Raw genomic sequence first — 124,719 nt, 5'->3', positions numbered from 1 at the left:
AAAGTAATAAATAAGTTAATAAATTTCCCTTGTATTTCATTTCAGCACTAGTTTGTGTCAATCATTTTAGCATTATCTTTGGGCTGATTTTTCATTTAAGCACAAACTTTGTTATTTTTATTTTTAGGGTTACGGTTATTGGCTCGTCAATTTCTAAATAAATTTTTGTGGACTCTCTAGTCAGTCAGTTTAGATTCAAAATCTGTTTTCTTTCACACCACAACAATGGCAGAGCTTGGTACAATAAGAGTTTTCTTGTTAACTTTTGCAGATAAGGTTACCAATCAAAACTTAACTTAATTATTGATCCATATTGAAAATGTAAGGGTAATGTTGGCCAAAAAACGGTTAATGACATTAAGATTGTTCAACACACCTTAGCCAATCTTAACAGCAGTGAGCAGTATGTTCGACTGTAAAATGCACAGCATGATGTTAATTCTGTGAGAGAAGGTCATTATAGAAGAGGATGTCCTACTTTGAAAGGTGACGTGCACTGTTGTTGAGTGGCATGCCGATAGCTGTAACCCTGAAAATGAAACTGAAAAGACACGAAGCTTGTGCTTAAATAAAAAATCAACCCAAAGATCAGAGTGAAAATGGACACAAACTAGTGTTAAAATTAAATGAAAGGGACATTTATTGATTTATTTTGTGTTTTAATGATAAATGTAATGATTTTAACAATTTATTTAAATATTTATTTAATGATTTCATTAAGTAAATTGGCCCTCCATTAGGTTTGTCCAGTATAATACGGAATCATTCTGTATTTAACGGAACAAAATTGTCCCATATTTTAGCATCACACCCAAACCGCTGAGAATGTTTCACTAGAGTTGGGGTACTCGAGTTTGGACTCGGACTCGAGTCCGAGTCATGAGTCCCAATTTTAATGGACTTGGACTTGTCACAAACTTTTTTCAGAGTCCAGCCGAGTCCATGACATTTGTAATGCAATGAAAAAATAAATAACAAAACATAAATTAATGAACACATCTTTATCTGCATGCAGCTGTATTAGCCCCTGAAGTCATAGACATAGTCAGAGTTGTTTCACTGTTTAAGCAAACACACGCACACACACATACGCACATGCACAGGCACACTCATCAGTCAACCAATACGCTTGAATGTTATTACAGAGACTACTGTATAATATTGATTACCAAGGTGGCTGGCACGACGAAAACATAAAGACGAATATGTATCCAATGTAATAGAAACTAAACAAGGCAGTTTCACACAACACGGGACCTGACAACTGGTAAAATTGCATGTGGTGTTTGTGCAGCCAAGACGGTGCTCGCATTGCGGTTTCATTGTGGTTAAAAACTTAAAATCAAGAACTTCATTGAGTCAAGTCACCCACATCATGTCTCTCACAGTTTACTAAAAACAGCATATTGAAATACAAATACATACAAATTGTATTAATATTGTATATTACGTCTTTAAGGGTAATGTATCTACACATGTAGGCTTCTGTAGTCTCTTGTGGTCCATGCAGTGTTGTCAGCTTGAACCGGTCCATAATAGCTCGATGAATTAACTGTGTTACATTTTAAATAGTCGGGGGATAAAAGCGTTATTGCTAAAGCAGACAGCAACTCTAAACATATAAAAAGCACCTATTTATTATTGAATGACTATTTTCAAAGCACTGACGAGCTGCTTAAAATACATTCTTTTACAGCATTTGTCCACCATTCACAAAATTCAACAATGCACAATAAAATATTAGGATAGTTTGGGCAGTGAAATGTTTTGTTTATAATTTAATTATAGACTATAAAATAAATGTATTATTCGATGACAGAGTTTGTGTATGAAGCTAAACTTAATGTTACGAGATGAATTTAGTTGGTTATGACGTTTTTATTTTAAATGTTTATTTTATTATATTTTTATTGTAAACCACCAGGTAACCTATGCACGTCTTTTTTTAGCCTACATCTCTGACACTTTTGAAGGACAATTCTGTTAAATTTATGACTCAAAATTATTATTCTCTATGTTATTGCGGTTGAAGAAGAGCTCAACTAAATTTTCTTTGGTTTGTATTTAAAGACTGCAGACTGATTGCAGACCAACGCGGCTGCCGCTCAAGCAAATATCAATTATTATTATTTTTATTTTTTTATCTTCTGCGGCAGCTGCTGCGAGGTGCACGCAGACGCATCAGGGATTTAGGTACACGAGCAGCACGCAGAACTGCCCTGCATTGTGTGGTTTCCCGCAAATTAACTAGAAAATCATGTCCGTGACAACATCGCCCTTATATTATCAGTGGGCTTTTCCAGTGTTTTTGGATGTAGCATTTCAGTCAAATCGTGAGATGTAACTTCTCAGAAAAAAGATTCAGAAATAAAACTCAGTATAGACTATTATTTCTTTAGATAGCGATAATTTTAAATAAAACTAAATTAAATTGAATTGACAAATTGGAAATAGAGTAGACATAAAAACAAAATAAAAATTTGAAACATCATAAACTTGTAATGACTAATGCAGCTTTCACTTTCTTTAGTCTATGTTTGAGTGCAGGGGAAAAAGCAACAAATAATTGAAATGTCAACAGAACACAATAAGAATTGTGTTGAAGGACAGTTTTGTATTCATACACCTAAAGCATATGCTTTTATTCTGAAACCACTTTGAAGTTTGTTCAGCAGGATACTAATCATAAAATATATATATGAAAGGCAACAGCTGTGTTTTTGTTACATTTATATTGACAAACTGTTTTTCTTAATTGTGAAGTTTAAAATAAGCTTAAAATATTGATTTTGAGTTTACGGTTACAATTTTAATTCAGATTCATGAACAGATTCATTCGGACTCAACTTGGACTCGGCCTGTTATGGACAGGTACACCTCCAATTCAGTACACCTCCTATCAGAAGCTAATTGGCTAATTGTCTAAAGGCTTGCCATCATTTTCTGAAAATTTGTTTTCCCATTAATATTTTCAGTAGGGATTTCATAAAATAAGCCATGACCAAACCAACTAGCTTTGAGGGGAATCACAACATTACAAATTTTTGAAGCAAAACAGTATTTAAAAATCAGACAAATAACTAAATTAATAAATAAAGGTATAAGACTGTGTACTTAACTTTGTTTTTAATGAGGGCATGAACTAATGGTGTTAATGACTAAACCAATAACATCATTGATGTCTAACCCAGTGCCATATTTGAAATGAACGCAAAGGCAAATGATATTTGAGAACTTTGAGAAAGTCATCCAACCAGAGTTCCTTTTTAAAAACAATTGTCTAAAACTGTTATTGTTAACAGATTTCTTTTGTATGTTCTCAGCCCCTTTGACAGTAAGGAGTCTTCAGGACCTGTCACGAATCCACATTCGCCGAACCCTCCGCAACCTGACCAATGACGAGAGCGGCGGCCGCAATTCCACACAAAGAATGTCTCAGAAGCGCAAACGCAGGCGCTGTCGTCGCCGCCGTCGAATCAACACCTACGTCTTCGTCGGAAACCAGTTGATTCCTCAACCCATGGACAGCGAGGAAGACGAATGCATCGAAGAGGAGAGCAAAGAGGAAGAGCAAGAGAAAGACATTGAGCCTATCAAACCCGAGGAACCACAAGTCAACCACCTGAGAGACAAAATTTTGAGTCTGCCGCTACCCGAGTCGTTGAAAGCGTATCTGCTGTACTACCGCAAGAAATAACAGAGTGCATAACCGCTCATTCAGTCTACGAATTAATCAGTGGTGGTGGTTTTCCTTCTCCAACTACTTCCGACCCTGAATTCCTTTTTGTTTTTTGTTTTTTATAATATAGCATAATTTAAACATTTAAATGGGGCAACGCTGCATTCGAAAAAGACGTCGGAGTTGATTGTGCTTGCTGTGTTGTTCTGATGACTCATAACCCAATCTTTAAACAGAATCTTCACATTTTAAATGTGATTTTTGAGTATGAAGGACCTAATGAGGACCTTTGGTGGTTGAGAAGCTTCTAGCTCACCTTGTTTGTGTTCAGAGAAAGAGTTTGCTAAAATTGTTGGGTAAATGGAATGGAAGAATTGCTATTTTTCACAGGCTTGTATAGTAAAACCCAATATTTGATGAAACCAGTAATGACAGCTTTCTTTCTGTTTTTCCATTGTAGGGAGAATTAAAAACTCTAGTCAATATTTTGCAATTGATTTTTGCCTTCTTTGAGTCTCCGACTTGGGAGTTTTTGCTGTTTATGATGCTAATGCTTTCAGTATCTCTTCAGGCTGTTTTAGTGAAGTTCCATCTAGAGATGATTTTTGGCTTGTGTTTCACATTTGTACTTTTTTTGTTTTTTTTACATTCTAGTCACATTTGTAATTACTGATATTGAGCTGTCTCTTAATAGATGATGTAATTCTTTGGTAGTTGTTTATTTTGTCTGTCGGTCTCGACCTGAAGACGTAACGCTCCACTTTCTGCTTGTGATCATAAAATGTAAAAGACGTCACTGTTTGTAATCGGAGATTTCACACTGTCGTAACAACTTGTTTGCAATATATTGTCAGCATAAGAAATCTGTGGCTTAATTTCAGTTATTGAAATGATTTGAAATGATCTCTTGACTCTGCATACAGAAGAGGGGAATTTTCTGTCTGCCACTGTCGGCAAAAAGATTGTTCTGCCCCAAATTATTATGTTGGGATGTTCGAACAAACACTTTTTTGGGGGAATCAACCTACTCATAGTTGCCTCTTCAGATTAAATGGTGATAGAAGGAAGTATTTTAACACGTAGGCCAAAAACATACTTGCATGTACGCAGATGTGAACACTTAGCCAATGCATTGCCAACTCACAGTCCGGTTAAACATGCTTAACGTGCGGTACTCAAGGGGGCGATAGAGTTACCTTCTAAAGTCTGTGCCATTACACTGGGTGTGTTGTTATTCAGGTAAGTTGCTTTAAATATATTGACTTTAACTTGTTTAGCAATGTTCTCTTCAAACTGTTGCTCCACCATGACAGTAGTTGACTTTAAAGAGAAAACTTGCCATAGAATCGGACATTTCAAGCTAATGTTCACTATAGCGCTCCCTGTGGCAATGTTCTGACACATTTGGAAAAGCAAAAATGCATGCAGTTCGAACACTTGTGTAAAGTTTGTCATTACTAGACATAAATATTGTTATCAATAATGATTGTTAGATGACAAGTTTGAAACAAGCACCTTAAATCTTTTCCAGCAACACATTGTGTCTCCCATTATTTATATTGAAATGATGGTGACAGGAAAAAGAGAATGTACAGATATTAACCAAAATTATGCTTTAAATTTGGCCTTACAGATTTACAATGTATGTTATAGATTGTCCGTCAAACTAATATTTCTTCTAATACAGTTGTCTTTTCTGTCCTATATAAACATGCTACAAAGAAGGCTATAAAATTTCAAATATTAGTGCAAAAATTGTTTTAAAAAATATAAAACCTACAGGGCAGAATTATTTTTTATACTGAATATTGTTGAACACCAGCATAAATACAAATAATCTAGAAATAATGTTTTGTTTTGAAACCAAACCGCATGCCCACTAGCTTTGATTTCAAAATGATTTAAAAGCTAACAAAAGGAACACCACAATGTTTTTGTGCTTTGTTTGTTATTGAGACCGTAGTACAACACATTTAGGCCAGATGGTTTACTTTTCCCCACTGAAAATAAATGCCTTGACCATTTCTGCCATATTTTGAATTCAGAACTCAAATATTAAAATGTATCCAACCCTTTAAGGTATTCAGAGGGTAAAACTGTAAGCAATATTTAGGCTACAGATTCTACATGGAGGGTCTGGTAATATTTATCAGAGTTATTCACATTGCTCATTGGTCCAAAAATGCACACATTCCTCACACCTGTCGGATTCGCAAGGTAAGAGAGTCCTAGTGAACCTGTCTATTGAGTTTGTTAAATAAGGGGCTACTAAAACATTCCACAAGGTTTAATTCCTTGAGATCAACAGCATGTTTTCTTACAGATGGTCCGTGCTGTCGGTACATGGGAGTGTCTTTTTTCAAATGTATCACTGACTGTTTGTAATTTGATGCTTTGTTTCTCAACCATCTTTTCATTAAATATATTTATAGCCAACCTATGATGTGTTTACCAAACTGGTGTTTGTCATTTGGGGTTTACTGTCACAAAATATTTCGCTATTCTGAAATGTACTTTATAAACATCACATTTTTTAAAATATTTTCTACAGTTTTGTTCTCCTGGGTTTTTAAAATGTTTTTGTATTATTTTTGTATCGTTGGGCTCAGTTAATTAAGTCTTGATTATATGGAGAGATTATACTAGGAGTGACATTTAAAAATTAAATGAAGAAACCCCCACATCATGTTGTGGGGGTGCTTTGCTGCAGGAGGGACTGGTGCACTTCAAAAAGTAGATGGCATCATGAGGAAGGAAAATCAACTTCAACTTAATTCAAACTAAAATATTTTTTAAATAAATTAATAAGCATATTTCAAATGGTTAAATTTATGTTTTAAAATGTAGTTAAATGTAACAATAAAATAAAGGGTTAGTGTTAACACAAACCCTTTTTATTGTTACATTTAACTACATTTTAAAACATAAATTTAACCGTTTGAAATATGCTAAATTGACAAATATATATTTAAAATTGTTTTAATTATCAATTAAAATGTAGTTAAATATAATGTGAAATATATCTAATAATTCACCCGATTAAAAAGTAATTTATTTTAATGATTGAATTAATAAATTATTTATAATGCTTCGTATAATGTTTTTTTGCATTTCACCATTAACTGTAGAAAATATAACACTGAAATACTGTATATAGTATGTACATAATATGGAAAACAATACTGTTAAAAAAAACAAACAACAAAAAAAACCTTCAGATAGTTACCAAAAAACAAACAAACAACAACAAAAAAAAAAAATCTATATTCACACATTATAAAACCTTTATTAGCTATAAATTTTTTATTAAAACAAATCATAATTTGCTGAAAAATAAAATAATTATTTTGGACCTCTTTTCATGTACCATCGTTTTCCAAAGATATCCCATTTTGGGTTAAATCACAAAGCTTTCTTTAGCATAAACATACACATTCAGGGCTCACTCAACATTAGGACAAAAATAAGAGCTATGACAAAATATAAGATTTTAATGCTTCTCAGGTCATATATATATTTTTTTTTTTAAGCAAATCAAGTTTAACACAATAACTGAAGGTTTCTACCTTAAATTTAGGGTGGCCACTTGGTGGGTGTTCAATGGTTAAAACTTTCTGGAAGTGTACAAAAGTCCAGAGTAGGAACATTTTTAACCTATTATCTAATGGTTTAGATTGGGTGAAGAAAAATAATTTTAGCACAAATACATAGATTAGCATGAGTACATGCCTAAAATTGGATGATTGAAGCTGTGGCCAAAATGCTAGATAACATGACTTGTGTTGTCCTCTGCTCATGACACTAGTAATGGGTTAGATTACAGTATTGTAACAGCAGCTTTAAATATGTACAAAAGTACAGAGAAATGTTTTGACTTTTGAACATGAGCCACTGTCGTTTTTAAAGTCAACACGAAATGCATTCGTAACCCATATTAATTTCTGAATGTGGCGTATTGCTGAGTCAAACAGGATATTCAATGGGGGGGGGGGATCCTGATTGTGTCATGATTGTGTATTTATAAAGTAAACAGGGTCAATTTTGATTTCACGTTGACTTTAAAAAGGTTTACAGGGTGATAGTCTTTTATTTCTCTTAGATAGGCAAGAAGCACATAAAGATAATAAAATAAAGGCAATCCTTACAATTATTAGCATGTAAATTTTTTCCCTTGTGAAAATGTGCATCATACAATCCCATTAATCAAACCCAATTCTTCATATTCACTTTCAGGATTGGATCTTTAATAAAGGACTTAAAAGTATCAAAACAGGTCAAATACGAAAATAACACACCCATTCTCCAGTCTGTTGTTTGTCTGGGTAGTAAGACAGGAGTCAGTGTTAATAGTGGCGATTAAGTTATACATTTAAAAATCGCCAGGAATGACAATATGGTATAGCCTGCCAACATGACCAATATAATACTTAGGCACTAGATTTCTTACGTTAGATTCAGATGGACATTCTGAAAGGTTAATTTCTGGTGTGTTTATGGTACAATTATGGTGGCTGGTATGACTTTGGTTAACTAAATAGCTATTTGACACAAAATCAGAATATTAACAGAGGTTTCAATAACATTATGGTGCACTCCATGGCGGTTTCACAAAAGGGTTAATTCCAATCAATAACCAGATTAAATAATATTCCAAAATAATACACATAAATAACTGTTAATATCATTGTAATGCAAACAGATATACTGCAATATCAAAAGAGGAAGAGTCTAACTTTCTAATGACCCAGTAATTGTAGTTGAAAGGGAGGTATGGTTCACTGAACAGAGTAAACATGTGGTACGTTTGCCTTCGACTAGAAACTTTAACATAACTCATGACTCAGAAATTCATATCCCGGCTCGATCGCATAATGTGTATGGTTTGAGTCTGTTTCCCATCTAGATGATATAGCATTCAGAGGTTGTGAATGTTTACTTGACTTGCCTTTTTCCTTCAAAAACTGGAAATCCATTATTTGTCCATTGTTTATTTGGGATTGTTCCTTTCTTACTGTTTGAATGTCTGTGAGGAGTGAAACTGACACAAAAGTCTGTCAGCTCGTGTACTTTATTTTTGATATCTGTGATGTGGCCGTTAATGTGGGAGCCGTGGAGACAACAGGGGCCATGGCAGCATTTTGGCTGCTGACAAACATGGGATCCAAACAAGCCACCTTGGCAGCGAAGAACGCATGGATGCAGTGGAGAACCGCAAAGAGGTTTGAGAACTCCAGTTCCTGGATGTCACATGAAGACATGGAAACAAAGAAATGTTCATGACTTATGTGAATCTGTACCCAGATAGATAGCACTTGTACATCACCAATATGTTTGTTTAAGAGCGTTTAATCTGGAATGCATCGCATTCTAATTTTTGCATCCAAACATCTGATAAACATCTTAAAAAGAGCAAATTTACATCTCAAAGACATCTGCTAAATGTCTTTTAGGGATCTGAGAGGAAATGTCTCATAGACGTATTGCAGATGAGCAAAAACTCTAAAAAATACATCTTCCAGATGAAAACGCACACATTAAATAGACGTCTGGGTGATGCAAGTGTGCTATCTAGGTAAAAATACACAAAGTGCTTGCACTTTACATTTACATTTATGCATTTGGCAGATGCTTTTATCCAAAGCGACTTACAGTGCCCTTATTACAGGGACAATCCCCCCGGATCAACCTGGAGTTAAGTGCCTTGCTCAAGGACACAATGGTGGTGGCTGTGGGGATCGAACCAGCAACCTTCTGGTTTTGTGCTTTAGCCCACTACGCCTGAAATAAACTAGGATTTGGCAAAAATGCCACAGAAATTGAAAAAAAAAAGCTCCAGATGAATAAATGTAAATTAATTTAACATGCGTTTATTGTGTTATGATATACCTTGTATCTTATGTAGATTTGATTGGATTTGAACAGCAAATTTTGCTCAGATTGAGAATGTATTCTTTTTTTATTATTTATTAATAAATAATCAAATAAAACAATAAATATATAAAATAAATAATAATTTACTTAAAATGCATTTTATATTATTATTACACAAAATATTATTACACAATATTTTATTATTGTTTATATAAATTATTTTTATATAATACAATTTGAATTGATGATTTTATTATGTAATTTAATTAATTAGAATAGCTGACGAATGGACAACACGCTGAGTTTGAAAATGGTAAAAAAAAAAAAAATTGCAACATAAAGGTAAAAAAATGCTCCTGAAAATCAATTCCAGGTGGCAAATATTGCCCCTTAATTTAATAGTTAACTTATGACACTGACCTACAGGGTGAAAAATAATCAAATGTTATCGTAAAACTCCTATTGTCTAACTAGCTTTTACATGCTTTAGCTATAAAATGCATGTTTTTTTCCTCTGGCAAGGTTGAGATTAAAAAAATACACAAATTAATTAATTAATAGGTTGCTGAGAATTACCACGGTTACCATAAAATTACATATAAGAATTCCTGGTCACCCCCCTCCCCCCTAATTTTAGTTTTACATCAGATATATTAAAATGCTGTAGAGCCCAGTATAAAAACAAAACTTAAAAAAGAACAAAAGGGTAAAGTTACCTTCGCTTCAATAAGTTTCGTGTCTTGATTCTGGAACAGAAATTTGATTTTACTCTTGCCGTCATCTGATGATCCTTTAAGCTGAGAGAATTTATGTCGCCACAGCACCGCCTACAACAAGGTTTAAATGATGATTATTTACACCTCTAAAAATATGAAAAAAGTGGCTGAATGTTATTATTCTACTCAGGTCTGAGAAAACCTTGAAATATTAGGGGTGTATAAAATATTACTTTAACAACAGACACTGGCTAATATAAAACTCACAGTCAAAATATTGTGATATATAAATAGAAGTGTTCTATGTTTGCATTTTGAAAATGTTTTCATGACAACTGAGCACTTTTGAGTTTTTTTGTAATCCCCATTAGTTTCAAAGAAAGATTATTCTCATTAGATTCTGATTAATAGAATAGAGCAGATTACTGTAATAATAAATAACAGTAAATGTTTTTTATGTAAATCAGCAAAAAATTAAAGGCAGCAAAACAAATATAACCATGATGTATACATTTTTTCCCTATTTGTATAAAACAATAAAACAAGTTAAAAATGTTTAATAAAATGTTTAATTTGAAATACATTTAAAAATGTCATTCATTTCACAAACTTTTATTATTCATGAAAATACTAAAATACTGTCACAATGCAAAAAATCTTACTTCGTTATAAAACAGGCTTTGGTTTCTTTATGATTTTGTTTTTCCTTTAGATTTTGCAGTGAAATATAAGCTGGATATATTCTTGACAGGTCTTTGTAAAACTACCAAAACTGTTACTGTTGTTATTGTTTTTTTTAAGTCACCTATTGGCTAGTCTCACCTTCGACGCAGCGTCGAAACACACAAACCCCATGCTGAAATCGATGGTGAGTCCCATGAGATGGCTGTCCACAATGCAAGCGTATGTTTTACACTGAAACAGGAAACACTTGGCACAGTTAATCATACAAGAGGCAAATTGGCAGAAATAAACATCTTCATCTCTTAAGTGTTTCATTAGGATATTAAGCGTTGTACATAATTATTTTGGGAGAAAAATAAACAGAAGCATTTTTTGGCACAAACCATGGTCAGTGTTTTGCCGCATTTGTTTGGTTTAGTGGGACAAATTGGCAGTAATTTTATTTGTGCTACCGTGTTTGCTATTAATATGAAACAGTTTAATATTCTTCAGCAAACATTGTCCTGGTTTCATCTTTCTAGTTTGATCTATATGGAATATACTGCATATGCATGTTTTCTTGAAATATACATAGTGTAATGTACTTGAAATTTACATAATCAGACCTGATTCATAAATGTAGGGGAGACCAGGGAGAGTTGTCAGCATGATTGCTCCAATGAATTTTTCTCAGGGTTGGTTTATTTTTGAAAGTCAATTTCTAAAGTGACATACTTTAAAGTCTAGGCTACAAAAAAAAAGCTACTGAACATATTCACCAATATTGTTCAGGAAGAAAGGTACAGTTAACAGGGCATGTTGTCACACTAATGCCCTAATTGTTATAATTGTTGGTTCTAAATGTAATAAGGGCCCTAACTGTGATAATGTTTTGTCCTTAATGTATACAAAGTTGCCAGGAGGGTGTTTAGTATATTTTAGCTTTGGGTAGTTTACATTTGTGTTTGCAAATATTAGTATATGTAGACATGATGTGTATGCACTCGTTTTTTTAAGCTAATAATAGTTATTATAATGATGTAATATAAAAAAATAAAATAAAAAAAAAGCCAAAAAGTCTTTATTAAACAAGTTAATTCTCACCTATCTCCTTGATTCTATTTTAATGTGATAAATATATGGGGTTATATATTTTTAAACAATATATTTTTAATGATAATTTGTTCACATTTACTAAGTACACTTTAATCACTACAGTGATCATACACTGACCAATAGTTATATATTTAGGGCCAATATTACATTTAAGATCAAAAGTTATTACACTTAGGGCCTTTATTACATTTAAGACCAATAGTTTTTACAGTTAGGGCCTTTATTACATTTAGGACCAATAACTATTACACTTAGGGCCTTTATTACATTTAAGACCAGTAGTTATTACACTTAGGGCCTTTATTACATTTAAGACCAATAGTTATTACACTTAGGGTCTTTATTACATTTAAGACCAATAGTTATTACACTTAGGGTCTTTATTACATTCAGGATCAATAGTTATTACAATTAGGGCCTTTATTAAATTGAAGACCAATAGTTATTACACTTAGGGCCTTTATTACATATAAGACCAATAGTTTTTACACTTATGGATTTTATTACATTTAAGACAGGTGGTTATTACACATAGGGATTTTATTACATTTAAGACAGATGGTTATCACACTTAGGGATTTTATTACATTTAAGACAGATGGTTATTACATTTAGGGCCTTTATTACATTTCAGATCATTAGTTTTAACACTTATGGACTTTAATACATTTAGGACCAATAGTTATTACACTTAGGGCCTTTATTACATTCAAGACCAATAGTTATTACACTTAGGGCCTTTATTACATTTAGGATCAATAGTTATTACACTTAGGGCCTTCATTACTTTTAAGACCAATAGTTATTGCACTTAGGCCTTTATTAAATTTAAGACCAATGGTTATTACACTTTAGGCCTTTATTACATTTAAGACCAAATGTTATTACACTAAGGGCCTTTATTATATTTAGGATCAATAGTTATTATTTAAATCTACAACTACAAAAGCACTAATGTCTCCAAACAAAAGTGAGTTATGAACAATATTTCCTTCCATAAGCAAGTACTCAATCACAAATCAGATTTAAACTCTCATTGGCACAGCCCACATCACTAGGAGGTTGTTTTTTACAGATGGCAGCCAACAATGTCAGGCAAGTGCAGAATTATTTGCCAAAATCTGATCTGTGCCATTTCTGTTTATCGTGCCAAAAAGACAGAGATGTGCAGAAGCGAGCTATCTTTAACTTCTCCACTAATATTCCTTCATTTCATTTTGCCGATTTTCATTAGATTTCACTCACATTCATTTTATTTCACTGAGTTTCATTTAGTTCCTCTGAGTCAAACTTAATTACGCTGTGTTTGAATTAAGTTAACTTTAGAAAAGCAGACACTGGGGGTTTCAGTACCTGTATTCGCTCCACTTCGAAGAATGTTGCCATATGAAACGCTTTCTCCCAGATAAGCAGCTCACAATCGAGCTCCACGCTGAAGAAGATGTCCTCTCCAGAGTCTGTCTGAACACTGAAGCAGTGCTTTCGTTTGTCTACTAGCTCATTGTCCTGAAGATTAATTGAAATTATACATTTAGTTGGAATAATGTTGAAATACATGTTTTATTAAAGGGATAGTTCACCCAAAAATGAAAATTCTGCCATCATTTACTCACCCTCATGTTGTTTCAAAACGGTATGGCAAAATTTTCATATTTTGGTGAACTATCCCTTTAAGGATTATAGATACAAAGGTTTCAAGTGTTGAAGACTATAAATAAGTAAATTAAACTTTTAATGTGAATGATTATCAAGCCAAGCATCACTACTATTGCTCAGAATTACAGTTAGGGATTTCAACAAATCCATAACCACAAGTATTACATTTTGCCTCATAACTCGCCCTACACCGTTTGTACTATGGACATGAATGATACCTCAAATCTTGCAGCTTTTTGTGGAAAAGAGTGCTATAATTTTTTTAAGAGACCAGACTTACAATTTTTGCCCTAGCAATAAAATGCTTGAAAAATCCTGGGCTCTATTTTTGTGAGTGCGCAAAGCATAGCGCGTGTGCAACGCCTTATTCAATTTTCGTTAGAGCGCTAATTCTAAGTGCAATTCTCGCCAGCGCAAGTGGGCATGTGTGGGAGTGTTTGCGCTATCTGTGGGTGTATTGTATGTTAATGAAGTGGAGCAAAGTGCAATTTTCTATATTTCTGGGAAATAGGTCACTGCGCTACGACGTTTCAAAACCATCTCTGTTTTCAGCACAAAGTCCAAACTCAGTTTCTGCATTTGCAGTTTAGAGATTCAGCCAGCAGGTGGTAATAAAGTTAATGTCCAAACTCCGAAAATAAAGTGGAACATCAAATTATGTCTATGACGTTCACTGTTTTATGAAACAGAAATGTATGAGATTTGTGCTGAACTATCTTTAGGGCATGGTTTATTTTTCAATTATTATTATGCTTGTAAATACAATTGTATTTATGATCTACAGTAATTTGTATCTGTATTTTTCCACCTGTTGTTGTAGAGTGATTTTTAAGTCACTGCAAAAGGGTCCGGTGGAGGAAGTTGTAGAAAGTAAAACTGGATTTGGTATGATTTTTTTTTTTTATCACTTCGTTATTTTGATTAAAATTTGATTTAGTTTGAAGTACAATTTGAATTTAGAAATATTTTTGGTTAAATTTTTTCATGTTTCAATAAATGAATTACATTTTTCTAAATGAAAATCGACCAGGAGAAGTGAAGTATGTTCCGATACAATTACTGTTAATACTAGCCATGATTTGTGTGTCAGTAGATGAAAATGATTAATAATACTTACATTCTCTATAATTTAACTGAGTGTAAATCAAAATCCTGACAAGAACTACATTTTCCAATGCATATAAAAGGAGCATGTCACTGACATAGAAATATGCCTGACATTCAATATTTGTTAATGCAAAAAAGAATGTAAGTCCGTATTTCTATTATTCTAATTCATTTCATACAGTCCATTTACACTACAAACTTCTTATGAATGTGCTGTCTTTGCTTACATCGCTGGTGCTTGACAAGGAATGGACTATATATAGGACGCAGACAGTGCCAGAGAAAACTCTAAGAATTAAATTGCACTCGACCGAGCCCATTAGCGCCTTGCGCGCAAACTTTCGCCAAAACCACTTTCGCCTAGAATTAGCAAATGCTTGCACGAAAATACCAAAACTTTATGGCCATGCTCATTGGCTTTGCAATTATGACTTATGGCATAGCGCTGCGCTTAGCACTAGCACTTTTAAAATAGGGCCCCTAGACTTACATTTTCTATGATTAACTGTGATTGTCAAAACTCAAAAACTTACAATGCTAGAATGTTCTTAGTGGTTGCTGTGGTTTTTTCAACAGTAAACATAGTTTAACCATGTTATTTATATAAAAAAAAAAATTTAAAAACGCAAAAAAAAAACACAGTAACCAAAAAATTAACCATGGTTAGTTACATGGTGACAGTCATGTTTACTAACATTACTACAGTAAAACCATGTTTACTATATGATATTACAGAATTACTTTATTAATACCATGGTTAACTGAATCTAAACTATGTTTGTATGTCTGCCAGAAAACATAGTTACTACAGTCATGGTTGACACCCTTTCTGCCTGTCAATCATTTTGCACGTTCTCATAGTATTGTAGTTGCGGCAAATTTTTGCAGCATAATGCCATTTTTATGCCATGATGCTCATAACAGTTGTCAGTTGAGGGCACTATTTTGCTACTATTGGTATTGACAACCGTTTCTGCTTGTGTCGGGCTCAACAAAGGTCATTTGGACAGGGGGCCTGGGTAGCTCAGTGGTAAAGACACTGGCTACCACCCCTGGAGTTCGCTAGTTCGAATCCCATGGCGTGCTGAGTGACTCCAGCCAGGTCTCCTAAGCAACCAAATTGGCCCGGTCCCTAGGGAGGGTAGAGTCACATGGGGTAACCTCCTCGTGGTCGCTATAATGTGGTTTGTTCTCGGTGGGGCGCATGGTGAGTTGAGCATGGATGCCGCGGTGGGTGGTGTGAAGCCTCCACACGCGCTATGTCTCCGTGGCAATGTGCTCAACAAGCCACGTGATAAGATGCACGGGTTGACGATCTCAGACGCGGAGGCAACAGGGATTTGTCCTCCGCCATCTGGACTGAGGCGAATCACTACGTGACTATGATGACTTAAAAAAACAAAAACAAAAAAAAGCACATTGGGAATTGTGCAAAAAGGGGAAAGTTTAAAAAACAACAATTTGGGGTATGGGTTTTGGAAAAAGGGGGCATGGGTAATCCAACAGCTCAGCTTGACAGTTTGTGGAAATTATAGAATGGCTAAAATCACTTACAGCACCTTTACCTACTCCCCAACACTATTGCTTACTACCCCAAGCCACAGCAGTGCCACAGTACCATTTCTAAGGGTTGCCACTGGTGTTTCAAGAAAATTAACTCATACCTTAAGAATCTTGAACATGATCTCGTAGACGGTGAAGCTCTTCTCGGCTCTGGTCCAGTCCCAGGTGGTGACCTAGAGGAGTTGAGATTTCTGTCAGTCCCCAGAAAGTCACAGACAGAACGTAATTCAGCTCAGTCAGTGAACACAAGATTAGCTCTGGGTCACTTGCTCTCGTGGTGTCCCTAAATGCTACATGAGGTAAACAATGTCCTGCTCGAAGATGAAAAGGAAAAACTAGAGAGATCTTGTACACAAGAATGAGTCAAGCACAGAATAGGCAGTCACCTTTAATACCCAAAGGCCAGTGAAGATGGATTGAGAACTCAGGAGTGTTTTCTGTTCAGACTCAAGTACCTTGCAGCAGACTTTTGAAATGTCAGCATACCAGTCAAAAACTATGCTTGAATAAAAAGATGCACTGGCATGGACATTTGGAGATCATCAAAAGAGCTCCTTAAGGCATGGAAAGAGACAAACATATAAAGTTTTTGGGAGTAGTGCATAAAATGTTTTGATTCATTGACCACTTTCTTTTCAGCTATTTGTTCAACTAGTTTTTAACAGTTCTTTGCTGAAAAGAGCAGCTAAAGTTCCTTTACATGCTATTGTAATTTTATCGTAAATCCTAGTTGAAGAATTGTAAATTTGACTGGAATCTTCTCAGATAATTTTGATACCCAAGTGCCAAAGTATTAGTGGTCCATCAATATGTCGATAAATCGGCTGATATTTGGTATTCTTAAATGAAATTTCCTGTTTAGCAGATTCGAAGAATCACCTGCTTGCATGTGAAAGAGCCATCTGAGACATGTGAATGACTGTTTGTTTTGTTGTTACATCAAAACTAAATGAACCTTTTTTGCATTATACTTACTCAATTTTACACAAAAACTTTAATTTTGTAAAAAAGGGAAAAAAAAAAACTTTAAAAAGCATGGCAAAAATGCATTCAGTAGGGAAAGGTAATTATTAATAAATAATACTTACTTATTAAAGGAACATTTCAGTTTAATACAAGTTATGCCCAATTGACAGTGTAGCATAATTTTGATTTCCACAAAAATTAATTTCGACTCTGGGTTACAGTGAGAGTTGTAATCTGCAATCTGTAATCATTAAAATATACACTGTTTCAAAGGTATAGCAACAAGACAAAAACGATATGTGCATTAACATGATTTTAGTGTGATAAAATTCCTTACTAACCTTTTCTGTGTAAAATTATATAAAATGTTAAAACTTTGTTGCCATGACGATGTAATGCTGTAAACCCTAAAATGACTGTAAAAATGACGATTTAAACAGAATTAATGTAAGTGCTTTAATAATATTATAACCTTCACAAATCTGCCTTTAAACTCCCATTCACTTCCATTGTAAGTGCCTCACTGTAACCTTGATTTTTGCTTTTTTTAAAGAAAAGGAGGGACGAGTCGAAATACATTTTTGTTGTATTCAATATTATGCCACAAATACTGTCGAGTGAGTTTAACTTGCATTGAAATCAGAATTAACATTCCTTTAATTTTTCTAAATACAGAGGTCGACCGATAGTGGATTTTGCCGATACCGATAACCAAGGTGGTGGAAAAGGCTTATAACCAATTAATCAGCCAATTCCTTTTTTTTTTTTTTTTTTTATCGATTTATAGGATGATCAAACATTTATTAGTCTTTCCTTACTATGACAAACACAGACATTGAGGCTAGAAGAGTAAAAAAATTATAAAATCCCAAAAGCAGATAAGTGTGCAATCAAAATTTTGGAGCTTCCCAGGTGCATTTAAAGGCACTAATGGCCCATGAAAAAACATAAACTGATCAGCCACAACATTAAAACCACTGACAGGTGAAGTGAATAACATTTATTATCTAGTTACAATGGCACCTGTCAAGGGGTGGGATATATTAGGCAGCAAGTGAACAGTCAGTTCTTGAATTTCATGTGTTGCAAGCAGGAAAAATGGGCAAGTGTAAAGATCTGAGCGACATTGACAAGTGCCAAATTGTGATGGCTAGATGACTAGGTCAGAGCATCTCCAAAACAGTCTTGTGGGGTGTTACCGGTATGCAGTGGTTAGTACCTACCAAAAGTGGTCCAAGGAAGGACAACCAGCGACCGGCGATCACTGATGCATGTGGGGATCGAAGGCTAGCCCGTCTGGTCCGATCCCACAGAAGAGCTACTGTAGCACAAATTGCTGAAAAACGTAATGCTGGCCATTATAGAAAGGTGTCAGAACACACAGTGCATCACAGCTTGCTGCATATGGGGCTGTGTAGCTGCAGACTGGTCAGAGTGCCCATGCTGACCCCTGTCCACCGCCAAAAGTGCCTACAATGGGCACGTGAGCGTCAGAACTGGACCATGGAGCAATGGAAGAAGGTGGCCTGATCTGATGAATCACATTTTCTTTTAGATCATGTGGACAGCTGGGTGCGTGTCCATCATTTACCTGGGGAAGAAATGGCAGCAGGATGCACCATGGGAAGATGGTAGGCTGGCGGAGGCAGTGCGATGCTCTGGGCAATGTTCTGCTGGGAAATCTTGGGTCCTGGCATTCATGTGGATGTTACTTTGACTCATACCACCTACCTAAAGATTGTTGCCGACAACGTACACCCCTTCATGGCAACGGTATTCCCTGATGGCAGTGGCCTCTTTCAGCAGGATAATGCACCCTGCCACACAGCAAAAATTGCCTAGGATCTGCTGCTAACATCTTGGTGCCAGATACAACAGGACACATTCAGAGGTCTTGTGGAATCCATGCCTTCATGAGTCACAGCTGTTTTGGCGGCATGAACAGGACCTACACGATATTAGGCAGGTGGTTTTAATGTTGTGGCTGATCGGTGTAAAAGCTGTTTTATTCTACACGGAGAGGGTCCGCACATGGGGGCTGCCATGTAAGAATCACATGACCAGCCAGATACTACTTGCTTAATCTCAGTAACCATCCTATTATTTGACACTTTCACTCATTGCTGGTGGTATGCTGGTGGTATGCTGGTGATCAGCAATGCTAGTCTTTTCAGCAAGGTTTATCAGGTTAACCAACACTTGGTGCAATGCTCTCAATTATTGTCAAAAATGCTTTAAAAATTGACATTGAGTCAACATTTGTCTAAACAATCCTTGCCTCTAAGGAAGCATGTCATGTGTTTATTGCCTGGAGCGGAGAGCATCTGCACAAGCTGAAATAACCTAAGAGAGCTTTTAGATAAACTGCTAAGAGTTTTAAGTTCTCTTCAGTGCAATTGTGCATCTGCATATCCCATTAAAGGTTTTTACATGCTAAACTTTTCATCTTCCTCTAACTCTGTAGTCAAATTGCAATAAATGGCAGATTGGATGAAGCTCTTTGATGTCTAGTGCCAACCACTACAAATCCCAAGTACTGCAATTCCTCATTTCATCAGGACTGTACCATTGGATGTAAAATACAGGGGGAATCCGAGGGTTAAAGACCTTTGTTTATCTTTTCATGATGATTCATTTGTGAGGCTTACATTTAATCACATACTTCCAGGATTATCCTTCACGTTTAATTCTAAATTATGTCCCAGAATTATGATGGAGGTGTGTTTAAGTTAATTGCTGATTGCATATGGAGATTAGAGGTTAGTGAATGGAGGTGTTAGAGCCTCAGGTTAAGTGATTTAGAGTGTAGACAGCTGAAAGGATTAATGGATTTCATAAAGTCGATAATAATTGAAGCAAATAATGGGGATGTTAACTGCTCAGACAATTCTTTACAGGAATAGGTCACTATTTACTCACCCATATGTTATTCCTAGCCCATATGCTGTTATTTTTTTCATGGAAAACAAAAAGAGAATTTTTGAAGAATCTTTACAGAGCTCTTTTTCATTCCAGTTTATAGTGGGCCACATCTGACCGAACAGATCGAAAGTTTAAGTTATTCCCCTAACAATCTTAAAATCTAACATGACAGCAATTGCATCAGAGTTGATGTCAATGACTTTTGGTCACCAGACACATGAGAACCAATGAAGTTTGATGATGTAATTGACGTAGATCATGACATTATGAGTGGAAAGACATAATTTGATTTTGTAGATTCTGGAAGATTTTACGTGATTAACAACTTTCATTTTAGTCGGCTCTTCACACAAAGCTATCATATGACTTCAGAAGGCTTGTAATATAGAAAACAAGTTAATATATATGGTAAATATGGTTTTATGGTGCTTTGGTTTTATGGTTTCATTTTTGAATCTGGACAGACATGTCCTTGTATAGAAAAGAGCTGCACAAAAACAATAATGGAAAAAGAATACAGGTTTGATGTAAATAATAAAATAAAAGAATGTAAATAATGATTTTTTGTTATGGTCAATATTTTAAATGGTTGGGTGTAATATTCCTCAATTCTGCAGAGAAGTACACATAGCTAACAACTGATACTCAAGCAAAGTTTAACCAATAGTTAGAAGTGCTTTCATCATTTTTGTCACCATTTTCTTTTTTCAGATTGTTTCAAGATAAAATTGTACATATTAAATAAATATTGTACACATGCATATGTGTGTGTGTGTGTATATATATATATATATATGTGTATATATACACAGTATTACATTACACCATATTAATTTGTCATTATAAAACTACATTTTAATTAAAAAAAAAGTTTTTGAAATTGATGACTTGGACCAAATAATAAAGAAAAGCAGCCAATAAGTGCCCAACATAGATGGGAACTCCTTCAATACTGTTTAAAAAGCATCCCAGGGTGATACCTCAAGAAGTTGGTTGAGAAAATGTCAAGAGTACATGTCTGCAAATTCTAGACAAAGGGTGACTACTTTGAAGATGCTAAAATATAACACAGTTTTGATTTATTTTGGATTTTGTTTAGTCACAACATAATTCCCATAGTTCCATTTATGTTATTCCATAGTTTTGATGACTTTACTATAATTCTAAATGATAAAAAAAAAAAAAAAAAAAAAAAAAAGATTATAATAAAGAAAAAGTGTTTCAAAACTTTTGACCGGTAGTGAATATATAAAAAATCATATAAAATCAGTAATTGCAAGTGAAAGGCTGTTGATGTATTGAATTAAGCTAAACTCACAGGAGGTGCCGAGAACTTAAAGAGTGAAGAACCCCTCAAGGCAAGAAACTTTGGTGTGTACATTCGATCCTGAACCGAATCTTGCTCTTTCTCATCCACCCAGCCCATATATATGATCTGAATGACAGAGAGACAGACAGAAAGTGTTAGTTTCCAGATATTTCAGAGTGAACTCACACGATGTGATTTCTGACTAATTAGACTGCCCAGCATCAGCCAAAATAAACTTAAAGGGATAGTTCACCCAAAAATTTTAATTCTCTCATTATTTTCTCACCCTCATGCCATCCCAAATGTGTATGGCCTTTTCTCTTCTGCTGAACATAAATGAAGATTTTTAGTAGAATATCTCAGCTCTGTGACTGTCATATAATGCAAGTCAACAGGGTCCAAAACTTTGAAGCTCAAAAAAAAAAAAAAAAAAAAAAAAAGGCAGCACAAATGTAAGCCATAAGACTCCATATCCATATCTTTAGAACCGGTTTGATAGGTGTGGGTGAGAAACAGATTAATATTATAAATCCAGTAGGTGGTGATATGCACAAAAAATTTGAATCGCCAAAAACAAAAGAAGAACAATGTGAAAGTTAAAGTGGAGATTGATGGTAAAAAAAAGGACTTAAATATTTATCTATTTTTTCACCCACACCTATCATATCGCTTCTGAAGCTATGGATTTAACCACTGGAGTCTTATAGCTTACTTTTATGCTTCCTTTATGTGCTTTTGGAGCTTCAAAGTTTTGGTCATCGTTTACTTGCATTTTATGGACCAATAGAGCTGAGATATTCTTCTAAAAAAAATGTTGTGTTCTGCAGAAGAAAGAAAGTAATTCACATCTGGGATGGCATGAAGGTGAGTAAATGATGAGAGAATTTTCATTTTTGTGTGAACTATCCCTTTAAAACTTGACATTTCTCGCCTTACATAAACAAATCCAACATTCATCAAATAATTAAGCCCAATTCAAAGCTCAATCATTAGGAATGTTACAACAAGCTCCCAGCGTAGGTGGTCGCAGACTAAAATTGGATACAGCGACCACATTTCTGTCAGTCTGCGCATTTCCTGAGGAGTGCAACTTAATACGATTCACTAAATATCTTGTGAAGTTGACTCTTGGCTGTCTGCAGGGTGAAAGCGTCACGCAGCACGAAGAACGGTGGCTGTGTCACAAATCATGATTGTGTGGCTTCATTCAAGTGTGCTGACCAATTCAAAGGGCTTTATTTGTGTCTCAGCGGGCATTTTGTCATCTTTTCAAGGTCCAATTTGCACATCCTCAATAACTGGGATTCAATCCAGACGGGATGATTCCTTACCTGCTGGTTTACTGGAAAGTTCCTGTTTATCTTCTTAACCTGCAATAGAATTATAGAGATTTAATTCGCACATTAGATTTTTAAGATATATTTTATAGGGCCATATAATGGAAAACTGTGCTTGTCGAGCCATTTCATGGGGTCTTTATTTCTAAGGGTCAGAAAGAGGGTTCAAAATATTTGTGTAAAATGTTATTATTTTATTACGTCTCAATCATAAATCCTAACAAAAAGCCAGTGAAATACCACAGTCTGCTACACAGACAACGACTGATGATTGACAAAACTAAATCTCTCCGATGCTTACCGAATGACCTTTACAGTGTCTCAGTTGGCTCAATTATTCAAGTAGCAGATAAAACCTCAGCCAAATATCTTAAATTTCTCTTGTAAACAATGATACCAGTGTTTATCTAGAGCCCAGGCCCAAGAGTTGCTCCCACTGTGAAGCTTTATTCACGATTAACATTCGTTCTAGCTTCATTACCCACATAACCCTGGCCAATGACTGCCACCTCACAAATGACTCTAATAGTTCCATTTGAATGTGAAATGAGGTTCTAATTTCTTCGCAGGAAATGGACTGAAAGCTCATCCAGATGGTCTCGCTGCAGGATAATCCAAACCAAAAACCATAGTATCTTGTTTTGAAGAGCAAATTTAACATATTTCAGAGGATTTGGGGCCAAATGCACCATACATTCAAAAAGATGTTTGCGAGATGGAAGATGGTGGATTTTTGTAAGGGGAATCTCAAAAGCGAGTGACTCTTTATTCTATCGTAATTAAGGGTGAAATCCTTCATTGTGCAGGAAATGCCATTTTAATTCCTTAATCTAGTGCAAAGAGGGGATTACAACACATGACCTGCCTGGCGAAAATGAAAATGTATGAAAAATAATGCACCGTCTTGCCGAATTGCCTCCATTCTGCATAAATTTACTTTATCGTGTTCTTTTCATTAACATTCAAATTGAGCTCCCAGTGGTTTGATACACTCTACCACATGCTCCCAAGAGACAATGAAGCACTATAAATCTGTGAATATTGCACTGCTATACAGTTTCACATGGACCCCTCAGTCCAAACGGACCATGGTACCTTGTGTTGTAGGTGCTGTTTATCAGGGGGGAACAGGATCGGAAATGTTGCAAGCCGGATTCAAACTTGCGTCACCCACATGAGCACCATGACTCAATGGGCCCTATTTTAAGCTTGCCATAACTCATAAGTGCAAAGTCAATGGGCATGGCCATGACATATTGGTATTTTCGTGCAAGCGTGCGCTAAGTGTAGGCACTACTGGGTTTGGCGAAATTGCGCACGCAAGGTGCTAATCTGGTCAGTGGAGGCTCTTCTCCGGCACTGTCTCCGTCCCATTATATAGTCCATTCCCTGTCAAGCACCAGCGATGTAAGCAAAGACAGCACATTCATAAGAAGTTGGTAGTGTAAATGGACTGAATGCAATGAATTGAAAGAATAAAAATATGGATTTACGTTATTTTGTGCGTCCTTGTTAAATGGGACACGTTCCTTTTATACGCATGGTAAATGTGTTTCAGGAGCTTTAGGCTCCGTTAAATTACAGAGAATGTAAGTATTATTAATAATTGTCATCTACTGTCACACAAATCATGGCTAGTATCAACAGTGATTGTATCAGCACGTACTTCACTTCTACCGGTCGACACTGATTTTGAAAAATTTTATTCATTTATTGAAACACAAAAAAATGTATCCAGAAATATTTCTAAATTCAAATGACACTTTAAACAAAATGAAAAATCATACCATATCCAAACATTTTACTCTCTACTTCTTCCACCGGACCCTTTTGCAGTGAGAAACATAAAAATAAAAATAATAATAATAACTGAAAAAATTAAACCATGACGTCTAGAAAATGTAACACAAATCTCATTATTTTTTGATTCAACAAACGGCTTCAACAGCGATCGTCAAGGACATTATTTGATGTTCCAAACCGATCTCATGAAAATTAGTACATAATTTATGAGTTGGCTATTTCGTATGGTCTCGCACGATGTTGTTCGCATAAACTCGTATGACATCACGTGCAAATTCCTAGATGTCTAATACATAAGAAAACGCGTGTTCCGCAAACAAGGTGTTAAGGACATACTTATTAATATTACCCAAACCCCTTATCTAAACTTAACCAATCAGTAGAGTGCGTAAACATAATAGGAAGCTGTTGTGTGTGACAGAATTAAGTAATTGTCACGTATTAAATGGAAACGATGTCCAGCGACGTCATTGGCTGTAGTGAAAGTCGTAGGAATTCAAACGAATGCAGTCGCATGATATCATACGAATTAGCCAAATTTAGAAAAGTCGTACGAATCCTGAAGATTTCGACATGAGAGTGTGTTGGATGTTCTGTACTTTCAGAATTTGAACGAACTTTATTACCACCTGCTGGTGAAATCTCCAAACTGGAAATGCAGGAACTGAATTTGGACTTTGTGCTGAGTTAAGAGGTGGTATTGAAACAACTTAGCGCAACGACCAAATTCTTAGGAAAACAGCTAACTTGTTAGCTACTTCGTTAACATACAATACACCCACAGTTTGCGTGCCTACACCCACAGTAGCGCAAACACTCTCACCCATGCCCATTTGTGCTTTGCGCTGGCAAGAAAATTGTGCTTACAATTAGTGCTCTCATGAAAATTGGATAAGACAATGTGCATGGTCATCACGCGTAGCACTGCACAATTAGTGTACACTCACGAAAATAGAGCCCCATGTATCTGAGCATATGCATCATTCCATTAAACCATGCCAAGATGATGTTGTTAAAGAAAGCTTTTCGAAATTGTATTATTGAAATTTTGCAACAATAATACACAGTGCTAGGTAGATTATCTCTGAAATATAATCTAGTATTGATTATGAATTACACATCTAAAAATGTAATCAGTAACCAAATATAATCTGATTACATTGGATTACTTATTGCATTTTTTTATGAAAATCTCATTTTTAGTCATTAAGTACCAATTTTTGTCAAAAATGTTTAAATACTACCCAACACTAAAAAAATATGTTGTATATAATATTTTCTTGTATTTTGTAGTCACACACTGCTTGTAACAACATAACAACTGGACATTTTAATTATTATTTATATTACATGTATATTATATCAAGATTTGACATTATTAATTTTCATTCTGTTTTCTACAGTCTACAAATAGATTTTAAATTAATTGAAAAGGTATGAAAGATATGTCGACAAAGTAAAACCCAAAAATGTTTTCCAGATAATATTTTGATAATTTCTTGTGGCTTTAGTACGATTTCAGTATAATTGCTCTAGATGTCTTACATTCCAATAATATAAAATGCAATTATTTAATTTTGCAAACAAAATATTGTCTTTATAACATCACATGTATTATTGTTATGCTTCCTTTTTATTGTATTTATTTATTTATTGGAAGGGGGTCCCTCAACAAGGGAATTATTTTATTCGGGGGCCCTCGGCATCAAAAAGTTTGAAAAACCTTGTATTATACAATACAGGTCTAGACAGAATCTGAAGACTTTTTTTCTTGAATTTTCTGTGCTGAATTGTAAGGAAAATCTGCTGAATTCTGAGAAAATAATTTAAATATGGTAAAGTGTGTTATATGCACTACACTCTTATTGGTAGCTAACAGTATAATCAAATTAACTAAAATATATATCAACACGCAAGAGGTAGGGGATTTGTATAACTTTGTGAATAATGCGAGTTCGAGGGGGCCTGGGTAGCTCAGTGGTAAAAGACGCTGGCTACCACCCCTGGAGTTCACTAGGTCAAATCCCAGGGCATGCTGAGTGACTCCAGCCAGGTCTCCTAAGCAACCAAATTGGTCCGGTTGCTAGGGAGGGTAGACATTGGGTAACCTCCTCGTGGTTGCTATCATTTGGTTCGTTCTCGGTGGGGCACATGTTGAGTTGAGCACAGATGCCGCGGTGGATGGCGTGAAGCCTCCACACATGCTAAGTCTCCGTAGCAACGCGCTCAACAAGCCACGTGATAAGATGCACAGGTTGATGGCCTCAGACGCAGAGGCAACTGGGATTCATCCTCTGCCACCCGGATTGAGGCGAATCACTACGCGACCACGAGGACTTAAAAGCGCACTGGGAATTGGGCATTCCAAATTGGGTGAAAAAGGGGAAAAATCCAAAAAAAAAAAAAAATACAAATAATGGGAGTTCGAATTCTGCTGAAATCTGCTGAGCTTTTAACAGAGTATGGTTGGGGTAAAATTAGTTGCTTATTATAAAATAATTCACTTATTATACAATGTGATTATGTATATACAGTACAATGGATGTTAAAGTTCTGACATACAATAAATTAACATGAGAAGTTCAGATTGTTTCCATTTATTTACACAATGTCCTGCCCAATTAAAGGCAAAAAACCCATCAAATAATAATACAAAAAGAAGTTACAATACGATCACTTATGGTTTGTGTAAATGATCCCACTTTTACCATGCTGAAACTGCAGTATACTCACGTTGTGCCTGGTTAGAGCAGAAATGTTAGTAGCTATTGCTTGCAGCCAGTCGGTGCATTCTTCGGTACTGGGGCACTGAATTATCCCACTGCTCACACCATCTACCGCAATCACTTGAAAGGCATTTTGCCTAAAGAAATTTAAATATGTGCACTCAGGAGACATTACACAAAACACGTAATATAAAAATAGCGCTTAAGCCATATTCAATTTCAGGATGAACGCAAAAGCAAAAAACACACAAATGTGTGTTTCTACAAACTACTAAAACTAGAGTCAAATCTATCAGCTTACCTGGAAATGTCAGTGCATGGGACATACTGGGACAGACAAGCGTGCAGGAGGGGGATCAATCGAAGATCCATCCATCTCTTCTCCCAGCGCAGACCAGGAGACATCGGCCAAGACGAGCAAGACAAAGTGTCCTGAAACAAACACAGAGAACAGAAATGATAGACAGATAGATAGATAGATAGAGATTTAGTTTATTTGTATTTTCAGATGTGTACCGTGTTGTTAGGATGGTAGTTCAAGTGTAGACCGCTGTCACACAATGGAGATGACGTGCCACTGCTCTGGTCACACGGTATACCTGGAAAAATATAATTTACGTGTAAAAATTTTTACTTCAATGTAAACTTTTACTTTACAAGGCTTTAAGATGTTAGTAGTTTAGCTAAAGTAAGCAAGTGACGCTCTCCTTGAAAACAGGGGGTGTGAATGATTAACCGATGATCAAAAATACCTTTGCCCTAAGAACACATTTAAACCATTCAGTAAAAATATGCCTTTATAATATAGTTGACCCACACCTTGATGTATGCCATTGTGGTTTGATTATTTTTGCCTGTTTACCCAAGAGCAACATCTCTGCTAAAGAAAACACACATTTGCATAATAAGACGTTTGACTCCAAATCTTATCGTTACTAAGATATAGCCCTTGTGACAACTAGCCCCGGTATCCCCTTTATTATATACATATTATTAAACATGTTATCAGTAAATATATAGTTTCAAAACACAGACGTACATGAGCAGTCTTCACAGAGAGGCAGTTTCAGAAAAGCAGGTGTCCTCTTCAAGAAAGACACAGTCAGAGTCACCTCCTCACCTGCATTACGCAAAACCTGTACCTGAATATGGAAAACATAAGAGAACGTTCACTCATTTCATGTTTTTAAAACAGTCTTGTCAAAAAAGCACCCCCCCCCCCCCCCAAATGGAAACATACCACTTCTTCATGGCGATAGCTCCTCACGTTAATGCCATTTATCTGATCACAACACAAGTAAAACAATAAAAGAGTAAGTGATGAATAGATTAAGATATATCCTCCTTTACATGCCTGGGGCAAAATAATAAATTGTGGGCTTAGTTTATCTGACCAAGGCAAAGCATATTAAAATTAAGGATAGATGTTAAACCAGGCTGAGTATTACTGCAAGCATATTCCTACAATTGTTCTGGAAATATCATTGGCATTCCTGAAAATTCCCATATCATTCTCTACCTCAAAACTATGGGGAAAAGATTTATTTTGGCATGATTTTGTTAAACATCATAGAAACTGTCTCCAAAACATACTCACATTTTATCACACACTGATAAAATGTAAAGCTTTAATGCTTATTGTAAATATTACAATTAGAGCTTTCAAAATTAAGACGTTTAACGCTTACATTTTTCTTAATAACGAGTAACGCTTTTACCGCCGCAATTTAATTACCACAGAAGCATGTCAAGTCTTAACTATTTCGAAAATGCAGAATAAGACGTCGTCTGCAACGCTGGCGTTGACGCCCTGACCCGAATCGTGAATGCGGCTGAACGATTGCTAATCAGAGCGGATAGCCACAGTCTGTGGAGGATGAGAGCTTAAAGAATAGTGAACTATACCTTTAACAGATTTAATGCACATTGCAATGAGGACACAACCTGTGGGGGCTAGTTATTTTAATTAGTTTACCCTCCACTTAGACCTTACGAAACGTTTAATGTTAATTGAATTAATGCTATTTTAGTGCATTTTTATCTTTATACTGTGGAAGGCTTTGTTTGGAAAATGTTAAAAAAGCATTATTGTTACATATTGTTTTCTTTTCTTTCCTAAGAATGAAATAAATGCATTTTAAAAAGAAACTAAGTATATATAGAGCAAAATTTCAGCACTTATCTGAAATTATATCTGCGATTAATCGTGAAAAATTATGCGACTAATCGCGAACAAAAAATGTAATCGACTGACAACACTAATTACAATATTTTAAAGGGTCCACAATACACTTTTTGACACTTTTGACAATTGACACTTTAGCTCATCGACATATTTGTTCATAGAAACACTGAGAAACATCATACCTGGAGAATTCCATCTCCAATAAACAGCAGTCCAGAAAGTTCCGCTGTACACAAAAAGAGAGTAAAAACCAATAAACAAGCTCTTATTTTTGAGCAAGTGTGACGAAAGAGAAAATAAACAGCGTACCCTTCTGTTCTTTTGATATTTTAGATATCACAACAGGGATTTTGTGTTCGGCACCACCCTATGAAAAAATTATGACACTGAGTTTTTCAAAGCATTGTAAAAAACCAGAGGGCTGAGTTAAATCTGTGAAAAACGATGGCATATGTGCAAAATCACCTTGATACTCAAACCAAACCCTCCGATTGTTTGCCGTCTGATCGTTACTGTTCTTTCCTGCGAAACAAAAATCAAAAGTGTTAGTATGTTGGTGTAGAAAGGCAGGAAGGATCTTCCATTCATATTGAGAAGGATCTTCATTCATTTTAATTGCCTCCTTTTCATGTAGATTTCCCGAGGGAAAACTGCACCATGCCAACAATGCTAGTAACTTAATTAAGGGGCTGAGAATACAACATGATCTGTCTGTTTAAACTAGTGCAAAATCTTGTTTCCACAAAGATGCTAATGATAGATGCACCATTATGGTTAAAACACTCTCTGCCTTCAAAGAATACCGACTTTTGATTTCATTATATCTCAGAGAATCAAAGTTAAAACAAAGACACACCGGGTAACACACAACCCGGTTCAAAAAAATCATTCAAACCATTCAAATTCCCAAGCATTGTTCTGATGATGCACTCTAAAGCTGAGAATGTTGACTCCGTTTCAACAAAAGGCAAAGTGTTCTTCTCATGCGGCAAGATATTTCGAGGTAACGCCTCAGGGCATGTTTTTATAAATATACACAAACCTCAGTTGCACAAAAATATTGGCCTGAACCAAAGTAAAACTTTGCAAGTATTAGAGTTATTCTAAAAGAAAACAATAAGACATGAGAGGCCATGCTATTACGAGCCACATAAAAGTCTTTTTGCAAAAATGTACAGTAGGTATAGTAATGTGTTTCTACAGTATATTGATAATTTTGTAACTCACACTTGAGTAGAACGGTTCTCCAGAAACACAGATGACGTCTTGCTCTTGAATGGTGAGAATATCTTTGGCCAGGTGCAAACGGATACTGAAAGGCTCCTCGTTACCATCTTGCAACAAATAAATCCCAGTCTTTGTCTGAAACAACCAAAGTCACACAAACATCTGTAATGCTCAGTTGACAACACAAAGTTAATTAGCCATGAAATTGATTGCATGATAAATAGTCAGGCATTGTTTCAGGGCTGATGTTTACTATGCAAATTGCAGTGTCAGGTTTTGCCTGGCAGAGATATTACTGAAAGTTCCCATTCAGTCAGGTCATTGTAGAATATCAGGTACAATTTTAATTGTAGACCATCTGGATTTGGCTGTCCATTTGTAGAAGATGTTTTGCCACTTAAAGTGGCTTCATCAGTTATCTGATGGTGGATTAAACATCAAACATCCAAAGAATGTCATAATGACTGGTGAAGCTTGATGACAAAGTGACAAAATGTCTTTGATAAATGGATAACCTACTGTAGTCCAGATGCTCTTGAATGTAATTTAACTTAATAGACTGACTGTCAGATGTTTACAAATGGAGTATCAGATCCATATTTATTCTGCATTTACCACCAAGGTCTGTATTTCAGTAGACATATGTTTGAGAAAAATTGTACAAGGCCTTGTACTGCCTTACCAGATTAAAATTTGATTAAGAATTTTTCTGCCCTGCAGCAATTCTTTAAAGCGAAACAGTTAGGGTGAACATAAATGGCAGCACTTTACTTAACAGGTTTTAAATAGCACTTCATTTAAACTAAATTTTCTGGTGCCGCATAATTAGATTTAGTGGGTCGTTGACAAATAAGGTTGTCCAAGATTTAAAAAATGAGAAATCTTTTAAAGATCTAGTTTAAAACACATGCATCAAGTGCGTAGAAATGTAATCTCTGTGTCCATGTTGGTTTCATACATTATTGAAAAACAATTTATAGCATTTAAAAACAAAACAAACACAACATTTAATTTAATGACCTAAAAAATATCAAGTGGTGTAACCATCCAGTAAAAGTATAAAAATACTTATATATATATATATATATATATATATATATATCATGAATTAAATAGAGCTGTCAGAATTAACACGTTAACGCATGCAATTAATTAAAAAAGTTTAACCCATTAATTTTTAATCGCGATTAAAGCATTTACCGTTAATACAGCATAAACACTTGTTGGAAGGGCGGAACCATTGCGATGTGTCCATCCGGAGTCATTACACTATCACACACACCACAACACACAAAACAGTGATGGGAAATAGCCTCTTAATGCTATTTGATGTACAAAACAAGCCCACATTGGACTTGTGATAGAAATCAAGTATTTTTCAGCCTATGTAATGCGCATTTTAATTACCACAGAAGCACGCCAAGTCTTAACTGTCACCAAAATGCAGAATGAGACGTTTTTGTCTGCAAGCGCTTTTCATGTGGAGTTCAAAGCAATGCTTGATGATGGTATTGACACCCTGACGCAAATCATGAACGTGGCTTGCTGTAGCAAAGCGGATAGCCACTATCTGCCAGCTGATTAATACTTTGGAGGATGAGAGTTACTTTAAGAGATTGAATGCCCATTGCAATGAATATGCAACCTATGTGGGGACTAGTTCTTTCAATTTGTCAAACTCCCACTTAGACTTTGGGAAACATTTAATGTTACTTGAATTGGTGATATTTTAGTGCATTTCTATCTTTATACAGTGGAAGGCTTTGTTTGGAAAATGTTAAAAAAACATTATATTGCTACATAATGTTTTGTTTTCTTTCCTAAGATGGAAAAAATGCATTTTGACAGTGTCAAATTTCAGCAATACCAAAATCTGTGATTAATCGCGATTAACTAAAAACAAATTCTGCGATTAATCGCGATTATAAACTGACAACACTCATTTTAAAACACATTTTGTAATAATAAAAGATTATTTCAAACTACGTATATCAACATTTTGTTTTTATTTTCAAGAATTTCAGCTTTTTTATGAAATTTGTATTTATTATTTTTGTACTATGTCTGGATAATAAAACACCACTTGACCCCAAGAATGATATCACAGTGACTTTGAACTCAGAAATTGAAAACATGATCATCATAGCAGAGGTATATTCATGTAACTGTTTTGCATGAATTGCAAATTTTAACGTATTTCTGAATAACTTGATAGATTTGGCCAATAATTAGCGTCATAACATTGACCCGTAAATAACTGCAAAACTACCTTATTTGTACAGTAACTTCACTTAACTGTGGCCACTAATACACAGAAATATCATAAATTGGGCTCTATTGTGTTGTAAGCAAAGTGATTACCAAATGAGTTGTTAAGCAGTTATTCATAAAAAGGGGGAAAAGCTTGTACCCGCTGACTTTCTTGCAAAAGTCAGTCAAATATTGTATACCAGATCAATCAAAATTATTCCATAACTTCTGTTGCTAGGACACATGGTACACCGGCTGCCCTGATGCTTGATTTTGTTGCCATGGCAATCAAGTGTCAGCCATTTATAGTGTACACTTGAGATTTGCAGTCAAAACACAATGCTCTGACATATATTATATCCATTCTACAAGTAGAGTTATCGGTACTATATTTTGTCTAGTAAGACTGCTACAGGAATGTAATTTTAAAAAAAAAAACACAAAAGGAGATGTTAAGAAGAATGACAGCCTCAGCCACCATTCACTTTCATTGTATGGTAAAAAGATGCAATTAAAGTAAATGAGGACTGAGGCTAAAATTCTGCCTCACATCTCTTTTTGCTTTACACAGAAGAAAGAAAGCCATAAAGGTTTGGAACAACATGAGGGTGAGTAAATTATGACATAATTTTCCTTTTTGGTTGAGCTATTCTTTTCACAAACTTGGCTCATTGCCATAAAAGATGACAATTTTCTGTCCGCAACGTGTTGAAACGTGTCTTGCACATCAAGTTTAAAAAAGCAAAGCACTGGACAAATAGATAGGAACACCTCTGTCTATATAAACAAGACTTATCTTCCTCCGAGTGCTCATTAATCTTTGACACATAAAGATTATGTCAAAGTATGTTATATTTCGTGTCCCCATTTCTGAGCTCAGTGGCTTTTAAATTTGTGCTCTCCACATTCATGATAGTGCTGCATTTCAAACTGCATCAATATAATGCTCTATTCAATTATATATTAATAAGACATACAGATTAGTGGTCGACCAGTAGCGGTCTTTCACAGCTGATGTTCACGAGAAATAAGAAATAAGCCACAAGAAATAAACAACTAAATGCTAGTCTTATTTTTTCATAAATACTCCAAAATAAAAAAAGACTCAAATTATTAATAAATAATATTGCACGTGTTTATAATATTATGATAAACAGAATGTTTTTTTGAAAAAAAAAAAAATAAATTTTTGTCTTTACTTTGTAAACATGTAATTCTGGTTCTGTTCACTTTGAAAAGTCTTATTTCATTCCACTAGACGGCGGAAAACACTAGAATTTTTTTTTTCTTCATCACATTCCATCACAATATACAGATCTGAAATGTAGGTGGCGCTCTAATGCAATTTAGCCCTCAAAGATATGCTCGTCCATAGACATTCAGTTTAATTTTCAGTTCTTGCACCACCCTTGTTATTTCATCTAAAATATCTGCCTCTGAGTGGACTAGAAGCTCAATTTAAGATGATATGTAACATTTTATCATCAATAGTCAAAAACAAATTTTTCTTATGATTTGTTTAGCATGCTTTTCCTGCTGGATGGGATATTTTGTTCTGGACATCTAAGATATAACATCAGATTATTCAGCCAAGCAAGCTCACAGACAAGTAAAAAATGACTTATTTTTAAGAAAACTGCCTAAGGTAAAAGCAGATGTAACGTTTTTAGCTATTTGGGGGTTACAGAAGCTGTGATCGGCGCATAAAAGAGACATTTGTATTTGATGACTTACAGAAATCATATTTCACTTTGTGATTCTTTTGAACATTGTTCGAACTGTGGTATTAGGTCAACAAAATAAACTGTACAGTCATATTCCTGAGATTGAGATTTTTCATTTGATATATGACTTGTCCATTTAGGTGCTTTAAGAAGGACTTTTATTTTCATATAAATATTTCTACCACTTCTGGGGGACGCAAATTTTCAATGCAAATATTTTGAGGCCTTATTTTGTTATTTTAAGTAACTTAAATGCAGAAGTGATTATCTCTAAAATGTTCAGATTCTAAGCTTTCAAATGATATCTCATATGCCTGACTTATACAGAAACTAACGTTACAAGCGTAAACTTTTTTCGTGATATAGTATCCCCCCCCCACCCCCCACCGGTGGGTCCAACAGAGTTTAAGGGGTTAAAGTAGCACTTAAAGAGCGTTGCATGTTTGTGTTAAATGCAGTTTTGGGAAACGCTTGCTAAAAAGGAAAATACGCTTGTAACTTTGCATATAGAGTTAAGAGTTAAGATCCATTGTTATCAGGAAATACAGACCAGGTTAATATATCGGTTCATTACTAATGTAGATCGTCAAAGTATGACAGCTTGACTCGTTATAGTGTTCTATTTACGGCACGTGTCATTTCACTTTCTGTGACTGATTATGATTCATTATAATCTTCATAACAAGTCATTATTATCATCAGAATATTAAAAATTGCTCTAAATCTGTTTCCAGTTAAATAACTCTTAGTCTCTAGACAGTGGATTTAAAGCAATCATTTTAGACCTAACATCTTTGTACCCCAGTGAAAAGTCTACAGATCCATTTATTTGATCAATGTTTTCTGGCCTCCCTCAACTGATTCAGCTAACATTTGTTTGGGTAGAGTTTCCTTCAACAAACAGCACAAAAACACATCTGTTACAAGTATTTTGAGGACACAATACATTATCAGGTTTATCTGAAATACCAAAGCGAGTGTTTCAACATCGGAATAAAAACTTGCAAGGCATATTTACCTCTTCATTTGATGTCTTGAAATCCATGTGCTAAGGTCAGGGAAACAGCCCTTAGAGACGAAAATGAGAAGAAAAACGCTTTAATCATCATTTCATTGTGACAGATTACATTTGCGAATGTTAGATGTCATTGACACTTCAATGACAAATGCTGCTCGCTTTGAAAGTGATACCTCATATGCCTACATATCATTACAAATAAACGAGTATGAATTGAAATTAATCAGGGTGTAACTGTTAGTTCGTGAAAGCTGAGGAATTACTCTGCCTTGTCTTGCATGAACGCGCACTAAAGATGTGCGCAGAAATCTAATCAAAACTGTTCACAGCAAATTTGTTATAACAAATGTCATCAGCATCTGGATCTGCAAACCGAAGAGGACAAGTGTGCAGATATTTTATGTGAAATACTTATCCTAAAACTCTTTGCTGTGGATGGCCACATGTGGATTTCGGAACAGAGTACCCAACTGAAAACCAATAAGTGCTTCCGAACAGGAATGCAAATGTGGCATTTCAAGTTGCCCGGGGGCCTAAATAATTCAGAGAGCGTTATTTTCAAACAATATATCAGCCTGTTTTTGGGAGGTCTCTGAACATGTACTGAAAATTCTGGTTTGTGGTACATGGTCTACTAGAATGCTTTATTGTGCAATAACAATATCGGTTGCAAACATACCCCTCTGTCTGCAAAAGGGCTGATGTCAGTATTGTATGTCAAGTAATATTCTTCTATAATTATATTTTTGTTTATGAAGATGTCAAAAACTTGTCCATAATAAACCACATTGAAATAGTCTCTGAAGTTCAGCATAATGATTGAATCGTAAAGATGATTGAATTCCTTTGCTGTTGGACTTCTAAACACTGAAAGTCTTAATCAAGACACAAATAAACCTGCAAATGTGTGGACTAGCAGGGTGAATCTCACGAAACATGCCACCTTGTATCCCAAAATTTAGGACTATTTTTAAAACTACTAAGATTTTTTGCATTGTGACATTGTAATTTCATGGCAAAAAGAAAAAAGAAAAATGTATTTCACTCCGCAATTCATTACCATAATGTGTCTGGACATTTTATTACAGCATTTTTACTGTGATACAAATTTTTTATTTTATTTAAATTAACATAAATTAAAGGAACTTCAACAAATACTACCAAGATGTATACAGGGTGTTCACAGAAAATTTCAGAGAAAATTGTGTAAAAAACATATAAAGATATAATTGCTGTTTTATTATGCTTTCTAAAGACTACAAATAATAATATAGTATAATTTAAAATTGTACCATTACTGTAATAGTGGATAGAAAAAAGGATGTGCCGTCTACTTGACGTGCAAAATTTAAATTTTGTTTTTCAGATAATATTTTAATACATTTTCTTTTTTTGGGCTTTTGTAGAATTACATTTTGCAAACATGTTGTCTTTATAATATCATGCTTAATATTTTCATTTATTTACTTTTATAAATGGTGCTTTATACATGAAAATATAAAGCTGCCCTTTTATATTTTACGAAGGGGGTCCCTCGCAAAGAGATCATCATATTTTATATATAATACATATATATATATATATATATATATATATATATATATATATATATATATATATATATATATATATATAATATAATATATGGATGATGAAAATAAATCCTAATGTTCCTTTTTACTTCCAAATAAAAATATAATAATGTCCTTTTTTTTTTTTTTTTTGCAAAATTATGTATTTTAAGAGAGTTACACATCTGCCAGTTGCAAGAATAGCTAAATATTCCAATTAATTGGTGCATCATAACTTTCGTCAGCCATTTTTAATTTATGTTGTCATAAATGAAAAAAACGACAACATCCACTGATGAGCTAAAACATTATGACCATCTGCCTAATATGCTGCTGGTCCTACGCGTGCTGCCAAAACAGCACCGACCCACCGAGGCATGGACTCTACAAGTACCCTGAAGATGTCCTGTGGTATCTGGCACCAAGACATTAGCAGCAGATCCTTCAAGTCCTGTAAGTTGTGAGATGGAGCCGCCGTGGACTGGACTTGTTGGTCCAGCACTTCCCAGAGATGCTCAATTGGATTAAGATCTGGGGAATTTGGAGGCTAGGGCAACACCTTGAACTCTTCATCATGTTCCTCAAACCAAGAGGCCACTGCCATCAGGGAACACCATTGCCATGAAGGGCGTACCTGGTCTGCAACAATGTTTAGGTAGGTGACACGTGTCAAACTGACGTCCAGATGAATGGCCGGACCCAGGGTTTCCCAGCAGAACATTGCCCAGAGCATCACACTCCCTCCACCGGCTTGTCGTCTTCCCACAGTGCATCCTGGTGCCATCACTTCCCCAGGTAAACAGCGCACACGTCCACGGCCGTCCACGTGATGTAAAAGAAAACAGAACTCATCAGACCATGCGACCTTCTTCCACTGTGCACATTGTTGCCGCTTTCGATGGTGGACAGGGGTCATCATGGGCACTCTGACCGGTCTGCGTCTACACAGCCCCATACGCAGCAAGGTGTGATGCACTGTGTGTTGACACATTCCTCCCATAACCATCATTAAAATTTTCTGTAACTTGTGCCACAGTAGACCTTCTGTCAGTTCGGACCAGATGGGATAGCTTTCGTTGCCCTCGTGCATCAATGAGCCTTGGGCACCCAACACCCTGTCACCGGTTTGTGGTTTGTCCCTCCACGGACCACTGTCTGTAGGTACTCACCACTGCTGACCGGGAACATCCCACAAGTCTTGCCGTTTCAGAGATGCTCTGACCCAGTTGTCTGGCCATAACAATTTGGCCTTTATCAAAGTCGCTCAGGTCTTCACTCCAGCCCATTTCTCTTGCATTCAACACGCTGACTACAAGAACTGATTGTTCGCTTACCATCTAATCTACCCAGACCTTGGCATGTGACCTTCTTAGGAGAAGATCAATGTTATTCACTTCACCTGTGAGTGGTCATAACCAAGTTTTGGCTCATTGGTGTATAAATTAGGATGAGGATAGTCATATAGAATTATGAATATCAATGTCTATCCTGGAAGTGACTGATTTGTCTCTGTTAATTAAGATATCAAGTCGTAAGATATCATGACTTCAGTCGGTCTACGCAGAAGTGTTACAGCTGTACATCAGTTCATTAAACCAATCCAATCAACCGTAAACTGGATGCTAGACTTCATCAACAGTAAAATGGGTTTAAGTGTCAAAATTAATCACCCGTCCCATGACGTTTTAAATTTAACATCACATCCTGAATGGTTCAAAATAGCTTTTAAAGATCTGTACACTGGACATCTGGCATTAAATGGTTAAACGTGAAATTGTGCCATCTAAAAGGAGTCTGGAGGGAAAATCTGGAGGTATTACGTCTTTATCTGGTTGTTTTCACCACATATTGTGGGTATTCCGAACACAAGGTCAGCCTCAAAAAAATAATTTCCCCAATTCTATCATTGTGTTCATGCTCTGAGAGCACTTGAATGGTAAAATGTTAGAACATCCCTCCGTTAGTGGCACGATACCATAATTACTGAGATATATTGGCGAGCCCTTAAATTACAGATTTCCCATTATCTATAAAAAATTGATGAATGTGACAAACCTTGTCCACCTGTGGAGTGCACTTAAGGGAAAACAGAAATATGAGGCTCATAACTGAGAGAATGTGTGTCTCAAAAGCAGGGACGGTGAGTGCCACTTGAGTACCATCTGTCAAAATGAGCTACAGCCCCCTCGAAACCCCTGATCTGGAACAGGCCTCGCAGATTGTTCAGAATTTCCACCACGGACTGATTCCAGCTAAGAAAGTCCTGGCAGAAAACAAGAGGCCTTCAAACAGCATCTTTATGAATAATTCATTGCTGCAGCGAGAACCAGTGTTTTCCCTAATAAACATCTCTATCTGAGGTCCACAGGTCTTTGTACTTGGGTGCCATCTATAGTTTCCTTAATAGAGAGCGAGAGAAGACAGCAAGTTTGGCTTATGAAATCTGTCTTTCTTTTGATGGGATACAATGTTCATTGTCATCTATCAAAGACATGGCAGAGAAATAAATTCAGAAAGCCGCTCAACATTCTTTTGGGATGTAGAACATTTTAACAGTATTCTATTATGTTTTATTGACTGTATGAAGGTTGAATTTGCTTTCATAGTCACCCAAGGCAGAAATAGAGGGACTTCATTGGCTGTAAAACCTAACAAACATAACATGTCAGAAACAAACAAAACAGATGTGTTAAAACACAAACCACCAGAGAAGAGAAATTAGTTTTAAAAACTAGTTTCTGAACTTCTCGATAAAGCACCTCGATAAAACCATAACACCTGCCTAAAGGGTGAATCATACAAAAACATTTCATATTGGGTCATATTTCACCCAACATAACAACAGAAATAAAATAAGAGATTGTATTTCGCATAAGTAAAATGGGTAACACTACACAGTAAGATTGTATTTGTTAACATTAGTCAGCTACAGTGCATTAGTTAACATGAACTAACAATGAGCAATATTTTTACAGCACTTAATAATGTTGGTTAATATACATTTCAACATATATCAATACAATTTGTAAAATTAAAAGTCTTATACGTTAATGTAACATAAACAAATATGAACAAACAATGAACAATAGTATTTTACATTTTAAATTAACATTAACCCTTTAAGCTCTGAATGTGTTTTTAAAGATTTCCTGTTTCAGTGGCATCCCACAATTAAAGGCTTATAAAAAAAAAAATACAAGGAGGGTCAAGTGTTCGGTATCATTTTAAAGAAAATTTTTCACATTTTTTAATGATATAGATTATGATAAATTCTGAGACTCTCAGCCTAAGAAACTCATTATTTGGCATTATATATCTCTGGGTGTAAATAAGGTGGCTCAGAAAAACAGCTTTTGTTTTGTTCTGAATCATGTCAACTGTATCTGAGAAAAATGTTGTGTTGATACGACAAAGCAATCAAAAGTTATAGTATCCAAAAACATCTCTATGTGTCTAAAAGTCTCTCCAAACAAATAAAACATAATAATTGTACAAAAGAACTAATTACACATGCAAACACAACAATTACATTATTGTAGTAATGAGATTTCACAGAATGATTGCCTTTTGACTCAATGAGTCTGCATAATTCATTTACTTGGCGCCATCTCCTGGTGGCCATATGTAACATTGTGCTTTGTGTGGATTATCTCATGATTTATGCATCCAATTACCGTGTGTATTTTTTTCTGTGGATAAAAAATAGGCTGGTTGAATTCTACTCTTTGAGAGCTTTCCAACAACATAGGACACATGGCTATTTGATGAGATTGATATTTTTACTGATTGCAATAATTTGTACAGTACAATTTTTTTTAACAGAACACTTCTGATTTGTCTAAAAATTTCAAAGCACTTGTTCAGTTTTGGTCATAACGCATTGGAAAGAAGAGCTTTTAAGCTTTCAAATGATACCTATTTTGTGTTGGTCAAGACTGTAGTTGTTAATATTTTGATGATTCTTTTTTTTCTCGCGGGCCCATCCAAGCTTAAAGGGTTAACCAAGATTAATAAATGCTGTAAGAATTTATACAGCATTGTTAGAATCTTTTTGTAAAGTGTTACCAGAAAATGAAGCTTATTTTGAACCATTAAGAGTTTTTTCACTGTGACATTATTTTCATGACAATTAAGCACATATAGTGCTTTTATTTTCATTAAAATAAAGTGTCGATTTTCATTATTTGATCAATACAAATAAAATACTTTAAGATAAAACTATTTTTTTTAATTAAAATTAGCATAAATTACCCACGATATGTAAATGCTTAACAATTAACTGCATAATGCTTACGATATTATTTATTTTTCATTACATTAGTGAGAATTAGATTACATTTTTTTCTTTTACTTTTTTTTTCTTTTATTTATTTATTTGCATTACACTAGGCCCCTCATCATTCAAAATAATGCCACAATGCAAACATTTGTAATAGTACAAAAATAGGCAAAAATAAAATAAAAAATTCTTTAGATTTTGCCGTGAAATTTGACCCGGGTTTTGTGAGATTCTCCTTAAAACATTTGCAAAATTATAACACAATTATCATATATAAAGTTCAGTACTGATGTATTTAAACAGAACACTGCTATGCACAGCTAAAAAATCAATACAAGGTCATTTGTATACATTTCAGGCCTCATTAAATTGCAGTTGGTTCTGTGCAAAAAATAGAGATAGTTGGTTGTTCTTCATCCGACCACATAATTTACTATATGTTGTTTCTATGTTTTGCATTCTCTCACTTTCATGACTGGTATTCAGCTGGATTGCACACAGTTTCACACTAAGTCACTCCAATTGCTACTCTGTGAAAATGAGGAGCGATTTGCATCCTAACAGGCAAGAGCAGTATGGTGTTTTTTCTTTTTCTTTTTTTTTCATTTGCAACATTATTTTAATACAGGCACCCCATCTGTTAAGCATCTCTGAACAATTCCTCAAACCTCCTGGGAGATATTTCTGAGAAATTACAGCATTAAGAGGGTTTCAAGATTTTGATGTTCATATTAAAACTCAAGTGTTCCTGTCGTATTTGTTTGAAATACAGTCTTATAAGTTTTAACAGTAGCACTTTACAATAAGGTTGTATTTGTTAACATTAGTTAATGCATTAGGTATCATGAACTAATAATGAACTATATATATTTTACAGCATTTATTTATCTTGGTTAATGTTAATTTAAGAAAATACAATTATTCATTGTTTGTTCATGTCAGTTCATATTGTATAATGGTAAAGTATATAACTTTTCATTTTAAAAATCGATTGGTACGTTGAAATTAACATTAACCAAGGTTAATATATGCTGTAAAAGTTTTGTCCATTGTTAGTTCATGGTATCTAATGAAGTTAACTAATGTTAACAAATATTGATTTATTGTAAAGTATTACCGTTTTAACATTGGTCTAATGTGGATACATGAGAGCAAATTCAATTTTGCCACGATCTTCTTAAGCATTATCTTAAAGGCATAGCTCATCCAAAAATGACATTTCTCAACATTTACTCACCTTCATGTTGCTTAAAACCTGTATAACTTTATTCCGTAAAAAACAAAAAATCTGAACAATTTTCACACTTCAGAAGTATTATAAAATTACTATAAAAGTAGCAGCTCTCGCTCTCAAATATCATTTGCGTTTGTGCATATTTGTAACCAGTCACAACACGGCCAATTTTAATATGGGATAGGATTTAAGAGCTAAGGTAGAGGGCAGAATGTTTAGTAAATAACGACTAGGCACGTCATAAAATATTGATAAATCGATTAATGATTGGCACGTTATTTTATCGATATTTTTGAGGCATTGATATATTAACATTAGCCAACATTTAAACCGCATGCTTTCCGTCACTCAGTTGGGCTTCTGTTGAATTTCTGGCGTAATAGCGTTGGGAGACCTCAAGGCACAGGTATCACAACATTGGCCGGGTATTTTAGAGCTCCTTGCACAGGATGCAAACACACAAATGTTACGAAGGTTTTTGTACGTCTTCAAGAATGAAAGTGACACTGATTAGTTTACAGGTTAGTGTAAAAAACTGGTTTAACTGCACAAACTGAACGATTCGAAATTATTATGCAATTTCTCTTTATGTATCTTTGAAGAGGTTTCATTCAAGCTGTCAAACCACAAAAAGACAGACTTGTAGCTGAAAATATATTGTGTAAGCTATATGAAAGATGCATATACACAATATATCAACCACTGATGGCTAGAGTAAATAATCTTTGTCCTTTGATAATTATTTGGGTTGAATTTAATTGAAAACTCCATGAGTTATGCTCCATGGTGCTGCAGATTTTTCAGAGATAATTGTTTCAAATTTTAGAACACACCATGTCGTCCTCCAGACACGTCCGGTGTGCCGCTCACGCTTTACCAAAGTTGTGCTTAAAAATATGTTTGAAAATTCAAAGACTATTGTGCTCTATTTAAATCTGAAATAATCCTGATATATATTTATAATCATTGGGAAAATCTTCTGATTATCGATGCGTGAAAAAGGCATCGATCCCAAGCCTAATAACAACTTAAATTTTGGTATGTTTCTCACAAAAAGCTATTGTATATCTTTAGGAGACTACTTTTTTTTGTCCTTTTTGGAGCTTGACAGTGTATTGACACTAGATGAATATGTTGCATGAAAAAACAGCAGCGTAAACATTCCTTAAAACCTTTCCTTTTGTGTTCCATGGATGAAAGACAGTCAAGCTGGTTTGGAACAATATGAGGAGTTTTAATCGATGACAGAACAGTCAATTTTGGGTTGAACTATTCCTTTAGGATCAATTACTCAGCAAATGAGTCGATTTGTCAGGCTGCAGCTAGAAGCATGGGTACTTTAGGCTCACCTCCAGGGAAAGATCTTCAGCACAGCAAGCATGGAGGTCAAGCCAGGGGGAGCATATGCAGCTGCTGGTTCAGGGCTGATGTTTTCTTTTTCCTTTTCTTCCTTCCTTTATTCTAGTATGGGTTTTTGCCCATCAGGCCCAGCCAGAGTCCCACAGCTGCTGGCATACAACAATGAACACTGTTAGGACCATATATGTTTCCTCACATTTAAACAGTGCAAAGAGGAATTTTCTCTCATTTTTCAAAAGATAGACGAATGGTTATAGGAATAGTTCACTGAAAAATAGAAATTCTGTCTTTATATACTAACCCTCATGTCGTTCCAAACCTGTACACTGTTCTGTGTCTGTTGAACACAAAAGGAGATTTTTTAAAGAATATTCATACAGCTCCTTTCCATAAAATTAAAGTTGATAGTGACCATGTCTTTCAAGCTCCAATAAATAACACCCTAAGAGCACCATAAGAGTAGTCCATTTCACTATATGTGGTCACAAATGAGATATCAGAGCTTCAACTGAGTGAATAACAACTTAAATAACGGCATCAGAAGACTTGAAATATAGTGTCATATGCAGGGGCGTAGCAGTCATTTTAAAAGTGGGGGGGACACAGCTGTCAGTAGGTGGCTCGCACAGACCCAACACTTACAGTGCAGTATTACTATATTACAGTATACACTGATCAGCCACAACATTAAAACCACTGACAGGTGAAGTGAATAACATTTATTATCTTGTTACAATGGCACCTGTCAAGGGGTGGGATATATTAGGCAGCAAGTGAACTATCAGTTCTTGAATTTCATGTGTTGCAAGCAGGACAAATGGGCAAGCGTAAAGATCTGCGTGACTTTGACAAGTGCCAAATTGTGATGGCTAGACGACTGGGTCAGAGCATCTCCAAAACGGCAGGTCTTGTGGGGTGTTCCCAGTAAGCAGTGGTTAGTACCTACCAAAAGTGGTCCAAGGAAGGACAACCAGTGAACCAGGGGCAGGGTCATGGGCGCCCAAGGCTCATTGATGCGCATGAGGAGCAAAGGCTTGCCCGTCTGGTCCGATCCCACAGAAGAGCTACTGTAGCACAAATTTCTGAAAAACGTAATGCTGGCCATGATAGAAAGGTGTCAAACACACAGTGCATCGCAGCTTGCTAAGTACGGGGCTGCGTTGCCGCAGACCGGTCAGAGTGCCCATGCTGACCCCTGTCCACCACCGGAAGCGCCTACAATGGGCACGTGAGCATCAGAACTGGACCATGAAGCAATGGAAGAAGGTGGCCTGGTCTGATGAATCACGTTTTCTTTTAGATCATGTGGACGGCCAGGTGCATGTGCGTCATTTACCTGGGGAAGAGATGGTAGCAGTATGCACTATGGGAAGAAGCCTACCTAAAGTACCAACTACCTAAAGTTTGTTGCAGACCACGAACACCCCTTCATGGCAACGGTATTCTCTGATGGCAGTGGACTCTTTCAGCAGGATAATGCACCCTGCCACACTGCAAAAATTGTTCAGGAATGGTTTGAGGAACATGACAAAGAGTTCAATGTGTTGAATTCACCTCCAAATTCCCCAGATCTCAATCCGATTGAGCATCTATGGGATGTGTTGTACCAACAAGTCCGATCCATGGAGGCCCCACCTCGCAACTTACAGGACTTGAAGGATCTGCTGCTAAAGTCTTGGTGCGAGATACCACAGGACACTTTCAGAGGTCTTGTGGAGTCCATGCCTCGACGGGTCAGAGCTGTTTTGGCGGCAAGAGGAGAACCTACACGATATTAGGCAGGTGGTTTAATGTTGTGGCTGATCGATATATTTTTTAAATATAGAAGTATGATATAAGTATTATATTAATATATAAGTATGATTTACTTGTAATATTTGTAGTATTTTAAAGATACATGTATTACAAAATAATTGCAAAATTTTGCAAAATTAGCTGCAAAAAGAAAGGGCATCTTGTGGAGCACTTGCTTCTGTTTCACACATGACAATAAAAGACTGAACACAAGCTGGTCCTGAATAAACTATTTAATAAATTACAATAATTACAAATGTGCATGTGCACAATTTTATTTTTTTACACTGTGCATGTGCATTGTGGGATTTAAATGTATCCAAGTGGCTCGAGTGTTTTGAATACATTCACCAAAATTCGTTCAGATCCATTTAATGATTCAGTGACCATTTCTGGTGATGCCAGAATTAGTCACTGAATCAATGATCAAAAGAAAATTGTAATCCTTTAAAATGTTTATGTCTACAGACCTATAAAGAAACTTTAGTAGAAGTTTTAAGCATTATAAGAACAAAGAAAATCTATCATTTTCCTACAGTTTGTGAGCTAATGAGCATAACTTTTATCAAAAGACAACAATAATAGTCTTATAATATAATAATCAATCAGCCCAAAATAACAAAACACAAAGAATACTGTATACAAATCCACCATTTGGACTCAGTTTGGGTTTAGCTTGGAAAAGTTCGGGGGACAAAAATCACCTTTTTAAAGAGTGTCCTCCACGCCCCCCGCGGCTGCTACCCCCTTGGTCATATGAACTACTTTTACGATGCTTTTTTAGTGTTTTTGTCCTTTTTGGAACTTGACAGATGTGATAACGATTAACTGTCATTGTATTGAAATGAGCTTCTTGAAGATTCTTCAAAAAACAAATTTTCTTTTCTTTTTCTTTTTTTTATGGAGAACATAACAGCATACAGGTTAGGAATGTAAATAATGAGTAAATAATGACTGCATTTTTATCTGTTGGGTGAACAATTCCTTTTTGCATGCACATCAGACAAACGTTGAATGTAGCTGGGTTGCAACTTGCTCTATGAGATAAACTGAAAATGTACAAATTCTGAAAGATTTAACAACAGGGAGTAATGTATTCTTGCTGCCTAGAGAAAGGCTCCATCTTTGTCAAACTGTCCAATAAAACCAACGGTATTAACTTTTCTTCAGGATTTAAAAAAATAAATATTGAATCCCGGTTATTGCATTTGGTGGGTATTTGCTAACTTTGAAAGCAAAACAATTTAAAGCAATTTACATCTACTTCTATTGCGAGCATACAATAATTCTCTTCCTCAGTCCCTGAGAGATGCAATTTTGAAGACACAAAGCATGTGGTCAATACAGTCCAATTAAAATTCCAGGCTTCCAAACAACACAACAAGCCCTAAGATTCATAATATTAGTGCATAATGATTGCTTCTAAACAATTCAGCTCCTAAACAGTTTGCTAATTTTAGAGCATGATATGTATGAATAGCATATTACATCAGGAGGCATTCTCGATAGTCAACATGAAATCAAATGAACTTTTTTACTTTCTTAATATGTGTTTCTCGTCTTACTGTGAACAATTAATCGGTGCATGTTATTCCAAAGAAAAACATTATTACAAAATAAATAATAATACTCACTCCATTGGCAAATTGTTATTTTTTCTTGTTATAAGTATAAATATCACTACGTTTCGATATGCTAAAAACAAGAAAAAAAAGAAAAAGCATTTTTGCTAACGAGGCAAAATTGCATACATTATGCATAAGTTTATGCAAGTGTAGAATTTATCGTGGTTTAAACAAGTTAAGATATTTTTACTGCAGAATTTATATTTATATATATATATATATATAATTTTTGCAGCACTAGCATCATCAAGCGAAACTGCAAAAATCATGTTTTCAAACAGGCGTCCCGAACACTCCCCCTGTCTGTCATTGGTCGAACAAACAAATGCCCCAAACTGATGGCAATTGTTGGACAAATGTTGCTACATCTGTCCGGTTGCAGTGTTATTTTTAAACTGTCATAGTTTTAGTCTTTTGATGAAAATGTACTTTAAATATTTAAATCTCTCCCTGCCACAGTAATGTAATGCATTTTAATTTTCGGAATATTTTTTATTTTTTTTATTATTTGTAATTATTTAAATATAACTATATATAATTATTTCATCATTATATATTGAATAATTGTGATTTATGGGGCTTTCTCAGCAAATACTTATGTATGCGATTAACTGCAATTAATTCGATTAATTCATCTGCACACCTTGTAATTAATTCAATTAAAACTTTTAATCGTTTGACAGCCCTAATAAGCATTTAACAATTTAAAGCTGAAGTATGTCATTTCTGCGCCACTACAGTGCCACCAAACGGAATTGCAAACGGTAAGATAGTCTGCCCCCAACTCACGCCATTGGTTGAGAAACGTTGGTGAGGCGGGTCTAAGCAGGTCGCTCAAAACAGAGCAAGAAACACACAGAAAAAGTTACAAACCTCAGCTTTAAACATGTATCAAACATTTAAAACATACAACAGAATATAATGAAAACTGCCCTTGTGAAAACCTGAGCTCCTGAAATAATATCATAAAATGAATATACTGATGTTGTAGCTACTTTGTAGAAGCTACTATATTCTGAATTCTTCATGCTTTAGAGACTGTTATTAATTTTTTGTGTTTTATCCAGTTTAGGATATTGCATTGCATGTAGTGTGTTTTTTATTTTTACAGAAACAGCATATTCACACTGCAAGTTCTGACTAGCATATAACTTAGTTCACCTGTTATTCGCTTCATTGTCTGTGCAGGCATAACTTGTAATATTACATATATGTTGTGGATATAGTGATAAATAATGCTCAAATGCGTTATGTTTGGGAAAGAACCTATTACTGGCATATAGCTTCCTCTGGACATTAAGCTAGGATAGCAAAAAGTATTTTAACATTGAAAAAATTGCACACATTATTTTTAGGTAGTTCTGAATATGATCCTAAGTAAGTAACAAGACGTATGTTTTGTAAATTACCCAATGCCTCAACCCAGCACATAGTAACTTAGTCTTGGAGTTCGTGGGGGTTTATTTCAGTATAACATAATGCAATGTGATCTCCCAACCTGAGGCTAATCCACCCACGAAGGCTCCATGTCTATTCAGTGAGCTTCTATTTGCCTAGCTCTCTACTTTACACATTTAATTTCACAACCCCACAATTTCACCTCTGAAATGTCTAAAATAAAACCATTATTTGTCATCATTAAAATTGCATTATGCACGGCTGACTCATCCGATATTGCTTCATGTATGAGTGTGTCATCAGTGCGACTGGAGCATGTCTATTAAGAGTAATTGTAGGCAACATACACGTCTATGTGTTTCCACATGCATTAGTGAACAGCAAGCTAACCATCTAAGCTTTTCTCTGGGTGACATTTGTAACCTTTCCTTTGATAAAACAACACAATGATAAGTCCTGTTATTCCTGTAAAACACTTTATTGTTGACTCCATTGGTCACAGAGGACTGGGAAATGAACAAGTGTAGTTATCACCATCATATTGGCCGGAGCATTGGGCCACCACAAAGGCTATTTATTTCTGCAAGATCTTGGCACAAACTCTAGCAAAACTTGCAGAACAATTGAAAAAAAATTGTTTATTTTTTTTAAAGAGCAACCAAGTGTTCCTTTAAAAATACTAATACAGATGAAATTACTGAAAAATACAGGCAAAAACCATGGCTCAATATGTGGTAAATACAACTGTACTGTATAAAAGAGAAACTGTTGGCACCAAGCACTGATGAGACTAACACAATTCTGTTAACATTTCCTTTAAGTTTTAAAGGGAGATTTCACACAAAAATGAAGATCTTTCACTATTTACTCACCCTCATATCGTTCTAAACCTGCATGATGTGGGAAGAATCTCTTTTCCAAATAATGGAAGTGGATGGAGACTGGGGCTGTAAAGCTCCAAAATGAAAAAAAAAACAATACAATACTACAATAGCTCTGCGTGAGGAACAGACCTATATTTAAGTAATTTTTCTCTGAAAGGTCTAGCTCTCATTACTACGTTCTTAAATATTCATGAGAGAAGTAGCGATGTCCAATTCGATGTCCGATGTTTTCACAGAATCGACTGATCCACAGAATCAATCAGGAAGGTTTGCCCATGAACTAGACTGATTCGGTTCTCAAGTTCGACTCACTGATTCAATGATCCAGTTAACAGCTCAGTGGAGGCGAAGATTATGGGTAGGGCTGGGTGTTGATACAGATTTCTCAACTGAATTCGAACAAGCTCTTGATTCATTTAGTTTCTGATTCATATGGGCATATTTCAGTTATAATGTCCATTTGCTTAAATATGAAAGAAATTCTCTAAGCATAAGCTCTTAATTATACAGGGGACTTTTAAATACTAAAAATGTATTTTACAAATTGTATTTTATCATTAGTTTTTTCATCATTTTGGTCACATTTTGGCTTTGTAAAAATTTACAAATCCATGTTTTCTATCAATAAATATGATATCTTGATATAGCATAATGTATGTATATATATATATATATATATACATATACTGGTGGCCAAAAGTTCAGAACACTGTACAGATTTTGCTGTTTTGGAAGGAAACTGGTATTCCAATTCACCAAAGTGGCATTCAACTGATCAAAAAAAATAGTCAGGACATTATTGATGTAAAAAGCAGCACTGTCACTATTTGAAAAAAAGTAATTTTTGATCAAATCTAGACAGACCCCATTTCCAGCAGCCATCACTCCAACACCTTATCCTTGAGTAATCATGCTAAATTGCTAATTTAGTACAAGAAAATCACTTAACATTATATCAAACACAGTTGAAAGCTATTTGGTTTGTTAAATGAAGCTTAACATTGTCTTTGTGTTTGTTTTTGAGTTGCCACAGTATGCAATAGACTGGCATGTTTTATGGTCAATATTAGGTCAGAAATGGCAAAAAAGAAACAGATTTCTCTAGAAACTCGTCAGTCAATCATTGTTTTGAGGAATGAAGGCTATTCAGTGCTTGAAATTGCCAAAAAAACTGAAGATTTCATACAAAGGTGTACACTACAGTCTTCAAAGACAAAGGACAACTGACTCTAACAAGGACAGAAAGAGATGTGGAAGGCCAGATGTACAACTAAACAAGAGGATAAGTACATCAGAGTCTCTAGTTTGAGAAATAGACGCCTCACATGTCCTCAGCTGACAGCTTCATTGAATTCTACCCGCTCAACACCAGTTTCATGTACAACAGTAAAGAGAAGACTCAGGGGTGCAGGCCTTATGGGAAGAACTGCAAAGAAAAAGCCACTTTTGAAACCGAAAAACAAAAAGAAAAGGTTAGAGTGGGCAAAGAAACACAGACATTGGACAACAGATAATTGGAAAAGAGTGTTATGGATCTTAAACCCATTGAGCTTTTGTGGGATCAGCTAGACTGTAAGGTGCGTGAGAAGTGCCCAACAAGACAGTCACATCTATGACAAGTGCTTCAGGAAGTGTGGGGTGAAATGTCACATGAGTATTTGGACAAACTGACAGCTAGAATGTCAAGAATCTGCAAAGCTGTCATTGCTGCACGTGGAGGATTTTTTTATGAGAACTCTTTGAAGTAGTTTAAGAAGTTCTGAACATTTTTTTTTTTTTTTTTTAATTGTAATAGTAATTTTTCACGTTATTAATGTCCTGACTATACATTGTAAACAGTTGAATGCCACTTTGGTGAATAAAAGTACCAATTTCTGTCCATAAGAGCAAAATCTGTACATTGTTCCAAATTTTGGCTGCCAGTGTGTGTGTGTATATATATATATATATATATATATATATATATATATATATATATATATATATATATATATATATATATATATACCATGGTCTGTTTGAATACTCGATTCTGATTGGCTGGAATGCATGCAGTTCAAACCGTTGAATGCACAGATAGTTCCGGTCAGTTTTAATCACCAGTAGACATTAATGCGCTGTTTGTAACCGTAGCAACATAACATTACGAGCAAGCAGAGTGAGCTATAGCAACTGAAAACATTTCCTTACCACTTTCATCAGCACACCTAATATAATGGAATTCAGCTTGTTTTGCATGGAGGGTGAGATAAGGAAAGCAGGACCCATTAAATGCATCTTTCGCTGTCCGGCAAGGTAATGCAAGACAATTTAAACTGTAATGTGTTGATGTTGCTGTGCTGAAGTGCCACCTATAGCCACTAGAGGCCCCCCACGCTCACACATGTCTGACTCAAATGCTGAAGGAGAAACACTGTTTGTTTACATTTTAATGTGAAGCGCTACCCTTCAAGAACAAATTGCGATTTCATTCTTAATTCAGTCAATCGTGCGGCCTTGATGGATACCATACTGATGTCTCAGAAGTAAAAATCCACAGGTTCCAGAATGTTTTCAATGGTTTTCCCCTAATCATACAGTAAGTGCTACTTTTACTGTCACTGCCACGTTTGTAACGTAAGTTTTTCCACATTAATGTGAAAATGACAATGAATACATATTATTATATGAGACATACCATAAGTGTGTGGTCGCACTACTTTTCCTCTGTGTCTGAACAGGCGGAGCTGTAGATCTAACAACTCTTAAATAAAATTAACAATTATTTTTTATTTTCCATTCAAAATTTGCGCTGCAAAAAAATCTATGATAGCTGTAACTAATATATTCTGGCAAGAGACCATGGTACAAGCGGGATAATCCATGGCTTCGCGTCGGATGGCTCTTCGCCTCTACGTCGTGCATTTAAAATTGTTTAACGCACACCTAGCCATGGATTATCACTTACATATACATTATATATATATATATATATATATATATATGAATGTACTTGAATGTATTGAATGTCATTTGTACTATTTACAGTATTTACACAGATGTGTAGGGGAAGTGCTAAAACGGCACTGTATGTTCAAGAATAGCGACAGTTCAGCGAGCGTTTCACAGAAGTGTTTTGGATGAGCACATATTAACAAGTGGAGTCGCACAGCTTCTTTACCGCATCCATGATCTGTGCGATTAGAATTAAATGTTTTTTGTTTTTGTTTTTTGTCTTTTTTTTAATTATTTTTACCAACAACTGACTGTAAAAAACAGAAAGGAAATTAAAATAGACATTACTGAATGACAAATGGGTTGCATGGATCTTTGGACAAACATTACACAGAACGAGTTAAACCAAACTTTTACTTCTCAATACGCAGTGAAAGGCTCTCGGTGTTAAACTTCTTCGCCCCTATACCACCCTATCACTAGTCAGTAAAATCACAGACATTTTTAGTCGCACAGCACAAAATTTGGTTGCATATGCGACTGATTTATTCTAATTGTAGAGGGTTGCACGTAGAGTAAAGATCGATCTTGGGATTTAAGGATCGATATCGAGATCGTTCAAATGAAGATCGCGATGCATCAGAAAATCGGTATTTTTACCCGGCCCTATTTATCAGTACTTTAACAACTTCATTTTCAGACTTTTCCTTAAGCAATCGCTATCATATGACCTCAGAAGATTTGGAATATAGTACATGAGTCCATGAGAGCACTTTTATGATTCATTAATAGTGCTTTTTTGTCTCCATTAACTTTTATTATATGTAAAATTCACCTATTGTGTTCCATGGAAGAAAGTCATACAGGCTTAAAATGCCATGAGGGTGATTACATTTTGACAGAATTTTCATTTGGGTCAGCTATTTCTTTAGGTATGAATCTAATACTCACACACACACACACACACACATACACACACACACACACACACAGAAACACAGAAAGAAGTCAAATGGTTGACTTGCTCTGCTGCTGTCTGGGATGCTGATGCCCTATCAAGGTCAATTTTTTCACCGTGTTTCTCTCAAAGAGGTGAGTGAACACGTTCCCATGAGGTGCAAGCCAAAAAAAAAAAAAAAACAACACATTTTATCTGTGTATTTCACAGCCCAGACACGGAGAAAACAAACACACTTACATCGCTTTGGGCACTGGGCTTTCCCACAGCCTACAAGCAATGCAATATCACATTGCTGTGTCATGGTACAAACTGGATGCAACTAAGGACTTTTTTCAAATAATATAGTCATATTCTGCTTCAATTCCTTCTGCCAAATTATTCTGCTATAAGATGTATTCACAATACTTTTTCCCACTGTGAAGCCTATAGAAAAGTATATACAAAAGACACTTGCTATGAAAAGAAGAATCTAATATGGTCTGTTTTAAAAACTGCCAGCAATACAAGTAACAGCCCTATTTTACCCTGCATTTCAAAACAAGAGCATTTGTATAAAAGCATTAAAGGAATAGTTCACCCAAAAATGAAAATTATCTCATTATTCACTTACCCTGATGCCATCCCAGGTGTTTATGTCTTTCTTCAGTAGAACACAAATGAAGATTTTTAGAAGACAGAGCTCTGTCAGTTCCTTATAATGGAAGTAAATGGGTGCCAGCACTTTGACGGTCCGAAAGTCACATTTAGGTCGATCAATGAATGCCTTCTGAAGCGAATCGATAGGTTTACGTAAGAAACAAGTCGATAATTAAAACGTTTTTAACTTTAAATCAGCGCTTCCATCCATGGCTCTGATGCGGTTTGAATTGGCCGAACTCTCACGTGACATTCGTTCTTCTGTTGCAAATAAGCACCGCTTCCGAATTCTCACGTGAACTCGCCGATGCGCTTACGTCACGCTTCGCATCAGCTGCTGGCAGGAAGCGCTTTTTAAAAGTTCATAACTTTTTAGCTATTTATTTTTTACACAAACTTATAGATTTGCTTCAGAAGACATTCATTGATCGACTGGAGTCGTGTGGATTATTTTTTTGCTGCCTAAATGTGACTTTTGGACCGTCAAAGTGCTGGCACCCGTGTGATTCCATTCTAAGGACCTGACAGAGCTCTATCTTCTTCTAAAAATCTTCATTTGTGTTCTGCTGAAGAAAGACATCAGGGTAAGTGAATAATGAGAAAATAAATATTTTGGGGTGAACTATTCCTTTAAAAAAGTACCTTAGTAATACCACGTTTGACATACTTTACACTTTTTTCTGATGACAATTTACCACATAAGCATCATTTTTGTAGAAGTTTGTACAAGATATAAAAACACATTTGAAAAAATCGCCTCTAACTTTACATCCATGCTGAAATAATGACCAGATCCAAATATCACACTGACTCACAGTTTTGTTAGGCCTGATCAAGTATTTCTCAGCTTTCTTGACACAGTTGCTCTGTTGAACACGCTCCGAGCAAGCAAAGCAAAGGTCATTCCAGAAAGTCCAGACATGATGTTACGGATGATTAAAGTTTTATACAGCTTCATCTTTTCACATTATATTGCTCTGGCATCTCATTGCCAAAAGCAACCCGGTTCTGCACGTCGGGTGGATCTCTCCTTAGTCCTCATTAGTTAATACACAAGTGAGAGCCACTGGCCTACATAACCACACCAGTTATTATCATTAACTGTAAAATATATATATAATACAATGAAACAACTTTATTAACAAAAAAATATTAAAAATGACAAATTTTCTAAATAATTAAATATATAAATAATAATTTGCTTAACATGACTTTAAAAATACAAGCAAAAAAATAAGGATTAAACATACGTTTTTCTTTGATTCTGAAGAAAACCCTACCAACATGCATTTGTTTTGATTTATCCTTCCATTATAGATTTACCAGATATAAATGCATGATTGATAATTAATAATACCTGAGGTAACTCATGCAGTCACGTCTTTCTCTCTGTGTTTGCGTCAGAACAAGCGCAGTTAGGAAAGCCACTTTAAAAATTTTGCCAACTTTAAACTAGATATAAATGCAGAGTTGATTATTTTTTATTTATCCCCTTTTCTCCCAATATGGAATGCCCAATTCCCACTACTTAGTAGGTCCTCGTGGTGGCGCGGTTACTCACCTCAATCCGGGTGGCCTACTGAGACCGTCAATCCGCGCATTTTATCACGTGGCTCGTTATGCATGACACCGTGGAACTCTGCGTGCGAAGGCTCATGCTACCCTCTACGATCCACGCACAACTTACACACTCCCCACTGAGAGCGAGAACCACTAATCGCGACCACGAGAAGGTTACCCCATGTGACTCTACCCTCCCTAGCAACTGGGCCAATTTGGTTGCTTAGGAGACCTGGCTAGAGTCACTCAGCACACCCTGGCTTCAAACTCGCGACTCCAGGGGTTGTAGTCAGCGTCAGTACTCGCTGAGCTACCCAGGCCCCAATTTTGGTGTTATTTATCTATTTCAGAGTAGGGTTGGGTATTTGATTTGATTACGATTTGTTTAGATTACTATTTATTTTGTCATTTTGCATAACCCCGATAGAAACTATACTCAAAGATTCATGCCGGTTTACACATTTCTGCCGGTGTATCATTGTAACCAGTATATTGGCCATTCCAATTAGGGACTGACAGCCTCAGTCACCATTCAGTGACTGAAACTGAACATTCTACCTAACATCTCCTTTTGTGTTCTACGGGAGAAAGAAAGTCATAGGGGTTTGGAGCAACATGAGGTTAAGTAAATGATGACAGAATAAACATTTTTGGGTGAACTATTTCTTTAATTGGCAACAATGCTAATTAGCTTCAGTAAATTAGTGAATGGCACATTTATAGACTCAAGTCCTGACCTCTCTCTCTTCTTAAGATGACTTGGCAGGGCTGTGTTCGAAAGTACAGAGGAGGTGCCAGAAGAAACCTAATGGACACATGAGACTCATTATGCCAACAAAGATGGCTAATTACTGCTGCTGTCAGTAGCACACAGCAGACCAAGCAGTCTTGTGATGAAAGACAAAGACAAACTTTACTTTGTTTATTAGTAACGAGTCTCTGTGCTCAACTGTCAGCGAGACCAACCATTTAAAAACTGAATAAATCAGCCGTGTTGACATGAGACTAATTGACACGCATTAGCAAACATGATGAGCAGCGCTGAGGCAGATGAATTGCGTCTCTGATGACAATCAAGATAAATATTGATATGTATGGACCTCATTTTGTCAGGAATGCACAATGCTCTCAGAATGGAGAAATTGAGCACAAAAAAACAATTATTATTAAATGCCTTTTAGCAAGTAAACACAAACAAAAAAGGACCATGGTACTATCATGTTTTTGGATACCATAGTTACCATGGCATATACAGTATAATGGCTCAGGAGACTTGAAAGGTCTCAGTTATGTCATTCAATGATTGTTTTCTCCATTGTTTCTCTTCAAATTCCTCAGGAGGAATTAAATAAACAGAAATTAATAAAAATTGCTGGCATAATATATGAGTATGAAGCTATAAAAGAAAAAGAGAGTGGATTGTTGCATAGCTCATATAAATTGGAGTTCATATTAAAATCTCTGACTTCTGATTGCAGACATTTATCTACGCAAATCTGATCAATTCTGAAACTCTAGAGGAGACACATGTGAAACGGATGGACGGTTGGACGGACGGACGGATGGACAGACAGATAGATAGAATGAGGAAATAAGTAGTCCACATACCAGATTCAGTGCTCCAAGGTTGAAAGAACTCAATGATTCTTGTTACTAAAAACTGCCGCCCTGCCCTTGAATTCTGTTCTTACTCCTCAACTGCTCAAGAGATGCCGCAAGAGCATCCACATAACTGTGAATGAGAAAGCAAAGAGACTTTATTATGCATGACCCATTCGTTTATATTCACACCACCTGGCCATGAGCGCTAGTACGGAGTATGCTGGTATCCTCACGGATGCAACTGAGCTTAATATCGATAGAAGCAGTGAAAGCACGGAGGACACCTCATTCTGAAACCAATTACATCTATAAAGGTGCCGCATCATTTTGAGGCATTCCAAGAGGCGGTGTACTGCGTTTGTGGAAACATCCATTTTCAAGCCAATAAAATCTTAGGGTCGTAGCTTCAGCAGAATTTACTAAAAGGGATAGTTCACCCAGAAATTAAGAGTCTGTAATCTTTTACACACCCTTATGTTGTTCCAAAGAGGGCCTTTTCTGAAAACCAGGAAAATTGCATTGCTGTCACAGTATAAAACTAGCCATACATGCATAACCTGCAACATGAGTTATAAGCTAAATAACAAATATCATCTGGCAAACAAAAGACTAGGCGGAATATTGTTTGTACTTGACAAGGCTGAATTAGTATGATGGCTTGCATTATTCAGTTTTGTCTTTGACCATCCTTGCATGCATGCAAACACATTACACATCCAGACACAACCATATGGTCTATGACAATCTGCATCTAAATTAAGAAAAGCACACCATAACACACACATCCTCCAGCTCTGTGATAGCTTAGACACAATTCTAGATGATTACTTCAGTAAAAAATAAAAAATTTCTGTTGTCACAAAGCCACTTGATGTATCTCTCACTAAAGCAGTTTTTCAAGTTATCCCAGTATATTCTGACATGATGTTGCTGTATATTCAGAATAATATTCATGCAAGACATCAAGGGGGAATTCACAGAAAATTAATGGCGTTATTTTAATGTACCGTTTGTGGGTTTTGCCACTATAGCATCACCAAAAGGAATTGCAGATTTCATAAAACTCCCCCCATCTTTCATTCATTGTACAAACAGATAGTACCGCCCCAAACTTGTGTCATTGTTTGAGCCAATGTTGCCATGTCAGGCTGAGAATCAATCTACAAATGGTTTATTTATACTAGTTGACATTGCATATTAATTTGAGATACGCAAAAGAATTTTAAAGGAATAGTTCACACAAAAATGACAAATCTCTCATCATTTACTCACCCTCATACCATCTTGTATGGCTTTCTCGAAGATCGAAGATATTTTGAAGGATATATGAGTTGTTTTTGTCCATTCAATTTAAGTCAAAAGGGTCCAAAACTTTCAAGCTCCAAAAAGGACATAAAGTCCTTACATAAAAATTACATAAAATTAGTCCATACGAATCGACACTGTAAACTGTAAATCTTGACATCCGGCCTAATTGGAAAACAGTGCAGACTTAATGACTACAATGTGCATGGTGCAACTGGTCAAGTTAGACAGGTGGTTACCATTCTCAAAAGTGGTGCAACTGTTTAGTGAATTGGCCCCCTAAGTGTTTACATCACAAAGCAAATGTCATAGTGACACTGTACAAATCTACCTTGCCAAACATTTTAATGCATCATTTGTTGCATCCTGTTTTACGATATTTCTAAAGGAAATGCTGCATTACAGTGTGCACTCTACAATTTCGCCTGGACAGCAACAACATCAAACCACAATCCATTATCATCCTATTGCTGTTATATGAACCTCATCACTTTCATTGTTTAGCCTTCTTTTTTAGCTTGTTCCTCTGGAATCACTGCTGTTACTAAAGCTTTGCCATCTGCTTCATCACGTTTTACGAGATGTCTGCTGGAGACTTCCATTGCCTAATGGATCAAACAAGCAGTTGTGTGTTACTATCCAGGACATGCTGTGTAACTATGAAAGCTGCCATCGCTGGGATTTAAAGCGAGTCAAAACGATAACCTGTGCACTGTAGGTATGAACAAAGATTTGATGGTTTAAAAAACCAAATGGGCTGTCAAGGGGGGTGTTGATAATTACCTGAGAATTTTCTTCTTGTATGCCATTTTTCTATCAGTATAGTTAACCATTATAACACTAAGGTTTGTTAACATCTTTGATTCCATCTTAAGAAATTTAAGGACATCTTTTTTAACAAGGGAAAGCCACAAGACATGCACCAGCTGTCTGGAGGTCACACTCAGGTTGAGTCAACAATGCACAGAACAGTCACTCCTCCCTCGGCACGGTGAACCATTATCACTATATCTGAACAGTGTTTCATGTTAATGAGGCGCTAACGGGTGAATGTGCGTAGTGAGCAATCTGTCCTACTCTCTGTAGATCACGCTGGCAAAACATGATAATGCTGGCCTGGTCATGTTGAAGTATTCTGTCTTTTCTTTCCTCCAGTCAATTGCTTAGTAGAGCAAAGTAAATATGTTACTGATATAATTGATATGAATGTGAATGCATCCATACCCTACATGCACCAATATAGCAGATAAATTGCAAAAAAAGGTTGACAGCTGGCCATCTGACACTTGTGGTGCTGAGTCAAGTCAGTTTTATCTGTATAGCGCTTTTGACATAATGTTCCAAAGCAGCTTTACAGAAAATAACCCCAGTGAGCAAGCCATAGGTGGAAAGGAAAAACCCAGCAAACCCAGAACAGAATGTTCCCTTAATGTTAGTATATGGTTCTCACTTAGTTCTTTTTTGGGGGGACCAACTTCTAACATTCTAGCAACGTTCTTTGTAGGATTTAGTTTTTAAAACCATAAGCTAATGTTCATAGAATGTTGCAGGGAACCAAAAATGGTTAATTGGGAGCTCCTCCATGTAGTAGAAACCTATGGATGAACCAGAATTAGCTGAGGGAAACATATAAATTAATGTCCATATGCCAAATATTAACTAGTTACTGTACATCATATTTACACGTTTATTTAATTAATTACTCAAATTAAATTGAGGACAAATTGGGTGGTATAGGGTATGTCAACCCTTCATTAAAAATGATGGGCATCCCAAAAGCCAAATGAAAATGTGACAGACTACTTTTCCACGTCACTACAATTGGAATTATGATGGATATGGTATTGGTGGCTGGAGGCGACGTGGTTCTTTTCACCTGATGTGAATGCAAGATCTGACACAGCAAAATGTGCATCAAGAAGAGGCTGTTCTACTGGATTCATGGTTCAGCATCTCTATTGCTGCATCAAAGGCTTGATACACTCAATTTTGCTCTCAAGTTTACGCATCAAAGCCTCATTTTTTAGATCAATACGACTGGACTTGCTAGCCTATATCTTCTCCATAAATAGATCCATTTCATAGGTTAATCATTTAGTTTGAGGCAGTGTGGAGGTCCTTCAAAACCGTATAAAATACAAATCATGCGCCTGTTAAAATATGCGCATCTTTTGTGTTGCGTTAAATAAAAATAACATTGCTAAACCCATACTACTAAAAATAAAATAAGAAAGCTTACCTGATATTCAACTAACAGGTGGCGATTTGCAATCGCTTCCACTCATCCAAGTTTATCATTCATCCATCCTTCTTAATTTTGTCATCACTGTCAATGGGGAAACGAGTGATTAGCCCCCAGATCATAACGACCGCACATTCTCCATCCGCAACCACTTGGCAAAATCTTCCGAAGCGGGTCCTTTAAACTTGTTCTTAGTTTATATTCCCACAGCAGGCGAGACACATCTGCTCTCTTGTTCGCCAGCATCCTCCGCAATCTGAGCCATGCTTTCCATCTACATCTCTCCTGCTGTCGCTAGGCATCCTGAGCAATAATGACCGGCTGAAAATCACAAGTAGCGATGTTCGATTCGCGAACGAATCGTTCTATTGAACCGTTTCTTATAAATGATTCGATAGAACCGATTCGCGAAGCTCGACTCTAGGGAAGTCAAAGAATTGCATACATAATAGCCTACTACTATCAGGATTTCTGCATTATCGCCTATATCTTACAGTAGCCTATATATATTGTGCATTTCCCGTGTGATTAATGAAACGCAAGTAATATCGACAGCATTTTTTAGCATGTATAAAAAATGCAAAATAACCGTCTTTAGTTTAGTTAAACGTTTCTGAGATGATAAATGGATGCTGAGGTACACTGAGGTAGCCTAATTTGTCATGTTGCATATCCTGTTGGCCTGTTTGAAACATTCATTAACCTACATAATGCACTCTGTTTCACATAAGCTGTGTCCCAAATGGCGCACAACACTATGCACTTACAATATACACTATACACTCAGCCTGTAGTGTATGAATTTTCAAAGTGTAGTATAGTCCCAAACACTTTATGTTTTTTTACTACACTGAAGCATTCGCCATTTAACAGCTGAGAGAATTGACATTTCAAACGCATGTGATGTGTGACCGCTAGCTTTAGTGTGTTAGCCAACCTCAGTTCAACGCTTGTATCTCAAACAACGTATATATTCAGTGTGGGGTGATGTTTAAGCATGCAACTTAAGCCTCCACATGCGCTAGGTCTCCGCAGTAACGCGCTCAACAAGCCACATGATAAGATGCGTGGATTGACGGTCTCAGATGCGGAGGCAACCAAGATTCATCCTCCGCCACCCGGATTGAGGCGAGTCACCATGCCACCATGAGGACCTAGAGCGCATTGGGAATTGGGCATTCCAAAATTGGGGAGAAAAGGGGAGAAAATCTAAAAAAACCCCAAAAAGAATTCAACTTACATTTGTATGGTGCTGTCTTCACTAAAGCCCAAAGTATACACTTCGTTCAGGTGTGAACGCTGAGCATCCATTCAGGACACGTGATGCAAATTTCGTCATCAGCAGAGTACTTGAGGACTGAAAGCATGCATCCCAATTTTTCTAACTGCGCATCTTTGAACGTGCAGAATGTGCATGCACCTTGAATTATTTGCACTAATTAGTGGGTCCACAAGGTGGCAACACTCACATTTGAGCCACTGCTGTCACAAAGAAGTGCTAGAAGAAGATATAGTCATCGGTAAACAACAGGAGACGAATGTGGAAACAACAACAGTGGATGTGCACCTCAACAACATGTGTGTGAGGACGTCAGGAGATACATGCAGTTGTATAACTCGAGTCTGAAGGAATATAAAGACATCTTTGTGTTTCTCCTGAAGCGAAATTGTCCAGTATCTCATAGCAGATGTAGCGCGCATGCGCCAACTGCCTCTGTATGTGCGCACAGTCAAATTAAGTATTCTATGACAGGCTTCGCGTTGCTAAACTTTCGCATCAAAACTGAAGTATACTTTGGGCTTAAAATTTCGCTAGTTGCTACATTCTCCATTATTTGACCAGCAACACAGCCAGGTAATCTGCCCCTTCTGCTACGTACGTATTAGGGATGGGCGGATCGATCCTAAAGTACCGATACTTCCAATACTGATGTTGTATCAATAATATCAATCCTCACACAAAAATATAGATTCTAAAAAAAAAAATTTAAACTAGGGATATTATTATTTGGTTACCATGAACATGAACAATAATCATAAGCTTCAAAGTGTAAAAAAAAGATTAGGCTATATTAGCAAATACTTGTGCAGGATGGGAACTATTTCTTCCTCAAGGCACAAGCAGATAAGCGCTTGCAGCGTCACAACGCTTGTTCAAACAAGATGGATCAGTGCCTTGTAGAGGTAATGATAGAAAATCAGAGAAACAGCTTCTGGAGTAAATTCACACTAAAAAAGAGCTACTCTAAAACTCCAACACCTCGGTGCAAAAAAATCTAAAGGTGACATTTCTTATTTTTTTATTTATTTTTGGGGGGGATTGTCTCCCCTTTTCTCCTCAATTTGGCATGCCCAATTCCCAATGCGCTCTAGGTTCTCGTGGTGGCGTAGTTACGCACCTCAATCCAGGTGGCGGGGGACAAATCTCAGTTGCTGAGACTGTCAATCTGTGCATTTTATCACGTGGCTTGTTGAGCAGGTTACCGCGGAGACCAAGCGCGTGTGGAGGCTCACTATTCTCCGCGGCATCCACGCACAACTCGCCACACACCCCACCGAGAGCGAGAACCATATTATAGCGACCACGAGGAGGTTAACCCAACGTGACTCTACCCACCCTAGCAACCGAGCCAACTGGTTGCTTGGGAAGCCTGACTGGAGTCACTCAGCACGCCCTGGATTCAAACTTGCGACTCCAGGTGTGGTAGTCCGCGTCTTTACTTGCTGAGCTACCCATGCCCCCGGCATTTCTTATTTCTTATAATTGTGTGTAATTGTTGTTATTAAGTAATTAAAAAAAATAGTTAACCATGGTTTTAGTACAGTAATGTAGACCTTTTTCACACTCTAGGTTTTGGAACGCGGAAGAAAACGTTGCAGGGTAAACTTCGGCAGCGGTGAATGGGAGATCACAGCAAATATTATTTTCACTTACCCATTTGATCCAAGACCAAAAGAAAAAATCCAATATTACATTTGAATTACTTTCCAGAAGAGGAAGAAAATAGAGAGTGGTGGATTAAGACGTGAGATGGGAGAAGATGCCAAATTTACTGTCACTCTCTCAGCAGCTGTAATCGAAACCCCCTCGCAGCTGTGGTCATTAATTTTTTTAATTAATTTCAGGGTAATATAACACAAAGAATAATGTTATAAACTTGCACTCAATATTTACAAAAAAGTTTGAGATTTACGCTGATACATAAGGCGGGAACGCATCATCACGGTCTGTGAAAAAAGGCCTATTGTAGTAGTAATCATGGTTAACTGTGTGGTAACTATGGTTTAGGCTCACAAATGTAAAAAAAAAAAAAAAGACTTGAATTATGACTAAAAATTACCCATTTTATCCCAAGAAATAAAAAAAAATAAAAAATCTGTTTAATAGAAGTATCGATAGCATCGGTATCGACAGTATTGCAATTGAAATTATTGGTATCAGATCAAAAAGAAAATAAGTGTTATTGCCCATCCTTAGTACGTAGTGCATGAAGTGTCCAACATTCCACACTATGTTTTGATGGTTGATGTAGTGCATCAACCGGGTCCTCACAGTACACTTATTTTTGTTGCATTTTCAGTGTAAACATACTACTCACACTACTTACACTTCAAAATGACATAGAATAGTGCAGAAGTGTGCGGCTTGGGACGCACCTATAGACTATTACATGTAAACAGTAAGCAAGCAGTACACGTTCCATTCCAAACATGTTCTAGCTAAAGTGTTTGGAAGTAAATAACACTACGAGGTTGGTGACATTGCAACCATGAACCGCAACATTTGACACAATTCTTAAACTAATCCAAAATAGGGTTCAAATACACCACTTAACATTTATGTTACTACAAAAACCAAACTTATAGTGCCTTCTGGGAACACCTCTGAGCGATGACTCGAATTTGTGATTCGTTTTCTAACCGGTTCGTTTGAAACGAACGATCCGAACGAACCGACTCGCTAAAACGACTCGGACTTCCCAATGCTAATCACATGCGCCTTTTTTACGTCTATCTCCATTCTCCTTCTGAGTAGATATGCAGGATATTTATAATCGAGAGTAAATGCTGAGGGGGAAAATATGTGTTTCACTTAAGCATGAGAGGGTGGCACCGTCAAGTGCGTGATATTCAATGCGGTATTATTTGGTGGAGGCGGCAGAGGAACCCACTGGCTACTTGCGAGAATCTTCCCTACAAAGCTATTTGCCTACGTAACACCAAATGATGTTTAAAAAAAATCACCTAAATGACGAAAGATATCTCAATTTTACACATGGGTTCATGCGGCCATATCGAGACGTGCTCTGTGATTAGAGAGTGAGTCAACTGATACAACACATGATCCGAGAGAATTAATCTGGCATCAGTTTTTGCATAGGCTACTACTTTACTAAGTATATTAAGTAGTCTTTATAGTCAGCAAGCCCTCTTAATGCTGTAACAGCCCATCTTTGGCTGCAGTTCTGTCCGGTTTTATATGCAAATTCTATTCTAAAAAAGAGGAATATTGTATATGAAATTTGCCACATACAGTAGGCTACTTAAAACCCTTTATGTTTTTTTTTTTTTTTTTTTTTTTTTTTTTTTGTATTGGAGTCTCTTGGAGTCTCTATTGATTTTCAGTATAGTGTTACACAAGGTGTAGTGGCTAAAGATCTGGACTGATAACTAAAAGGCTTGACTCCCTCAAGGGGTTATCCTTGAACAATCACATTTGTGCCTTTGAGAAATGCACTTAACCTCAAGTTGCTCCAGGGAGATTGTCTCTGCAATAAGTATATGTCACCTTATTTTAAAGCGTCTGCTAAAATGACTTATTTATACAGTGTCCTCACAGATTAACATTAATATGATACATACAGTATATTGAGTCATCGCACATAATGCTGGATATTCATTTCTATCTTAACGCATCTAGAAAGGCCATTACTATGATCTCTTGATCCTGAGGTTGTGAATGAGACAGATAGTGCTGCGCTCACTTTTATTTTCTGCTTTCTCAGCAAACACATTCCAATCTCTGTTTGCCTCTTAAAACTGAATTCAAAAATACATGTTCAATCAACTGATACATTTCACAAAAATTATAGTTTGCATTAATAATAGGAAGTCATAAGCAGTTGAATAAAAAAAATCAAGCAACTGGCCCAAAACAAATGTTACATTCAGTTTTTCGCATTGCAAATTTTATTATTTTTTTTAATTTTTTTCTGGCCAAAATACATTTGTAACATGTTGTAAATGTATGTTTTAAATAGCATGGTTGAAGGAAATATATTTTACAAACAAAACATACTGTATATTTTCTTAAAACCTTAAAAAAATAAATATATATCATTTTTAATTTAAGGCAGGGTCAAGAAAAAGTCATCGCACTGGAATAAAGCATATATATATATATATATATATATATATACACACACAAACACACACACACACACTGGCGGCCAAAAGTTTGGAATAATGTACAGATTTTGCTCTTATGGAAAGAAATTGGTACTTTTATTCACCAAAGTGGCATTCAACTGATCACAATGTAGAGTCAGGACATTAATAAAGTGAAAAATTACTATTACAATTTGAAAAAAAATGTTCAGAACTTCTTAAACTACTTCAAAAAATCCTCCACATGCAGCAATGACAGCTTTGCAGATCCTTGGCATTCTAGCTGTCAGTTTGTCCAGATACTCAGGTGACATTTCACCCCACACTTCCTGTAGCACTTGCCATAGATGTGGCTGTCTTGTTGGGCACTTCTCACGCACCGTACAGTCTAGCTGATCCCACAAAAGCTCAATGGGGTTAAGATCCAAAACACTCTTTTCCAATTATCTGTTGTCCAATCTCTGTGTTTCTTTGCCCACTCTAACCTTTTCTTTCTGTTTTTCTGTTTCAAAAGTGGCTTTTTCTTTGCAATTCTTCCCATAAGGCCTGCACCCCCGAGTCTTCTCTTTACTGTTGTACATGAAACTGGTGTTGAGCGGGTAGAATTCAATGAAGCTGTCAGCTGAGGACATGTGAGGTGTCTATTTCTCAAACTAGAGGCTCTGATGTACTTATCCTCTTGTTTAGTTGTACATCTGGCCTTCCACATCTCTTTCTGTCCTTGTTAGAGCCAGTTGTCCTTTGTCTTTGAAGACTGTAGTGTACACCTTTGTATGAAATCTTCAGTTTTTTTGGCAATTTCAAGCATTGTATAGCCTTCATTCAAAACAATGATTGACTGACGAGTTTCTAGAGAAATCTGTTTCTTTTTTGCCATTTTTGACCTAATATTGACCATAAGACATGCCAGTCTATTGCACAAAGACAATGTTAAGCTTCATTTAATGAACCAAAGAGCTTTCAGCTGTGTTTGATATAAAGGCAAGTGATTTTCTAGTACCAAATTTGCAATTTAGCATGATTACTCAAGGATAAGGTGTTAGAGTGATATTTACTTATTTATATATTAAAGAAAAAACTGGCCAAAAATATATTTATAAAAAATGTCTTTAAAAAAAAACTGCATTTATATAAATATCTTTTTCTAATACATTTTTGGCCATCTTTACAATATTTTCAAAGACATAACAAACATTAAAAAAAAATTTGTTTGGCCATATGAAATGGTTTAATTTAATAAAATTAACATAATTTAATGTATACTGTATAGAGTCAAAAATACGCAGTGCTAAAACCAAAAGGTGCTTTAGTAAAAGTTCACCTTGCCTTATCAACAAACACACAAAGAAAGACACAAATGCATATACACACACACAGAAACATAGACATTTGTTCATGTCGTTGAGAGCAGATAATGCCTGCGTTTGCGAGCACTGAGAACAAAGCTTACTACCTCCATTCCTGTAATTAGTTTTGGCAGTTAAGAAATCTGACTTACAATAAAAAATTTCCCCTAGAGGAGTTAGAAAATCTGCTTAGCATGTGTCATTTTAATTATGCAGACATCCCAAAGACAAGAGTCCCTGTTGAGAGGTATACTTCCTTTATATTCACAGCAACGATGTGCCGATTATCTATTATCTCCCTTTTTATGCTTATTGATTTTATCCATTGTTCATTTTTCTTACTGATGCTTGTGTTGGTGTCCTGTACTTGAACAGCTATAGAAAAATAATTTTGTATACACAAACAACTTGGGTCCTTTAATATCTCTTCATGGAAAGTCAAATTGGTGCCCTCTAGTCTAAGCTGTTTGACTGAAGTTCAGATCTGGTCTGACCTGATACAGAATGACCGTTACGGCCATTATCAGTCACTTAATTAGCTCTTTGTTCTGTTTTCACAGGAATGCTCATCCAAATTTCATGCATTGTACTAAAAGTTCAGCTTGATTAAGAGGTGTGAATAGGTTCTATCAGCATGAAAATGTGACTTTACAACACAATGAATATACAGTGGCCCCAAAAATTACATGGACACTTAAATCGACCTTAAAAATGCACAAATGTCATTGCATTAGATTAAAACAAAGTGCTTTTTTTAAATGAAAGAAATCACAAGCACACTTTTCAGCCAAAGCATTTCACAAATAGAAGTTACTCTGCTAGTATACCTTGAACTATGAATTTGAGGGGAACTGACTTCATACGTCCACTAAAAATCACTTTGGATGTTTAAAGTAATTGCGAAAAATTGGAGTTAGTTCTCAGAAAAGGTCTAGCATAATTTATTTGCCACTTGGAGTGATATTTTGAAAATGATGCATTGAAATTCATACATTATAAATAAGTCTACACACCCCACTTTTGGGGCCACCCGAACATGGTTTAGTCATTTTATTAAGAGTGAATTCAGACTAGAGGGGAAAAATAATTAGGAACACCATTCCTAACTTTTAATGGCTCTAATCAACCAATTTATGTTGAGTTTTTTTTTTTTTTTTTTAAATCTTTTTATAACTTTTATGTCTTCCACTACATACACATAAAAGTATATACTATTATATTTACATATTATACATAAACTAATAAATTACTAACTCAAAAAAGTATATAAGGTGTATATAAAATATTCTATACATCCCATAGCCTGTATACATAGTAAATGTAATTTTAATTTGGTTAAGACTAATGCACCTTTTTCCAAAAGTCACAGTTACCGTTATCAATCTTGTAGTCGTTCACTATCAAGGGAACACAAGAGGGCGCTAGTGAACTGCTATTAAATCAGATTTCCTCTGCTATGAATGTTTATGTTGGGTTTTAGTAAATCTGCAACCCTGTTACTCAAAAATTAAATCTGATACGTACTTTTTAAACAGTTTAATGTGAACACTGACATATCACGAAGTTAATATTAGCCTACTAGCATTACTAGTTTTCCATTTATATACTTTTAAGTCAGTAAAAGTAAAGTAAACAACACCTAACCAACAAGATCCAGTGGATTAAAAGTTAGATTTGTTCACAAATCAGTTTGGACCAAAAGTTGACCTAACATCAACAACACATTCACCAACATGTTCTGCATTGCCTTTCACTTGTCACCATTTTCCCAAACATTCGCGGATATCGGCATTCCAACAGTCTGTGTGCTTTGACCACCTGTGACAAGTCTGAACATTATTTCACCTCCATACACATCCCAAGCGTGAACACCTGTCTTGCTTTCCTCGGCCGCCTCCGCCCCGCCCTCTAAAAGCCACGCCTCCATTCTGATTAGATCAGAGCTCATGAATATGCAAGCATCAAAAGTTCAGCCACGCCTTTTGCACCTGATTGAAAGTATTTACTTGTTTTTTTGCACCGAGGTGTTAGAGTTTTAGAGTAGCTCTTTCTCTCTGCGGAAGATGAAGCCCTGCTGGACTGTGCAATAAGGATTATAGACATAAGAGCGAGAGAGAGAGAGAGGGGAGAGAGAGAGAGAGAGAGAGAGAGAGAGAGAGGACCGTTATATTTACCAGGCAACTTTCTACATATTCAGGATGCCTCGTTCATTCCTCGTAAAAAAGCATTTTAACGCAGCCAAGAAGCCGAATTATAGTGAACTGGAGAGTCCAACAGGTAATTCCTTTTTTTTTTTTTTTTTTTTTTTTTTTTTTTTTATTTGATGTTAAATCACTGCTTTGCCTTAATATACAGAGTTTAACTCCAAATAGTTAAAATGTAAAGTTAGTTAAAGCATTGGTAGTATTATACTGCACTTAGTCTTAAAGTTATGGCATTTGGGGTTGCAACACACTCAAGAAAGTTTACTTAAGTAATTTTATGTGCTTATTGATTTGATTCAGTGCTTTTTTTTATTATTTATTAACACTTCAGTTTTTACTGAAACTGATTGCACACTCAGTTAGTAGAAATATCTTAGTCAAAAAGGGTGTGTGCAGTATTGCAAATGGAGTCATTTGGATCCAAATCTCAAGGATCCCAATGGGATTAAAATTGGTTTTAGGCTCCTGAAAATCAAGTAAGATTCTACTAGATAATCTATCAAACAAACTGAGAAAAAGTCAACTGGGGAGTCCAACACATTTTGTAGTTGGATGTTTGGTGTAGAATTTGTACTTAAATACTCAGAAAGGGAAAAAAGTGATCAACTCACAATAGTTAAAAACACATTGTTTGTGTTATACTGCCTTAAAGCTATGGCACATTGGGCTCAACACACAACAGGTTAATTAATATTCTAATTGTACATGCTTATTGAATTGTTTCATTGCTCATTTTTCTTAATACTTGTGTTTTTACTAGTTTACTAGTTTACTTAAATCCAAATATCCTAGTTAAAAACAAATCTTAAAGGATGTATACAGTATTGCAGATGGAATAATTTGGATCCAATTCTCAAGGATCCCAATGGGATTAAAATTGGGATTGGAAACTTCTACAAATCAATTAAGATCCTTCTGGATAAACTTAAAAAATAAAACAGGAAAATAGTCAAATAAGACAAACATGAACTTATTTAGTGTTTAAGTACAAGAAGATGAATGGACCAATCACATTTGTTTCCATGAGGATCCTTTAGGATTGGTTCCATATATTATTGTAGAAATTCCATTAGCAATCAATACACATCCTTTGACTATAGCCTGATTTCAGTGTTGTGTGCACATGTAAAACTTTAAATATCACTTCAAGTTAGGCTGAATTAAGATATGCACCCTCTTGTCTATTGGACTTAACTAATATGCTTGAAATTTCCCTTCCATTTCAGTGTTTATTTCTCCATATGTACTAAAAACCCTCCCGGTGCCTGTTATACATCAGCCTGAAGTTCTAAGCCCGGTGGCATACAGCCCCATTACCATATGGACTACCAGCAACCTGCCCCTGTCACCCCTTCCCAGTGATCTCTCCCCCATATCCGGATACCCCTCTTCCCTCTCCGACACATCCTCCAGTAAAGACCACAGCGGCTCAGAGAGCCCCAGGAGCGATGAAGATGAGGGAATACAGTCCACTAAACTCTCAGATGCTGAGAAGTTTCAGTGCAGTTTGTGTAATAAGTCTTACAGCACGTATTCTGGACTCATGAAACACAAGCAATTGCACTGTGACGCACAGACCCGGAAATCCTTCAGCTGCAAGTACTGCGAGAAGGAGTATGTGAGTCTCGGGGCCCTAAAGATGCACATAAGGACACACACATTGCCTTGTATTTGTAAATTGTGTGGGAAAGCGTTCTCCAGGCCGTGGTTGCTGCAAGGACACATTAGGACACATACAGGTGAGAAGATCATGCAATCTGATTTATTTGAGCTCATTCAAACACTTTGTGCTTGTTCTCATAATCTATGCATTTTGTATGGTTTTCATGTTAATGAACAGTCCTAGTATTTTGTTTAATAATGCATGATGAAGGTTGCAGTAATTATGTATTACTAATTTTGCATGTAAGCTTTTGACTTATAATTGATGCAGCAATGCTTTAACATGCACTGACATGACATTTTATTCGTTTCATTAGGTGAGAAACCATTTTCATGCCCCCATTGCAGTCGTGCATTTGCGGACAGGTCCAACCTCCGAGCTCACCTGCAAACCCACTCAGACGTGAAGAAATACCAGTGCAAAAACTGCTCCAAAACCTTCTCACGCATGTCATTGCTGCACAAACACAAGGAATCTGGCTGTTGCATTGCACACTGAGACAAGCGCATCATTCACAAACATTTGTATAACAGGGCCTGTATTCACCAAGTGCCTTCGATTGTGAACGCAAATCTCGTATATTTGTGGTCAACTGGAAAAAAGTGCAACAGATGCATCCCAAATCAGCGCTCCTCACTTTGACTATTAAAATGCACAGCCCAAGGGTCTGCATCTTGAGGAGTCATTCAAAGATCAGATTCCAGTCTTGTCTATTCTCATGCAAGACACGTTAACAAGCAAAAACCGACCCAAAACAGCCTTTCCAAGATGTCTTATGAGTTTGGTTCCTGGAGAACCTTCAACAGCCTCAAAAAGGAAAAGGCAAAAAAGACTGTTTGCTGGATGCCCGGTGGTCTTAACTCAACATAAGAGCCCTTTCATTTCAGTGTATAAGAAGATTCATTCAATATGTCATGTGGCTGTCATTTGCCTTCCATTTAAACAGTGTTTGCCCTGTCTGTGTCGGGTTGATTATGTACTGTACATTTGTTTACAGATATGTACTATTTGGGAGGATCTATACCCTCAATAATACGCAATAATTGATACCCTTTTAAGTCTGTGACTGATGTTTAAGGGTATGACTTTTTTACTTTGTTTTGAGAGGTAATCTGTTAGATATTTTCACAAACCGATGAGCGTGAGACCAAAGAAATAGCCATTTTTAAACAGGGAACAAGTGCAAAATGATGTTTTCTTGAATTAAAAGTATTTAAACTGTTGCATGGTCATGACGCAACAGAAATTAACCAGCACTCATACATGCAATAGTTTGCCATGTGCCTTTTTCATCAGGAACTTCTGAGATTTTGCCATGTCATTTTTTATTGGAATTTTTTTGAATGTATATGACACTGATATGATTGTACTTTGTATTTCGAAGTGTAAATGGATGGTATGATTTTGTACAAAAATAAACGTTACACTTTCTGAATAACATGTAGCAATGGTCCTTATCTTTTTGGCATCCGTAATGTTTTAAAGCGCTCCAGGAAGGATTGTCTTGGATGCATTGGCAAAATAGGGGTCTCATTGTGAAGCTTTTAACACTTGCATTGAATAACAATTAGCCTAATGTTTACATTTACACTCTATTTGCAATGTTATGCAAATGATAAGCCCCTTAACAGGAACATTTCTTGCAGAAAACAAATGAAAAGTACATCAACGTTTCGGCATTGTGTCGTTTGTGCTAAAGATTCAAGAACCTATTGCAGAATCATTTTAAAATGTTAATATGGTACTTTGTCAAACATTCATGGCACTCTGATTAAAAGAGCTGGGTTAATAACTTTACTGCTTAACTCCCTCCTGCAGTAGTTAACAACATGGTGGGAGTCCATCAAAGTGCAGTTAAAGTAATTCATGATGCAAATGTGTTTGCAGTTTGCTGTAATTGGTCTTCGGGAAAAGCAAGTTTAATTAAGTTATTATTGATATTATTGAATTTAAACATCATGTGGGAGGAGATTATTATTATTTTTCATTTAGGATTATTTTTTACTTTTTTTGTTGTTGTTGTTGCAGAGTAGCTTTTATTTTGACAGAGTTTGAACACAAGATCCCAAGTCATCAACCACATTGCAACAAGGACCAACTTCTGACACTTAAAAGGAAAACCCAACTTCCTCTGGTCCATATGGGCAACATAAGGTGAATATAACATTTTATCTCCCCAGAAAATATTCTGATAGGCAGCTTGGATAAACATGCATTTATTGATATACTAGCATGGTTCCCACAATCATGGAAAACCTGGAAATATCAAGAAATTTCAAGGAAGACTTCCAGGACTAGAAAATAAAGGAAATGAATAAAATCTTAAAAAGTCCTGGAAAACCATGGAATTGTTTTTCTAGTTGTTCTAAGCTCTAAAATATTCAATTTTCACTAGTAATAGCTAATTTATAGTTTTTCTAAAAAAAATTCTCCTTAAAAAAAAAAAAACATATTTCTTAAATTGATGTATTTACGCACTTGAAACTCCAGTTTTCCTATGATCTTTTAATTTTTGAAAAAGCTCTCCATTACAGCATATTTTGAAAAGACGATGATGTTAGAAACTGAAAATGAAGTTTTGTGTGGATGTGGTCAAATATTGAGTAAATCATTATCATGCATTCTTCAATACTGTTCCTAAAGCTTAAAAAATGATTCTGAACAGATAAAAAAACAATTTGTTTTGATATATACACGTTACAACTGGAAAAGTCTGGCGAAACAGTATAAACTGTGTACTAGACAGCTTTTTGTGTGTCTCATGTTCACAAATCCTAAAAAGAAGTCATCTTCACCTAACTTACTGACTGTAAAAGAATCCTGCATTTCCATGTTTGTTCAGATATTTTAAAAGCAACAAGTGGCCATATGAACCTGTCCCCATGAACCTGTTTGGTTCACAAACAAACCCCAAATGTAACACTTCCTCCCTATATTGATCTCACTTTGCTTCCAAATTCTTTGAAGACTTCAGGCCTCTGAAGGGGCCACTATGGCAAAGCCAGACTGGCTCTCACACATGTGAAAGTCCTTTACTGGATTATTACTCACAGTACACAGTGGGAACTCACAAGAACAGCACAAACCAACAGGGGTTTCCAACAGACCTTTTTACATTTTATGACGGTGATGTTCATTTACTAAATATAATGTTCTGATCTGTCAATCTGAAATAAAATTGCTCCATTGCAAAAATCATTATATCTTAAAGTCAACATGAAATCAAAATTAAATACTAAATACACATCCCTGGCCTTACAATGCAAAAAAAACAAAACAAAACAGTTTCCAGTAAAAAAACATGACTTAATATCTTATCCCATTTGGCTTGACAAGTAAATAAATCACGTTTTAAGAATGTTTAGATAATTTTGTTTAGATTTTTGGGCTATCTGAAATAGTAGAGACCACTTTTCACCACCCAGTCAATTCCCAATGGATAAAATCAAGTCCCACTCTACATTTATTCCTCAGATAGTTTGCGAACAGCATTTCAGGTTGACTTAAAGTTTATTTTTAGGGTTTTAAAAGGTTTCAGGGCAGTAACATAGAGTCAAGAATTTTCATGTATTCCAGTAAAAATAGCTATACATCCTACAAAAGCTTATGAAATGTTACATATCGTTGGATATTCAAATATACTGGAAACATGAGCTAAAATCACAAGGAAAGATAAGCTAACTGAAAAAAAACAAGTAGAGGACTGGTGGATTTGGGAAAACACTTGTCTCTTTCATTCTCTGGGGTTTTATCTTTAAAAAATCTGACTCATGGACGCACTATTCCAGGTGTTCAACCTAGAATCGGACAGATTAGTCCCTCAGGACCCCCATGATACTATACTGGTGTTCAAATATCTTGTGGTTCCCTAGAAATTCTAGAAAGTTTCTAGGTTTTCTAGAAAAGTTGAATACCACGACTTTTCATGATAACTGCAGATTGATGACAAAAAGCTTGCCACATTTTGAAGCAAGTATTTGCTACTGATCTTTTAAAGAGGCTGGGCCCTATTTTAAGATCGCTATGCACTAAGCGTGGCGCTATGCGATATGTCATACGTGCAAAGTCAGGTGGGCATGGCCATGAAGTTTTTATATTTTTATGCAAGCACACGCTTAGTCTAGGCTCAAGTGGGTTGGCAAAATCATGTGAGCAAAGCTTTAATGGGCTGGGTCAAGTGCAATTTATTTCTGAGGTTCTACACTGGTTACTGCACTGTCTGCATCCTATTATATTATACCATTTAATTTCAAGCAACATCGATATAAATGAAGACAGCCCATTCATAAGAATTTGGTAGTAAATGGCCTGTATTCAATGCATCCCCTGCTCTGTTTGTCGTCTGCACTGCTTCAGACCGCGATGTATGTGTTGTATGTTCTCTATCGGCCTCTCTGGGACTGTTAGCTCTCATCCTGCTCACCCGTGTCTCAACTGCTTGAAATATGCTTTGCTTCTCTCTCTTTGTTCATTGTTTTGTAATGTATATTTGTTGAATATTTCTCTATTTAATGTTTTATGTTTAATAAAAAGCGCCCTTACCACCCCTGGAGTGGCGAGTTCAAATCCAGGGCGTGCTGAGTGACTCCAGCCAGACTTCTTAAGCAACCAATTGGCCCGGTTGCTAGGGTGGGTAAAGTCACGTGGGTTACCTTCCTCGTGGTCGCTATAAGGTAGTTCTCGCTCTTGGTAGGGCGCGTGGTGAGTTGTGTGTGGATGCCGCAGTGAATAGCGTGAGCCTCCACACACGCTAGGCCTCCGCAGTAACGTCTCCGCAGTAGAGATAATTTCCCACAGGTTTCAATCCTTACCGCTCTTCCTCTCCTGGCCTCACTCTCCACAGATGTCACTCGGCCATGGCCCCATCTCCACATAGACTTTGCGTCAACAACAGACGTGCTTCTCAGACGTCTTAGCGCAATGACCTTTTTCTCAGGAGTATCCCAGAATTCATCACATTCAGGAGCCCGCACCCCGCCTCCCAAGCGAAAGTAGCGTATTTTCCGCCAAGATGGCATCAACAAAGTGTGTTTTAATGTAAGCTATCCATTATAATCAGAGTATAATCAAGTGTAGCATATGTCTTTGGTATATATATAAATATATTCAGCATAAAGTGTCATATAATGTTCAATACTGGTTGGTATGATTTAATAGCAGCATCACAATGACTAAATATGTATTTATGTATATGCATCTTTGTTCTCCTTCTCTCCTAATACTCACCTTATTTTGTTAGTTTTTGCCTAATATGGCTGGTGATTTTGGTAATTTATCAGCCAGAATGTCGTATGATTTACAATTCAGGAAGTATTGTTTTAAAATTAAAAATAACATATTATAAATACTGTCTCTGTTTATGTAATTCAAGTATGTATTTCAATGCTTTTTTAAAAAAATGTATTTATGGAAGCGCAAAAAGGGTTAAAGGGTTAAAAAGTTGTGTAAATCAGTCTTTGGTTGTCTTATATAAATGACAAGCCAAAGAATATAATTTAAAAGGTTTGTATTAGTAGCTATTAATATAACTGAGTAAAAATTATACTTAAGTATTATTTTTTTGGGATTTGTACTTTACTCGAGTACAATTTAAATGGAAGATTGTACTTTTACTTAATTACATTTCCAAAGAAAAAAATAGTACTTTTTACTCCTTACAATTTTATTTAAACTTGAAAAGTACTCATTATATTTTTGCAGATAATTTTCTTTCGTTTTACTGGAGTGAAGCCGTCTTTTCACTGCATCTGACAAACGACAGATCACAGACCAGAGGTCAGTCATTTCAAATGGAGTGTCGTACAGTGGCGACCATCTGCAGAGGCGGAATTTCGGATATTATTTGAGCTTCGGATACGTTGAAATATTTGTTCAACTAGTCCGTATTTAACCGCCCGACTGAATGTGATGTATTCATTCAAAACTATGAGCAAGAAGTGAGAAACACTGATGATTTTTGTCCTAAACTTTATTCTAAACATCTGCTACTAGTCAAAAATTATTGTTCACGTTGCAAATACAGTATATATATATATATATATATATATATATATATATATATATATATATATATATATATATATATATATGGACAAAAGGCTGTTGTAATTAAATGTGTACATGTCATTTATTTCTACATTTACTTTAATATTTCAATCATATCTATGAATTTCAGCTCCCTATTTGCTGAATTTTTATTGTTGTTAGGCAACTATTCATTATAATAATAACTGTAAAACCTGCAATGATGATGATAACAATAATAATGATAACAAAAATAATGGAATAAATATTAATTGTGAATTTTATTGAATTCATCCATCTGCTCAACAACAAGGTTTGGTAGCAAACCACAGAAAACAATTCACAAAACCAAAAACATTACTAACTTTCTTTAAAGCTTATTTAGATTTTTTTTTTTTTCTCTATGTCTCAAGGGGCTGGGTGCTCTGACATCACAATTTGTGTGTGCCTTCTCCCATACAACAAACACTGCATGTCTGTGTAAACGTTTTTGCAAAACAAAATTATGTGGTTCATTACACGTCTCAGGACAGTTCCAAATTGAAATGTCCACCGCGTGGCGCTAAAAGCGAGATAAATGTTCTCCCGAACAGATAAAGTTTTTATGGTTAATGTTCTATCGAGATTTAAATCAACAAAACCTTCCTCCCTACCCTAAACCTTAAACCTAAACCAATACCAATAGTGTCAGAAAAAGCAAATGTGAGATGAAAAACACAATTGCATCTTTTTGTAGTGCTTCTGTGACACTTTTGGCTCACTTGCCAATTTGCATGCTCTTTAGGACTCATACCCGGGTCCTTTGTATCACAAATGTAACGCTCTATCAGTTGAGCTACCACTCAATTTGATCACACTTAAACAAGCTTGTAAATGTAGGTGCTTATGTAATGCAAACATTAAAATGAGTCATACACTATCCACCTTTTTCCTGAAAGCGGAAGTGTTCCACATTTTGACTGTTTTCAGTTTCCGGTCTCCAGTGTTTTTATTCGCATCAGCATATATTTTTAGCGGTAATGTAATGTTTAAGGTATTACATTTGTAAAAATGGTCCAAAAAAACATGTGGCTGTATAGTGCTGTGTAACACATCAATGGAAAGGAGGAGGTGAGAACCGGCTTAACAATATAAATAATATTTTAATAATGAACTTAAACCAAAAGACACAAAAACACACAGGTGTCGGACAGCTGTCCGTAACTCTCTCTCTGTCGCATTGCCGTCTCCAGTCGGCCTTTATCCCTCTTGGGCTAATCAGCCTGAGTAGGGGCCGGGTGTGTAGAATCACGACCCGGCCCCGCCCTCCGCCCTGCCACATTCCTCCCCCGTTCTCTCAGGCCGGGGTGCCCCCTGTCTGCCGGCAGGTCATCCCCGTCTACCTGGACCAGGGGAGGGGACATGGGGAGGGAAACAAAAAAAAATGTGACACCTACATGCCGTAACAGTGATCGTGCCAAATTAACAAAAACATTTAAAAAGAGAGGGAAATGGCCAACACGGAGCAGTAGCGGGAGAGAGAGAGGAGAGAGAGAGAAAAAAAAATTCACTTGCCGGTTCTCCGATACGCCGTAGCCGCGCCTCCCCGGGCAGATCGGAGGCAGTCCTCCGGACCCTGGCAGATGGAACGCCCCGCCGCATTTTCGGTGGACGGAAGGGGTCTCCCCCGCCCCTGGGAGTGGTTCTCCCTCTCCAGGCGGTCAGCCAGGAGCCCCTCCCTGCTCGCGGTCGGCGGTCTCAGACCCTGCCACGTTTCAGCGGCTGGTAGGGGTCTCCTCTGCCCCTGGCAGCAGCCCTGACCACTCCAGGCGGTCGGTTAGGAGCGCCTCCTCCCCTCGCGGTTGGCGGACGTTCCTCCGCTTTCAGGCAGCCGTGCTCCTCCGTCCCCCAATGGATGCCCGCTGCTGCTCCATTGGGGTGGATGGTAGTGGCAAGGACTCTACTACGGCACATCCCTCCTCATTCCTGGGTTTTGGCACCAGTGTAACACATCAATGGAAAGGAGGAGGTGAGAACCGCCTTAACAATATAAATAATATTTTAATAATGAACTTAAACCAAAAGACACAAACACACACAGGTGTCAGACAGCCGTCCGTAACTCTCTCTCTGTCGCACTGCCATCTCCAGTTGGCCTTTATCCCTCTCAGGCTAATCAGCCTGATTAGGGACCGGGTGTGTAGAATCATGACCTGGCCCTGCCCTGCCACATGCTGATACTTCACAGAGTCGAAATGACCATTTTTTTATTGACAGTGCCTCACCTTAGTGTGTAGATGTCATGAAGCGATGGTCTGAGGTTAGTTATGTTAATATCATTAACTATTTTGAGTTGGTATGACAACCCACAACTGCACAAGTTAATTTTTACTCCAAAAAAACTTACAGTAAATGGTTGTTGTTCTCTGTCTAAATCGCTGGTTTTGGTTAGGTTTACATTGCGTCTTGAGACCAGAAACAGAAAACAGGCAATTAGAATCATCATGGCGCCACCCAATGGTTGCTCTGGAAAACTGCGGATAATTAAATAGTTTAAATGTCATAAGATAGCATTGTTTGAGGACAGAGCGAAAAGTACGCGTTTATGAACTGATATTCTACTGTTTTACTCGTGATTTGAGTTAAAGAGAATAAAAGTCATTGTTGTTTTAGTGGCTCTAGTGTTCATTCCACCAGGAATTTACTGTGTTATGTACAAAAGGCTTTGACCAGGTTGTGAATGCCACTGGGGGAGAAATTTGACAGTCGTCAGAGACTGTAAAAAGGCGACTTAACAAACCAATTGAATTTAACAACATCCTCTCTCACACAATCTCCTCTCTTCATTTCATTCAAGCTAGGAAAAATGTTACTTTTTTAATACTTAAATACAATTTAATGTGAATACTTTTTTACTCTCACTCAAGTATGTTTTTGGCTAGATACTTGGACTTTTAATTGAGTAAAATTTTCAGTCAGTATCCATACTTTCACTTAAGTACTTTTTACACCCCTGTGAGGAACAAATCAGAAAGAAATTGCTTATATTTAACATTTTAGAGTAATAATTGAAGACACAATTTTACAGTTGAACATATTTTTATGTGCAAAGTATTGAACCAAAACGAGTAAAATGAAATACATTTTACAATTAATTACACACATTAAAACACTTCACTTTACACTTGCATCAACCAGTAGTGTAATGATAATTGAAAAAGGTTGGTAAACTATTCAGTTAGGCTAGTTATTATTTGAAGTTGGCTATTTAAGAGTCACCACCACCACCAACAATCAAGTCTTATGAGAACAACTAAAAACAGCTGTCGCATCCAGGACCAACATTGTTGTCTATGAGTGTCCAAACGTGCAATCAAAAGTCATACGCACACTTGCAGACTTCATGTCTACTTGCACACTGTGACCAAATACCGGAAATACGTCAAACAAGTAGGCAAGTGGGCAAGTAAAAAAACCACAAGTGTGGGTTTTGGGACAGGGCCTGAACTTGTCAAAGCATTTCATTTTACTAGTATGTCCATGTAACCACTTCCCTGACACTGTTATGTTAAACAGGGTTTTTCCATTTGTCAGAAAAACATGTGAGAGCACCTGCTGCTAATGCAATTTGCAAGGAAAAAATCGGAGTCATTAAAGCCCCTTATTAACTTTCTGCTCTTTTGTCACATGTTCATTGAACCTTTGACACCCCATCTCATGTCAGGCCTCACAAGACTACCATCACCATTGCTCAAGGACACAGATTCTACAAGGTTATAAAGGAAGTTCATTATCTTTGTTAGTCTGTTTCTCTCTGTGCAACCTGCTGACTTCACACTAATGCAGCCGCTCCTGTAAACAGAACAGATTAAATTAGAAAGTTGATTGAAGGCCTGTTTGTTCTGGTTGGTGTGCGATAGAAAGAGCCTGACCTGAGGAGAAAGGAGGTTTGCTTGTTTACAATACATGTTACTGGTGTCCAATCTTTTGGCTTTTTAACACATTTTATTTACAATTATTCTTGTGCTTATTTAAAAATCTGTACTAGATTTTTACATTTTCTCAAGACTGCAAAGGACGCCGCCACAATGCTAAGGTTTTGTGGGTGGTTTCAATGGAAGTACATTTTTTCAGTCGTTCTATCGCACGCCAGTAAATAAAAAAATGATTACTTTCTATTTTGGATTACCAAAGGAATTACTCTTAAGAACTTCTTAAACATTTATACAGCAGATAATGATCAAAAATCAACCTTGTGGTTTTATCACTACAGTCAAAGCAACTTGCATTTCAAAGTTCTTAGAGCAACAAGCTAGGCTAGTTATGCTAAATACACATCACAGAGATGCACAGAGAGTCCTAATTAATATTGTAATACAGAACAGTGACAGGTAATGAATTAATGAACATTAACTGTATTTACAATGTTTCAGTTTTCCTAAAATCAATAGCTGTATGACTTAGATTATATATATTAGATTATATTTTTATATTTTCAAAATAGGATAGCTAGCTGCTAATCGCTAGCAGTCACAAGCTAAAACACATGACTTTTGTCAAGTGACTTGTCTAAACAGTAGGAGAAAAAAGGGAAGGAAACAAAACAAGAGAGGAGAATTCTATAAACTCACCATGACATCTTTTTATCTTCCCTTTGTTAATATTATCTATACATTTTCTGCTAAAGCACCAATTAATAAACCATTACTACAACTAACTGTTGTACCCATTTACATCCAACTACATGACATGTTGATTTACTCTTCTAAAATTTCCCTTCATTTGCGTTTTCATTTACAATTTGAGCAAAAAATACTATATAACATTTCAATAAGAAATTTAAACAATTCAGTTAGCATTGATGTATTTTGATACACAATGGTTAAGTTTTGACCCTTCTGTTTTTATGACTAACGATTTTTTATTTTATATAAAAAAAATTATTTTATTTATTAGCCTATAAAGTTGGTCCTCAAGGATAAATGAATTTAATTTACCCCATTCTGACAACACTTACCAAAAAAAAAAAAAAAAAGAGCCATAAAATTATAATGTTTTTGATGCAATATGCCAATTTCAAAATCAAGTAAAAATGTATCCTTTTTTACAGAGCATTTAAAGCTAATCAGTTCACTATAAATTGATGCATTTTCTTAGACCATGAATGTGGCTGATTAGTTTGCCCTTCTCTGTTGTTAAGAAGTATAATTAAATAGAATCTTTAAAAAGCTCATGAAATGATTTTTTCCTCCAGGATGCATTAATTTAATTTCCTACCCTCTGGCAAATTTGAATATTATACTGTTTTTTCCCCTATTATGCTAACTCTATTTTATATTACTTTACAAATTATATGGTCTCAACCAAGGTGTCAAGGTTTGGCTGGTTATCATAAGCAGCTGGTAGAGGCAATTACTAAACCAGTATGGAGGTCAAAAGCATCTTTCTCAACTGAAAACCATTTAAAAATAATCTATTCCAAAGTCAAAGAGAAATAGGATGTGATCAATTTACATTTCAACATGATCAAGCCAGTACCTGCATTTAGCTGAATGGGCTTTATCCATGGAGACAAAAGAATCTGGAACAAACCAGCCTTAGAAAATATCCCCCACATGATGGGATTATAGTAAAAAAAGCATGCCTAAACAACACCAATGCACCAGCACATGAGTGTCAAATAAGCACTGCTGGATATCAGATGTGCCCTTTCCGAGGATCATTTATATAACCTCTTAAAATGCATTCATGCATTCTGATTTCCAATGCAATGCTTGAGAATCCCATAAATGTAAATTCCACATATGGGCCTGTCAACTGAAGCTCACCGAGAGACAAAATATGAACCTGCCATAGTGATTGCTTAACCATGTCACTGTCGGGGTTTGCCATTTAAGTGCTGTACAGTAGATCTGACCTGAGTACATCAGAAATACTAAGACTAAAATGGGCAAAATATTTGGGATCTTCAGTATCAGTGCTTGAGCCAAAAATCAATTTGGTTGGCTAGGGGGTCTGCCATATCTTAGCTATCTTTTGTTTTTATTGTAATGACTATTTTGACTTTTTTTGATTATCTTAAATGGTGTCATAAACAGGCTTGATGCAATAAAAATGTGTTGCAAATTTCTCTTCCATTAAATGTTTTTGTTGGTTTGTTTTGTTCTAACCATCTGTTCGACAGCAACAAGCGTCAAAAACAGGGGCGTAGATTCCAGGGGGGATGGGAGGGAGGTAACCCCCCAATAATAAAAACAAGCAAGTACAACCCCCCAATATTTATACCATGATCAATGGAAACATGTAAACTCTTCACACTGTAAGCTTGAGCTTCCCGCAGTGCCATTCAAGGGTGCAAAATGCCATCTGTAATTCACCCTTAATTGTAGACTAATTAAGAGTTACCTGGTAGTCATATTGCTGAACTGAATTTATTGCAAGAGAAGTAGCAATAATTCCAGTGCCTGGTAAAAAAAAAAGATCCATATCGTTCAGATGTGCACCAGACTGTCTTTTTGTGTGTGTGATGCAGGGGTGATACAAAGGTTTGTGGTGATGTGTGTTTGTACTGCTGTGTGTGTAATGAAGTGTGCTGAGTAACAGAGGCCTGTCAGGTCCAGCTGGAAGATCTCTGACTCAGGAGGATGTGGAATAGACAGTCAGACCCCCCCACCGCCCTCGCACAGAGCTCTTGAATGCTTGCCTTGAGGGAACACCACCCGTGCCAACTCAGGGTTTCCAACAAAGCTCTGAACATTGACTAAGTTAACAACAATCAAAATGGAAAAGCTTGGAGATTTCATCATATATGTCAAGAATTTCTATGCTTTCATTCTCAAGGGAACACCTTGAAAATATCCCTACTATTTTTTTTATTTAACTTCAATGTGAAAAGTTTAAGATTTCGGACTCACTTTAAATAAGGTGGCTTTAACTACTATGTACAATGCACTTATTATGTACATTTGTGTTGTTGCATCGTACATACATTTAAAGTACCTGTAATTAATTACATATGTAGTTACACTGGTAATCTAACCCTTCCCTACCCCTTACCCTAACCCTACCCCTATTCTTAAAACTACCTGTACCTCAACCTCAGTAGCAGCAAATGGGAATCTTGTGAGAATTTTGCAGAACAACATGTAGTTACACAATAAATACATTGTATTGTATGTATTTTAACGTTAGTATATAGTGGTTAAAGACACCTATTATAAAGTGGGTCCAAGATTTCCTTAAAAGTTTTTCCCATTCTTTAAAGCTGAAGTTTGTAATTACTGTGCCACTATCGTCACCAAACAGAGTTGCAAAAATAATTGCTGTTTTTTTTAGGAAATCAATCTACAAATGGCTTAATTATATGTAATTGTCTCTGCATATTAAGCTTGGAAAGGAGAAAGTATTTTTACATCGACCAAAAATATACACCACTAAGCTTAGAGAGTCGATTTATTGGCCTCTCAGGTTTAAGATGGGTTCCCTTGTGAATCAATCACACCTTTTTATAACCAAACTGGTCTTATGACAAATCGCAATAAAAGTACTAGATGGCAAAATCGTAAGAAATCGTTAGAGTTGGCTCATACAGAAACATGCACGTTTTACTCCCATAGAGAAAAATAAACTGATTGATTCTGGTTAATTGAAATTCTGTTTATTATTGATGCGAAGCCAAGTTGTCCAACACCTTAAGATTTCGCCATCACATACGAAAAAGTTGCCATGAGACTATGTTGTTAATAACTATCTAATTTTAATTCTACTTCATTTTCACTGCACTTACATAAGCTAAAAAAAGATGAATTCACTTTCAAGGGAAAATTAGAGTGTACAGATTTTCCATCCGTGCCTGCGACTGTTGTTCATCACTGTTCAGGCGTCACTGTGTGTAAAATGGAAATTGCATTGTGAGTCATTGCACAAATTTTGGGAGTGTTTCAACAGCCCCAAGAAAGGAATGAGATCTGGAGAAAGGTGATGATAATAGTTACATTATAGTGCACTGTGGGGACTTTTGAACATTTTGAATGAATGAGCCAAGCATTTCAGTCTGTTTTTTCCATCTGAGTCACTCTTTTCCTGTCTCTGTCTCTCTCTCTCTCTCTCCAAGCCTGCGGGGGTCATTTCTGATTTTGCATCACTTGGCATGCATCCGCTGTGGATGATCTTTCCTGCATATGGGAAAACTCTTTGCGCAAGATCTGATTCACTCGTGCTAGTTCCTTGCACAATTAGTTCACATTAAAGGGATAGTTCACGAAAAATTACAATTCCGTCATTTGCTCATGTTGTTCCTGTATGACTTTCTTTCTTCCCTGGAACACAAAAGATGATGTTTGAAAGAGTGTTAGCTAGCCTCAGTCACCATCCACTTTCACTGGATGCAATAAAAGTAAATGGTGACTGAGGCTGTCATTCTGCCTAACATCTATTTTTGTGTTTTACCGAAGAAAGAGTGGTTCGGAACAAAATGAGGGTGAGTAAATGATGACAGAATTTTAATTTTTGAGTGAACTATCCCTTTAAAATGGGAACGCTCTTGGTTCTGATCCAATACACTTGCACCATTTGTTTGTGCAATAAGTTAAAATTAAATCAACTACAGTAAATTGTGAAATCTACAAGGTTTTTCATGTATGATTACATTACTGTAACCAGTGAAGAGTGGTTGAATGGTAAATGACTGATTTTGTTGCTTGAAAGCACCTCTGGGATGCAAGATCTTGGGTGTTCAGGCAGATAAGAGGCCAGACACACTCACATACAGAGATAACGTCAACCTGCACTCCACTAGTCTGTGCCTGCAGCTGATATACGGGTAAGTTATCTGCTCTGGATCTGTACAGGGGTCTTGCTAAACTGCAGAGGTTTAGTACAGACTCTCTGCCAAAGACTGCAGAAAGCCCCTGAGTGCATTGGGCATGTTCGAAGGTGCTTTTTTGACTACTTTGTCTACTTTTTGGTCTCATAGAAACATGTTTCTATACCTACATTTTGCTAAATGATTTTTTTTTCTGTGGCTCGTTGTACTGTACATATCATGGCAGTTTCCTGGTGAAATGAACCCTACAACAACAATTACTTTTATTTACTTTCACACAAATCTTGAGTAAAATGGCAGATTATCAGGTCATAAACACTTACTTTTCACCCAGTTCCTGACAAGATGCTATCTTAGGACATCTAAACACTTTTACTATAGCACATGACGGATGATACATTGTAGCGTTTGCATTATTTAATCAACTACATTTACAAGCTTGTTCAAGCATGATCAAATTGCACTTGCAATGCAAAGGACCCGGATACCAGTCCTGAAGAGCACGGCAAGCGACATGTGAGCTGAAAGTGTCATAAAAGAACCACAAAACTGACATGGTTGCTTCGGCAATTGTCTTTTTTAATCTCTGTGGCAAGGCGGAGGGCGGGGCCGGGTTGTGATTCTATACATCCGGCTCCTAATCAGGCTGATTAGCCTGAGAGGGATAAAGGCCAACTGGAGACGGCAGTGCGAGAGAGAGAGAGTTACGGACAGCTGTCCGACACCTGTGTGTGTTTGTGTCTTTTGGTTTAAGTCCATTATTAAACAATTATTTATATTATCAAGCCGTTTCTTGCCTCCTCCTTTCCATTGATGTGTTACACTGGTGCCGAAACCCGGGAAGGAGGAGGGATGCGCCGTAGTAGAGTCCTCGCCACTACCATCCATCCCAACGGAGCAGCCGCAGCCATCCGCCGGGGGACGGAGGAGCCCGGCCACCTGAAAGCGGAGGAACGGCCGCCAACCGTGAGGGGAGGAGGTGCTCCTAACCGACCGCCTGGAGCGGTCAGGGCCACTGCCGGGGCGGAGGAGACCCCTACCAGCTGCTGAAATGCGGAGGAGTCTGAGACCGCCGACCGCGAGTGGGGAGGGGCTCCTGGCCGACCACCTGGAGCAGGAAAACCGCTGCCAGGGGCGGGGGAGACCCTTCCGTCCACCGAAAACGCGGCGGGGCGTTCCGTCCGCCAGGGGCCGGAGGACTGCCTCCGATCCGCCCGGGGAGGTGCGGCTGTCATCCACCAGAGGGTGGAGGAGTGGCCGAGGACCAGGCTACGGCATATCGGAGAACCGGCAAGTGAATTTTCCTCTCTCTCTCCCGCTGCCACTCTGTGTTGGCCTTTTCCCTCTCTTTTTAAATGTTTTTGTTAATTTGGCACGATCGCCATTACGGCGTGTAGGTATCAATTTTTTTTTGTTTCCCTCCCCTTGTCCCCTCCCCTGATCCAGGTAGACGGGGATGACCTGCCGGCAGACTTGCCCCCAGGGAAAGGGGGGGATGTACGTCATGCCGGGGGGTCCCCGGCCTGAGAGAATGGGGGAGGAATGTGGCAGGGTGGAGGATTGTGACTCTACACACAAGGCTCCTAATCAGGCTGATTAGCCCGAGAGGGATAAAGGCCGACTGAAGATGGCAGTGCGACAGAGAGAGAGTTACGGACAGCTGTCCGACACTTGTGTGTGTTGGTGTCTTTTGGTTTAAGTCCATTATTAAACAATTATTTATATTATCAAGCCAGTTCTCGCCTCCTCCTTTCCATGAATGTGTTACAATCTCACATTTGCTTTTTATGACACTATCGGTTAGGTTTAAGTTTAAGGATTAGGGTTGGGAGGTAGGTTTTGATTGCTTAAAACACGATAGAGCAAAACATTAAAAACCTCATCTGTTTAGGAGAATATTTAACTTGCTTTAAGCGACAAACAGTGGACATTTTACCCCAAAATATAATATTGCATAAATGTCGCCACAGTCACTTAATTTTCATGTTGATCATATTGAAAATGGAGTGTGGTATCAAAAATGTTGGGGTTGGGTTGGGTGAGTGTTGGAATGTTGTCCATTATAAGCATTAATTTTGCACCCTTACGTGGCGCCCTCCCCTTTACATGGTGCCCATATGCGTTACATACCTTGCATATGTGGTTTTTGCGCCCCTGTGTGTAATGGTCTTTTCTGCCATCCCAGAAATTTTTTTTTACACTCAGCGGTTGCTCTTTCAATGCTCATTAGACATAATGGAGCTTTAAGTTTCAACTTTGTTTCAGATGTACCTCCAAAAAAAGAGAAATTAGACAATTGTTGAGAGAATTAATATGTAGCTATGTAAACGAATATGGACAGTATAGCTGAGATAATTTGTTCTTGAAAGAATTTTACGGTTCATACTGAGATCTCTGACTTTGGTATATTTGGTATCTGAGCACAGTTTGAGACATTGTTGAGATCTCTTTTGAAACTCTATAGAAGACACGTTTAAGTTTACTAGTCATATTCTCAGAACATAAATCTGAGTTGCAGACAACTTTTGCTCTCAATTTGTTACCATTTAATCTCCTTTCTGTCTGAGATATTAAAGATATCTAATTTCTTTTCCTACTTTTGCCTTGTAACACCCCAACAAGATCACTTGGAGACTATTAGCCAGATGGTACATCAACTTGTAAACAAACATCCTAATACATAACAAAGAAATGTGTTTCTTATCACCATTACATCTCAATCCTAGGAGGGGTTTCTTAGAAGTGTCTATCCTAGCCAGATGACGTAAATCGAGACATCAATGAAGAGATAAATTGGCTTGTTTTGGCTGTACAACCGAATGCAATAAAATCATCAAAATCCTAACAAGCCATCCTGCTTAAAACCTCCTGCAAATGAACTGACCGTCAAAGCCATGAAACCTAACTGGGGCTGTAGCACATCAGAGCAGTTGGATGGAAGAGTTACGATGTCTTACGAGGATGCTGAACATCAAAGACTCATGGGGTGGACCTGTGACACTCTCATCTGATAACATGCCCTCTGTGGCTTTGTCTTAATCTCAAATTCTGATGCTCTTCAACCCTTTTATTATGTCTGACAACGAATGGAATCCAGAGCTCTGATAGTCCTGACCGAACTTTAGGAATGTGCATAAAGAGAAAAAAACAGGCATGGATGGACAGAAGTTTAGCAATAGAGAGTGACCAAAAACAAATGATCACCACTATTAATATTCCTCATAATTAGAGTCAGGAGTTTAAAAACCTGGCATCCAGTTAATAAAACGAGATTGGAGGTGTGGGTTAGAACTATTTTAACTTATAAAAACACTCAAACATTTTGAGTTTGCTATTCATAAGAAGCATCTGCTGACGTGGACCATGCCTCGTAAAATAGAGATCTCAGAAGACCTACGATCAAGAACTGTTGCTTTGCATAAAACTGGAAAGGGTTACAAAGTTATCTCGAAGAGCTTAGATATTAATTTGACCAAAGTTAGACAAATGGTCTACAAATAAAAAGAAAAGAAAATTCACCTTTTTGGTTGGCCCAGTCAGAGCCCAATAGAGATGTTGTGGAATGATTGGAATATTTAATCATAACATTTAAATGGAGTTGTAAGGTACTTCAAAGAATACCATGGTCTTTACAAGGTAAATTTCTGTATTAATACCATGGTGCTACTTGTAGGATACATTCATAGATAAAATCTGATGCTGAAACACATGAAACAGGTGGAAATAATAAATTACATTCACATGTAAAATGAAACATTCCAGGTCTGGAACAGCCGAGACTGAAACTGTCCATTTTAACCACTTACAAGTGCAATGCAAGTATTTTGATAGCTAAAAGCCCCATTTAACCATCCATCATCAAAACACAGACACACACACTTATCTGCGCTGGCCAAGGGCTGCAACTCGTCCGCAGTAATGCGCCTCTTATGTTGGAGAGCAAAAGCTGACCTTGTCCTCTTTGCTGTGGGTCTGTGGGTTTTGGACTTGGGAACAGGAACTCCCAGTACAGACAGTGTGTCTGCAAGCCCAAGCGCCCGCTGCACAGAGGAACACTTTGTTCAGCACCACCAAGGAAAACTTAAGACAACAAAAACACACATTCTGGAAAAATGGAAATTTGAGAAGGGCCCCCTCAACCTTTCTTTTCCTTCTTGTGTTTTTTAAATGTATTATTGTTATTATTATTATTATTATTTTGTTTTTGTAAATCGTGCGCATGGCTTTCAATGATGAAAACTATCTCCCTCATCTCCAGAGGGGCAACAATAACATAACCCAATGGAAAAGTGTCCAAAAAGTGAAAACTACAGATAATGAATGAATCTGAGCTGAGTATAATGACTTGTAACTCAAAAATGAATAATATGTGTTTGGTTTTGATTTATTATGCAAAGAACAGAAGGCCTTAGTTAGGAAAAGCAAAACACAGACATTTGTATGCAGTTATTATGGATTCCTTGTTGAAGAAAAAAAAAACCTTATGCCAGCTGGTTTGCTGGTTTTATCTGGTTTAAACTGGTCTTAGCCAGTCGGCCAGCTGGTATCCCAGCTAAAAAGTGCCCCAAAACTCTCCAAAGCTAAACAAAATTTAGCTTGACCAGGCTGAGAGTCCAGCTAAGACCAGCAAACCAGCTTAGGCTGGTTTAAGATGTTTTTTGTTTTGCTTATCCAGCAACATTGTCAGTTCTTCGTGAAAGAGACCTAACCCATAAGTGGTACATGTATAGTTGACAGGACTGGGTGAACAGTATAAGACATCTGTTTTGTAATCATGCATCATGTTTTGCTGATTATGGTGTATGTGGAGTTGAGAGATTTGACTGCTTTGGATATATTATACCAGCGCCAGAATATGGAGTTATAATTAATGTATAGCTATAATTAAAATCTGTTTACACTTGCCTTTTGTGTTTGGGAACGAATCTTTTCCAACAGAATGAAGTGTCTAAATTATTGTTGTAATTCAGCTACAGTCATGAAAAAGAGGTTCAAGAGGACTGGAGCATATGTATATATGTATACAGAATATAGGGGAGACCGGGGGTAGTTGTCACACAGGGAAGTTGTCACAAGGACTTAGTAATAGTAAGATTTGGAATGAAAAGTCCAACTGTGCAAATGTGTGTTTTCTCTAGCAGCTGTTTTTGCATGTTGGTTTCAAACACCTAGTTCAAAACCCTCTTAAATTGGAATAATTTTGTGAATTCAACCTTCCAAAGTACAATTAAATTTTACAGCTCTCGGGAAAACAAGCGAACAACCACACCTTTTAATTTATTTTGAAAAGCCTGCACTTAAAAATAAAGTTTTAGCCTATTTTATTTAAGATTTACACATTTCAGTTTCATTACAAAATTCTATCAAAATGAATTGTGTAATGGTCAACAAAAATAAATTAATAATTAATTAATTTTATTAAAGACTATTCAATTAAATTCAATTCAAAGGATTTTGTTAAAAAATGTAAATGCGTAAATCTTAATATATATATATTTAATTTTATTTTTTTTTGTGTTTTTTTTTGAGTGTATAAGAAGCTGTTTGATTGAAAGAGAGGTATAGATTTTGTTTTGCTGGTGGTGGTGGTTGGTGACGGGGAAAGATGAGTGGTTCGAAGTGGCTTTAGTGCATTGCTATGCGGTTGCTAGGGTGTTTTGGGTGTTTGCTGGCTGGTTGCTTACAGGCCTAAGTCAAAATATATTCTGGCCTCTAAATGGCCTGGGTCCCTCCATCAGTACGTGTAAACCATACGTGTCCAATGGCACATTCTGAGCAGAGCCGAGCGGGCATTTTCAATTAATTCTTATGGGTGTCTAGATGCCACGCTCACGGGGAAGATTGTGGGATTGACAGCGGAGCAAAGCAAGTGTTTAGAGTAGTTGAGGGTGTCAAAAAAGTTGAGAAATGCTTGACGTTATGCAAATGAGAAATGGAAAACGCCAAGCTGAAAGCAGTGACATCTACATTTGCATTTACCTTTATTCATTTAGCAGACCCTTTTATCCACAGCAACTTACAAAATGAGGAAGGACACAATATAAGCGATTCACCTTAAGGAGACAGTAACATGAAAAGTGCTACAAACAAAGTTTCAATTATATTCGAAAAGTGCGAGCCAAGACAGAGATTAGAAGTCTGTCATAAGCTCTTCAAAATCTGACGATAATGCTGGTGTTTCTGCTGGATTCAATGCTATAATTTCATCCTTATGTTTAATTCAAACTTCAAACTGTGATTGCAGGCTTTCGTTGTGGCAATACTGTGGCTGGGTAAGCAAAAGTGTAATAAATCAACACTGTTGATTGTACCTGGGCATTTGGAAATGAAGTTGGCATCTTTTCAACTGTAATCGCGCATATATAAGATGATATTATTGCTTGTTTACTGCAAACAATGATAGACAATACACACTGGCTTTGCATATTACAAACAATAGGATGCGATCTTTGGTGGAGCACTTTTATGTTCGGGGGGCAACACTGATTGTCCGATGGAGCGGAGTCTCCCTGAACGTTTCGCTGTTAGTCAGGGCAGGGGCATCAGAAGTTTCTTGGAGGCTCCAGACAAATCAAAACATCCCCCCCACCCAGCTCCCCATTAGACCCAGCCATGATTGTGAGCGTCTTTGAGCGGATTTTTTCTGAGCCAGTCGACACGTACCTTATTGGATTTTTCCACCGGGAAAGAAAGAAAGAAAAAAGTTCAGAAAACAAGATTTTCAACACCCCAGGCTACAGTTTTTCACCTCCACCCAGTTCTAGTCTGACTCATGGCACCTTGCTCAGTCATTTTAAAGCTTTCTTTTCTGCTGAAATCTGCACTTTTAACCCATCATGAAGCAATGCCCTACAACCATCTCTTGTTCATGACAATCCATTTGTCAGTGTTTGTTTCAGAACATAACCCAGCTCATAGAAGTCTGGCAAATGACAGAGCACAGTCATTCAAATATCGTTGCATTGCAGCAGGTTATCTGCGTGTAGCGTGCTGCCACGCGCCCTGCTGCACCTGATTGTCTTAACGCAACATTCCTCACCTGAGAGACAGAAAGAATAGGCAGGTTTTAACACGACCGCCCAGACACTCATACACTTGTTCAGTGTCTGCAGGTGTAGCTTAAATCGCAAATAATGCTGCAGCTCCAGGCTTGTAGGTGAGCCGCATAAACTATGCACCTAGCTGTCTTCGTCTGGGCTTTAAGGAGGAGGTGTAGGTAATTCTATGTTTAGAGCCACAAAATGTGAGAAGTGGAAAAGAGGGTTTATTTGAAAGAACTAAGCTTTTTGCGCTATGGAACACATTGTAGATTTTCCCTCGAGCATCGTTCAGGGCATAGAGAGGACAAATGTATGCACTGAAGTGCATCGCATATGTAATGGCACACCGACCTGCAGTCGCCCCCAACCAATTGAAAAAATATACAATCTGAACGACTTCTCTGTCTGTTGCATATATAAGATGGAGGCCTCGCGGTAACTGTCAAATTCAAAGACAAGAAATGTGTGAAGATCCCAGGATAATAGTGCAGTGTTTTAGTGAATGGAATGATTATGTTAAAGTGCTCTGGATTACGGTAATTACTACCTTTAACTGCCAAATGCTTCTTTAGCCACAAAGGGCCAGTTTTTCACTCTTTGTTTACTCTACACCCAATTCTGATTTGTTTTTCAAATCCAATCTTTAGGTCCGACTGTCCACACTGACAGGAAATGCGGATTTACACTGGACGCGGAGGGCGGCAGGCTTTGCTTGCGTTCTTGCCGCATCTCGTTCGTACAGGCATTTTCTATTCACACGAGAAGAGGTGCGAAAGGCGCCAGTAGAAGTGCAATAATGCCAGCCACTACTTCAGCTCAGTTACTGTGTCTATGAGGCGATTACTGTAAATATTGTACTAGTTTTCATGTAAGTGATTGCACTTAAATAAAATGCCACTTATTTTTTCATAAAATGTTTTATAACTATAAATATTGCAATAAGCAATTTTTTACATTAATGTAAAATTATAATATCAAGGCTAAACAATGTAATTGTAAATATTGATGGCGTCTTGCCACCTGTCTCCACATTTGTTGAGTTCCGCATTTTTTTTTTTTTAATGACTAAAGAAACAGACTGCATGTTACTTCATATTTATATTGACAAATTGGTATAGTATAAATAACATCATATCAATAATTAAAATGGGAGGACTACAAATGAACATTCAAAATCCACAAAACACTCTGCCAATAACCCGCCTTGCAATTGTATTTTCTGTTTATCTAAATTGATGATTCAGACACCTGTTGCAGAAGAGAAAATTAAAGTATATGTCCATAACCCATTTGAATACATTGCACAGTCATCTATTTTCCAAACATAAGCTATACATGTTTCCATAGTCTATTTTCACCTGGTACACCGACTCATCCACTCACAGCTTTCCCTGAGGATGTTTTCCTATTTATGTCTCTATAAATGCTCAAAGAAACGTTATATGGCAGGAGAAAATTCAGCAACAGTGAGTATATTCGTCTCCCTGTTGTTTTTGACTACATAACATCTACGTGTCGTTTGATTGGTTGTGAATAAATTCAGCTCTGATTGGTCAGTGACAAGCGGCAGCCGCTTCGACTGTCGCATCCATTTTGCCACCTGCCACCTCTCTCTCATTGAAAACGAATAGGGAAAGTGTGGTAAAACCGCCTTAACTCAACTCAGTATCCAGTGTATCTACATCTGTTGCCATAGTAATTGATTAGTTTTTGCGCAACTAGCATCACCAAATGGAATCCCAAAAAATAATGACCTTATTCCATTGGTAAAAAAATGGGCTGAGCTAATGTTGATGTGTCAAGCTGGTTGGGATGCAAATGACAGAATTAACATATTGAAATCCTTTTATTTCTTCTTTTCTAAGTCCTTTTTTACTATAAATTCTCCTCCCTGCCCAGTAGGCGGCGATATGCACAAAGAATGTGAATCCCCAAAAACAAGAAGAAGAGCACTTTGGAGGGCTGTTTGAAAGTGGATATTCATAGAAAAAAAGGACATAAAAATGTGTCTGTTTCTTACCCACACCTATCATATCACTTCAGAAGACATGGATTTAACCACTGGAATCTTATGGATTACCTTTATGCTGTCTTTATGTGCTTTTTGAGCTTCAAAGTTTTGGACCCTGTTGATTTACATTGTATGGTGCTACAGAGCCTAAATATTCATCTAAAAAATATTTGTTTCTGTTCAACAGAAGAAATTCATACACATCTGGGAAGGCATGAGGGTGTGTAAATGATGAGAGAATTTTCCTTTTTGGGTGGACTATTCCTTTAAGCATAATGTGACGTATCTAATAAAAATGTTTTTATAAAACTGTGCTGAATTTATAATAATAGGGTAAACTTTACAATGAGGTTGTATTACCTAAATTAATCTGTTTCGATGTTAATTTCAACAAAAACATATGCATTTCATTTTACATTTAAAGATAGATAGATAGATAGATAGATAGATTACATCTTATGACATATAACATAAAGTTGTGTACGTTAACATTAATTAATGCAGTATGAACTAACATGAACAATTGTATTTATATTATTAGTTCATGATACCTAATCCATTAACCAATAATAGATTATTTAATATTATACTAGTATATTATTTAAGGATTATAGTTTGATAGAAATTTTGTCATACAATTACAATGCGTAAATCTCAAAAAATGATGTGTGTGTATATATATATATATTGAGTGTATATAGTTTTACAGTGGTTTCCACAGGCTCATGTTTGCACATGTGGACAGTGAGACACTTTCAAATAAAATTCTTCCCAGCTCCACCTCAAAGTTCCTTCATGTTTCTGTTGGCTTCCTCATCACATAAACCATATTCATAATCACTTTCAAGAACATACACAGAATTCCATGGAATTGATGTGCACTTGTTGTTCTTTGATATATGTGAAATGTTTTTTGAGAGCACAAAGTAGATTTTACATTACAAAATAAGTTTGTCAAGAAGGTTACCATGTAGGTTAAGCAATCAGGTTTTGAGGAGTAGAGATTGCTGAATGTGACATGTTGAGGCCTGTGTCTGTCTGTGTGTGTGTGTGTGTGTGTGTGTGTGTGTGTGCGGCCTGTGGCAGGTGCACAGAGGAGGTAGATAAAGGGATTTCAAACCAGCTGAAATCTGTGAAGACAAGTCAGAGCTGTTCCACACACACACTTGTTGGTGTAGAAAGACTAACTGAATTATGCCCAAGACAAAAACTGACCAAAACGGCAATTGCAAGTGGGGTGGCCAATGGGGTGGCCAGGCTTTGGTCCATGGTGGCCACAGCCACCCCTGGCCACCCCCTAGCTCCACCCCTGGTGTCAGGACAGATGAGACACGGTCTGTCATCCGGTCTTTTTAAAACAGAGTCATGCTCAATGAAAGGGACGTCAGTGAGACCATGTACCTGCACGGGAGAGCTGACAGCTGGAAACAACTTGTGCAAACAAAGGAAGGTTCAACTTGAAAGAAGTAAAACAGACAAAAGCCTTTTCTGATGGGGTGCTGGTGGTGAAGAAGGGTTATAAAGACACAAGAAAGTTGTGATTTCTTTTTTCCTCCCAAGTTCCCTCTGAGGCATGTAAGGTCACTCGGCGGCCATATTCGTATCATCTCCGAGCAGCTATTTTCTATGCAAGTACAGCTTCTATGTACTTGAAAGGGTAAAGACCAGTGGTGATTTCTCAGGGCCAGTAAAGCCTTCTCTTTTTTTAACCTTTACAGACAGCTAAATCACAATCTTTCACCAGTGTTTTATCACATCTGTAAGAGAAAAAAAAGTTACAGTTCAAAGGATCCATGTTATTAATATACAGTATTTGACTACAATAGAAAACAAGTGCCTAGGGAACTTTGAGAATACTGTTTAAAAGCATCCTGTTTTTTTTTGGGGGGGGGGGGGGGGTTGCCAGTCAAGCGAATTTCAAATGAAATTCTTGAATTGGCTTAAGTGAAATAGATCCAACCCTAGATTTGGTCTTAACCGGCATGGGCTGGGCTGGTCAGGGCGGTGTGAGATGTACTAGAGGAGACAGGTTTAAAAAGCATGCTTATCTCTCCAGCATCAGAAGATAACCCCCATCTTTCAGGGAACATGTCATTCGCTGGTAGTATATAGAGGTGTCTTGTTTTGTCCAAAATCACTTAAGTCCCTCAACCTGAAAACAAGAGATCACAGAGATAATCCACCTCCACACCAAACCAACATACGAACAGCAGACACACCCTTCAAACTAAAACTAAATATTGGCATCTTGAAAATGAAACACATATTTATTGTTTTAAAGACAATTGGGGTCAAATGTCTGACACCACATTGAAAATCTATGAATCAAAATTCAATCAAACCCTGGAAATCAACAGAAAGTTTCAGGATTTTGAAAAATGTAATACAAAGACATGTTATGACATAAAATTATGTACAATTCTGCAATAATTCTGAGTCTCTATTTTTCTGTTGTCTTGACACATGGAAATGACTGGAGCAGAAACCACTTCCTGTGCTGTGACCTCAGCACCTCCAATCCCTGTGGCTGTGACCTCATAATCCAACGCACCATCCCCCAACACACACTGAATATGAGTCTAATATGTGCTGACATGATTGTGCACTTCCCACAGCTGACCTAAGCAACCCCTGCCAAAAATAAAAGAATGAAAGAAAGAAAAAAGAAAGAACGAACAAAAGAAAGAAAATCAAGACTTTAATATGCCAATCATGTCATTCCAAACCTGTATGCAATCTTTTTTTTTTCTTTTTTTTTATTGAACATAAAATCTGAGTTTTGAAGAATCTTTTACATGGCTTTTCAACACAATACAAGTTCATAGCAACCAAAAAAGAAAAAAAAAAACAGAACCAAAAAAATAATCAATTTATGCTCTATATTCCAAGAGAACCAATGTCATCTGACATCAATGGGGTCAAACCTTGTGTGACACGTCAACCTGCCATTTTTTTTATATGACGCGGACATGAATGAGATTTCAGAGCTTTGGTGTAGGGGAAGATTTTCAGTTAATAACGACTTAAATTTTGGTCTTTATCTCACACAAAGCTATCGTGTGACTTCAGAAGACTTGGCATTTAGTGCACGAGCCATATGGACCAATATATGGTGCTTTATGGTGTGTGTGTGTTTGTTTTTTTGCCATCTGGAGGTTATTTTTGGAGCTTGACAGACGTAAGCCATGCCCACATTAACAGTAGCGGTGTTAACCACCACGCAAACCATGCAGTTGCATGGGGCTCCAAATGTTGGGGGGCAAAAAACTTTTCAGTGTTTGCGGAGCAGTTTACCTTCATTATGAAGGCAAAGTGCTGCAGGTTCACCCATTTGCGCAATTCCAAACACATGAAGCCGCTTAAAGTTATTATACAAATCTAAAATCATAACGCAGTACCACATAAATGGAGGAGGTGAAAGTGTTTCACCAGATTTGTAATGAGGACCATTGACTGTGAAATGCATACTGACACTGCAGTGCACTATCAACGTTTCGTCAAAATAAAAGCTCTTGATGAAGGTGAAGTCAATACGACATAAATATATTACTATTGTATAAAACAAGCTCTCAAAATAATAATACTAATTCAGCATATAGTATAAATATTATAATAATAAACTTGACTGGACAGTAATAAATAATATTTAGCTAGGTTTCAAAATATAAGTCCAGTCCAGTTGTAGGTTTTGCATACCCTGCTCATTCACAAAAATGTTTTGTAAAATATATATAAAGTATGAAGGTAAACATTGCCTTTTAATTACTGTATTGTTGTATTGGTGCACACAAATTATATTTATTATATTACAGTAAAAATTAAATACCATTTTACCGTGTGTTCATTAATGAAAAACTAGATTTTTATTTCATTAAACATTTTAAATCTCATTTATGAGCAAATAAACACTTATCAAGATATGTTTAGAATATCATCAACAGTCTGAAAAATATAGAGATTGTTTTGAATTTTTTAAGCCATATCGCCCCGTCCCACAGTTGGACAGTCGCTTGGGGCCTCTGAAATCATAACCCCGCCCCTGCACATTCACTTACACCTCTCATTCACACTAAAACAGTGTATTCCTCCACCAAATACAGAGCGTTAGAAAACACATTCCATTACCGCTTGAAAAACGATGACTTTAGGAAACTGAAATCAGAGTTTTCAAACGAAAACGTATTACCATGAACTGTTCTAATATGGCAAAATGCTGCATAAAGATTCTTTCAAATTTCTACTAAAGTGTTAAACAGAAGAAGAAAAATCAACAGGTTTGGAATGACATAAGGGTGAGTAAATAATGACAGTTTTTGTTTTTTGGGGGGAACTATTCCTTTCATATAAACCTAAACCTTTGTCCTATAAGGGAACAGAAGAATCTTAAATGATAAATCCCCCTAAACCTGTCCTAAAGCCCTCACCTACTCAGTAATAATAAGATCAGGTGAATTGTTGAGTAAGTGTGTGAATAACTTGTGCCGACGGAATTTCCCATTGTAAGTGAGCATGATGCCACAAGCATGCAATGAATTACACCTATATGGTAATGCTTCGGCATCTCTTGTGAGGTATCTAAACACAGGGTGTGTATCAAACGCTCTTTATAGTGAGTCATAACATGTATGACCAAAATTTAAACCACAAAAGCTTTGTTTATCCAATTCCCCCTCCACACAGGAGACACAGGAATTACAGCTTAACACTTAACTTGTGGTGGCACAAAAAGCTTGTTTATGGTTTTCAAACATTTTAAGTCTGCTAAATATTTGAGGACATTAGATCTGTGCCACACAAATCGCATGGAAAGTTACAACTCACTTACTGTTGTTTCCAAGAGGTTTGGTGTTAGCATATTGCTAAGCTAACAACAAAATACTCTAATCTGTACACACTAATATTAAGTGAAATAGACACATTTTTTAATTTAAAGATTGAGCTATTTTTTGCGATGTTTTTTGAATGTTTTTCTGCAACCAAAGAGTATCATATAACCAACAAACAAGAGACTATAGACTTATCTAGCATACATCTGTAAGTCAGTACAGACCTGTAAAATTTTAAAGGGCATAAATTCTCCTGGTAACTTTTGACTTTTGAAAAAAGGATAACAAAAAGAACACAATCAAATAAATAAAACGAAAACCTATGACATTTTTCAAGAAAAGGTGGGAGAATACATGACCTTTTATCTGTGTGTTTCGCCTGAGCAAGACAGTTTTGTCAATAGGCTAAAGCAAACACACTGAAGGCTTTTCCTGACCATTGTTCACATGAACAAGGCATTATACCTTGAGGGACTGGCCTTGTCAGTAACAATTAACTTTAGGAACCTTTACCTTAAAGCTATACAATCCATTACAGCGCATTCTGCTTGAAGCACCAATGTTGAAGGCATTTACTTCAGTATTAATCCATGTCAACAAGTCTGACTGATAAACATCTCTTAATGTGCAATCTAAAGGTCTAAAGACTCAGTAAACTAATTGCAACCTCTACACTGTGTACCATTTTAGTTTACGGTAGTTTGTCCTTGTGTAGAGTATGTTTCAGCCTTTAGACACTAAAATATGTAGGAATTTTATAGCATTCGGTAACAAAATGTCAAACCAAGTTGCAACTGAAACCAAATGATACAAGATCATTTCTCAGAAGTAATTTTTTAAACCATTTTGCAATTATTTTTAACCAACTGGTCTCAATGTTTGTAGTGGATACATGAAGCTCACACAGGTATCTATTCCTAGCAGAGTAACCATAAGAGCTGTTCATCACATTAATGTGCAACTAACATTTGACATCTAGAAAGTATTAAAATACTTATTTATCTTCATTCTGAACAGTATATTTATTATTTAATATTTTAAAAGTCTAACAAACTTAGTTTTGTGAAATGTGAAGTTTTCGAGAAAAATGTGCTTGTGCTGTCTTAAAATAAACTCTTGGTTTGATTTTTTCTTACATAACTTTGTTACTTTCTTATGCAATGACACTCATACATTTTAAGCATGTCTTAAGTGTCCAAATACTTTTTATCTGTATATTTGTATACATCTGTGTACTGAACTGTATAGTTTTTTCTTTCTTGAAAAATGTGTTTGTGCTTCTTTAAAATAAATGCCACTTGGTTTGATATTTTTTTAAATAAAATTATGCTTAATAATGCAAAGACACTCTTTTAAGCACGTCCTAATGTATATCTAGAGGCTAATGCAATATAGATAAGGTTGCCAAATTTTTGTCATACGAAAACTGGATGCCCTTGAGTGTTTCGCTGCTCAGATATGACCTCCTTAAAAATTAGCATTTTCACTACTTGTAATTCAATTGTTGATATCAGGAACTGATATCTGTACTAGTAACCAGGGGCGGATTGGCCATAGGGAGAACCGAACAGGCCGCAAAATGCCGAAGGGGGACGTGACATACACCTAACACCAAACAACTTTTGGGCCGGTTTTTATTTCAAGTCCAGGGCCGATTTCTTTTCCCAGTCCGCCCCTGCTTGTAACAATGTAATTAATGATATCAGAAATTATGATTTTTTTCTAGTAAAAAGTACATAGCTGATATTTGAAACTGGAATTTCAACTAGTAAGATATTCATTATAGGTATCTGTAATTGCATTTTAAACAGGAGTGAATGACTGAAATTCTACTGGTGACATTGCAGTTACAGATATCAGTAATTATGTTTTTCACTAGTTTAAATTCCATTTTTTATATCAAGAATGGGTATTTACTTGAGTAATGACTTAATTTTTAATATATATATATGTATAAAAATTACTAGTAAAAATGGAATTACTGATTTCGAGAATTGGAATTATCACTAGCAGTAATTCCGTCGCTGATATCAAGAGTTAGAATTTTAACTAGTGAAAACTGAATTGTAGATATCTAGAATTCATATCTTGCGCATGATTAAATGCCGAAAGGGATTGTGATAGGTTTCTTATACGGGACGTCTTCATTTCAGCCAAAATAAGTAAGCTGCATCCCGGAGATCTCCAAATGGGGATGGAATCTCCAAAAGAGGGTGGGGTAAATCCAGAAGGGGGTGGGGTTACTCCAGAAAAGGTGACACCTCCATACACATTAGGGTTACGGTAAGGGTTATTTTAGGGTCTCTGTATATCTTTGCTGGAGTTTGGAGCTCAGTCTGCAGTTATCCATCTCAAAATAAAGGACATCCTGGCAAATACGGGACAGTTGGCAACCCTAAATATATATGGAATATAACATTTAAAGAGCTGTTTGAATTAACGCATAAACACATGGGATTAATTTAAAAAGCTTAACGCGTTATTCTTTCTTAATCTCGATTAACGCATAACCACTGGTTAAAAGGGCGGAACCTTCACAACAGTGTCAGTGATAAAATTATGGAGAAAACATGCACATAAATTCAGCCTATGTTATTTACCAAAGCAGCACGTCAAGTCTTAACTAAAACACACCAAAAGGCAGAATGAGATGTTTTTGTCTGCAAGCGCTTCTCATGTGGAGTTCAAAGCGGTGCTTGACGCTGGCGCCCTGATGCAAATCATGAACGCAGCTTCATGATTGCTGTAGCAAAGCAGATAGTTACAGTCTGCTGGATGATTAATATTGTGGAGGATTAAAGTTTAAGATATGAAATGCCCATTGCAATGAATATGCAACCTATGTGGGGACTAGGTCTTTTAATTTTGTCAACCTCCCACTTAGACTTTGGGAAACGTTTAATGTTACTTGAATTGGTGATATTTTAGTGCATTTCTATCTTTATACAGTGGAAGGCTTTGTTTGGAAAATTTTAATAAAGCATTATATTGTTACATATTGTTTTGTTTTCTTTCCTAAGATGGAAATACATTTATTTTGACAGGAAAAGAAGTACATACAGTGTAAAATTTCAGCACTTTCTGTGATTAATCATGATTAACTGCAAAAAATGATGTGCTTAATCACGATTAAAAATTTAAATCGACTGACAGCACTAATAAAAACAAATGAATAAATAGTCCGAAATTGAATTGCTGCACACTGGCTCACACTCTTCTAGCAAATCTGGAATCTGATTGGCTGCCACTCAGTGGTCTCTTCGAACTATCTGCCATGTGTTTCTCTCACACTTCAGCGCTAGAGCTCCTCTCTAATGACAGAGCAAGGCGAGGCCAGGATAAGAGTCAGGACACACACACTGACGAGCCCTATACATTCCTCAGGGCAGAGCACCGTGCATCGCAAGTTAAAACACGCTGCTGCGAGTCATATCTTTCTCTCCCACAAGCTACCGGGGCAGTGGCGTAGCTTTGAGGCCAGAACACAGCGATCGGTCTGTTCAGACCTGTAGGCAACAAAACACTTCTGTGTTCCAGCAGAGGTTCATGACACATGAAGAAATGCACCTGTTAGAGAGCTGACAGAGAGAGGGAGTGTTTGAGAGGAGTGAACGAGAGAGTGATAGAAAGGAGAATGTTAAACGCTCTGAATGTGTGTGTCGACGTGTCTTCTAACACTTATAAAACCTAGCTATTTCGTTTATACAAGATGATTATCCTACTTGTGACCAAAGACTTGATGGCTATGAAAAGATTTTAAAGAAAGTTTATGTAAAATCTTGCGATGCGTTTCCTCTAACCATTTCAAACCCAATTCAGTTTTTGTTGAATGCAATGTGCCACATTAATATGTTTTAAGTATAAAAATATTTTAAAGAAAATGTTTTGATGGCCAAAAATGTATGCCTTTTTCTCCCATTAATAATTTTTATCTTTTCAAATGTTTTTCTCAACACAGCTTTGGTATAGTGTGAGTGGCAGGGTAAATTAAAGGGATACAGGACATGTTTGGTGAGGACATGGCACGTTCTAAAATTCGAAACAATTATTCTCTACGAAGGTCCGCCAACGCTCAGCGTCACAATTCTGAAGGGTGCAGAGCGCAACTCACATAGTTTTACATTAAATTCAACCCAAATCATTATCAAAGAACAAAGATTATTAACTCTAGCCATTGCTGGATGAAATATTGTGTATGCTTATCTTTTATATATATTTTCAGTTACAAGTACGTCGTTTTGTGGTTTGACAGCTTGAATGAAAGACCTGTTCAAGGCTACATACAGAGAAATTGCATAATAAACATCACCATTTCCAATCGTTCAGTTTGCGCAGTTACACCAGTTTCATCCACTAACCTGCAAACTCATCAACGGCACTTTGTTTAATCTTGAGGACATAACTTTGGACTGTCTCCTGCTTCGCTGCATCAGGTCATCCTGTGTGTGTGATCGTAACCTCGACCGGCTTCAGTAAATGTTATATCACCCTCTTGTGGTCTCCCATTGCTATTACGCCAGACTGTTAAACAGAGGCCAACTGAATGAATTGGAAAGCATGCCAATAAGGCTTCTAATTCAAATGTCTGCTAATTTTAATATATAGATAAAATAATGGCAATCAATAATCGATATATCAATATTTTATGACATTCCTATAATTTACAATAATACGTATATGGATACATATTAAAAAAGGTATAACATCCCTATAATATTCCTTGCTTTCGATTCAACATGTTAATTCAGCGCGATTAATTATATTAAATGTAACACGTTAAAAAATGAACACAATTAATCTTGCCCCCATACCATAATAATGTTCACATGAATGTCTCGGTCATCAGGGGGCAGTAAGTGCAACTCCACTTAAACAGGCAAAGTGCAGCAGTACAGAAACCAAACCACAGACAGTCCAAGATGAGGACACATTCTTACGTTCAAACACAGCTGGATGGAATGCAACTCCAAGTGATGTTCTCTCATGTTTTCGTGATGTGTTTTTCTACGTTTTATCTGAATTATTATATTTATTATATATTATGTTTAAAATTATTTAATTATAATTATTAAAAAATATTTCATAATTTTTTAATGAATTACTTTTTATTTGGGAGCCTTCCTCTGCAAATGTTGACATATGCAATTAATTTAACTGATTTGTTTAAAAGTTTTAATCGATTGACAGCCCATATATATATATAATACTTATCATATATCATTTATCTATATAAAAATACTTTACAAATATACTTTTAGTGTAAATTCTAAACATATTTATATTTGACATATGTTTTAAATCTATCTATCTATCTATCTATATATATATATATATATATATATATATATATACACCGGTCAAAAGTTTTGAAACACTTACTCATTCTTTATTATAATTTTTTTTCACATTTTAGAATAATAGTAAAGTCATCAAAACTATGGAATAACATAAATGGAACTATGGGAATTATGTTGTGACTAAACAAAATCCAAAATAAATCAAAACTGTGTTATATTTTAGCATCTTCAAAGTAGTCACCCTTTGCCTAGAATTTGCAGACATGTACTCTTGACATTTTCTCAACCAACTTCTTGAGGTATCACCCTGGGATTCTTTTAAACAGTATTGAAGGAGTTCCCATCTATGTTGGGCACTTATTGGCTGCTTTTCTTTATTATTCGGTCCAAGTCATCAATTTCAAAAACTTTTTTTTATTATTTTTAATTAAATTTTAGTTTTATAATGAAATAAATTAATATGGTGGCATAATTATATTTTTGGCTACAAAACTAATTTCAAACATTTAAGCATATGCCTTCAGATCAAAAGATTTTTAAGATCATGAAAAACATTTCAGTCAAGTGTTTCAAAACATATATATATATATATATATACATACACACAGTTGAAGTCAGAAGTTTACATACACCTTAGCCAAATACATTTAAACTAAATACTTTTTCACAATTCCTAACATTTAATCGTAGAAAACATTCCCTGTCTTAGGTCAGTTAGGATCACTACTTTATTTTAAGAATGTGAAATGTCAGAATAATAGTAGAGAGAATTACTTATTTCAGCTTTTATTTCTTTCATTACATTCCCAGTGGGTCAGAAGTTTACATACAATTTCTTAGTATTTGGTATCATTGCCTTTAAATTTTTCAACTTGGGTCAAACGTTTTGGGTAGCCTCCCACAAGCTTCTCAAAATAAGTTGCTGGAATTCTGGCCATTTCCTCCAGACAGAACTGGTGTAACTGAGTCAGGTTTGTAGGCCTCCTTGCTTGCACACGCTTTTTCAGTTCTGCCCACAAATTTTCTATCAGATTGAGGTCAGGGCTTTGTGATGGCCACTCTGATACATTGACTTTATTGTCCTTAAGCCATTTTGCCACAACTTTGGAGGTATGCTTGGGGTCATTGTCCATTTGGAAGACCCATTTGTGACCGAGCTTTAACTTCATGGCTGATGTCTTGAGATGTTGCTTCAATATATCCACATAATTTCCCTTCCTCATGATGCCATCTATTTTGTGAAGTGCACCAATCAGCAAAGCACCCCCACGACATGATGCTGCCACCCCCATGCTTCACGGTTGGGATGGTGTTCTTCGACTTGCGAGTCTCACCCTTTTTCCTCCAAATATAACAGTGGTCATTATGGCCAAAAAGTTCAATTTTTGTTTCATCAGACCAGAGGAAATTTCTCCAAGTAGTAAGATCTTTGTCCTCATGTATGCAAACTGTAGTCTGGCTTTTTTATAGCGGTTTTGGAGCAGTGGCTTCTTCCTTGCTGAGCAGCCTTTCAGGTTATGTCGATATAGGACTTGTTTTACTGTGGATATAGATACTTGTCTACCTGTTTCCTCCAGCATCTTCACATGGTCCTTTGCCGTTGTCCTGGGATTGATTTGCACTTTTCGCACCAAACTACGTTCATCTCTAGGAGACAGAATGCGTCTCATTCCTGAGCGGTATGATGGCTGTGTGGTCCCATGGTGTTTATACTTGTGTACTATTGTTTGTACAGATGAACGTGGTACCTTCAGGCATTTGGAAATTGCTCCTAAGGATGAACCAGACTTGTGGAGGTCCACAGTTATTTTTCTGAGGTCTTGGCTGATTTCTTTTGATTTTCCCATGATGTCAAGCAAAGAGGCACTGAGTTTGAAGGTAGGTCTTAAAATAAATCCACAGATACACCTCCAATTCAGTACACCTCCTGTCAGAAGCTAATTGGCTAATTGTCTAAAGGCTTGACATGATTTTCTAGAATTTTCCAAGCTGCTTAAAGGCACAGTTAACTTAGTGTATGTAAACTTCTGACCCACTGGAATTGTGATATAGTCAATTAAAAGTGAAACAATCTGTCTGTAAACAATTGTTGGAAAAATTGTCATGCACAAAGTAGATGTCCAAAATGACTTGCCAAAACTATAGTTTGCTAATATGAAATCTGTGGAGTGGTTAAAAACAATTGTTTTAATGACTTCAACCTAAGTGTATGTACACTTCTGACTTCAACTGTGTATGTGTATATATATATATATATATATATTATATATATATATATATATATATATACTACTGGTCAAAAGTTGAAACACTTGGCTGAAATGTTTTTCATGATCTTAAAATTTTTTTGATCTGAAGGCATATGCTTAAATGTTTGAAATTAGTTTTGTAGTCAAAAATATAATTGTGCCACCATATAAATTTATTTCATTATAAAACTAAAATGTAATTAAAAAAAATAAAGTTTTTGAAATTGATGACTTGGACCAAATAATAAAGAAAAGCAGCCAATAAGTGCCCAACATAGATGGGAACTCCTTCAATACTGTTTAAAAAGCATCCCAGGGTGATACCTCAAGAAGTTGGTTGAGAAAATGTCAAGAGTACATGTCTGCAAATTCTAGGCAAAGGGTGACTACTTTGAAGATGCTAAAATATAACAGTTTTGATTTATTTTGGATTTTGTTTAGTCACAACATAATTCCCAGTTACATTTGTTATTCCATAGTTTTGATGACTTTACTATTATTCTAAAATGTGAAAAATATTATAATAAAAAATAAGTATTTCAAAACTTTTGACCAGTAGTGTATATATTTCCTTGCAATCTACATTGTAACTATGGGTTGACTTCTGGCCAGCTGTGGCCCAAACCAAACGCCTCAGATAACTCAGTCAGCCCGACACACGACATTACATACAGGAGATAACACCTGTCCAGACAATCCAAACCACCTGCTCATTCAAACTCTCCACAAACACTCCCCTAAACAGCACATGACATGAGAAAGATGAGAGAGAGAGAGAGAGAGAGAGAGAGAGAGAGAGAGGGAACACACCCTAAGTAGTCACCTTACACTTGAATGTAAGAACCTGTGTGCATTCCACAGGTTTTGGAGAAGAGATGTTCCCTGTAGCCTGGGGCAGAGATTCTATCTGTGTGTGCATCTACTGAAGGGATCTCAAGAAATGAGCCAACTCCTGCAAAGTGAAATCACTGCGGATTGCTTATCTTTACAATAACAATTTACAAAATCCTTACAAAAACATTCCTGCCTTTAATATCTAAGTGATATCTGATACCGGCAATCTTGATATAGACTTTGGCTTCAGCCTGTTCTGTTTACATACTAACTGTTGATGGCCAAATATGTTAATACAGGTTTTAATTGTAAAGTTTTTATTGTGTTGTTAAATTTAAGATTTGTCATGCATGCAAAACTATATTTTTAGATTTAAAAAAAAGTCAGTTCAGTTTAAAGTTTGCAATCATGAATCTTGTCATTTTGCGGGTCCATTTATTCATGTGTCATGTGAATCCGAACATATGTTTTCCATTAATGACTCTCTACTGTAAGACATTCTGTGACAGCCAGTGAGAAGTGCACATGCTGGTGCAATACTTATATTTCTTAATCAGTTCAGTTTCAACATTATTGTAATGTTATACTTCTAAAGTCAAACAACGGGTGTGTCTAAACTTCAGTGTGTGTTTTTGTGTGTGTGTGTGTGTGTGTGATATTGTGTCTTGTTGCCACCACCTGGTGTTCTGATGTGGTGCACCTGCAAGGAAATAAAGTCTGCCAAAAATAAATGCTAAATCTCTGATATGACAAGTGTGTAGCTTTAAGAAATAAAGTAATGTGTTTATTTCAAAACTAAACAGAAAAACATTCAGAAACTTTATGAGATGAGCTAAAAAAAAAAATAAATAAAAAAAAAAAAACAAACAAAAAAACAAAACAAAAAAACAAAGAGCAAATAGAAATATAAGCTAAAAAAATAGGATGAAAAAAAAATCACACAAAAATATCAATCATAAGAGATGTGATCACCTTTATGCATGTCCATTCACATTTCAAATATTTAGCTGGAGTTTATTTATTCATAGTCTTTCTTGATGTATTTTAACAAACTTAATTTTGATGATCCTTTTAAAATTATTCTAGTTTTCTCTTGGGTAACAAGCTTGCAGAGTTTATCGACTGCAAAACACCAGGGAAAAAAAAAAAAACGAAATTTTTTTTAAGAATAGTATGATACTATGCCATTCTTAACTACTAATGTGAAAAAGTATACAAAAAAATAATATATATGTGTGTGTGTGTTTATTTTTAAGCTTTACACAATTTTCCATCAAACTGAAATAAGTAATCTTTAAATAATCTAGATTATTATAAATTAAGCATAAACGTGACATATTTAAGTTTAATTAAATATTTAACATTTTGCTTAATTCAAAATATGTACATTTTATAAAATATTCATTAAATATTTACTCTTAGGGAAACTTGTCATAAAATAGACAAATATTTTTTGAGTGCAATTTTGTGTAAAAAAAACTTTTGGCAGTCAAATGAAATAATGAGTCAAAAAAGGAGATCATCGTTAAAATTATTCATCACACTGGAAAAGGTCATTCTAGTATACTCTGTATATTATCTTATATATGAAACATTCACATTATACACATATACAAACTGCTTACTTGAGAATTTGCACTTGCAATATGGTAGTACGCTATGCAGAACATATCCAGAGGAACTTGGAAAGGGTGCACTTGCTCACAGGGGAGAGGGTGGAAGACAGAAATCTAAGATCAATAGTTTTCCACACAATGGAATGAACCGGCAGAATTTGTTCCAAAAGACTCCAAATCACATTCCATCAAGGTTGCTGGAAGGAAACAAGTGACAGAATGGACACCGCCGCCACTCTTCCTCTGCCATTTCACACACACATTAACCTCTGGCGTCACTATTTAAAAAGCACACACCCATATTCAACACTGAACTGTGTTCTTCCTCTTCAAACACACCTTGCCATTTCATATGATAAAGGTGATTCGATTTGTTGACATGATTATTTAAGTGTTAGTATTTTTCATGTGTTACAATGATTCATTCAAAAATTGGAACGAGATAAAGAGAGCTAGTGCAGATGTCAAAGTTTTCTGTGACTAACGACTTAAATTTCAGCTCTGTTTCTAACCCCAAGCTATTGTTTTACTTTAGAAGTCTTGGAATATAGCGGACGAGTTGTAAAGACCACATTTATGATACTTTTGGTGCTTTTTGCATCATGTTTAAAGCTTGAAATCTCCAGTTGCAATTAATTGTAATTACATGGATAAGAGTGACCAGAATATTATTCAAATTTCTTCTTAAATGGAAAAAAGTCATATGGGTTTGGAACGACATGAGGGTGAGTAAATATAACAGAATTTTAATTTCTGGGTAGACTATTCTTTAAAACCATTTTTAAAACGTTCAATTTCTTAGGGCTATTTTGTACGAGACAGTAGATTCCCTCACAAGTCAAAGATGCAACCCAGGGGAGCAGTTGCAGGAAGACTGATGGGGTTCTCTGAATGGTGTGTGTCTGCACTTCCTGTTTGGCATAATATGAGAAAGTGGGAAGTTACTGAGTCTGCAGTCGACCCTGCCAATACTGGAACAATCCAGCTTTGAGCGAGTCAGAGAGAGAGAAACTGAGAAAGCAAGAAAAAGAGATTCTTTTTTTAAAGGTATATTTCACTCTAAAATAAAAATTCTGTCATCAGTTACTCACCTTTATAATGTTCCAAACCTGTATGACTTTCTTTAATTCATGGAACACAAAAGTAGTTTATTTTTAGCAGAGTGTCCAAGCTGCTCTTTTCCATTCAATGAAAGTCAATGGTGACCATGGCTGTCAAGCAAGATTTTCAAGACAAGATTTTGAGTGACAAATTATTAAATTTCAATTTGTTCCATACCCAAAGCTTTCGTATGGCTTCTGAAGACTTGGACTATAGAGAACGAGTCATACAGACTACTTTTATGATGCTGGTGCTTTTTTTCCTTTTTGGAGCTTAACAGCTCCAGTCCCCATCCACTTCCATTGTATGGAAAAGAGCAGCTCAGATATTTGGCAAATTTCTATTTAGTTATTTTACAGAAGATAAAAGTCATATAGGTATACAACGACATGAAAGTGAGTAAATGATGGCAAAATAAAATTTTTGGGTGAACTATCCCTTTAAGCCAACACATTAAATTGGTTTAATGTGAGAATAAATTCTTTCCATGTTTAAAAAAATAAAATAAAAACACTACATATGAGACTGTGCATGTACATTTATGGCAATGTCTAAGTCTGTGATTTCTTTAACAAGGCACTAATGTCCCCGCCACAGTCAGTGAGATGTATTCTCGGCTCCGTTCGCAGCAATCGGCCTCTCTGTCTTGCTGTAATTGTTTCCAGATTCGTGTAGGAGGTCAAGCCCCACAGTGCGCGGCCCTGCCAAGTTTATAAACACAGCAACGTTTCCAGATGGCCAGCGGCTCCAGCCTGGCTAGCAGGTTGATTGGGTGCAGAATAATAGCAGGTGGAGAGCAGACAATGAATTCCTTGACACTTTAGACCTCTTTCGCTCTCTCTCTCTCTCTCTCTCAGTCACTCAACAGCACACAAGTCATTTTTAGAAATAACCATGGGGCTGCCTATTTTATAACTAGTTCTCAGCATGGTATTTACTGCAAGGAGATTTTTGGATTTCCTTTATAATGACTCAACGTTTTAAAGTTTGTTTTTAATTTAAGAATCAAATAATACATGTTTTCATGTAGTATTATTATTGTTTATACATAATTTTTATACGTTACAAAGATTTAGGTGAAATACATTTTTATAAAGAAGAAAATCAAACCTACATTACGATATCCTAGTATACTATATACAAATAAGTATACGCACGCATATGGTCTAAATACTATATAATTTTTTTTTAACTCCATTGTGGTGTATCCGACATAATCCATTGGTTAGTCAATAAAAAAAGGATGGAAAGAGAGAAGGAATGAAGGATAGAAGAAAAAGATAAAGGAAAAAGAAAGGAAAGAGGGAATGAAGAAAGAAGAGAAAAAAGAAAGAGGGAAAGAATGAAGGATAGAAGAAAAAAGAAGAAAATGGAAAAAGAACTAAAGAGCTGAAGGATAGATGAAAAAAGGATGAAGAAAGAAAGAACAGAAAGAAAGAAAAAAGGGAATGAAGGAAGGATAGAAGAAAAAGAAAGAAAAAGGACTGAAAAGAATGGAAAGAGGGAATGAAAAGTATAGTAGAAAAAGAAAGAAAAAGGACTAAAAAGAAAGAGGGAGTGAAGGAAGAAAGAAAGAAAGAAAGAAGGGAAAGAGGGAATTGGATCTAGTTATCGGGGTTTACATGAAAGTGTGATTAAACCGCTAAACAATTCCCTAAACCTTATTGTTCAAGCATTACTCATATATTCCATACTGTAATCATAAGGTATGAGAATCATATGACACTCAAATCTTTCACCAGTTCATCAAGACTATTCTGTCATGACATCGGCTTTTTCGTTTTATGTCACGCATGTCTGAAATCCCGACACATTTGCTACGCTGGCTAAAAGAATATACTACATACACTGAAAGGTGAGATTTTATCAAGAGAAGCAGATTGTAGACAAGCAGTATCCATTCACACAGCCTTGTTTCCACAAACTCCTCAGAAGAGCAGTCAGAAATCAAGAGCAGAGGGAGGAATGGAGCTCCTTTCATCGACTGTGGTGTGCTACACTTGTTTTAGCCAAAGCCCCCCTCCTCTCCACCTACACCTCTCTCTCTCTCGCTCTAGTAGACTCCAGATGTGGCGTGGCTCCAGCGTTGCTGATATATACAGTAAATCAGCATCCATGGGCTCATCAATCTGTGGGGTACTGATCGAGCGAGCTTCAGCATAAAGGAGCAAAGCAAATGCAAGGCCTAACAGCACCACCAGCCCCCACCGCTGTGCACTTGGGGAGTTTTGGACTGTGGAGATCCCCAGAGCTTTGAGGATGTAGATGAGAGGGGGTTTGTGGATGGCGTTGACAGGGAGGCGGAATCAAAAACCAAGAGCCAAGAAACATTTTCTGATGGAGTCGAGAGAACAGTGCCACAAGCAGCAGAGATCACTGGCAGATCACTCACTAAGTACCATGGTATTACCATGTTTTGTGGACATGGCACCACTGTAATAGAATGGTTTTCTGGATGTTTGATGGTATTACAGTGTCTTTTTTTGTTGGACATGGTACCTTAGCAATACAATGATTTTCTTAATATGTACAGGACCATGGCTTTACCATGTTTTTTGGACACGGTACCATGATAATACAATGGATTTCCCAATATGTACCATAGTAATACCATGTTTTTTTAACATGTACCATAATAATAAAAAATGTTCAGGACATGGTGCCATGTAATACCATGTTTTCTCGACATGTACCACCATGGTAATACCATGTTTTTGGACATGATACCATGATAATACAATGTTTTTTCAACATGTATCATTATAATACCATGTTTTTGGACATGGTGCCATGTAATACAATGGTTTTCTCTACATGTACCATGGTAATACCATGTTTTTGGTCATATTCCCATGGTAATACAACATTTTTTCTCAACATATACCATGGTAAAACCATGTTTTTGGACATAGTACCATGTAATACAATGGTTTTCTCAACAAATAGCATGGTAATACCATTTTCTGGACATGGTACATGGTAATATAGTGGATTTCTCGACAAGTACCACGGTAATACCATGTTTTTGAACATGGTATCATGGTAATACCATTTTCTGGACATGGTACCATGTAATTCCATGGTGTTCTCTACATGTACCATGGTAATAACATGTTTTGGACATGATACCATGGTAATTCAAAGGTTTTCTAGTTAGTATATATTTTTGGACATGGTACAATGGCAGTTCCATACTTTTTTGGACATTTGGTTTCAGGTTTTATTATTATTTGTCACATACATATTACATATATGTGATATAATGTAGTGAAATGTTTTTCCTTAGTTCCTCGTCCCACAGTGCAACAACAAACAGAACCAACAACGAACTAAGGACATACACCCACATAATGATTAAAAAAAATAGAATAAAATATAGTAGACTATAAAGAAATATAATGTGAATAAATGAAATATATTAAAAAATATGCAAAATATACAGAACTGTACAGAGTATACAGAACTATACATTACAACATTTTTAGTTAATTAAAATTATAGTGCAAACTGTTTTGTGTATGTGTGTCTGTGCGAAGCAGGAATATATAGACTCTCTCAAGTGTCCTCGTTCAGTAGCCGGATTGCCTGAGGATAAAAACTCTGTGTTGGTCCTCAGGATCTGGTAGTGCTTCCCTGATGGGAGCACTGATAAGTGTCTGTATCCGGGGTGGTGAAAGTCTTTTATAATTCTCCTGGCCCTTGTCCTGCATTGCTGGGTGTTGGTGACTGTGATGCAGGGGAGAGAAGTCCTGATGGCCTTTTTCACTGGCCTCACCACTCTGGACAGCGTCTTTCGATCCTGGGCTGTGGTGCTCATCAGGGGGCTGTAGTTCCTCACCTGCTACCTCCCGTATTCAATAACCATCTCCTTGGTCTTGGTGACATTCAGGGAGAGATTATTATTGTGACACCATGTGGAGAGGACATCCACTTCCTCTAAGTAGGCCTTCTCATCATTATTAGTTATGAGGCCTACCACCACTGTGTCATCAGCAAACTTCACCAACTTGTTGGAGCTGTGTTTGGCCGAGCAGTCAGTGGTGTAGAGGGACACAAATGACTGCTCAGCAGAAGACTGAGGACACAGCCCTGGGGGGCTCCAGTGCTGAGGGTGAGCGTGGAGGTGGTGTAGTTTTCCATCCTAAACACATGGGGGCGTCAGGTCAGGAAGTCCTGGATCCAGTGGCATATAGAGGAGTTCAGCCCCAGGTTCTGGAGTTTTTTGCAGAGGTGTTAGGGGAAGATGGTGTTAAACGCGGAGCTGTATTCCACAAACAGCATCAGCACATAGTTCCCTTTCCTCTGGTCCAGGTGGGAGAGGGCAGTGTGTAGGGTGTGATTAATGGCATCATCTGTGGACCTGTTAGACCAGTATGCAAACTGTAATGGGTCCAGACAGCTGGGGAGGGAGGAGCAGACGTAGGCTCTGACCAGTTTTTCCAAAGCACTTCACTATAGAAGTTAGAGCTACAGGATGGTAGTCATTCAGGGAGGCAGGACAGGTGGTTTTGGGGACAGAAATGATAATGGAGGACTTAAAACAAGTGGGAACGACAAATTGGTTGAGGGAGAGGTTAAAAATGGTCGTGAAGACTGGTGCTAATTGGTTAGCACAGACTTTTAGCACAGGTCCAGGGATGTTGTCCGGGTCGCATGCTTTTCTGATGTCATCTTTGTATAGCACCTTCCTCACATCCAGCTCTGAAATGACCAGTCTTTCGTCTTCCCCAGCCAAACCCGATGGTTCATACTCTGGTTTTTCTGGTCTGTGCTGGTGCTGGTAACCTCAAACTGTGAATAGAAGATATTCAAGTCGTTGACTAGGGAGGTAATGTCATTGTTTATAGTGGGGGGTTTGGATTTCTAGTCTGTAACAGTTTGCATGCTCTGCCACAGATGCCTGGAATCTGCCTGCTCAAACTGTGTCTCAATCCTGGCCTTATATTTCCTTTTGGCTTCCCTCATTTTTTTCCTCAGGTTGTAGGAAGCCGTTTTGTATTCATCCATGTTGCTGGTCTGCAGCCCTGCGTTATAGGCAGCTGTGCGTGCATTCAGAGCCTTCCGCACCGATCGATCTACCCATGACTTCTGATTGGGAAAAACCTTTGCACAGCGTGTGGGAATAGTCTCTCCTATCAGAAACTCTGTATAACCAAGCACTGCTGCTGTAAACTTGCTGATGTCATCAGAGCTGCACCGGAACATCTCCCAGTCTGCGTTCTCCAGCGCGTCTTGTAGCGAGGCTTATGATTGGTCTGACCAGCGCAGCACCTCCCGCGTCACCGGATCTTCCCTCCGCAGGCTTTCTTTATATTTTGGGAGTAGTAAAATGGCGGCATGGTCTGATTTACCAAGTGGCTGTGTTTTTATTACCATATAGCAATCCCTGTGTTGTGTATAACATTGAGCCAGCGTCCTTTCTCCCCGTGTACTGCAGGTTATGTGCTGATAAAAATCCGGCATTACTTTTTTCAAGCTAGGCTTGTTAATGTCACCAATAATCACCAGTGCTGCATCCGGATTCAATGATTGTAGCAGTCCAATGTCTCTGTGTAGTGTCGATAAAGCAGTATTTGTGTGGCCTGAGGTGGAATATAACAGTGATGGCGGAGGTGAACTCTTGGGGTAAATATAAAGGACGGCATTTGACGGCAAGGCATTCCAAGTCTGGTGTGCATAATTCCATAAGACGATGGGTGCTCCCACCACTGCCCCATTTGTTGTTGATCATTACATACACTCCACCACCCTGGGTTTTCCCTGAGTTCTCCGTCCTGTCCATACGGTGAAGAGAGAACCCAAGCAGCTGTACAGTATGGTCCGGAATGGTTGGAGTGAGCCATGTCTCAGTGAGACAAAGAGCATTGCAGTCCCTGAAGTCTCGCTGGAACTGTATCCGGGCTCTGAGGTCATCCAGTTTGTTGTCAATGGACTGGATATTAGCTAACAATATGCTGGGCATTGGTGTGGAATGTGCCCTGGCTCATACCCGGTTCCTCACTCTGGCTCTTTTCCCTCATCGTCGTCGTCGCCGCCTCAGGAGAGTAAGTCCATTGTTTACCTGGCTCAGAGTGATCTCCAGAGGCCAGTCAGGGTCGAGATAAAAACAGGAATTAGAGTGATGAGTAAAGTTTATTCCAATGATGTTTAAAGTTAGTCGGTCATATATTATATGTCCATGGGCTAACTAAACAAGGTAAAAACAAAATAAAATACATGAAAATTGCAACGTGGGTTGCAAGCACTAATGTAGGCAGCCTTTCTCAGCGGAATCATCTTTCTTGCCATGGTATTCTTTGAAGTACAAGGTAAATACAATGTTATATATAAAAATGTTAATCATTCAGTCCCATGGTGTAGGTCCATGTACCATGGTATTGCCATCTGATACCATCATTTTACCATGGCCTCACCATAGTACTTTTTTGTAAGAGGCGATTAAGAAATTATTTCATATGCTACACTGTAATCAGCACATTTTATGAATGCTTGCACTAACAAAATAATGACCATAGTACTACCATGTTTTTAGTACCATGGTATATGAATATGGTAATCATTCAGAACCTTCTGATACCATACAACGGGACAGCCTCAGTACTTTTCTGTAACGGATGGCTTTAGTACTACGAATCACGAATGTCTGTGTTTGTGTTTTATTCCATACGAAATTTACACCCTCATTTATGTTTAGACAAATATTTGTATTCACTTAAAATATGACCAGTCGAATGGTCTCAATTCAACCTTTCAACACCCACTTCCAGATGTAAATCGTTCATCAGGGCGCGAATGTTGAGTGTTTGCATCGTCTGTTTGGTAACCTTGATGCAAATTCTGTTCACTCCTCCAGTCCAGACGAAATGAGGTGAACCTCAGGGACAAATCGGGGTGAAAGAGGAGGAGGCAGAGTAAAAAACGAATGTTTTCTGTCAAACAAGACAATAAACAGCGTGAATGAGTGTGCTCAGATGTTTCAACACTTTTATAAACACACTAGAGACTTCGAATTGACCAAGAATTGGGCAATGAGTTAATGAAGGGGGTCGAAGAGGTTGAGCGAGAATTGTGCTGATGTTAGATAAACTTTTATAGGAGAAGTTTAAGGCAATTCTTACTCGGTTGATGACGTCCACAGAGCAGTGGACATTTAGAAAGTGTAGTATTCAAAAGCATGTTAGATATAACAAGGGAGTTAAGAAAGAGTTGCAGAATTAGGATTTGTGTGTATGTGTGTTGTGTGAACACAAACCATTAGTCTGTGTATTAATATAACTACATGAATTGTGAGTGTGTGCAATCATGGATCAAGTGTGTGAGTGAGTGAGCTTGCATGTGTCTGGCTCTGTGATAAGAGTGGACTGACTCAAACCCTGGGAAAATGAGTGGACTGGAATGTATGAAGAAACGGCCTCTGCACATTAACACACACACACATATACGCACACATAAATGACCATACATAGTCTGCTGCATACATGCTAGGTCTCTCTCAAAACACCACCATGAATATTAATGAACCAGTACCATGTACCATGTTAATACAACAGTTGTACAGTAATCAGATTTTTATAATTGCTTTCACAAAAAAAAAGCACAGTGATAGTACACATGAATTGCACTAATAAATGAATATACAAATGGGGCATTTGTGTGTGTTGATAGTCACAACTCAAACCTCGTTCTCTTTGTGTTGATAGAACCTTGGTTGGAGAACTGTGTCACCAACTTCCTGTGGGATCCCTTTTCTCCATCGCACATATTTGAAGGTGTGCGAGTATGTGAGCAACCAACTCATGTATCAGCAAGCTGATTATTTTCACTGACTCACGTCTGTCTTCTGCGAGGCCTCTGAATACGCGTGTGAATCTCTTTGTGTTAGAGTGAGAAAGAGACGGAGAGAGACAGATAGTGTATGCAAAGAAACAGAAGACTGAGTTCTGAAAATTAAAAAAAGATGATGATCAAGAAAATGTGAGGAAAGGATACGATAGGATAAGAGAATAGAACAGAATAGAATAGAATACAACAGAATGGGTTTAGGGGCGGTCACAATAGGCTTTGAGTGCCAATTTTTTTTCGAACAACGCAAAGGACCAGGATATGATGTCACGCATGATGGCAAATAATACGTTACAATTTACAAATAATATTATATACAAAATGTTGAAATATATTGTCACCGCCCTGCAAGAATAAAACATGCAGCTTTGAAATATGTATTCTTTGAATTGAACCAAGAGGTCAGCGTGTCATTTCGATCTCCTATTGGTCACGTGTCCTCTCGTCATACAAATTTGCAGGTCAGAGTTCACCAAACTTGAACTTTCAAAACACAGCGTAGAATGAAATTTCTTCACATTAGGTTGACGTTCAGGTGCATTTGAATGGGAGTGTATAGAGCGCGTAGTGTAGTGTGACCACCCCTTTAAGGTGTGATAGGATAAGAGAATAGAACAGAATAGAATAGAGTAGAATATAATAGAATATGGAATGGTCGGAGAATAGAATAGAATAGTATAGTATAATATAGTATAGAGTCAGAGAATAGTATAGGGTTGGGGAATAGAATAGTATTGTATAAAATATAGTAAAGTGACAGAGAATAGTATAGTATAGTATAGTATAGCATAGTGTAGGGAATGGTCGGAGAATAGTATAGTATAGTTTAGTATAGTATAGTATAGTGAAGGGTCGAAGAATAGTACAGTATGGTATAGTATGGTATAGTATTGTATAGTATAGAATAGTATAGTTTAAGGTTGGGGAATAGAATAGTATAAAACGTATAGTATATGGTCAGAGAATAGGGTCGGAGAATAATATGGTATAGTATAGTATCGGGAAGGGTTGGAGAATAGTATAGTATAGTCTAGAATAATGTAAGGAAAGGAAAATGGGGTGGAAAAGATAGTGAAAGTGTAGAAAAAGTTTCCTGGGAAGGCTGAAAGAAAGAGCGGCCAATGTGGCTCCAGTAAGGCGGGCGACTTGGGCAAGTTGATGAATGTCTTGGGTGCAAGCATCGTTGCCACCCAGAGCTCGTAAGGGCCAGCCACAATGACTTACAGTATCCTGGACCAAACCGCCACCCCTCCTTCAGCTCCCAAACTATCCCATACACATGCACACAGCCTGCCTCCCCTCATCCTCCAATACACAAACACAGTGTCTATCCTGAGACTCTCAGGAGCATATCTCAACACCCCAGCCCTCATAACTCACACAAACTCACTGATTCTTTCTGTTCTTCCCCATTATATATATATATATATATATATATATATATATATATATATATATACACACACACACGCATAAATATATATACATATATATATATATATATATATATTGTATTTATATATAATATATACAGTATATAATACACATACACACAGAGAATCTGACACATCACAAATCTTACATATCGCTCCATGCTTGGAGAGAAATGCTTTTCAGCAGTGTGCGGTTGTACCATGTGATAGAGTGTTTGGTAAATACTGTAAAAGTGTGTTTCCGGCAACAGTGAGGTAAAATGCTACATCCTAAACCTCTGCAGCATTGGACATTTAACTACTGAAAGTAGGGATGTGTCAAAGTCAACTAATGGTTAAAAGAAAGCCCTTTGTAATTTAGACTAGTTCACCTGACCCTCAGTGGACATGGTTTTAAGGGGTGTTCACATTATATGTGTTAAATGCTAGACAAAGGGCAATGGAAGGGAACATAAATCAAATCAAATCACTTTTATTGTGTCACAACCATATACACAAGTGCAATAGTGTGTGAAATTCTTGGGTGCAGTTCCGAGCAACATAGTAGTCGTGAAAGTGATGAGACAAATACCAGTTTACAATAAACATCAGATTAACACAACACAATAAAAGTCTAATATACACATAATTACACACAACACAATATACAAATAATAACATACACTGTACAGTATACAATATATAAAAAAGTATATATAGTATATATAGAATGTACAGTAGGTTGTATTGTACTGTATTGACATTCAGGCTGTCGGTTGATAGTAAGTTGTTAAGAGAGAATCTAATATAATAATAATATAATTTATGACAATCCGGTGTGAGATATAAGAGTAAGAGTAATAAAGTGCAGTGCTGATGTATTTTGATCGTGGGAGATCAAGAGTTCAAAAGTCTGATTGCTTGGGGGAAGAAGCTATCATGAAGTCGGCTGGTGTGGGTCCTGATGCTGCGATACCGCCTGCCTGATGGTAGCAGTGAGAGCAGCCCATGGCTCGGGTGGCTGGAGTCTCTGATGATCCTCCGAGCTTTTTTCACACACTGCCTGGTATATATGTCCTGGAGGGAGGGAAGCTCACCTCTGATGATGTGTCTGGCAGTTTGCACCACCCTTTGCAGTGCTTTGCGGTTGTGGGTGGTGCTATTGCCGTACCAGGCGGAGATGCAGCCAGTCAGGATGCTCTCTACAGTGCAGGTGTAGAACCGTGTGAGAATGTGGCGGTTCATTCCAAACTTCCTCAGCCGTCTCAGGAAGAAGAGGCGCTGATGAGCCTTCTTCACAACGGCTTCGGTGTGGATAGACCATGTGAGTTCCTCAGTGATGTGGACACCCAGGAACTTGAAGCTGCTGACTCTCTCCACTGGTGCTCCATTGATGGTGATGGGACTGTGTTCTCTGTCTTTTCTTCTGAAGTCCACCACAAGCTCCTTTGTCTTACTGACATTGAGGGAGAGGTTGTGCTCCTGACACCAGTTTGTCAGAGTGTGCACCTCCTCTCTGTAGGCTGTTTCATCATTGTCAGTGATCAGACCTACCACCGTCGTGTCATCAGCAAACTTAATGATGGCATTGGAGCTATGTGTTGCCACACAGTCATGTGTGTACAGAGAATACAAGAGTGGGCTGAGAACAGTGAGGAGGAGATGTTGCTGCCTATTCTAACCACCTGGCGTCTGCTTGACAGGAAGTCCAGGATCCAGCTGCACAGCGAGCTGTTTAAGTCCAGAGCCCAGAGTTTCTCATCAAGCTTGGAGGGCACTATGGTGTTGAATGCTGAGCTGTAGTCTACAAACAGCATTCTCACATAAGTGTTCTTTTTTTCCAGGTGGGAGAGAGCAGTGTGTATTGTAGATGCAATGGCATCATCAGTGGAGTGGTTGTTGCGGTAAGCAAACTGCAATGGGTCAAGTGAGAGAGGCAGCACAGAGCAGATGTAATCTCTGATTAGTCTCTCAAAGCATTTGCTGATGATGGGGGTCAGAGCAACAGGACACCAGTCATTTAAGCAAGTAATTTTGGATTGCTTTGGAACAGGCACAATGGTGGCTGTTTTGATGCATGTGGGGACTACAGACAAAGAGAGGGAAAGATTGAAAATGTCCGTAAAAACACTAGCCAGTTGATTAGTGCACACTTTGATGATGCGGCCAGGAATGCCATCTGGACCCACAGTTTTGCGGATATTCACACGTCGGAAGTATCGGATTACATCCGCTACAGAGACGGAGAGCGAACTAACCTCTGTAGCTTCGGCTGCGAGAGCTCTCTCCACGAGGGCGGTGTTATTTCCCTCAAAACGAGCATAAAAAGTATTTAGCTCATCCGGGAGAGAGGCAGTGGTGTTCATGGTGGAGTTTTTATTCCCTTTAAAGTCCATGATGATATTAATTCCCTGCCACATGCTTCTAGAGCTGGTGGTGTTAAACTGTCCTTCAATCTTGTTCTTGTACTGGCGTTTTGCTGTTCTGTTTTTCGGAGGGCATAACTGGCTTGTTTATGCTCCTCTGCGTTCCCGGAATTAAAAGCGGAGGTCCGCACATTAAGTGCCGCGTGAAAATCGCTATTAATCCATGGCTTCTGGTTCGGATAGATCCGTATTGTTTTGGTCGGAACGACGTCCTCTACGCACTTTCTGATGAAACACGTTGCCCTATCAGCGTAAAGCTCGATGTCGTCATCAGAGGCGGACCGGAACATCTCCCAGTCCATGTGATCAAAACAGTCTTGTAGCGTAGAGTCTGATTGGTCCGACCAGCACTGGATCGTTCTGAGGGCAGGTGCTTCCTGTTTCAGTTTCTGCCTGTAAGCGGACAGAAGCAGAATGGAGGAGTGGTCTGATTTGCCAAATGGTGGGCGGGGGAGGTATCTGTAGCCATCCTGGAACGGAGAGTAGCAATGGTCCAAAACCCGGTCCCCTCGTGTGTTAAAACTAATGTGTTGGTGGTATTTTGGTGCGACTGATTTGAAACTGGCTTTGTTAAAGTCCCCGGTCACAATGAACGTGGCCTCAGGGTGCGCGGTTTCCTGTTTGCTTATAATCCCGTACAGTTCCTTGAGTGCCCGGTCTGTGTCGGCTTGTGGGGGGATGTACACAACTGTGATAATGACCGCTGTGAATTCCCTCGGTAGCCAGAATGGTCAACACAGAAGCATGAGAAAATCCAGATCAGGAGAGCAGAAAGACTTGATAGAATGTACGTTCCTCTGATCACACCAGGATTTGTTGATCATAAAACATACACCACCACCTCTGCTTTTACCTGAGAGGTCTTTCGCTCTGTCCGCTCGGTGCATGGAGAACCCCGCGGGTTCAATGGCTGAGTCTGGAATCTCCGTAGACATCCAAGTTTCTGTAAGGCAGATAATGCAGCAGTGCCTCGTCTCTCATTGGAAAGAGATCCGCGCTTTCAGCTCGCAGAGCTTGTTATCCAGAGACTGAAAATTTTGCCAGTAGAATACTGGGTAGCGGGGGTTGATTTGCGTGGCGTCTTACTCTGATGAGAACGCCAGCTCTGTTTCCCCTATTCCTCCTGCTTTTCCGCGACCGGGCAGCCCAGACAAAGGGCTCCGCTGCCGTGTTTGTAAACAGCGGGTTGGCATTGAGGAATTTGAAGTCCGGTTTACGGTGTGTGATTGCTGAACCAATGTCCAAAAGTGTTTGTCTGTCGTAGACAATAAGGCAGACAACATCCAAGACAAAAAACATAAGAATTGTAAACAAAACAAACAAAGCGCTACCACGTTGTGTTGGAGCTCACAACGCAGCAGCCATACTTGACGCCATCTTGAGTCTTTTTAAAGTAGGGGGTCTTGAGATTGATT

General features: G+C 37.0%; 3 protein-coding genes across 11 annotated transcripts in view; 2 read left to right on the top strand and 1 right to left on the bottom strand.

Moving 5' to 3' along the window:
* Positions 1-6,115, top strand: part of LOC127431795 (protein-L-isoaspartate O-methyltransferase domain-containing protein 1-like) — a 24,281-nt gene extending 18,166 nt beyond the window's left edge. For all 4 annotated transcript variants that reach the window (XM_051682340.1, XM_051682341.1, XM_051682343.1 and 1 more), the window contains one exon: positions 3,324-6,115. In XM_051682340.1, the coding sequence (XP_051538300.1) occupies positions 3,324-3,697 (374 nt within the window). In that variant the 3' untranslated portion in view covers positions 3,698-6,115. The remainder of the gene's footprint in view (positions 1-3,323) is intronic.
* An 857-nt stretch (positions 6,116-6,972) lies between these two features.
* LOC127431902 (gamma-1-syntrophin-like) lies at positions 6,973-61,507 on the bottom strand. 6 transcript variants are annotated; one of them, XM_051682534.1, is made up of 20 exons: positions 61,220-61,507; positions 57,682-57,805; positions 44,272-44,430; positions 35,839-35,888; positions 30,847-30,981; positions 30,085-30,141; positions 29,929-29,986; positions 29,802-29,845; positions 28,675-28,716; positions 28,474-28,576; positions 27,951-28,033; positions 27,736-27,866; positions 27,442-27,571; positions 22,900-22,938; positions 21,578-21,694; positions 16,473-16,544; positions 13,399-13,551; positions 11,089-11,181; positions 10,267-10,377; positions 6,973-8,916 (listed from the first exon to the last, which is right to left on the bottom strand). In XM_051682534.1, exons 4-20 carry the CDS (start codon positions 35,863-35,865, stop codon positions 8,734-8,736), a joined length of 1,578 nt encoding a protein of 525 aa, XP_051538494.1. In that variant the 5' UTR covers positions 35,866-35,888; positions 44,272-44,430; positions 57,682-57,805; positions 61,220-61,507; the 3' UTR covers positions 6,973-8,733. The 6 variants fall into 6 exon arrangements, with proteins under 6 accessions (XP_051538494.1, XP_051538497.1, XP_051538496.1 ...); XM_051682539.1 differs by lacking the exon at positions 6,973-8,916 and adding an exon at positions 9,140-9,467; XM_051682537.1 differs by lacking the exon at positions 44,272-44,430.
* Positions 61,508-69,970: 8,463 nt separating this feature from the next.
* On the top strand, positions 69,971-73,255 carry LOC127431500 (zinc finger protein SNAI2-like). Its single transcript, XM_051681939.1, has 3 exons — positions 69,971-70,233; positions 71,387-71,899; positions 72,140-73,255. Exons 1-3 carry the CDS (start codon positions 70,155-70,157, stop codon positions 72,319-72,321), a joined length of 774 nt encoding a protein of 257 aa, XP_051537899.1. The 5' UTR covers positions 69,971-70,154; the 3' UTR covers positions 72,322-73,255.
* The last annotated feature ends 51,464 nt before the right edge of the window (positions 73,256-124,719 follow it).

This window comes from Myxocyprinus asiaticus, chromosome 41 (genome assembly GCF_019703515.2).
Source record: "Myxocyprinus asiaticus isolate MX2 ecotype Aquarium Trade chromosome 41, UBuf_Myxa_2, whole genome shotgun sequence".
Lineage (NCBI taxonomy): Eukaryota > Metazoa > Chordata > Actinopteri > Cypriniformes > Catostomidae > Myxocyprinus > Myxocyprinus asiaticus.
The sequence above is the reverse complement of the archived record's forward strand: the minus strand, read 5'-3'. Positions and strand labels throughout refer to the sequence as shown.

Excerpts from the sequence above, each read along its gene's own strand:
- LOC127431902 (XM_051682534.1), bottom strand. The coding sequence starts at position 35,865 with ATGGATTTCAAGACATCAAATGAAGAG. Across the intron at positions 28,577-28,674 it reads GCTATCGCCATGAAGAAGTG|GTACAGGTTTTGCGTAATGC; the intron begins GTATGTTTCCAT and ends TTCCATATTCAG. Across the intron at positions 13,552-16,472 it reads TCATGTTCAAGATTCTTAAG|GACAATGAGCTAGTAGACAA; the intron begins GTATGAGTTAAT and ends ATTAATCTTCAG.
- LOC127431500 (XM_051681939.1), top strand. The coding sequence starts at position 70,155 with ATGCCTCGTTCATTCCTCGTAAAAAAGCATTTTAACGCAGCCAAGAAG. Across the intron at positions 70,234-71,386 it reads TGAACTGGAGAGTCCAACAG|TGTTTATTTCTCCATATGTA; the intron begins GTAATTCCTTTT and ends CTTCCATTTCAG. Across the intron at positions 71,900-72,139 it reads ACACATTAGGACACATACAG|GTGAGAAACCATTTTCATGC; the intron begins GTGAGAAGATCA and ends TCGTTTCATTAG.